Source organism: Carcharhinus amblyrhynchos, chromosome 16 (assembly GCF_965287045.1).
Source record: "Carcharhinus amblyrhynchos chromosome 16, sCarAmb.v2.hapA, whole genome shotgun sequence".
Classification (NCBI taxonomy): Eukaryota; Metazoa; Chordata; class Chondrichthyes; order Carcharhiniformes; family Carcharhinidae; genus Carcharhinus; species Carcharhinus amblyrhynchos.
Genome location: NC_137339.1, coordinates 16,702,495 through 16,809,245, shown reverse-complemented (window position 1 = coordinate 16,809,245; position 106,751 = coordinate 16,702,495). Strand labels below are relative to the sequence as shown.

Here is a 106,751-nt window from a genome sequence, read left to right as displayed (position 1 = left end):
ATAAGGATATCAATGCTGTACTCAATACGCTAGATGTGGTCTCACTAATGCCCAATACAACTGAAGTATAACCTCCCTGCTTTTGCAATCAATTCCCCTCAATAAATGATGACATTTAGCTCTCCTAATTACATGCTGTACCTATAGACTAACCTTTTATGATTCATGCATTAGGACACCCAGATCATCTGCACCTCCAGTTCTGCAGTCTCTCACCATTAAGATAACAAGCTTTTTTATTCTTCCTGTCAAAATACAATTCCACGTTGGCCCACATGATACTCCTAACTGCTATATTTTTGCCCACTCACTTCATCAATGTCCCTTTGTAATCTCCTTGCATCCGCTTCACAATTTACTTTCCTACCTATCTTTGTGTCGATGAACAGACAATGTACAATGTGCACATTACGTTAGCATGAAGTACATTTATATTCTTAAACATTTTAAGGTGTGTCACGATTTTGATGCATAATGGTGGCTGAAGGCAAAATGTTGGTCAAGAGACGATGGGAGAACCCCCTCCTCTTGGAATACTCTGTAGGGTTGTTTAGTGCGTAAGAACAGGTAAATGTAGGGGAGGTGATGGCTTACTGGTATTCCCACTAGACTCTGATTCCAGAAACCCTGCTGATGACCCAGGTTTGAATCCTGACACAGCAGATAGTGGAATTTGAATTCAATAAAAAATATTGAATTAAAAATCTAATGACCATGAAACCATCGTCAGTTGTCAAAAAAACCCATCTGGTTCACACATGTTCTTTAGGGCAGGAAATCTGCTGTCTGTTACCCACTTTGGTCTACATGTGACTCCAGAGCCACAGCAATGTGATTGACTTGCAACTGCCCTCGGGCATCTAGGGGTGGGCAACAAATGCTGGCCAGCCAGCGACATCCATGTCCCATGAATGAATTAGAGAAAAAAAAACGACGATAGAGCCTTAGTTTAAGGTTTCATCTGAAGATGGTACTTCCACCGGTGTAACTTCTCCTCAGTACTTGTGTTTAAGATTAAGTGCAAGGCCTAAAAATGGAGCTTGAACTTATGGTCCTCCAGAGAAGCCAAGCTAATGCTGCAAGCTCCAAACTGCTGCAATGTAATTGAAATAAGTCAAAGGATGTTTTGTGTGAAAACCATTACTATTACTTTGGCCTTGTGCAATTCTGATTCTAAATAATTTTGTACAGACCATTTGTCTGTAGGACTGTGCAATTGTTGACTGCACTTTAATGCAAGTTTAGCATGGCAGCTTTTGAAAGAAACATTGAACGGTGAAAACAAATTTCAAAGTTCCTTTTTACAATTTACCGGTGTTCTGAAATTTAATTATGGTAGCAATGATTTTGAAATCCTGCAGTAATGTAAGTGGTGAACCTATTCAGCCACTGAATTGAAATAATCGGATCTTGTAACCATTTAATAATTCCATCAAATGTTCGTCCATAGTTCATAACAACATTGATTTTTGGTTTGTGTGTTTTGTTACAGAATAGAAATAATTTTTTTACAAAATCAATTTCTCATACAGTCCATCGCCTAAAGTCCTTTTACAAATGGATTGATTAATTTTGGGTTCAATCAGAGTTTGGTATTTATTTACAGTTATGGATTGATGTGTCAAAGAATATAATTCGGAGCATTGCACCGGGTGCACACACCTAGTTAACTGCATTTTAGGGTGTCATACTTCAACAGGGTGAACAAAGCAGGTGGCACAGTGGTTAGCACTGTTGCATCACAGCGCCAGGGACCCAGATTCGATTCTCAGCTTGGGTCACTGTCTGTGCAGAGTCTGCACATTCTCCCTGTGTCTGCATGGATTTCCTCCGGGTGCTCTGGTTTCCTCCCACAGTCTGAAAGACATGCTGGTTAGGTGCAGTGACCATGCTAAATTCTCCCTCTTTGTACCTGAACAGGTGCCGGAGTGTGGCAACTAGGGGATTTTCACAGTAACTTCATTGCAATGTTAATGTAAGCCTACTTGTGACTTACATTACAAGTATGAATGAATAAACTTTAAAAACTTTAAACTTCAAAGCAAAAAAAAAAGATAATTATATCAAATATCAACTGACTTAATGCATAACAATCATGCCTCCATGGTCTAGCCCACCATATCTCTAACCTCCAGCCCTTCAAGCTACCGAATTCACTGCACTCCTCAAATTCTGGCCCCATGCACATCCCAATTTTAGTTGCACCACCATCTGGGTTTCCTCCAGATGCTCCAGTTTCCTCCCACAGCCCAAAAATGTATGGGTATGGTGATTGGCCATGCTAAATTTTGCCTTAGTGTTAGGGGGATTAGAAGGGTAAATATGTGGGGTTACAGGGATTGGGCCTGGGTGAGATTGTTGTCGGTGCAGGCTTGATGGGCCGAATGGTCCTGTTCTGCATTGTAGGTATTCTATGACTCATTGCAGAACTGCTTTTAGCTGCCCCGGGCGCCAAATTTTGGAATTCTTTTAGTGAAACTACATCCTTCTACGTCCTCATTTTCATCTGTTGTAAATTCCCTATTTTGGGCTTCTCTGAGCTTTCTATATTGAAGACATGATGTGGAGATGCTGGTGTTGGACTGGGGTAAACACAGTAAGAAGTCTGACTACACCAGGTTTAAGTCCAACCGATTTATTTGATAGTAAACTCACAAGCTTTCGAGGTTAACCTCTTCATCAGGTGAATGGAGAGTTCTGGCCAGAATTTTCCATTCACCTGATGAAAAGTTTAACCTCAAAAGCTTGTGAGTTTACTATCAAATAAATCGGTTGGACTTAAACCTGGTGTTGTCATACTTCTATATTGAAGTCAATGGAAAGACAAAGTGGGAGAGATGCATAATTGGTTACCAATCTGGCATCGCTTATTTTACGCCGGTTAAGTCAGAAATATTTCTGATGACCTGATGGTTGCCTCAGTTGTTCGCAAGTCTCAAAGTCCCAAATCCTTTGTGTGTGCAGCTACATAAATGATCAATTGCCTTTTGAGGTTCTTGTGTATCTTAATTACAGTTGCTATTATGCAAAACCTCTTTCTAATCATACTGATTCCATTATATCCATTATTGCCTGGTAGTGAAGCATTATGGTGATTTGACAAAGAACTATAACGACCTACTGTCAAATTCAGACACCCACTGGATAAACGTGCTGAGCCATTGGAGGAGCCAGACCCATTAGCTTCATGATAAATGATCTTCATTTGTGCAAATCGAGGAGGGAAAACACAATTCACAAAGGATGCAACAGCCACAGCGGGAGGAAAGGGATTTTTTTGTAGGCTTCTCAGCAGGGTAGGGAGATAAATGTAAAGGAGGAAATTTGATGTATGTAAATGATGAGTTGTTTATGGTGGACTAAATGGAACAGAATAAGTCAGACAGAACAATGTGCGCAGATAGGAACATGTAACTAGAGAAGATCTCTCAAACAAGTTGGTGGTTGCTTTGGGCTCTCCTTTTTCCACATTCAGATGCTCTGAGTCAGAAGTTGAGAAATTGGTTAGCACTGCTGCCTCAGCGCCAGGGACCCAGGTTCGATTCCCAGCTTGGGTCACTGTCTGTGAGGAGTTTGCACATTCTCCCCGTGTCTGTCTGGTTTTCATCCAACTGCTCCGGTTTCCTCCCACACTCCAAGGATGTGCAGATTAGGTTGATTGGCTATGGTAAATTGCCTCATTGTTGGGGAGGGATTAGCAGGGCAAATACGTGGGATTGCAGGGATGGAGCCTGGGTAGGATTGTTGTCGGTGCAGACTGGATGGGCCGAATGGCTTCCTGCACTGTAGGGATTCTATGAAAAGGGCAATTCTGCATGACCATTACATGCAATATTTTCTATATTTTCCACAAAGTGTGCATTGTGGTGGGATCATGACACAAAAACAGGCCACTCACCCAAACAGGGTGAGTGCAGGTGGTCATGTTCTACACAAGCTGCCACTCAACTTATCAACCTTCTGTTACTCCTCTATTTCATGGAATTGCTGCTTTAAGTGCATAAAATTGCATAGAATATACAGCACAGAAACAAGCCATTTGGCCCATCCAGTCATACTGGCTTTTATGTTCCATTTGAACCTCCCATCCTTCTTCATTTAATTCTTAAACAGTATAATTCTTTCTTCATTTCTCTGCCATCTGCATGTCTGTTCCTTCTTAATTACATCCCCTCCACTGTAGCTGACAGCATCTAGGACCAATTTCCATACCATTTCCCCACGCCTCCATTCAGGCTGCAAGTATTACACTTGCCTGTCGTTTTAATTCTCCACTCCACTCCCACTCTGATCTTTACCTCAGTCTGCAATCTTCTCATGAAACGCGATAGCAGGTCAAGAAACAGAACTTTATCCTCCAGTTAGGCAGTTCCAAGCTTTCAGGACTCTGTTAAATTCAACAATTTCAGATCATAATCACAGCTCTCATCTTCTCAGATGGCAGTTGTTGCTATTGTCACTCACACCCCCTCAACCTAGTTGTTTTTGTTTACTTACATCAGTTGGGACATTGAATATAAAAATTGGCAGGTCATGCTGCAGCTGTACAGAACATTGGTTGGGCCTCATTTGAAATATTGTGTTCTGGTCGCCACACTACCAGAAGGACGTGGATGCTTTAGAGAGGGTACGAAAGAGGTTTATTAGGATGTTGCCTGGTCTGGAGGATATTAGCTATGAGGAGAGGTTGGAGAAACTTTGTTCTCACTGGAATAACGGAGGTTGAGGGGTGACCTGATCGAGATTTACAAGATTATGATGGCATGGACGGAGTGGAAAGTCAGATACTCTTTCCTAGGGTAGAAAAGTCAAGTACTAGAGGACATAGGTTTAAGATGGATGGGGAAAAGTTTAGAGGAGATGTGCAAGGCAAGTTTTTATTTGCACAGAGTGATGAATGCCTAGAACACACTATCTGAGGAGGTGGTGGGAGCAGGTACAACAGCAGCATTTAAGGAGCATCTAGACGAATACATGAATAGGATGGGAATGGAAAGATATGGACTCTGTAAGTGCATACGGTTTTAATTTCGGTGGGCGTCATGATTGGCGCAGGCTTGGAGGTCTGAAGGGCTTGTTCCTGTGCTGTACTTAGCTTTGTTCTTTGTACTTGTCCCTTTATCATCCCCTTTTTTTTTCTTTGGCTGTCCCTCAGGTTTGAGGATGACTTACATCCACTCTACGGAGGTGAGTTCTGCGGTGGCTGAACACTCCAACCCTGGAGCCGGAGGCTCTGCCACAGGTTTGGCAGGGGGTATTTGAAAAGGTGGGTGGGTGGGATGCTGTGGATTCTGCACCCTCTCTCCACTGTTTATGTTTGGCCTCTGCATGCTCCACCCGGTGATGCTTGAAGTGCCTGACACCTTCACAGATGCTGCTTCTCCAGTTCGTGTATTCTAAGGCAAATGATTTCCACATGTTGATGGGAATGTTACATTTATTTAGGGAGACTTTCAGAGTGTCCTTGTAACAATTCCTCTGCCCTTGTGATCGCTTGCCGTTGTGGGGCTCAGAGTAGAGCACTTGTTTTGGGAGTCTTGTGTCGGGCTTGCGGACAATGTGGCCCACCCATCGCAGTTGATCAGATGTGACCAGTGCCTCTGCTAGGGATATCGGCCTGGGAGGGACACTCACGTTGGTACACCTATCCTGCCAGTGGATTTGCAGGATTTTGCGGAGGCAGCCTTGGTGATATTTCTCCAGGGATTTGAGGTGTCTGCTGCACATTGTAAATCTTTCTGATGTTTACAGGAGGGCAGGGACCATGGCTGCTCTGTAAGCCGTGGGTTTGTTGCTGGACGGCATGGACAAGTTGGGCCGAAGGGCCTGTTTCCATGCTGTAAACCTCTATGAATTGAGGTCTCAGGCTTCGAACTCTGTTCCTCAGGCATCCGACCGCATTCCCTTGTGCGCTGCATCATCAACATCCTTTTTTTGTCATTTGATTTCTGATCTCTGCATATTCATTGTAACAATAAACATTCTGGCTGGAATTTTCCAGCCATTCATGCCCCGTTGCTGCTGCAAGTGAGGATGCAAAGCTTGGCACTCAGCCAAATCACACCAATTTCCGTCCCATTTCCCCGTGCCTCCATTCAGGCTGCAAGTATTACACTTGCTTGTCATTTTAATTCTCCACTCCACTCCCAATCTGCTGTCTCACAGGGACCTGGGTTTGATTCCCAGCTTGGGTCACTGTCTGTGTGGAGTCTGTGTGGGTTTCCTCCGGGTGCTCCGGTTTCCTCCCACAGTCCAAAAGACGTGCTGGTTAGGTGCATTGGCCATACTAAATTCTCCCTCCATATACCCAAACAGGTGCCAAAGTGTGGCGATTCAGGGATTTTCACAATAAAGTTATTGCAGTGTTAATGTAAGCCTACTTGTGCCACTAATAAATATATAAATAAGATAAAATCTCCTTTCACTGCAGTGGGACCAGAAAACCCTGCTGGCGCGAACGGCAAGAAACTTCCAGCCAATCTATTCCAATCCGTGCATTGTGCTCACTTCTCCGATTATTTCATTATTGCTTTAGTAAATTTCATCAGTTATTTTTAACCATTGCTACCGGTGATCTACACTACACAGTCTTAGTACTGATTTCACAAGGGAATAAAGCTCAATTATCTCACAATAGCCACGACACAGTAATCCCATGAGTAATACTGTCAGATTTTGATTGTGCTCACTGGGATTTGATGGTCTAGAAGATGATTCTCTTTTCTTGACATGAGCAATTCATTAAGACAAGTTGGTAGAGAAAAGAAAGTAACCCATTCTGCATGTAAGAGCAGAGAAACAACATGAAAGCATATGAAACAACATTTCCCTAGCACTTATGTCGTACAGAGAGAAGTCTGAGTTGCAATTTGTGGGACACTGGTTATTCACTGGACACTGAGACAGGCAAGACAAGTGAAGTGCAATGAGAGAAAAATTCCATAATTGCACTAGGGGTTCTACTAAAGTAGAAATACTGTACTAGACAATTCAAAAATGCATTAATTTGATATGCAGAAATCTAATTCACTTGCAAAACTCGGGATTCTTCACAAACCACTAAGGTCTGTGAACCATGGTTAGTAAGAAGTCTCACAACACCAGGTTGAAGTCCAATCAATTTATTTGATAGTAAACCCACAAGCTTTTGGGGTTTTCCCCTTCGTCAGGTGAGTGGAGAGGAAACCCACACAGACACAAGGAGAATGTGCAGACTCCACACAAACACCTGACGAAGGGGCAAACCCCGAAAGCTTGTGGGTTTACTATCAAATAAGTTGGTTGGACTTTAACCTGGTGTTGTGAGACTTCTTACTGCGTTTACCCCAGTCCGGCGCCGGCATCTCCACATCATAACCATAGTTAGAACATAGAACAGTACAGGCCCTTCGGCCCTCGATGTTATGCCAAATTATGTCCGAACCCAAGATCAAGCTATCCCACTCCCTATCATTCTGAAGTGTTCCATGTGCCTATCCAATAACTGCTTGAAAGTTCCTAAAGTATCCGACTCCACTATCACAGCAGGCAGTCCATTCCACACCCCAACCACTCTGAGTAAAGAATCTACCTAGGATATCCTTCCTATATCTTCCACCATGAACCTTATTGTTATGCCCCCTACATCCACCTGAGCATGTATTGCAAATTATTGAGAAATGTCCATTAATGATATGTGACTAGCAACTTTAAATTTGTTTGCTGCAGCCTCTGGATGAGTTAAAATCTACATCTCAGAAGCCACTGATTCTGAAGGGTAATGAGACAGTCTTCCCCAGTCCATCAGTTTTTTTTAAGTTATTTGACACAGAGACAAATACTTGAATGGGGCAGCATGGTGACATAGTGGTTAGCAGTGCTGTTTCACAACACCTGGGTTCAATTCTGGCCTCAGGTCATTCTCCATGTGCAGTTTGCACATCTCCCCGTGTCTGTGTGGGTTTCTTCCGGGTGCTCTGATTTCCTCCCACAGTCCAAAAGTTGCTCAGGTTAGGTTGATTGGCCTTGTAAAATTGCCCATTGTGTCAGAGGGATTAGCAGGGTAAATATGTGGGGTTATGGGAATAGGGCCTGGGTGGGATTGTGGTTGGTGCAGTCTCAATGGGCCAAATGGCCTCCTTCTGCTCTGTAAGGATTCTATGAGACAAATACTTGAATTTATATAATGTCTTTTGTGGCCCCCAAAATGTACTTTGATATCCCAAAGTACATGTGTGAAAGGTTTGTTACTGGATTATCTTTTAACCAGATTAGCTTGAATTCTGAGGATTCCCCTATCGAAAGAAAAAGATGTTTCCTATCTGAATTTTCTTCATTTTTTTAAACCCTTCAATCAAATTACCTGTTCGCTCCTTCATCTCCAGGGAAGATAATTCCACTTCCCAATCTCTCACCAGTCCTTTCATCCCTCACATCATAATTACTGAACTTTCTCCAAGGCTCATGTGTCTTTCCAAAGTTTAAAACTGAACAAATGAGGTCTGTGCTCTATGTAATTGTAGCAAAGTTCCCTGGCTTCTATATTCTCTGTCTTTTGTGATAAAACCAAGTATCCCATTCATATTTTTGATGACTAGAGCCACATACAATTCTGGGGTTTTTTTGCAATTACGGAATACAGACAGAGAGTTTTACTTCATTATTTGTCATTAATTTGTGTGCCACTTTATAATGTTATTAATCATTGAGTTACTTATGATTTTGAGTTCAAAAACTTTAATTCTGCACCATCAAGGCAGTTTGTGCTTCTTCAAATTCTGGTCCATTTTTTGAGTTCCAATTTAATATAGGACGGTATTTTAACATTTTTTGTCTAAGTGCTGGGCGGGCTTGAAATTGGGAGAGTTTCAGATCTGTTTTTTGGATGTGTTTTTAAGCCCACCATATGCATCCTGGATGCAGAATTCTGAGCAAGCCTGTTAGTTGCTGCAGAAGCTTGTGGACGTGGCATAAAAGCCATCAGAGGGAGGTATTGTGCATATGCAGGCCTCTGATCCTGCACATGCGCATTAGCAGTAGCAGGGGTCTGACAGACAAATTAGGCCCCTGCTAGTGCAGGCAGCCTGAAGCAGATCCTCTCCCCCTGCAATTGTGGGGGCCAGCGGCCGTAGATGCAGCCCCTGCTGATTCCCTCACTGCCCAGACTGATCGCGGAACCCTTTCCTTCCCCAGCGATCACTGCAGAGTGGTGGCAGGCCCCCTTCCCCATTAGCCCTGCCCTCCCCGGCCCCTATTCATCGCATGAGACTTCACCCCTCCCCCGCATCCGCCCTATATCACCATCTCTGCAATGTGCACTGTGTCTACAATATGCACTGTAAAAACACGCCAAGATCTTTTCAATTGCACTTTCAAAATGCATGACTTCTATCAACTCAAGGAACAAGGGCAACAGAGGCATGGGAACACCTGCAAGGCCCCCTCCAAGCCAAACAATAAACTGCATTGGAAATTTATTACCATTCTCTCGCTGTCACTGAGTCAAATCCTGGAGCTCCTTGACAGGACCATGTGTGTGCCCCCACCAGACAGACAATAGCATTCATCAGGGCACCTCACCACCAATTTCTCAAGGAAAATTAAGGATAAGTAATAAGCTGCGACCATGCCAGTGACATTCGTATCCCATGAGCAAAGGAAAAAAAAATTCCACTTGTTGCCAGTTTCCATGTGGAACTATTCTGGTTAATGGTGAGCCTTTGCCAATGAGAATGAACCAATTGCTAATCTAACACAGAGCCTGCCTTCCAATCCCACAAGACATGAATCCATTGAATGAGACTTTATTCTTCTATGTTACTGTATTTTTATACTTGAAAACAGCACAGCAGAGGCACTTAGCCCCAGTACCTTTATATTGAACATCTTATTACGTGATGCTATGAAGGGAAACAGTGGCTGGCTGAAGTTTTTTTCCCATTGTAGCGTCACTGAATCAATTCAGTAGAATTCCCATCTGAACCTTCCCAGCTCAGCATTCAACAACGTGAACTAATAGTTGCTCTTATCTGTACATTATCTAACTAGCCATTATTATTGACTCCATTCCATGGCTGAGAAAAATGCCAAAGAACTTCAATGAGCTCAATAACATTATACATTGCCACAAACAGAATGTGCTACTTTAATATCTTTCTTCTTCTTTCCAAATGAAATTGATTTTCCATACATTTGTGCAGGATGGTTTGACTCTAAGTATTTTATGTTGCCATTGTGTTCAGCTGCTTTGAGGTATTACTGTAAAATACCAGATTGAGGTCTATGTTGTATACTATTGCAAAACTATCCACCTGCTTAGAATCATAGAATCCCTACAGTGCAGAAAGAGGTCATTTGGCCCATTGAGGCTGCACTGATCACAATCCCTCCCAGGCCCTATCCCCATAACCCCACATATTCACCCTGCTAACCCCCTTACACTCGGGTCAATTCAGTACGGCCAATCAACCTAACCCACACATCTTTGGACTGTGGGAGGAAACCAGAGCTCCCAAAGGAAACCCACGCAGACACGAGAAGAATGTACAGACTCCGCACCGACAGTGACCCAAGCTGGGAATCGACAGTGCTAACCACTGTGCCACTTTTCACATTCGTTGATAGTTTTATATCCTGTTGGTTTTCTGGCCTAAACTTCAGCTTCAGTCAAATTTTCACCAAAGAAGTGGCAAATTATTGAAGTTTTTCTCATTTGTAATAAAATTAGTGGCAGACTTAGTGGGCTAAGAATTTTCACTAGGACACGGGAAGCAGGAGCCAGGACAGTTTCCATACCCCAAACCTGCCGCTGTGGGGGAAGCAGTCACTGACCTGGGATTTTGGGAAGGAGGTGCCCTGTTAATTGGTATTAAGAAAGGTTCACTGTCCAACTGAGGACAACAGGTGGGTTCTCAAATCTGGAGAGCCAATCAAAGGCCTTCCGACTCAAGAGGTGCCAGAGAAAAGGGCAAACAGCTGAGTAAACATTTTAACAAGAAGGTGTAACATAAATTTTAATTAAACATTTAAACGGGGCAGCATGGTGGCACAGTGGTTAGAACTGCTGCCTCACAGCACCAGGGACCTGGGTTCAATTCTGGCCTCAGATCACTATCTGTGTGGAGTTTGCACATTCTCCCCGTATCTTTGTGTGTTTCCTCTGGGTGCTCCGGTTTCCTCCCACTCTCCAAAGATGTGCGGGTTAGGTTGGATGGCCATACTAAATTGACTATTAGTGTCAGGGGGATTAGCAGGGTAAATATGAGGGGTTACGAGAATAGGGCCTGGGTGGGACTGTGGTCGGTGCAGACTCGAAGGGCCAAATGGCTTCCTTTTGCACTGTAGATTCTGTGATTGGAAATGCGTACTTAGCCAGGCCTCCGTATTTAGAGAGGAATCCCTGTATAGAGCAACCTTTAGTTGAGCCTGCACCCAGGCAGGCTGGGAGGGTTTGTGGGTCTGCTTGGATCACAAGGCCTTGGTCGTCTTCTGATTGACTGTCTCCATGAAGTAACCCCTTGATGCTTCAGGAAAATCCCAGTGAACTTCCTCTCCATCCCCTTAACATGGCTTTGAATGGGCCTTATTGGTTGTCAGTCTAATGGGCAAAACCTGCCTTGGCAGAAATGTAAGATGATAAAAGATATGGATAAGGTAGACGTGGAGCAGATGCTTCCTCTTCTGGGGCATTCTAGGACGAGAGGTCATAGTCTTAGGATAAGGGGTAGCAAATTTAAAACAGAATTGAGGGGAAATTACTTTTCCCAAAGGGTGGTGAATCTTTCTAATTCACTATCCCAAAGTGCGTTGGACGCTGGGACAATGAGTAAATTTAAGGAGGAGTTAGACAGATTTTAAATCAGTAATGGGCCGAAGAGTTGGGGGGAGAAGGCAGGAAAATGGGGATGAGAAGCATATCAGCCATGATCGAATGGTGGAGTGGACTTTTTGGGCCGAATGGTCCAATTCTGCTCCTGTATCTTATTAACTTCTGAACTTAACCCATGTGCTAAATTTGAGATAAAACACTGACTTTATCAATTCAGATACATATTTCATCACATAACCATTCTGATTTTGCTTCAGACAGGTTATGATTAATTGCAAATGGACATTTAAAATAAATTAGATTTTAAGTACGTATTGTAAGTAGTGGTTGGAAAAGTTAAATTTCAGTTTGTATATATTTGCACTATTGTCTGAACTCAGTTAACTCCTGGGTAAACACACTCATAACCAATTAAGAGTACAAGGAAACCTGCCCAGTGGATTTGGATGTTATTGACACCTCATACTTTACATTATTCCAGTATTAGAATGCTGGGATGTATGACCGTATTACTGCTGGGCTTAGACATTACATTAAGCACACGTCATTGGTTAAAAAATTATAGCCATTATACTTCTCAAAGATGACCAAAGCGTTATGACTCATTACATTCAGTCTTACAATAGCATTTCGAGAAAAACTAGTCCAATTCAATAAATGGTACTTAAATGTTTTATTCAAGATGACGTTCCAGTTCAGGTGATGGTTGTGTGGTTAGTCTCATAGAAACACACCATTCCACTTAAGAATTAAACAGCACTGATTCTGACACACAAAATGAAAGAAAGCCTTCAAAGCAGCCAGGAAGAATAATAGAATTACAATGGGGGTAACTGCACTGTCTTCATGAACATTGATGACTGAATTACACTGAGAGCAAAAATGAATGAAACAGACAATATGATCTTATCAATCATGCGGTTATAGCTTTAATGTGACATTACAATACAAATTTCTATACCAAAATAATGTTTACCATTAACTATATCAATAAATTTAGTGCATAATACTGTGCGTCAAAAAATAATTTAATGAAGAATTTATCTCGGAAAGGAAATTTATGAACCATTAGGATGGAGAATTGTCACTTCTTCCATTAAATGCCTATGAGGAAAAGAAATAATTTTATCAACTTTTATTTTGATTCCATTAATAACGCATTCATATGTGGACAAGACTTGAGATTTTAATTAAGCAATTTTGTTGTGGTTAACTGGGTATCTGTCATAGAGAAGCATATCACCTCACTTCTAAATTAGGCTAAGAAATTCACATAGGGAGAATGTTTATTCTTTTGATATGGATTATGCATTCTCTCATTGTAGGGGCTCCCCCCCCCCCAATCAAATGCTTAAGTCAAGAGTAATTTGGTGGCATAGTGATTAGCATTACTGCCTCACAGTGCCAGGGACCCAGGTTCGAATCCCAGCTTGGGTCACTGTCTGTGTAGAGTTTGCACATTCTCCCCCTGACTGCGTGGGTTTCCTTTGGGTGCTCCAGTTTCCTCCCACAGTCAGAAAGACATGCTGGTTCGCTGCATTGACCTGAACAGGTGCCAGAGTGTGGCGACTAGGGAATTTCACAGAATCTTCATTGCGGTGTTAATGTAAGCCTTACTTATGACTAATATATAAACCTCAATTGGCCCAGCAAAGATCAAGGAGCCAGACAATAGATAGAAATCTAAACTGCTGCAGATTAAGCATTGCACAATTCACCAACACTGAGCAGTAAGAAGGTTTGTGCTGCTTGTTCAATCAGAACCACTAGACCTTGATTACCTGCAAAGATTTGCATTCCAACTATTATTTTGTAAATTGAGTTTGTATCTTTATATGCCCTGTTTGTGAACCGAACTCCCACTCACCTGACGAAGGAGCAGTGCTCCGAAAGCTACTGGATTTTGCACCAAATAAATCTATTGGACTTTAACCTGGTGTTGTGAGACTTCTTACTGTGTTTACCCCAGTCCACCGCCGGCATTTCCACATAATGATCAATCACCAACAGTGTTCTGGGATTACTGTAGACCTGTTTAGCTCAAAGATTGGAGTTTAATGCAGAGGTTTCATAGAATCCCTACCATGCAGGAGGAGGCCATTCAGACCATTGAGTCTCCAACAGTGCATACCATCCAAGCTCTATCTCTGTAGCCTAACCTACTCATCTTGAGACACAAAGAGATAATTTAGCATGGCCAATCCACCTAACCCGCACATTTTTGGACTTTAGGAGGAAACTGCAGCACCTGGAGTAAACCCACACAGACATGGGAAAAATGGGCAAACCCCAGTCATCCAAGGCCAGAATCTAATCTGGGCCCTTGGCATTGAGAGACAGCAGTGCTAACTACTGTGCTACCATACTGCCCCTGTCTTGGTTCCAATCATCTATGGCCATCTTGAAACCAATATAACACCAAGCAGGCCATTCTCAATTTTCACCCATAGCCAAAACTTGTTGCCTAGTGCTAGTCATTTGGAAAATGAGGTACCGAGGTTTTGAATACTTGCTAAGTGGACCCTAGATAATGGATAGGAGCATTAAGTTAGACATCATAGTAATAATATGTGTGCATCCTCCTGATCACAGTTTGTATCAGGTGTGACAATTGTTGACTAGTGGATAAATGTATCCATGTAACACATCACATGGACCAGGAAATGTTCAGACTCAATCCTCAGCAAATGTTGAGTTAGCTAACTGTGTTTAAGCAGCAATAGATGCTTCACTTATCATTGCTAGCTTTCAAAAGTCGAGGGAAAATAAATTAAACCGGAGTCCCCGATTGTCACTATTATTTGGGGACACTTATAAGCCAAAGTCCTCAGTGTTTTAGAATGGCAACATTCATTTGAATCAATACCTGTTATGAAGTCACCCATGACAAAAAGCGCTAGGGTGAGGTATTGGAGGATTGGAATAATACTCCATCATTGCTTTGAAAAGGGGAACTGAAGAAATTGAAGGAGGAAAGGGAAGACGTCAATAACAGCAAAAACTCACCATTACTGGGATTGATTTCATAAGCTGCTTCCAGGGCTGCAGAGACATCCTCAGGGAGCTGCCGTACATTTATATTTTCAAGTCTGCAGCAGATCACAAACAATTTTCAACTTCAAACTGATTTTTAAAACCCCTAAACCTAACCCTAACCCTGCTGGTACTTTATTTTAAATGTGGCCTCCATTACTGGTAAGTAATGATAGGCCGGATTTTCCAGCCTTGCCCACAGCTGGGATTTTCCTGTCCCACTGCAGTGAACGGAGATTTGGCTGAGCCACAAATTCTCCATTCTTGCTGGCTGCCGGCAGCAAGGTGCGAATGACCAGAGAACTCTGGTCCGTGTCTTGTAACACTTTTTCAATTCAAGGATGATAATTTGAAGCTATGTTGTTTAACTGATGTCACATATTTTTAGTTCTGTGACAGTTTCAGAGCACAGAATAGAAATATAAGGTGGAATTTTACTGGCATGTCTGCCCGAGGTTCATACAATCCCACCTGAGACCAACAGAGAATGTCATCCTCCAAGCCTAGCCCGGTTCCGGAGTTTGAGCGGGCATGCCAATAAAATTCTAGCCATTGTGTAGTTGGGAGTAGATATCTTATTCTTAGGCTTATTTTATCTTTACCTCCTCTCATGAATGTGTTGGCCACTTTGCTGGGTACATTTCTACAAGAGTCTCAATAGCTGCTCTTTATACACAAGTCTAGATTTTTATTTTAATTTATTATTTCGTGGGATATGGTTGTCATAGGTAAGGATAGCATTTATTGCCCAAACCTTGATGTAAGTGAATGGCTTGTTACGCCACTTATTGACGTGGACTTAGAATCACATTTGGCCAAACAAGAATGGCAGAATGACTTTCTTCCTAAAAGGACATCAATGAGCCATATGGGTTTTTACAATAATGATTTGATTGTTCACCATTGCTGAGGCTAGTTTTCAACTCCAGATTTCATTAATTAAATTTCACCAGTTGTTGTGCTGGGGTATGAACGTATGTCCCCATTTTTTTTGCCTGGCCTCTGAATTGCTAGTCCTTCATCAGATTATGAGCATTGGCCATCTTACCATTGAGGTCCTATTGTTGAGACCCATCCTGCTCTTGTTGGACGCACTTCCAATCTTTCTTGCCATCATAGTTTATTTCCCCTTTCAATGCCGGAGCATGCAGACCAATCTTTGTAGCCGAGAACTCCCCAGCCCTTATCAATATCCAAACTGAAGACAATGATTGAGTACAGACCATGGACTGAACCTAGAGTATTCCTGTATAACTGATGAGTTTAACCTTTTGCGGAAGTGAAGATGCACATGACAGAGCAGACAATTAGTTTAACATCTAATCTGATAGGTGACACCTCCAGTAATGAAGGCTCCCTCAGTATGGCACAGCAGTGTCAGTATGATTTTCTGCTCTGGAGTGAAGCTTGGCTTCTCACATAGAGGCAAGACCTCTACCCTCTGAGCCACAACTAACGTCAGAACAGTTACTGAGTGTAGGTGGGCTATTTTATCAATGTGGATATCCAACTAATTCCAATTTTATTTTCAGCCCTTGCCGCACAAATGTACTTTTCCAAAAAGAGAGGTCAAAGAATTTCATACTGGGGAAGAATCATGTCTCATTTTCCTCTTCCTTATCCCAAGTAAGTTGAGGTTAATTGTAATGTTCCAATTGCCACTACGAACTGAAAATGGAACATTCTATTCTATATAGATCAGTTCTCCATTGACTGGGGAAGTTGTTATTTGGTCACAATGGAGCTATATGATTCTTTAATTTACATTCTACTTTTAGTGTAGGAGACGCTCATTATTTTATGTATCAAAACCAATAGTCTTTATGTCACAAAATTAGCTTGGACACAGTGTGTTAGTAGCTTGGAATATTAATTATACCTTCGATTGCCCAGAATTGCAGCCAAGTATTTTTTGATTGCCATCTGCCTCTGGTAACGAGCATAGGTATCTGTAAAGATGTCATCAGAATGTCTCTTGGATATGAGTTCAGGCGCTTCCTCAAGGTTGCTCTCACTATTTTAAAAAGACAAAATTATTCCCAGGTATTACAATGGTTTGAGGATGGTAGTTTGAAATTATATTACTTAACTTAAATCACATACACTGTATTTTAGCAGTTCATAATCTCCTTGCAAGAAAGGGCCTAAAGGCTAATATCTGCAATTTTCACTGTTGCACCCACAGGTAACCAAACAATATATGCTTTCATAAAGCACCAGTATCATTATGCATCATACTGAGTAGCACATTCAGTTTACAATGAATTCGCCAAAGCTGTAACTACTCTATATAAAAAGTATGTATATTATGTATTCAAATAAATTCACTGTGTACTGAAAATGCAATGGATTTTATGCACAAATACTGAGATGAACTGTTATTACTCTGCTACTGAAGGTATTTAGGCTACATTTTACTCTAAAAGGAATATGCTATTTAGCTATTCAATGAGAGAACACTGAAGTCTAGGGAAATGCAATAAATATCCCTTATTATTTTTCAAAGCCCCTGTGCCTCATTTTTCCTCCTACCAAATTGCACCCCTTGCACTTATCTCTATTGAAATAGGGACTCAAACAGGTGCCTGAAGAAGAAAAATACAGGGCCAAGGGGAAGGGATAGGGAGATGTGGGACTAGTTAACTTGTTCTTGCAGCAAGCTGGCACAGACTCAAGGGAGTGATTGGCTTCCTTCTGTGGTGCACCCATTTTGTTTTACGATGCTAACTTTCCATTTACATGACCATGTTTGTGAATGTGTTCTTGGTATTTCACTTTTTTCAGTTTTAACCATAAATACACAGCCCCTGCCCCAATTTGGTGCTATCTACACATTTCCATATTGTATTTCCAATTGTCTAGTCCAAATAATTTAAAGAAATAGTGAACAGCACCAATCCTTTTGGAACATAACTTGCCAACTCCTGCCAGTCTGAGTAACTGCCTTTTACTCCTAACTTTTTAGTTTTCTATTTGTGACCAATTTACTATCCGTTCTGCTTCTTGTCCCCTGTCTCCAAATGCTCTGACCTTAATTGGAGGATTCTACTTATCAGAGGCATTTTAGATCCCAAATGTATCACCTCCGCTATGTTACCCTTATCTAATTTTTCTTCAAAGAATTCAATAAGGTTGAACTTCCCTTTTAAAATCCGAGCCGATTGTTCTTTATATTTTCAGCTTTTGAGATGTTTTCTATTACATCTTTGGGTAAAGGTTCTAATATATTGCCTACCACCTGCATTAAGCTTACTAGTTCCCTGTATGTAATCTGTCTCCCTCTCTGAATGTAGGTATCTCCTCCCTATCCTCTTTGAGAATGCCTGGCTATAATGCATTAGAACCAAGGTTCAATCCTCTTGAAGTTTATCTAACTTGTCTATTATCCCCCTCAGAGGTCCATTTTTGATCTATTTAGGAATAACATGTCCACATGAGGCAAAATTCAATATTTCTGCCATTTCACTGCTGTTGCTTGTGATATCATGCTGTCTATCTCTTAGTAGCCCTTAGATCCTTAATCTTTCTTTTCTTACTTATCGACCTATGGAAATATATTATTGTTTCTTTTTGTATCCTTTAATTTTTTTTGGCATCTAAATATTCCGAGGTACTTTGGGTAATTAAGTTACCATTCCCTATTTATTTCTTTTTATAAAGTTGTTATTATTTATTATACTCACAAGTAAACATACATTAATACTGCAATGAAGTTACTATGAATATCCCCTAGTTGCCACACTCCGAAACCTGTTTGGGTACACTGAGGGATAATTTAGCATAGCCAACACACCTAACCAGCACGTCTTTGGAGGAAACCGGAGCACCCAGGGGAAACCCATGTAGACATGGGGAGAATGCGCAGACTCCACACAGACAGTGACCCAAGCCAGAAATTGAACCCAGATCTCTGGTGTTGTGAGCCAGCAGTGCTAACCAAAGTTAACATTAATGTCAATGGATGTAATCTATTTTAAAGCACTTTTTTGATCAAATATTAGAATTATAGAATCCCTACAGTACTGAAGGAAGCCATTTGGCCCATCGGGTCTGTACTGACTATGATCCCACCCAGGCTCTATTCCCGTAACCTTCATTTATCCTGCTAATCCCCTAACAGTAGGACCAATTTAGCATGGCCAATCAACCTAACCTGCACACCTTTGAACTGTGGAAGAAAACCGGAGCACCCAGAGGAAACCCACACAGACGTGGGGAGAAAGTGCAAACTCGACACATACAGTGACCCGAGGAAATTATATTCTCTGGAATAAAATTTCAGGCAATTAACATCACATTAATAGAAACAGAGAGAGAGAGAGGCATTTAAATTGATAAAGCGCTACAAAATAAACCATAGCAAATTGGAGAAGTGTTGACTCACCCCAAATTTTTGCCCATAATTGTCTGCAGAAGCTTCCTTGCAGACATCTGACCTAGGACTTTCCTGTAGGTGTTGGTGAATATTGCATCTGCATGCCTTTCAGTTCTGATTATATAGATAAGCAGCAAGAATTATTAAAGTCACATTGCAATTAATCAACTTCTAATAAAGCGTACTTAAGTTTTGTTTTAATGAAACTCCATCAACCAGACAGGCCACAACCTTGAGAAGTATCTTAATGCTTTATTTCATATTAAACATTTTAATCATTACCCATCAGAGCCAAAATGGGGATGAAGATATCAGCATTACAACTGAGGATAGAACAGAGAGTAACATACAAACATAGTAATCGTGTTTATGTTGAACCGTGAATGACAGGTGTATTGGACAGAAAACTGAATTAATGAAAAGTTCACAAGAGAAATTTAAGATTAGATGATACATACAAATCCAATAGACACAAACAGGGAAATTGGAAAGATAATTCAGTTTGACATAGGTTTTTAATCCTCTACCTTGCAATTGCTGCTGACCTCACAACAAGTTTGACAATTCTGATACTCAACTGCATAAGCATTGATGTTGTGAGAAAGTTGGACTGCAGGAATCAGGAAATGACATTCTGTCAGAGTGATGGGCTTGTTTGGTTATCTAAGCAAACCACTACTGGACATTGCAAAAGGCAGAACATGTTTCACAAATGTTTTAGGAGAAGAGATTGTTCCTCTAAATAGTGAATTGTGGAACCCATTTATAAATATGTTTACAACTTGGATTACATACAGCATACAGGAAATACGTCTTGAATGGACGGAGGGTGAAATGATGGTCAATGAGAGTGAGATCTACGCAGCACAGAAGTCAAATATGCAAGTGATTGTATAGATGCATCTATTACAGTGTAAATTCTGAGCTAACAGTGTCTGGACTCACCGTTTGCCAGTAGAGTCTAGGGCAGACTCATTGTCCTCAGAGACCCCATCAGCTAGGACAATGTCACTCTCCTCCCCTGGGGAGGTGAGCAATCTCCCCAGTGTTGACCTATTTTCAAATCTACAGTCAGAGACAGAGAACAGCCCTTTTTAATCTGTGATGTAGCACAGTTCTGCTTAATTACAAGAAGAATATTATGAATAGCAATCTGTAACTGCCTTAATAGGCTTTGAAGTGTAAATTATTGGATCACTACATACAATACATCAAACAATTATTTAAAACTTATCTATTAATCTTTAAGCGATTAATCATATCTTAATACATTGGGGTTTCAAAATGTGTTTTCCCACCAATTTGTCTATCATTTAGAATTGGGAAGTCGAGCCTGGGGAATACATGATTTTAGTATTTCACTTTTTTAATTTTAAATTGTCACCTATCTTTTTTTCTTTTTCATTTTTGTATTATTTACTCACAAACATTATACTGTATTTCAGGCCTTGCTTACATTTAGCAGAAATCTTGCATTGACTGAGACCAGTTGAGTTTTATCCCTAGTTAAAGCATACTGGTTTGTTTGACAACATTTAATTAACTTTTGACACTTCAAATAGTGTGAATCTCACACCAAAACCAATAAAACAGGTAAGGGCATCCTTAAGGGAAGTTGCACTAAAACGGAACTATATACCATGTGCACACGCACACGTATATTGTATATAGAGAGTACCATACATAGTATATGTAGTATATAAATTTTATTTATTAGTCACAGTAGGCTTTACATTAACACTGCAATGAGGTTACTGTGAAAATCCTCTAATTGCCACATTTTGGTGCCTGTTTGGGTACACTGAGGGAGAATTTAGTATGGCCAATGCACTTAACCAGCACATCTTTAGGATTGTGGGAAGAAACCAGAGCACCTGGAGGAAACCCATGCAGACATGAGGAGAACATGCAAAGTCCACACAGACAGTGACCCAAGCCGGGAATCGAGCCTAGGTCCCTGGCACTGTGAGGTAGCGGTGCTATATAGTATGTACACATACATATGTATACTCTAAATGGAGGAAAAATGTATTTGACGACTGGAGAAGCAACTTTTTTTTTGTAATTTGACATTCCTTAATGCAAAATCGGATACTGCCAATTCAAAATGTGAACACATTTAATTCACCAAACTTTGTAGATAATTCAGCTCCACTTGGGTCTATACTGACATTCTCCCTCTCTGCTTTAGGTTATCCTAGAGAAACAGGTCTGCTGCTGCCGAACAGTGGTGCCGAATGCGATGGATGTGACGCTGACTGACCAATACAACCAATACAGTACAACGGCCGGACTCACCTCAAGACTGGATACACCGGTGAACACACTGCGTGCACAGTCAGGCAGTAAAACACTAGGAGGGAAGCTCTGCTCAGCATTGTCTGTTGTTAGACAGAGAGGGGTGGTGGGGGGGAAGAAAACAAGAATTGATAATAAATCATTTAAAATTGCACAAGAGATGTGAAAACCGTTGCTTGGGGGGAAAAAAAGACTTTGAATCTTTCGAAGTATAATGCAGTACGCGGCGTGCAGAGCAAACTTACTTACCCCTGGTGGTTTTCGGGAGTGGCAGGAGGGTCGAGTCGAGTTTGGCAGCTGCTGAACTGCTCGGCTGTTTGAACTCGGTTCCTTTGCCGGCTTCTTTATATTGCCAGTGGCGACCAGAGAGGGAGGGCGACACCTACGCCCACACCACACTTAATTTACGTAGTTTATTATTTTCTTCTCTCTCTCCATAAGAAAGTAATGAGAACACGGGCGCGTATACTGCTTAACGCATTTTATTCAGAGATTCAAGCACTTTCCAGCTAATTATTTCGCTTGCTTGCCAACAGCATTGCTTACATACAGTGTCCACACCAAATACATTAACACGCACATTTATAAAAAGTTTATGTTTTTGGGAGGGTGGCGGGGGAGAATGTGTTTGTTGTGCTTAGAACTTGACACTTAAAAAAATAAAATTTACAGTGTTCCAAAGTAAAAGAAGCAGAACGGATATTATATATATTTATATAAACAGAGATTAAAAAGAATAGCTAGAGATTGTGAAAAAACTTCAAAACATTGGAAATAGGCAGGCGGTCCGTCTAAAAATGAGAAAACTGTACCCCCCGCCAAACTTTTTCTCTACATTCTAAAAAAATGTCAAATTAGATTCCATGTAGGGAAAAGTGAAGCGGAATGGTTACTGTGCAATATGGGGGAACACCTGTGTGAGTGGCGGGGAGGGGGGATTTATTTAAATAGTCTATAATTATAATGTTCTGAAATAGTAAAGACAGTGTGCAATTAACATTATCCTCATAACAGTAATTTGTCCATCAGACAGCAAACAGAAATGCCTGTGCAGCATCCCTTTAAATACGCACAAAGTACATCGCATTCATGTTTTTTTTTAGGAAAAAAGAAAATCGACAGAGGGCAAGAGAACGCCTCAAAACCGAGACATTTTGCAAGTTCTAACTTTGCTGAGTAATTTCAAATTCACCCCTCTGCCCATGAGGCGCTTGAAGATGCTTAACGCATCTTGCTTGTCCAACGCTGGGGTGTAATTGTAGTAAGTAGTGAAATTATTGGTATTCTGAATATTCACAGTGCTGCTGAGGTGAAGGCTCCTCTCAAACGAAGATTTTGAGTGGGAATGAAGTGCTTCTAAATCGTCATGTCATTTATCATAGAACTAAGGATATATTCATAACAGGAATTATAGTCTTGATGGGGGGAATGTAGATATACTTAATATTTACAGCAGGAATTGTCCATGTGTCTGCAATGCCCTCTAAAACTCACAAAGTAACATGCTTAGAAAGCCCTCCACCAGAACGTGAGGAATCTTTAAGCACCTGTGATATCGTTGGACATTCGTCGATCAGATAACCCCATTAGTATTCAACACATATTTCTTACTCAGAAATCAACTGCTCACCAACTCTCAGTTTGTGTTCTGCCGGGGGTTACTGAGCTCCAGAACTAATTAAAGCTTTGGTCCAAACATAGACAGAAGAAGAGGTGAGAGTGACTGCCCTTGACAACAAGGTAACCTTTGACTAAATACACCATGTCAATTCAAATCAATGGCCATCAGGGAAATTCTCACCACTGGCTGGAGTCCTACCTGACCCAAGGGAAGATGGTTGTAATTGTTGGAGGCCTATCATCTTAGCCTCAGGACATTGCTGTAGGACTTCCTAACTACACCAATAACTTCCCCTTCACTACAAGGTCAGAAGTTTAGATGTTCACTGATGCTTGCACAGTACCATTTGCACTCTCGCAGATACAGAAGCAGTCTGTGCCCACATACAGCACAATCTAGATAACATTGAGGCTTGGGCGACTGGCAAGTAACATTGGCACCACACAAGCAAAAGTGCCAGGGAAGCTTTCATCTCCTTTACTGTTTGATGGCATTACCATTACTGAAATAAGAACATAAGAACTGGAGCAGGAGTAGGTCATCTGGCCCCTCGAACCTGCTCCACCATTCAATAAGATCAAGGCTGATCTTTTTGTGGAATCAGCTCCACTTACCTGCCCAGCTCACCATAACCCTTAATTCCTTTACTGTTCAAATGTTTATTTATCCTTGCCTTAAAAACATTTAACAAGGTAGTCTCTCAGTACAATAGGAAGTAAAATCTTCAAATTGGTCCCCAGCTTGGTTCATCCAGCAAAATCAGAAACCAAAACTTACGATGACTTGACAATGATCCTTGAAGAACCATTGATCATCACAAAATGGTTTAGGTTCCACTGAAGGAATCAAATGGAACACAAAGGTATTGTTTAGTTTGTGGCAACTTTACAATGGCTGGCACAACATTGTGAGTTTGCTGACTTATTAGGGGATACTCTTTGAGGTTGTCTAGTTTGTGGTCTCCAATGCGAGGCTATACAAAGAAGATTAGTTACTGACCATGTTTCAACTTTAAAGACAGCAGTAGAAACTGCAGTAGCAATGGAACTGGCTGTTATACAGATTTCATGATTTGGTGTGGAAATGAAGATCTGTAAATTGGAAACTGCCCATAAGAAGTCAAAACAGCAATAATCGTGTCACAGATATGCCCAATCCATCACACAAACCAGCCTCCCATCCATTGACTCTGTCTACACTTCCTGCTGCTCCAGCAAAGCAGCCAGCATATTACAGACCCCACGCATCCCAGGCATTCTGTCTTCCACCTTCTTCCGTCAGATACAAAAGTCTGAGTCACGTACCAACCGACTCAAGAACAGCTCTTTCCCTGCTGCCATCAGACTTTTGAATGGACATACCCCGCATTAAGTTAATCTTTCTCTACACCCTAACTATAACTGTAACACAATATTCTGCACTCTCTCATTTCCTTCTCTATGAACGATATGCTTTGTCCGTATAATGTGCAAGAAACAATACTTTTCACTGTATGCTAATATATGTGACAACAATAAATCAAATCAAATCAAAATAAAATAGACCATTTAGTGACTCAATTTTGGAGCAAGGTTAGTCAATGCAAGAGGTGTGACAAAATGGATCACATTACAAAAGCTTGTTGGGCTAGATGAGCTCGCCCTGAGACGAATATTAAAGAAGAAGAAAAAGTTGCATTTTAGAAAATAAATTTACAACACGAAAGAATATGATTATGACTGCAAAGAACAGGAGGTCCAGAAACATGCTGAAGAGCTCCAAGTGAACATCTTATCCATACATGGTGAATCATATAAACTCTGGGTGATTCTGAAATTAAGTGGACAACCTATTAAGATGGAAGTTGACACTGGTGCTGCTGTATCTTTAATTCCTGAAGCTACATGCCAACAAAAGCTGAAGCATCTTCCTTTAAACCCAGCTGATGTGATTGTAAGGACATGCACGGAACAGCTCATACCTTTAAAGGGTTACATCATGGTCAACATAGAGTTGAGTGGACAGACAGTGGAGTTGCCTCTCATGTGGTCCTTGGTAATTTTCCAGCTCTATTTGGGAGATTGTGGTTGGAGAAGATAAAGCTTAAGTGGAGTGTGCCAAAAGACTGGTTGTTGCCAAAACAAGCCTATAGCACTTGGATAAATATAAGAGTGTATTCGAAGAGACACTTGACTAAATGAAGAGAGTCCAAGTGAAACTCAAGATAAAGCCTAAAAAAGTCTCAAGGCAAGAACGGTGCTCTATGCAATTCAAATCAAGGTTGAAAAATAATCAGTATGACGTGCTAACACTGACATGTTAGAACCAGCTACAATGAGTAACTGGGCTATCCCCATTGTACCTGTCATGAAATCAAATGGTTCAGTTTGTATTTGTGGTGATGTTAAAACAATCATAAATCCATTATTTTGTCCTCAGTATCATAAAACTCCCCCTTTTCCTTTATCTTCTCCTAAATGCTCCTTGACATAAGAGTGGCTCTGATTTTGTTAGTCTGTATCATTGCTACCTTATCCATAAATGTCTCCAACTGATCTGGTACTGATTTCACTTCAAGTAGTTTTTTTTCCCCCTAATGTTATTACTGGTCTGCTTTTCTGTAGCCATCCTAAATCCAACTAATTTATGGTGATTTCCACCAAAGTGCTCCTCAACCGATTTCCCTTCCACCTGCCCAGCTTCATTCTCTAAAACTAAGTCCAGAACTGTTTCCTCTCTTATTGGACTTGCTACAGACTGGCAAAAAAAGTTATCCTTAATGCATAATGTCCATTGAAGACAGGGATGAGGAGGGTGTTTTTTTCTCTCAGAGGGTAGTAGATCTGTGGAATTCTTCACTGCAGAGGACTGTAGGGGTTGGGTCATTAAGTATGTTCAAGGCTGAGAGTGACAGATTTTTAATCAGTAAGGGAATCAAGGGCTACGGGGATAAGGCAGGGAAGCAGAATTGAGGATTTTATGAGGTCAGTCATGATCACATTGGATGGCAGAGCAGACTTGATGGGCCAAATGGCCTGCTTCTGCTCCTATGTCTTATAGCCTTAAGAATTTTGCTTCCTCTATGCCTTTCATGCAAAATGGAGCTGAAACCACAACTGGATCAGTCATGATCTTACTGAACAGCAGAGCAGACAGGATGGTCTGTTCCTGCTCTGAAGTTGTATGTTCATTATTAAATTGCTGCTTGCGGGAGTTTGCTGTGTGAAAACTGGCTTTCGTCTCTCCCACATTATAGCAGTGACTACACTTCCAAAGTATTTATTTGACTGTAAAGCATTTTGAGACATGTAGCTGTTGTGAAAAGTGTTGTGTAAATGCCAGTCATTTTTTATTATAAGTTTATTAGCTTGAGGGATGGAACACTGTATATATGGACATGTATACGCCAAGATTCCAAATCACTACACCACAGTGCCAGTCAGGCTGAATTTTATCTTTGGTGCAAGAACTGACTAATGTTTTTTAATTCATTCTTGGGACATGGACATCGTTGGCTGGCCAGCATTTATTGCCCATTCCAAGTTGCCCTTGAACTGGGTAGCTCACTCAGGCATTTCAGAGGGCAGTTGAGAGTCAACCACATTCCTGTGGCTCTGGAGTCAAATGTAGGCCAGACCAGGTAAGGATGGCAGATTTCCTTCCCTAAAGGACATTCATGGTCCAGATGGGTTTTTCCGACACTGACAATGTTTTCTTGGTAATCAGTAGATCCTTGATTCCAGATTTTTTAAATTCAAATTCAAATTCCACCATCTGCCACAGCAGGATTTGAACTCAGCACATTATCTGAGTTTCTGGATTAATAGTCTAGCGATTATACCACTGGGCCATCACCTCCCCTGATCACCGTAGTGGCAGATTTATAGTTGCACAAGAATTATAAATTCTTTGTGCTGGCAAAGTCTGGCCTTGCCTGACACTAGCTAAGGTGCTGCAGGACTGGATTCTTCACATTTAGCACTGATGCATGTGCAGGGACCAGAGGCAACAGCCCACATCCTTCACATCCCCCATGCACACCCCTCTTCCCCACACCCTCATTTTTAAAATCTCAATCAAGATTTAAAAGTTCTAAGAAGAAAGAGGAGGCATCTCATGGAAACTTATAAAATTCTAACAGGACCAGATAAGGTAGATACAAGAAGGATGTTCCTGATGGAAGGGCCATTCAGACCAGGGGTCACAGTCTAAGAATACAGGGTAGACGGTTTAGGACAGAGTTGAGGAGAAATTTCTTCTTCCAGAGAGTGGTTAGCCTGTGGAATTCATTACCACCGAAAGTAGTTGAGGCCAAAACATCAAATGTTTTCCAGAAGCAGTTAGATATAAAACTTGAGGCAAAGGAGATCAAAGGATATGGGGAGGTGAGGCTATGGAGTTGGATGATCAGCTATGATCAAAATGAATGGTGGAGCAGGCTGGAAGGGCCAAATGGCCTCCTCCTGCTCCTGTTTTCTATGTTTTAGTTATTGAGTTGCCCGGATGGGTTCAATCCCTAATCTGAGCCGTAGCTAGGACTAATCTGCAACCGGTTCAAATTCTAAGTGATGTGTTTTGAGCCCATGTGGGAACGTGGGGAGGGGAGGGGGGTGGGGTGGCCCGAGGGAGGGTGGGGGCGTCAGGAGGGGTGTGGGTGGATCCCTCCTGGACACATCAGGGAGAACAAAGTGTCAGCTTGGATCCTCTGTTTGACAGCGCAGTGAACTTACAGTGCAGGGGCTGAATCTATTCCTGCCCAGAAGATATTCCCACTTGGCCGCTGGATAAAACTTGCAGCGTATGACATCTCTACAACCACAATGCTGATTATTGAATGACGTTTGCGAAAACTCTGAGTCCTTCTTCGATCACTGTATCATGATGCCTCTTGGTGTACCGCTGTTTAGTGGCGTCTGTGTGCAATCTGTTGTTGTATTGCCTGCATTATCATCTGCAAATGTTAAACAGCAAGTTCAAGACGACGATGTCCCTATAATATTTCAATTTCAATATCCGCCGCTTCTGGACTTATTACATACCACTTGTTCTTACTCATCTCTCCGTTACGTCTGCTGGTTTAATGATGTTCAAACCGTCCAATCTCTTTACATTCGGAAGGAATGAGCAGGTACCGCTTGTTCTTGGCCATAATGAACATTTGGACATAGATGGTTAAATTATATTTGGCTTATCTCGGCTGTACACAAGAGAGAAAATTGGTTTCATTTTGTATTTGTTAAGTAATCAAAGTAAGGAATAGACGGGGCAAATATTTCAGAATTGCACTGATGTAAAGAACAAGATTTTTGTGTGCTGAAGTAATTTGGAAAGTGCAATAAGCCTTTATAGGTGCTTCTAACATCAGACATCATTGTGATTACTGTGATAATTCCCACCGACATCATCCATTTCATATTCTTACAATCAGCAGAGTTATTATTTGTGCCTGGAACATAGACATTAACGCTCCATATAGCTGCTGCCTGAGCTATAGGTACGTGACAACAGGCGAGATTTCCAAGTTTAAACAAGCCTGACTATCATCTCGGATGATGAACTAACCTTTTGATTTTGAAAATAAAACTTGATTAAAACTTCCAAACCAGCGTTAGAGATAAAACATGGGCTGTAAAAAAAGTTCAATATCAAATATAAGTTGGCCCAGAGTTTAAGCCACTATCACAAGTTCCTTTTGAACTGGCTACTCCTGATATATTACCGCCAGTAGATGACTGGAAGCACTACTTCATTTTATTTTTCAAGCACATTGCAGCGTAACCACCCCTAATTAGGAATGGATAACGTGAGAAATGTCTAAGACTAGGAGACATCAGAATATATTTCACTGAATCACGCAACACAAAAATTTTTGAGTTTATTTATGAGTGTCACAAGTCGGCTTACATTAACACTGCAATGGAAGTTACTGTGAAAATCCTCTAGTCGCCACACTCCAGCGCCTGTTCGGGTACACTAAGGGAGAATTTAGCATGTCAATGCACCTAACCAGCACGTCTATCAGACTGTGGGAGGAAACTGGAACACCCTGTGATAACTTTAAAAAGGGAACTGAATATATGTTCAGGGTTACAAGAGTAGAGCAGAAAAATGGGACCAATTGACGAGTTCTTTCAAAGAGCCAAGGTAGATGGGCCACATTACTTCTTGTGCAGTATGTTTTTACAAAATCTCAATGATTCATTTGAACCGGGGGAAAGCAGGTTTGACCCTTGGTTTGTGCTAAGGCAATTAATTTCAGGATGATAACATCACTATAGCTTGTGTTTCATTGGTGGGGTGGAGGGGGCAGTTTCATGGCTGGTTAGTGTCCTACCTAGCACCAAGGAAGATACTTGTAGTTGTTGGAGGTCAGTTATCATGCTCAGTGGACCTCACTGCAGGAGTTTTAAAGTTTATTTATTAGTGTCACAAGTAGGTTTACATTAACACTGCTGTGAAGTTACTGTGAAATCTCCTAGTCACCACACTCTAGGACCTGTTTGGGTACACTGAGGGAGTATTTAGCATGGCCAATGAAACTAACCAGCACATCTTTCAGACTGTGGGAGGAAACTGGAGCACCTGAAGGAAACCCACGCAGATATGGGGAGAATGTGCAGACTCCACACAGACTGAGGCCAGATTTGAACCCAGGTCCCTGGCACTGTGAGGCAGCAGTGATAACCACCGTGCTGCCCATTTGGAAGAAGGTAATTCATCCACCTCAAGATGAAAGGTTATGGAGGAAAGAAGATGTTCCGGCCATCATTTTCCAACTCTCAGCAGATCTGACAGCATCTGTGAAGAGAAAAACAGAGTTATCGTTTGTACTCGAAACATTAACTTTGATTTTCTCTCCACAACTATTGCCAGGCCTACTGAGCTTTTCCAGCACTTTATGTTCTTGATTCAGATTTCCAGCATTTACAGTATTTTGCTTTTATTTTCCAATTCTCTCTGGCTACAGGCAAGTTGCCAGAGGACTGAAGAACTGCTAATTTTATAATACTGTTTAAAAAGGGAGGAAAGAATAGATTAAGTAACCACATAAAGGTCAACCTAAGAATGGTGCTGGACAAATTATTCAAAAAAAAGAGACATTAGTTACAACCAGGTGAGAAAGGGTGAATTTGTTCCCTTCTATTCAACCTCCTCAGTTGGTCATGAAGCTTTTTCCATAGAAATCATAGAAACCTTACAGTACAGAAAGAGGCCATTCAGCCCATCGAGTCTGCACCGACCACAATCCCACCCAGGCCCTACCCCCATATCTGTACATTTTTTTTAACCCACTAATCCTCTAACTTATGCAACTATGGGTCAATTCAGCATGGCCAATCAACCTAACCCGCACATCTTTGGACTGTGGGAGGAACCTGGAGTACCTGAAGGAAACCCACACAGACATGAGGAGAATGTACAAACTCCACACAGACAGTGACCCAAGCTGGGAATCGAACCCACGTCCCCGGAGCTGTGAAGCAGCAGTGCTAACCACTGTGCTACCGTGCCACTCAAATTTTCCAATTTGAATGTGTTTAACTTTTTAAGCTATGAGCAATAAGGAGCCAATCAAACAAAGTTTTCTTGAGTCAAAGAAAGAGCAAATATATTCAGCAGTAACCCCGAGAGAAAAAAACATAAATGTGATGTTTGGTTCTCAGGTAGTTATTAGGGCTCATACACACAGGTATCTGAAATAAAGGTAGTTAGAGTCTAATAAAAGAAGGATAAAATAATATATGGTTAAGTGTCTGTTGATTGTCCTTGAGGTATAAATGTTAAATGTTGCAGCCAACCTGGGTTAGTTGGCTTCATGAGTACGGTCAGATGTAGAAAATGTTGCAATTATTGTGAGATCTCAGCTTGCTACTAGGTTTCTGGTACAGTTAGCTTATTAGACCAGGCATCAAACTCATTCTAAAAGGAGAGCCGTCAGCCTGTTTCCTCTTCTGAAGACCTTCTTGACACCATCACTTGCAATCTCTCTTTAGTGACTGGGCAGTCTTGCCTTGAAATATCTCACTCATTGTGTATTTCCAAGTCACTTTGCATGTGTCTGTCGGCGGCAGCAATTGTTTCAAAATGTACTTTGTACAATGACGTATCTTGTATTTTAATACCTCTTCCTAAGACAGTTATGAGCTTTGATGGGTGTTTGGATGAAAAGAAATAGCTCCCAACTTCACTCCCCTGAAGGTGCTTCATTTGTTCCTCATCTTTTAATTGGGAAGATGGCCTTGCATTTTTAAGCAGTTTGCTCTGTCTCAGTTAAAACTGCAAAATTTCCAGCCATCTCGAAGTTTAAAAATCATATTCATAGCCTCGTGACAGTATAAATCATCACTTAGAAACATGTGGTTTAATTAAGGACGCTGAGATTGGATTTACTAAGGGAATGTTCTTTCTGATTGACTTGAATGAATTTTTTGGAGAATAACAAGATAAGTCAATAAGGGTAGCACATTTGATGTCGTTTACATGGATTTTAGCAAGGTCTTTGTTTAAAGTTTATTTATTTAATAGTCACAAGTAGGCTTACATTATGTTGCAATGAAGTGACTGAAAATCCTTTAGTCGCCACTCCGGTGCCTGTCTGGGTTCACATCTGCTCCTGCATTGTTTCAAAGGGCAATGGATCAGGTCCTGAGCAGACTGGGCAGAGTCCAGATCTCAACGACATCTTAGTCACTGGAAGTGATGAAGAGGAACACCTTTGGAACTTGGTTGCCACTCTTCAGAGCTTGGAAGACTATGGTCTGAGGGCCTACAAGGAAAGTTTTACAAGGGAAGATTTCAGGACTAACACCGAGCCTGAAACCCTACTACTCCAAGAGAATGGAGCTGTCAGTTTAGTCAGGGTGTCTTCTAAGGGGTTTCAGAGTGATCATTCTACCATCATTGAGGAAACTGGCCTTACATGAAGGTCACTGCGGAGTTATACCCATGAAGGAAATAGCAATAAATTATTTCTAGTGGCCTAGACTTGATGCTGAGGTTGAAGAGAAAGCTAGAACCTGTTCTTCCTGTGCAAAGGTAAGAAATCTACCACCCTTAGCATGCCTGCATCCATGGGAGCGGCTGTAAGAAGCTTGACAATGTGTGCATGTAGATTTTACTGTTGACACTAACACCAAATTGTCAGAGATCACTGTAATAACATCTATCTCATCAGAGAAGGCCATTAAGCAGCCGGGAAAAGTGTTTAGTCACTTTGGATTTTCAGGACAGCTGGTGAGCGAAAATGGACCTCAATTTGTCTCACAGGAATTTGAGAACATTTTACAAAAAATGGCATTCAAGACATTATATCACCCTGTCACTAATGGACTAGCAGAACACTGCATCCAAATCATGGAACATACTTTGTAAACAACCAAAGAATAAGGTTCACTTATCCAATGCCTCAACAAATTCTTACTAGTTTATCAGAACACTACATATGCCACAATCTGCATTACTCATGATGAAAAGGTAGCTGCAATCTTGGTCTTCTAAAACTTCCAAAAACCAAGGAGTTTGTGCGACAGCAACAAGAAGTAAAAGTGAGATGGCATGAAAGCAAGGTAAAGCACAGAATTTTCCATCAAGAGCAAGGAATCTTGACTCAGAATTACTCTTCATGGAGAAATGTGTTCCTGCCACCGTCCTTATGTAAATTGGACCTGCCTCTTACACAATCCAGACCTCAGAAGATCTTATCTGGAGGAGACATGCAGACCAAGTTACAGGCTAGAAAAACAGATCGACTGAGATTTGAGCCTGTTGAGAATTTAGGTTCAGCCTTACCAAGTCAGGACATTCCTGCGATTCTTACACCACCAGACGCTGTTGACCACATTAACACTACACCCTCATGTCAACGCCATTTAAACCAGCCACCTCTGTCCTCAGTATGAAGATGAAAACAGCAGAGGTTCGCCATCAACTGTTCCAAGAGCAATGATTTCCAGATCGCCTATCTCATTGACTATTTTTCCTGTAGAACTTGTTTTGGGCATATTCAAGGGATAGCGAGAGAAAGCGGGAATGGGATACTGAAAGTGCTTGATCAGCCATGATCACATTGAATGGTGGTGCAGACTCAAACAGCTGAATGGCCTACTCCTGCACCTATATTCTATGTTTCTAAGGGGGAGGAAATGTTACATATTTGTTCTTTTTGGCTCACTGTAGAGCCTGCTGCAGTAATATATGCAAGGAAAGTGTTAGGGTACGAGATCAAAAATCCCTAGATATGTTAAGAAATTGGATAGACCCCAACCATTCATTATTTTGTCATTGATGTGACAATATAATGTTTCGCTCCAGGTATGATTCTGTTGACACACTAGGAAGCTTTTATTAAAACAACCTTTATTTAACAATACAGTTTAACTATAACAAATAAATCAGTTTAACCTTCATCATTTGAATAATACTTAAGTATGAAAAGATAAAATTCTTAACTGCTAACCTATCTCTATTAGTTCCAATTCAAGCAAAATTCCTCTTATAAACTTAAACTCCTCTTCAAAATCAGTTAGCAAAAACCCAGACTTATGTGTTTGCACTTGAGTCTTTTGAACATTTCTCAAGAGAGAGACGTCTTTCTAAAAATTGCATTTCTTATGGCACAGTATCATTACAAAGTGATGCAATATGATGTAGGGAGAGAAACAGGAAACAGCAGGTATGAGAGAGATACACCATAATAAAGCTATGTTAATTTATTGAATGTTTCTGAGCATCATTTTCACTTGGGGAGGGGGGGGTGGTGGGCAGAAAAGTGGAATTCAGTCTGGAGAAATTTGAGGTAATGCTTTAGGGGAGAATACAAGGCAAGGAAACACATAATACATGGGAGGAAAAGAAGTAGAGTTGAGGAACAAAGAGAACTTGGTCTGAATATCCACAGATTCTGGAAGGTCACAAGCCAGATAGATAAAGGTGCATAATAAGGCATAAAAAATATTTGTCTCTGTTAGCTGAAGCATCAAGTACAAGAGCGGGGAAGTTATGTCAGAACTGTATAAAATACATATTAATGGACAGTTAATGTACTCCATCTGGCTTTGGTCACCACATTAGAGGGAGGATGCACACCAAAGAGGGTACTGAGAAGACTTTAAGAGGCTATTGCCAGGACTTGCTCATTCTGGTCATATGAAAATGTTGGATAAACTGTGGCCCTTTTTTTCAGAACAGAGGAGTTGAGGGAAGATTAAAGTGAGGTGTTTAAAATTGGCATTGAGCAGATAGGAGATAGTTACTAGCAGAAAGGTCAATGACCAGCAGACAATCATTTAAATAATTGATAGAATGATTAAAAGGGAGTTGAGAAGAATAGTGTTTTCACCCAGAGTGTGACAGGCATCTGCAAATCAGCCTGAAAGGATCGTAGAGACAGATACTCTCATCGCATTAAAAATAATTGGAAAAGCGCGTGCAAGATGATGACCTACAGGATTGCAGATCAAGCTTTGGAATGGTTAAGCCAGCACAGACATATTGCACAATGGCCTCCTCTTGTGCTATCAATGATTCTGTGAAGTCTGGGGTATTTAAATAGCATACAGTGAGTGTAGAGCTGAGAGAGAGAGAGAGAAAATCTAAGTGAGTGAGCGAGAGACATAGAAAATAGATGCAGGAGTAGGCCCTTTGAGCCTACACCACCATTCAATATGATCATGGCTGATCGTGCACCTTTAGTATCCCAAACTCATGTGGGTGAGTGTGAGAGAGTGTATGTGTGAGAGTGTGAGTGTGGGTGGCACAGTGGTTAGCACTGCTGCTTCACAGCTCCAGGGACTTGGGTTCAATTCCTGGCTTGGGTCACTATCTGTGTGGAGTTAGCACATTCTCCTCATGTCTGCGTGGGTTTCCTCCCACAGTCCAAAGATGTGCAGGTTAGGTTGATTGGCTGTGCTAAAATTGCCCTAAGTATTCTGAGATGCGTAAGTTAGAGGGATTAGTGGGTAAATATATAGGGATGGGGGGGGGATAGGGCCTGGGTGGGATTGTGATCAGTGCAGACTTGATGGGCTGACGGCCTCTCTCTGTACTTAGGGTTTCTATAATGATTCTATGGTGTGTAGGTGTGTGTGAGAGAATGAATGTGTGTAAGAGAAAGAGTGCATGTGGCCAGATTTTTACCGCCTCACCTGCCCCAAAAATAGGGGTGAGCAAAGCTCGCAGAACGGCATTCTCCGTTGGCCTCAGGCGGGTGAGGTGGTAAAATTCCAGCCTGCCTATGAGAGAGAGTGTGTGTGTGAGAGAGAATGTGCGTGTAACAGGGAGTATGTGTAAGAGAGGGTACGTGTCAGAGGGAGAGAGTAGGTGTAAAAGAGTGTGAGAGACAATGAGTGTGTGGGACAGAGTGAGTTGTATGTGTGTTTGAGAGAGTGTGTAAGTGCGTGTGTTTGACAGTGTGTGTGTGTGCGTGTGCATGAGAGAGTGTGTGTGAGAGAGAGGATGTGTCTGAGAGAGTGAGTGTGTGTGTATGTATGTGAGAGAGTGAGTGAGTTGTGAAACAGAGAATGTGTGAAACAGAGAGTGTGTGTGTCTGAGAGTGTGTGTAAAAATGAGTGCAAGAGCAAGTATGAGTGCAAGAGAGAGTGTGTGTATGAGAGAGAATGTGTGAAACAAAGTGAGTGTCTATGTGTGAGAGAGTGTGTGAGACAGTGAGTATGAGAGGGTGTGTGTGTAAATGTGAGTACCTGTGTGTGTGAGAATGTGTGAGACAGTGAGTGAGCATAAGAGAAAGTGTGTTTGTGTGTAAGAGTGAGTACCTGTGTCGTAAGAAAGAATGTGTGAGAGTGTGTGGAGAGTACCAATGTGTGAGACAGTGAGTGCCAGTGTGTGTGCGTGTGAGAGAGACAGTGAGTGCCTGTGTGTAAAACAGAAGGTCTGAGGCAGTGAGTGCCAGTGTGTAAGAGAATGTGTGAGGCAGTGAGTACCAGTGCATAAGAGAGAGTGTCTGAGAAAGTGAATGCCAGTGTGTGTGTGTGAGAGAGAAAGAGACAGAGAGAGAGAGAGAGAAAGAGACAGTGAGTGCCAGTGTGTAAGAAAATGTGTGAGACAGTGAGTACCAGTGTATAAGAGACAGTGTCTGAGAAAGTGAATGCCAGTGTGTGTGTGTGTGTGTGTGTGTGTGTGAGAGAGAGAGAGAAAGAGACAGAGAGAGAGAGAGAGACAGCGAGTGCCTGTGTGTAAGACAGAATGTGTGAGACAGTGAGTGGGAGTGTGTAAAAGAGTATGTGAGACAATGAGTTCCAGTGTGTGTGTGTTAGAGAGACAGTGAGTGCCTGTGTGTAAGAGAGAATGTGTGAGATAGTGAGTGCCTGTGTGTAAGAGATTGTGTGAGACAGTGAGTGCTTGTGTGTGAGACAGGTTGTGAGAGACAGTGAGTGCCTGTGTGTGAGACAGGTTGTGTGAGACAGTGAGTGCCTGTGTTTGAGACAGGTTGTGTGCGACAGTGAGTGCCTGTGTGTGTATGTGTGTGTGAGTGAGAGAAAGAGAGAGAGAGACAGTGAGTGCTTGTGTGTAAGAGAGAATATGTGAGAGAGAGTGTGACACAGTGAGTGCCAGTGTGTAAGATTGTGTGTGTGACAGCGAGTGCCAGTGTGTAAGAGAGTGTGTGTGACAGTGAGTGTCTGTTTGTGTGTGTGTGTGAGAGAGAGACAGTGAGTGCTTGTGTGTGAGACAGTGAGTGCCTGTGTGTGAAAGAGTGTGTGAGACCCTGAGTGCCTGTGTGTGAAAGAGTGTGTGAGACCCTGAGTGCCTGTGTGTGAAAGAGTGTGTGAGACAGTGAGTGCCTGTGTGTGTGGGTGTGTGAGACAGGTTGTGTGAGACAGTGAGTGCCCGTGTGTGAGACAGGTTGTGTGAGACAGTGAGTGCCTGTGTGTGAGAGAGAATGTGTGAGACAGTGAGTGTCTGTGTGTGAGACAGTGAATGCCTGTGTGTGAGTGAGAGCGTGTGAGACAGTGACTGCCTGTGTGTATGAGAGTTGTCAGACTTTTTACTGTATGAGAGTGTGTCAGACAGTGAGTGCCTGTGTGTGTGGGTGTGTGAGACAGTGAGTGCCCGTGTGTGAGACAGGTTGTGTGAGACAGTGAGTGCCTGTGTGTGAGAGAGAATGTGTGAGACATTGAGTGTCTGTGGGTGAGACACTGAATGCCTGTGTGTGAGTGAGAGCGTGTGAGACAGTGAGTGCCTGTGTGTGAGACAGTGAATGCCTGTGTGTGAGACAGGTTGTGTGCGACAGTGAGTGCCTGTGTGTGTATGTGTGTGTGAGTGAGAGAAAGAGAGAGAGAGACAGTGAGTGCTTGTGTGTAAGAGAGAATGTGTGAGAGAGAGTGTGACACAGTGAGTGCCAGTGTGTAAGATTGTGTGTGTGACAGCGAGTGCCAGTGTGTAAGAGAGTGTGTGTGACAGTGAGTGTCTGTTTGTGTGTGTGTGTGAGAGAGAGACAGTGAGTGCTTGTGTGTGAGACAGTGAGTGCCTGTGTGTGAAAGAGTGTGTGAGACCCTGAGTGCCTGTGTGTGAAAGAGTGTGTGAGACCCTGAGTGCCTGTGTGTGAAAGAGTGTGTGAGACAGTGAGTGCCTGTGTGTGTGGGTGTGTGAGACAGGTTGTGTGAGACAGTGAGTGCCCGTGTGTGAGACAGGTTGTGTGAGACAGTGAGTGCCTGTGTGTGAGAGAGAATGTGTGAGACAGTGAGTGTCTGTGTGTGAGACAGTGAATGCCTGTGTGTGAGTGAGAGCGTGTGAGACAGTGAGTGCCTGTGTGTGAGAGAGAATGTGTGAGACAGTGAGTGTCTGTGTGTGTGTGTGTGTGTGTGTGAAACAGTGAATGCCTGTGTGTGAGTGAGAGCGTGTGAGACAGTGAGTGCCTGTGTGTGAGTGAGAGCGTGTGAGACAGTGAGTGCCTGTGTGTGAGTGAGAGCGTGTGAGACAGTGAGTGCCTGTGTGTGAGTGAGAGCGTGTGAGACAGTGAGTGCCTGTGTGTGAGTGAGAGCGTGTGAGACAGTGAGTGCCTGTGTGTGAGTGAGAGCGTGTGAGACAGTGAGTGCCTGTGTGTGAGTGAGAGCGTGTGAGACAGTGAGTGTCTGTGTGTGAGACAATGAGTGCCTGTGAGTGAGAGCGTGTGAGACAGTGAGTGCCTGTGTGTGAGAGCGTGTGAGACAGTGAGTGCCTGTGTGTGAGTGAGAGCGTGTGAGACAGTGAGTGTCTGTGTGTGAGACAGTGAGTGTCTGTGTGTGAGTGAGAGCATGTGAGACAGTGAGTGCCTGTGTGTGAGAGAGAGCGTGTGAGACAGTGAGTGTCTGTGTGTGAGACAGTGAGTGTCTGTGTGTGAGACAGTGAGTGCCTGTGTGTGTGAGAGCGTGTGAGACAGTGAGTGTCTGTGTGTGAGACAGTGAGTGTCTGTGTGTGACAGTGAGTGCCTGTGTGTGAGTGAGAGCGTGTGAGACAGTGAGTGCCTGTGTGTGAGTGAGAGCGTGTGAGACAGAGTGTCTGTGTGTGAGACAGTGAGTGTCTGTGTGTGACAGTGAGTGCCTGTGTGTGAGTGAGAGCGTGTGAGACAGTGAGTGTCTGTGGGTGAGACAGTGAGTGCCTGTGTGTGAGTGAGAGCGTGTGAGACAGTGAGTGCCTGTGTGTGAGAGAGAATGTGTGAGACAGTGAGTGTCTGTGTGTGAGACAGTGAGTGCCTGTGTGTGTGTGTGAAACAGTGAGTGTCTGTGTGTGAGAGAGAGCGTGTGAGACAGTGAGTGCCTCTGTATGTATGTGTGAGACAGTGAGTGTCTGTGTGTGAGTGAGAGCGTGTGAGACAGTGAGTGTCTGTGTGTGAGACAGTGAGTGTCTGTGTGTGTGAGACAGTGAGTTTGGGAGAGTGAGGGCGGTACTTCCGGCTGTCAGGGGGCTGTGAGAACCGCAGTTTCCTGGGGAATGTGGCCGGCGGATGGTGAGTGGAAAGGGCCTGTGTGTGAAAAGTGAAGCCGGGGGTTTGGGACTTTCCCTGATAGCTAAGCTCCCAGTTCCTCACTGGGCAGCTGTCTGTGTTGTTACTCTGATTTCTTTCCGATAAGCGGGAACTCTGTGGCCCCGAGAACGGCACAGGCTGAAGCGGTGACACATTGTTGCAGGAATCTGGCTACTTTGTCACCAGTTCAGAAACGGGAATGTGTGGGGCTGCGACTAAATGTTACAGCTCAGGACTTCTTACTCTAAATGAACACTGCCTGCAGGTTTCTGAAGTTTCAATTCATGTTTCAAAGGGAACATTACAGTTAAGAGGGTGGGCTCTGTATCTGGGTGTAGGCGCTAGGAGGCCATAATGAGTTTGAAGACTGATTCACTAGTATGATGCTAGAAATGATTAAACACAATTTGGAGCAGCCTTCAGATAGATTATTTATACTACTGTACAACAATCCACTGGGAATAAGGGTTGTGATGGAATAGGGAAAGATCATTTTGATTGGGGAGTGAAGGGTCATCAATTTAAAATTGTCATTAGGAACGAGCTGGTGGGGGGATGTTCTGAGAGATGTTTTTATGCAAAGAGACTTGCATAGGGTATGGAATGCTTTGTTGGAGGGATCAGCTGAGTATATAATATGTATATCGTGGATGCTGGAGTCAGAAACAGAAGAAAATGCTGGAAAATCTTGGGTCTGATAGCATCTGTGGAGAGAGAACAAGAGCCAGTATTTCAAGTCTGGATGACCCTTCGTCAGATCTGATTGAACTGGTGGAAGCTGGAAAACTTTTGGGGGGAGAGAGTTTGGCTTGGTTTTCAATTGTTGTAACAAAGAGCCAAATAGCTGTCTTCTGTGTTGTAAGCTTCTTTTTCATTCCTTTCATTGACATTTACCTTAAATCGCTTATATTTGTGTTAGGAATTATCCACAGATAAAATATCAACAAACCACTATGCCCACCATGTTCAAACAGGACAAATAAGAAATAAAAGCACGGAGAGGATTAAGTTGCCTGGGCTTTGTTGCCAGATTACCAGCATTTGGGGGTTGCGATTGAACACTTGTGTGTCTAGGGGTTTGATAGTTGAATGATGAGGATGAAACACAGGCAGCTGCAGCACTGCATGTAGTAGCATAATTATACAATAGGAAGTGAGGGGAATGCATTTTGTGATAGTCAGCATGCAAGGTAGAAAAGAAGCACTGTTAGGATTGAATCCGCAAAGATTTACTTATTGTCCCAATATGTTTCAAGATACTTTCCTTCATCCCAAAAGTAATTTGTTTAAAAACTGTAACAAACGTAACCCTGTTATAACTCTTTTCCACCTGTGGGGATGGGGGCAGGGGTGGGGGTGGCAGTCTCCTACACTTTGCTTTTGCACTACTTAGGTGCTTACATGAATGGGAGTAGGCCATCCTGTCTCTCAAACCTGATTCATCGAGATCATGGCTAACCTTAACTTTATGCTCTGCTTTGATTCCTTATCCCTTATGATCGGGCCCTGGACCAGAATCCCAAATTACATTAGGAAGCCAGACTAGACCCCAATTTTTTTTGTTTCAGTATAAATGTGAGGATAGTATGCTTCACTCCAGCAGTAATTCCTCTGACAAATTAAGGATCTTTCATAGTAAAACAAACTTTATTTAATAACACAGCTTAAGTATAACTAACAAAACGAAGCAGCATAACAATTGAACAATAGTGAAAACATGAAAGGAAACACTTTTAATTTCTGATTTATCACTGTTTCAGTTCCAAATAAGCAACATTCTCTTACAGACTTAAAATTCCACTTTAAATTCCACTAGAGAATTCTAGAACTAGGGTCATAGATTCAAGATAAGTAACAGTAGATGTAGACTGGACATGAGGGTGAACTTTTTTATGCAGAGAGTGATGGCTGTCTGGAATTCGCTGCACAAGTTTGTGGTAGAAGTAGGGACCCTAAACTCTTTTTAAAAAGTATGTGGATCTGCACCTTCATTACTATAAGGTACAGGGCAAAGGCTGGGTGCAGAAAGGACACCTAGATATCTTGGGCTGGCATAGACAAGATGGGTTGAATTGCCTCCTTCTGCGCCAAAACTTTACTATAGTTCTAAATACAGTTAGCAACCATAAATGTACTTGCTATAAGGCATGTAGTCAGTCTTGAAACTTACAAAGAGAGATTTTAGGTTTTAGAGCAGTTTACAGACTTCTGCATTAAACAAATCCCACTCAGACCTGAAAACTGCTTTTCTCTGCCATACACCTAACTCCTTCCATTGACCACATCACATGACCCTGCCAACCAACCTAATCAAAAACCCCAGGGGAAGCCTTTATCTATAAACAAAAATCCATTAGCTCTCTCCTAAATATGTACTATGTGACTAAGACGAGTAATTATCTTGCCCTATCCAGCATCTGAGCTGCATTCTGTCCAGACATACCAACTATCTTTGGGGAAAAAAAACAGAATTTTGTAACATTCCCCTTAAACATTAAAAAAGCAACTACTATCATCACACTTAATATCTTTGGCTCGCAATAATCCATTGATCTCAGATTTAAAACAAGTGAAGAGGGTACTTGTCAGGGCACATACTTCTGTCACATGGTGCTAACTCAACATTAAACTATTATTACATTTATACACTACCAGCTGATCTTTTGTCCTATAATGCTGGTAAAATTTATAATCAGGGGTTCTTCACTATTCCAGATGTATTATTGATGCTGTGAAACTGAAAAGCTGCAAAAATAAATCTTTAAGAGCTTTCATCTCACTGAAGAGGTTTCAGGCTGATCCACATCCAACAGCCTGCTCTGAAAACTCTGCTCACATTTTGACAGCTGTGAAAAATTGTACAACAGTAGCAAACAGAATCTGCATAATTCTAAACCAACATCATTCTAAATAAAACAATAAAGTCCAAAAGATGTGCTGGTTAGGTGCATTGACCATACTAAAGTCTCCCTCAGTGCAGCTGACCAGGCAGCAGAGCGTGGCAACTCGGGGATTTTCACAATAACTTCATTGCAGTGTTATGTAAGCCCACTTGTGTCACTAATAAATAAACTTCTAAAAAACCTTTTTTTTAAGTAAATTTGGTCTATCCTAATGTTAAAAGGATCCTGTGAAAATAAGGTCTGCAAACACACCTCTGCCAAAAAATTAATAGTTCTTCCTTGGACCATACCCTATCTGTGTATCAGATTTTATTTAAATCTGCCTGTGGGTTTTTGAGCTGCATTGTTTGTAGACTAACAGGAGTGAAAACATCACTTCTGCCTATCTTGAGTGGTGGAGGTAATCATTAATAGCATCTATTGCTTTTTATGAGAGAGAGTTTGATACTTGTGTCACAGTTCATGAAGAAGTGTATCCTAATTTCTCACCTGAAAGACCCAGTCATTTTTGTTCAGGCTTACACCATTAGAAAGAATTTACTTCCATCAGAACCTTTGAACTTTTTTCAAACTTATAAAAGCGTGATCACTCTTGCATATTTGAGAAATACGACCCTAGTTGATTTAATTCTCCTGGTAATCTAACCCATGGAGCCTTACTAATGTTCTAGTGAATCTGTGAAGCTATCCTTCCAAGGCCAATATATCCTTTCCTAGCGTTGTGCACAATACCCGCAGGGCTTTGAAGAATTGTGGTAAATCATTCTCCCCTTTATATTCTATCTCTCCCATTATAAAGGCTGCGTTCCCTTACCCCTTTTGATGATATTTTTGAACCTGAAGATTGCATTTTATGACCTGTGCTCATGGATCCCTAAAACCCTTTGAAAATCCATTCTTCCACCATTCAAATTACGTTCTGCTCTATCCTTTGGTCTCAGAATAAATGATTCACACTTGTGTGTGTTCAGTCCACCTATCTCAGCTTTGCCCATCTTAATTTATCAAAGTCTTTTACTTTGTGTAGCTGGAAGCATAAATTTACTGTGGCACCATTCTGTGCCATTGGCAATCTAGACTATTTGGTTCTGTATTGTGTTATATAAATCATCTCTAATTTGGTGAATAGTTGATCCCTCAACACAGATTCTTGTGGCACACAACTTGTTTCCAATTTGACTGTGTATCCACTGCCAGTTTAGCCAAAACAAAGGTTAAAAGAAACTGCTTTCAAATCCATGGATTTTAATTTTAGCTTTTGTTCCTTCTGTTGAGAACCTTTAGAACCTATTCCTCTGTCTACCACTTCAGTTTCTTTTCCTCAAGAAATTGTATTAGATTATTCAGGCAAAAGCATGTTGGCTCTCTCTAATCAATGCTCAGCGCTTAACTTTCCCAGACTAGATGTTGGATCATCAAGTGGAATTATATTTGTGTTTTGAAACTGACCAATCCAGCTACAGCCAGCTGCAATATCTAAAGCTTTAAATTTAACTGCAGACAGAAGAGTTCTGTGTTTGTCTTGACGCACATAGAGTCATGGAGGTTTACAGCATGAAAACAGGCCCTTCGGCTCAACTTGTCAATGCTGCCCTTTTTTTTAAACCTCTAAGCTAATCCCAATTCCCCACATTTAACCCATATAAGAACATAAGAACATAAGAAATAGGAGCAGGAGTAGGCCATCTAGCCCTTCGAGCCTGCCCCGCCATTCAATAAGATCATGGCTGATCTGTCGTGGCTCAGTTCCACTTTCCCGCCCTCTCCCCATAACCCTTAATCCCCTCTCTTATCAAGAACCCATCAACCCGCTTCTTAAAAATATTTAGCGAGGCAGCCTCCACCACTTCAACGGGCAGAGAATTCCAGAGATTCACCACCCTTTGAGTGAAGAAGTTCCTCCTCAACTCCATTCTAAACCGCCTCCCCTTTATCTTGAGGCTGTCCCATATCCCTCTATACCCATCGTACCCATGTAACTACCTAAATGCTTTTTAAAAGACAACATTATATCAGCTTCTACTACTACCTCTGGTAGCTTATTCCAGACACTCACCACCCTCTGTGTGGAAAACAATTGGCCCTTGGGACACTTTTGTATCTCTCCCCTCTTATCTTAAACCTATGCCCTCTAGTTTTAGACTCCCCTACCTTTGGGAAAAGATATTGACTATCTAGCTGATCTGTGCCCCTCATAATTTTATAGACCTCTATAAGATCACCCCTCAGCCTCCTACGCTCCAGAGAAAAAAGTCCCAATCTATCCAGTCTCTCCTCATAACCTGAACCATCAAGTCCCGGTAGGATCCTAGTAAATCTTTTCTGCACTTTTCTAGTTTAATAATGTCCTTTGTTTAATAGCGTGAACAGAATGGCACACAGTATTCCAAGTGTGGCCTTACCAATGTCTTGTACAACTTCAACAAGACGTCCCAACTCCTGTATTCAATGTTCTGACCGATGAAACCAAGCATACTGAATGCCTTCTTCACCACTCTGTCCACCTGTGACTCCACTTTCAAGGAGCTATGAACGTGTACCCCTAGATCTCTTTGTTCTGTAATTCTCCCCAACGCCCTACCATTAACTGAGTTAGTCCTGCCCTGGTTCAATCTACCAAAATGCATCACCTCGCATTTGTCTAAGTTAAACTCCATCTGCCATTCGTCAACCCACTGACCAATTGATCAAGATCCTGTTGCAATCAGAGATAACTTTCTTCACTGTCTACTATGCACCAATCTTGGTGTCTTCTGCAAACTTACTAACCGTGCCTCCTATGATTCTCGTCCAAATCATTATTATAAATGACAAATGTGGACCCAGCACTGATCCCTGAGGCACACCGCTGGTCACAGACCTCCAATTTGAAAAACAACCCTCCGCAACCACCCTCCGGCTTCTGTCAAGAAGCCAATTTTGTTTCCATTTAGATACCTCACCATGGCTCCAATGAGATTTAACCTTATGCAACAACCTACCATGTGGTACCTTGTTAAAGGCCTTGGTAAAGTCCATGTAGACAACAACAACTGCACTGCCCTCATCTACCTTCTTGGTTACCCCTTCAAAAAACTCAATCAAGTTTGTGAGAATGATTTTCCACTCACAAAGCCATGCTGACTGTCCTGAATCAGTCCTTGCATCTCTAAATGCCTGTAGATCCTGTCTCTCCAAATATCTTTCAACAGTTTACCCACTACAGATGTGAGGCTCACTGGCCTGTAGTTCCCTGCAGCCCTTTTTAAATAAAGGCACAACATTTGCCACTCTCCAATCTTCAGGCACCTCACCTGTGACGATCGATGATTCAAATAATTCAGCTAGGGAATCTGCTATTTCCTCCCTAGCCTTTCGCAATGTTCGAGGATACACTTCATCAGGTCCTGGGGATTCAGCTACCTTAATGCACTTTAAGACTTCCAGCACATGTATGTTTACTGCTGTTTTCTGGGCCACCTGAACAAAGTTTGAATGAAATCTAATGGATTTCAGACCACTAATTATAGTGCAATTACCAGCCTTTGATGCAATTATCTGATCAATCCATTGAATCCCTACAGTACAGAAGAAGGCCATTTGGCCCACTGAGTGTATACTAACCACAATCCCACCCAGGCCCTATTCCCGCAACCCCACTCCCTATTCCCGCAACCCCACTCATTTACCCTGTTAATTCCTCTAACACTAGGGTCAATTTAGCATGGCCAATCAACTTAACTGGCATATCTTTGGACTGTGGGGGAAACCCACACAGAAACAGGGAGAATATGCAAACAGACAGTGACCCGACCCTGACGCTGTGAGGTATCAGTGCTAACCATTGTGCCATCCTGATCAGATATGTATTTTTATCTCTATGGTACATTGCATGAGAACTGTGTTGTCTCCAAAATCAATTTGACATAACCAATGGATGTATGTGAAATCTTTCTACTTGTACTTGGGCTCCCAGTGCTATAAAACCCCATTAATGACATGGATTGGGTTTCCTTTCCTTGTAATGGCGATAACAGAGAAACACCGGTGGAGATTCCAGACCTGTTCTGGTGATGTCCATACAGGCCAGTAAGTAATGCAGGACTGAATGGTGAGACTGAGAATCAGATTTATCCATGGGCATGACAAAGATTATGTCCAGTGGTTGTGTCAGTTTGCCAGTGATGACACTGCTATCTAAATGTCCCCGATCATTTTAGTGTTTCTATTTCACACAAATCCCAAAATTGTAGTGTCAATTATGGAGTTAGTGACTGACCTAACTCAGGAACAAAGCAGAGTGAGACTCCCTCCTGCAAGCAATCGTCTCACACTATTTCAGTTTAACCCTAAACTGTATGGAAAAGCAGTTACATTTCCTAGCATTATCCTTAAATTTTGTATTTCTTTCTCAATATTTAAGTGATAGAACAAATAAAAGTTTGTATCCAGCAAATCGGGAAATCAGCAAAAGGAAATGTTTCAAATTCCATGCAAAGTAATGCATTGAGTCACAACTTTCCGATTTGTTTGTGAAATCTATCAATTTTCTCCAATGTTTAGGCCCCAAATCATTTTCAACTTGGAGCGCATTCTTCATCATTGCATCATTCCTTATTGGATGTCCTTAGTTCAAACGCATTTCCAACACATTTCAGCCAACCATTATTTCCTTTTCACCATTAACACTTGGTTCCACTTTTGATACACAATGTTCTCCTTTCTGTGTCACTTCAGGTTATTGTATTTCAAGAGAGATGATGTGACATCTGGAAGGGAACTGTTCATTCTGCTCTTTCATTATTATGTTCTTGGGGCTATGGGCTTGCAAGTAATCCCAATTTACAAATGAAAAGCAGTGTCAGACAGGTTGTATCGTGCAAGGAATACCAATACTACATCATTGCCAATTTGAACTTTCCATTGCTTTGCAACTCTTGCATAACAACTTGGCAGACGGATCGGCTCATCTGTTGCTTCTGAGCTCTTGAACAGCCAGAGTTCCCCCGAGGACAGTTTAATCAAAAACCTTTGCAAAAAGCGCAGCATTCATCACTCTATTAATTTAATAACTTTTCTGAAAGATTTCCCAAAAGCAAAATTTATCTTGAAGTCCTAATACAGTGACTTCTTTGGTTTATCTACTGGCATCAAATAAGAGAGGCATGGGGTCGTTTACACGCAACAGACTTGGTTACAGAATAAATTACTTGAGACAAGATACACGAGTTTATGATATTTGTACTTGTAAGCTTCTGAAATCAAAATGTACATTGGGAATTCAACAAATGAAACTGTGCACTTTTATTGTTTCATATCATCTCAGTTGGATGAACTCTCTATTTTGGCAAGTAAGACAGATGCGACACAGACAAGGATATTCAATTTAGAAGTGCTACTAGATAGCTCTCTTTTAAACTGTTGTTGCTGAAATTATCTCCCTCAAGTGGCAGTTTCAGTTTTTCTACCACTGCACTCTTTTCATGACTGCAATGGAAATGCTCGGCCTCTCGGCCTTTTGGCTCACATCAAGTGTAGTATCGACATGTTGTACTTGGTTGAAGTCATTAGGTTACATTTTAGCTTCATTTCAAGCAATTTTTTAAAGCGGCAACTCGGCCTTTTGGCTAAGATGCAAATGAGATCAAGCCTTGGAGAAGGAGCTATACCTACTCCAATCAGCTTGGATCATGTAGATCAAGTCCAAGACAGGAGGTGAGAGCCCTGTCTTGTCAGCTTGGATCAGGAATGTCTCAACTTGTTGGCACTCTGAATTGGATTTGATTTGATTGGATTGAATTGGAATAAAGAATAATGTGCTTCCTGGTAGTCAGGCCTCGATGTAATCCCAGTGTGAGCTTCTTTTCAGGTTATGACAGCTAATTATTCTACATCAATGTCCTAGCAAGTAATCAGGAGAGGCGATAATGTTGTGCGATTGTCGCTGGATTACTAATCCAGGGATGCAGGGTAATAAGAACTAGGAACAGGTATAGGCAATTTGGCCCCATGAGTGTGCTCTATCATTCAGTATGATCATGGCTGATCTTGTCTCAGCCTCAGTTCCATTCTCTTGCCTGTTGTCCGCAACCCTCTACTAATTACAAACCTGTCCATCTCCTCCAATTTATTCAATGTCCTGGCATCCACAGCACTTTGGGGTAGAGAATTCCAAAGATTCATGACTCTTAGAGAGAAGTAGTTTCTCCAGGGACCCTAGTTTGAATAGCAGTGTGGCAGATGGCAAAATTTAAATTCGATAAAATCAGGAATTAAAAGTCCAATGATGACCATGAAACCTTTGATGATTGTCACAAAGATCCCTAATTTCCTTTTGGGAAGGAACTCTGCCATCCTTAACTGAGCTAGTCTACATGTGACTCCAGAACCACAGCAGTGTGGTTGACTCTAAAAGTGCCCTCTGAAATAGCCTAGCAAGCTACTCAATTCAAGGGTCATTAGGGATGGGTAATAAATACTGATCCTGCCAATGATACCCACATGTAGTGAGTGAATTTTTTGAGTTTAAATCTGAAAAAGAAAACACCAGGTAAAGAAAGTGCACATGCAAAATGGAGGAAAACTTGTGCTGCTGTATTAAAATGGCTACAGGTCTGTCTCCAATACTGTGAAGGACACAGTTGTTGTATATTAGACTAAAATACAGTACTCATTCTACAGTCCATTCTAGTGCTGACAGAAGATCTCTGATCTTTGTTACTCTGGCCACCAAAGAGAACTACTCCCCTTGGAGTGAGGACATTTATTCCATTCTCTGAGTCAATCAGATAGATTTGGGAGAAGACCCAGTTTGGTTCTTCCTTTATCACGCCAAAGAAAAGAACTGTTTTGAAAGAGTTAACTGTCAAGTTGAATACTGGTGAGAGTCAACCACACTGCTGTGGTTCTGAAGTCACATGTAGGCTAGACCACATGAGGACACAAGGTTTTTTTTCCCAAAGGGGAAGTAGTGAACCAGATGGGTTGTTACGACAATCGACAATGGTTCCATGGTCATCATTAGACTTCAAAATTCATGATTTTTGTTGAATGTGGGTGAGAGCAGCTTCACTCTGAAGAAACTAAGCTTGTGGAAAGTCAAAGACCAAGAAGTCATCACCAATGTGTGTCTTGCTACCAATAGTCCATTCAATAGTGCTGGGAAGTTTGAGTGAAGGGATTTCATTTGAAAGGACATTAGAAGATTCACCCTGTAAGGGATCTCAGGAGGAGCTTGGGCCTTTGCTGTTTGTAATATATATAAATGACTTGGAGGAAAATGTAACTGGATTGATTAGTAAGTTTGCGGATGACACAAAGGTTGGTGGATTTGCGGATAGCAAATAGGACCATCAGAGGATTCAGCAGAATATAGATCAGTTGGAGACTTGGGCCAAGAGATGACAGATGGAGTTTAATCTGGACAAAAGTGAGATAATGCATAATACAGATAGGAAATGTACAGTAAATGGCAGAACTCTTGAGAGTATTGAAAGGCAAAGGGATCTGGATGTACAGGTACACAGGTCACTGAAAGTGGCAATGCAGGTGGAGAAGGTAATCAAGAAGGCTTACAGCATGCTTGCCTTCATCAGCTGGGGCACTGAGTTTAAAAATTGGTAAGTCATGTTGCAGCTTTATAGACCCTTAAATTGCACTTGGAACATAGTGTTCAATTCTGGTTGCCACATTACCAGAAGGATGTGGAGGCTTTGGAGGGGGTACAGAAAAGATTTACCAGAATGTTGCCTAGTATGGAGGGCATTAGCTATGAGGAGGGGTTGGAGAAACTTGGTTTGTTCTCACTGGAATGAAGGAGGTTGAGGGGAGACATGATAGAAGTTGAAAAGATTATGAGAGGCATGGACAGAGTGGATTGTCAGAAGCTTTTTCCCAAGGCGGAAGAGTCAATTACTAGGGAGCATAGGTTTAAGATGCAAGGGGCAAGGTTTTAAGGAGATGTACGAGGCAGATTTTTTACACAGAGTGGTGGATGCCTGGAACTCGTTGCTGGGGGAGGTAATGGAAGCAGATACAATTGTGACTTTTAAAGGGTGTCTTGACAAATAAATGAAAAGAATGGGATTAGAGGGATATAGTGCTGGAAGGGTAGGGGGTTTTACTTAAGTCGGACAGTATGGTTGGTGCAGGCTTGGAGGGCGGAAGGGCCTGTTCCTGTGTTGTAATTTTCTTTGTTCTTTGTAGGGGAGGCAATGGCCTGGTGGTATTATTGCTGGACTATTAATCCAGAAACTCAGATAGTGTTCTGGGGACCCGGATCCAAATCCCACCATGCCTGCTGAAGGAATTTGAATTCAATAAAAATATCTAGAATTAAGAATCTATTGATGACCATGAAACCATCGTCAATTGTTGGAAAAGCCCATCTAGTTCACTAATGTCGTTTAGGGAAGGAAACCTGCAGTCCTTACGCAGTCTGACCTGCCTGTGACTCCAGAGCCACAGCAATGTGGTTGACTCTCAAGCACCCTCGGAAATTAGGGATGGGCAATAAATGCTGGCCAGCCAGCAACACCCATGTCCCATGAATGAATAAAAAAAAACATTTCTGCTGATAGTGCGGTGCAATGTTAAAATGTGGCATGAGTTTCTCAGTTGTATTTATTGTTAATGAGGAAAATAACTTCTTTATATTTTGGTGTATTAGTTGCCTAATAAGTAATGTTTAGTTAATGTTGATTTTAGTTTATTTGTTAGAGTAAAATTCTTAAAATTTAAATTTTTCTTGTTCAATTCCTTTGAGTTGATGACTGGGAATTTCTTACTTTTTTAAAGAAGTTATTGGTCTCTGCAGAGATAGTAACATGAGGGAGAGTGGTTATACTACTGGACCTGCAATGATCTGGAGGTCTGAATATGAAATTCACCATGACAGCTGGAGAACTTAACTTCAATTCATTAAATAAATTCGGATTTTTTTTTAAATAGCATTGGTAATAAGACTATAAAACTATGGATTGTTGTTTTTAAATTAAAAAAAGCACCTTCTGATCTTCTAATGTGCGAAAAGGAAGGTAATCTGCTACCATTACCCAATCTGGTCTATATGTGTCTCCAGAGTTGCAGCAATGCCCTTGATGATCTATTTAAGTCTTTGTCCAGTCCCTCTGAAATGGTCTAACAAGCCATTCAGCTGTATCAAAACCACAATTAAAATAATTTAGAAATAGGGTATAAAATCTGACCTTATCAGCGATGTCCACGTCCTGTGAGTTTAAATTTTAAAATGTTTCCAAATAGATCAACAATTTCCTATTTTCAGAGGAAAAGTGTTGCACTAGAATTGTCTTTTTGAATCAAATAAAATGTTTGCTGCTCTTTTGGATATCTGAGTTGATGGAAGAGCGCTTTTTCTGAATTGAAGTGTCTATTGCAAATGTGGATGTGAGCTACCAATGCCTTTTTTGTCCATTTGGACAGACCAGTTATAAAGTTACCTCTAAGGTATATGATAGAGAAGACTTGAAATTAATTCTGGGTTTTCAACCTTTTGTAAATGCCAGCACACTGTTCTTGAGGAACCCTCGCATATGTTTATGCGTTCCCATATGTTCCATTTAATGTCTCCTAAGTAACATTTAATAGTCAATGTTGATTCAAGGTTATTACAAAGTGTTTTCTTTTATTAACATGTAGCAACACAATCAATAGACCATTAAGTCAATAAAAGGAAAGGTGAAGCGATGGGCAGTAAATGCTGGCTAGCCAGCGACACCCATGTCCCACAAATGAATAATAATAAACAAAGAAACCTGGTAACTATCGACTGAGCTTCATTGAGATCCAGGGGTCCCAATTTGAAAATGTGTACGTCGACTGAGAACAGTATATTTTGAAACAGTGAATTTTAAATGAACACTGATGGATTATGGATTCTACAAATATTAGATCACGTTCATTAGCCATTTATCATTTAACTGTCTGTTTTCTGAATTTCCCTCCTCAGGTACGTAACGTGGCAGAATAAAAGTAAAATATTAGAAATCTAAACAGCCACTGGAAAGACACATTGTAATTCTACAGCGGAAGAATGGCTACAGAGTTTGATCTGTCTCCTCCAGAAATACCAGAACCTACCTTATTTGACAACATCCTCCGTTATGGCTTGTTCCTAGGGGCAATTTTCCAGATAATCTGCATTTTATCTATCTTATTACCCTCTCCTAAATCACCAGAGCCAGTAAGAACTTACTCATTTTCTTCCTAATTTGAAAAAAGATGATATTCCTGATTTGAAGGTGAGGGAGGAGCCATTATTGGCTGTGTTGGTTGTAGTTATTGCTTCTTTAAATACAACTTCTTGTATTTTGGTGAAAAATCTCTCAATTTAATTGTTCATCACCAAAGTTCCTGATTTATTATCTGGAAATTAAGTCTATTTTCATCAGTTTCATTGTGGGAAGCTGATAGAGGCTGTATGAAGGCAGAATTTTTTTTTGATGATGGGGCAAAGGTGGGTGCCAGAAGTATGTCTGGGTAGGGTTTCTTTCCATTTATCTGACCCTGCCGTGATCTTGATCCATTTCCTGGGTCCATAGCAGAATTCCTCTATTTCCATTCATTTTGCCACTGGGAGTCCAGACTTCTGTGGTGTGGTGCTGCAATGGGGTACCACAGTCTCTGAAAGCCCCTAAGTGATTTGGTCAGGAGGTTTCAATTCGATACTGATTGAATCTAGTAGCCAAGCGATGGGCAGTTGGAAGGGGATGTGGGGATAAGGCGGGAAAGTGGAGTTGAGGGTTACCAGATCTGTCATGATGAATAGCAGAGCAGACTCGATGGGCTGAATGGTCTTTCTGCTCCTATGCCTTATGGTCTTACAAAATAGGAGAAAATTCCTGATGTAATCAACTGCTAAACTATACAGATTAAATGCCATCTTTCTGTTGAGTAAGGTAACTTCTGTTCTAGCTGATCATTGCTACGCTGTTAAGGGAATGAAAATATGCCATCTGCTGTTATTGCAATTAATTTATTGTGTGTCTGAGGACACTCAGTGGTCATGATGTGGAGATGCCGGCATTGGACTGGGGTAAACACAGTAAGAAGTCTGACAACACCAGGTTCAAGTCCGACCAATTCATTTGATAGTAAACTCACGAGCTTTCGGGGTTTGCCCCTTCGTCAGATGAATGGAGAGTTGTGGCCTCAGACAGAGCATATAACAGCACACACAATTTACAGATTCTGTAAACTGTGTGTGCTGTTGGAGAGTTCTGGCCTCAGACAGAGCATATAACAGCACACACAGTTTACAGACTCTGTAAACTGTGTGTGCTGTTATATGCTCTGTCTGAGGCCAGAACTCCCCATTCATCTGACGAAGGGGCAAACCCCGAAAGCTCGTGAGTTTACTATCACATGAATTGGTCGGACTTAAACCTGGTGTTGTCAGACTTCTTACAACACTCAGTGGGGCAGGATTGGATCACAGCAGTGAAATTGTCTGCAATGCTTACTGCCTGAGCCTAAATTAATGGCATCAGGTGAGGTATGCCATTCGTGAAACTGGATTGTAGCAAAAAAAAATCAGTGCCTTCAGTGAGAGAAGTGCTCAGAGTGCAAAAAAATTTAAAACATGGAGAAAGTGAAACATGGGGCAAAAGGAATCTATGTAGGCAGCTGAAGAGGAAACCATGTACTGTCACATTAAAATGACCACAGCACATATTTTCCCATATTGCGTTCTGTAATTATATAAGCACTACTCATTGTTTGTAGTGGGTGTGTTAATGTGACTTACCCATTAATTAGAGGGCATTAAAAAGTGTGAAGTGTTAAAACAGAGTCTACATAAAGCGTTGGAAGACTTAAATTTCTGAACTAAATCTGTTCGAAATTCCAGATTAAAGGACACAGCTTGCAAACTGCTATATGTTAGACTGAAACAGGCTAGCCTATAGTGCGACCTAACATCCAGTTTAGTTCCTATAGAAGACACCTGAGCACCACACTGACTGCTAGAGAATGATTGCAGATCATTGGTGCTTTGCCCATTTCAAATGGGGCATAGATCAGCTAGATAGTCAAAACCTTTTCCCAAAGGTATGGGAGTGTAAAACTATAGGGCGAGATGCGAAAGTGTCCAGACGGGCATTTGTTTCATACAGAGGGTGGTGAGTGTCTGGAACAAGCTGCCAGAGGTAGTAGTCATAGAAATCATAGAAACCCTACAGTATGGAAAGAGGCCCTTCGGCCCATCAAGTCTGCACCGACCACAATCCCACCCAGGCCCTACCCCTAATCCGTACATAATTTACCCACTAATCCTTTGTCGAGGCGGTAAAATTTTGTCTTTTAAAAAGCATTTAGATAGTTACATGGGTAAGATGGGTATGGACGGATATGGGCAAAAATCCTCCATACTATTGCGGAGCTTTCAGCTTACTCCAAAGACTCTCCTCCAATCACTAATCCACCCTAGCCTGATCTGTGCATGTGTTTTTTTAAAAATCTTTTAAAAGTCTTATTTTATTTAAAGTATTAATATTAATGTGACTTACCCATTAATTAGAGGGCATTAAAAAGCTTGAAGTGTTAAAACAGAGTCTGCATAAAGCGTTGGAAGGCTTAAATTTCCGAACTAAAATCTGTTCGCCTAAATAAGTTTCCCCTCCAAATTAAGTTAAGAGCCAGTGAGAAATGAGAATGCTTAGATCCATGACTGCATCTGATGAGATAGGCTTTTACCGTGATTTGCGGTGAGTTGCTGCTGCATTGTCTTCTTTGGAGAGCATCTGTAAATGCCAGCCTAGGCTACAGACCAACTAGTGACAGTGCAATTTGTGTGGAGGATGACCAAGGAAGGGTTAATGGGGAAGGGTGGAGCAGTGACTAGGCAGAGATGTTTGGGATAGTGTAGGCTGCTTGGTTGCCCTTTAATTATGGAGCTGGATCTACAATCCCATGGGATAATGGTGGGATAGTGACACACTCAGCTCCTTGAATAGATAGCAGTGCTTAATTGCACTTTAAATTTATCATTATGACCGGTGTGTTAAATATATATTGTAAGCAGTATCTTTATAATTAACCTCAGTTGAAATGGCACATGTTAGAATCATTTGTCCATCATTATTATAACATTCAGGATATTAGTGAAATATGTAGATGATAAATTTAGAAATGAAATTATAAAATACACATTTTCCTTTCATTGGTAAAATATTCTAAAATTCATACGTGATTTTAAATGTTTCATTCTTACCTCTTCACTGAGAACAGTGAGTTATTCTTGGGTTATGTTCCACAGTCCACTCATTACTCAAGTGGCTACTTTTCACACCCAATGCTAGATGACAAGTATCAGTGGATAGTCAACCATATAGCCTCCCAAAATTAGGTCTACATTTGTCCTTGCCTGATGCTGTACGTTCCTTCAGAGACGGCTGCAGGATAATGGTGAGAAGCCGCATTTTCATCATTTTTGCCCAGAAATGCTGGAGTAAAGAGACTAAAATGTAATGTGATGCCCATGTTGCTGTCCTAACTGACTAACTCTCACCACAAACTAGATGATCAAAGCTTGACAGTGAATTAACTCTCTGGATTTGACAGGCAGTATTGAGCATCTATGGATTCATTCTATGAATATGATTTAAACGGTTTTAAGTTAGTGCAATGACTTCTCCCCTCTATAGCTGAGATTGTGAGGAAGCATACATTTCAAATAGAATATTGACAAACTGTTTCATGAATGTGATATCCAAGACCAATATTTACTTGTGCTTGAGATAGAATCAAGTTTCAAAATATATTTACAGTGTCATAAAGTTTTTAGCAATATGCTGGAAATTTGATGATTGAGCATATTTCAATTCTGTTGAGAACAATATTGGTAATTTAGTGCATTTGTATAGTGATGGTTTGTAATATCCTTTGACTGCTTTTCTCATTACTTGTTCCTCATTATCCTTTTTTACATAACAACCAAGTGAATCAGGTTCCGCATACATTGCAGCCAGCTCATTTCACGTCTTTCGTTTGAAAATGTATTTATTTTTCATTCCTTTTTCTTTGTTTGCTTTCTTTCATTGTCTTTTTATATAAGTTCTGCTCTCACAAAGGTCTTGTCATGGAGATGCCAGCGTTGGACTGGGTGGGCACATTAAGAAGTTTCACAACATCATCAGGTTAAAGTCCAACAGGTTTATTTGGTAGAATGAGCTTTCAGAGTGCGACTCCCTCATCAGATGAGTCCTAATGAAGGAGCTGTGCTCCGAAAGCTCGTCTACCAAATAAAACTTTTGGACTTTAACCTGGTGTTGTGAGACTTCTTACTGTACGAAGGTCTTGTATTTATCCCCTTGTTCAGTTTCAGTACTTTCGCTGCCTAATCAGCTAACCAATTCATGACCAGTATCCAGGGGTATGCACTTACTAAGTCTTGTTTGACCAGCTCCTTATATCACTGATACAAAAAGCAAAATATCGTGGATGCAGGACGTTGGCAATAAAAATAAAAAATGCTGAAAATACTTAGCAGGTTGGGCAGCAGTTGACTCTTCAAAACGAAAAACTTCCATCAAAACATGGAAAAGTTAGATTTTAAGTGGATGCAGAGGCAGGGGAAGGGAGAAACGAATGCGAGGAAGGGTCTGTTAAAGGATGGAAAGCAGGAGTGACTATAACGAGAAAGGGGATGGTGGTGCAAAGTAAAAGAGGAACGTGATGGGACAAATAAAAAAATAAATGATGGTCCAAATTCCCGCCCTCTCCCCATAAATCTCATTGAGACGTATAAGATGATGAATGGGATGGATAGGATAGAGGTGGAGAGACTCTTCCTGCTCGGAAAGGACAGTAGGACTAGGGGGCACAGCCTCAAGATAAAAGGGGGGCGGTTTAGAACGGAGTTGAGGAGGAACTTCTTCACTCAAAGGGTGGTGAATCTCTGGAATTCTCTACCCGTTGAAGTGGTGGAGGGTACCTCGCTAAATATTTTTAAGACGCGGGTTGATGGGTTTTTGATAAGCGAGGGGATTAAGGGTTATGGGGAGAGGGCGGGAATTTGGAACTGAGCCACGACAGATCAGCCATGATCTTATTGAATGGCGGGGCAGGCTCGAAGGGCTAGTTGGCCTACTCCTGCTCCTATTTCTTATGTTCTTATGAGCCAGAGGAGGGAGAAATGAAAAGAGTAGAATCAATATTATCAGCTGCCATCCAGAAAAACAAAGAGAAGTAGCAGGTGTGATCCAGAATTGTCAAACTCAACGTCATGACTTCTGTGAGGCCCATGAGGCTGGCCTCTTGGGAGTATGAACTCCTTGATTAAGGTCATAATTGCCCCCCATTCAGGGGAAGGTGGAAAACAACAAGAAGCCCAAAGCAAGGGCAATTTGACAATAGTAATCAGGAGAGACAATTGGAGGACAGTGAAAAAGGTTTGGTTAAAGAATGATACAAATGATCCCGTGTGGTTACCTGGAACGGTTGAGGCTAGGATGGCGTCTGTATCCTACAGAATATACCCTGTCACTCCAAGGTAAGACCTCGGAGTCCAAAATGGATACTGCAAGCAAAACTGTGTCTAATCCTCTGCTGCCCGAGGATGGAGGTGAACTAGCTTGTGTCATTTGCAATGGGTGCCTATTAGATACAATCCTCCCACATCAGATGCCAAGTTGGAGGATCCAAACCCAGTGCTGAAATGTCACAAGAGACCCATGAGGATCATGAGCCGCTGAAACTCTTCAGACCTGGGGGGAAGGAGGGAGGTTTGAGGGGTGTACTGACTTCAACAAGGTACATGAGGCTGGTCTCTTGGAATATGAACTCCTTGATTGAGATCATAATTGCCCGCCCAATCAGGGAGCGTCATCTGTAAATAAATATGGGAATATCAGATCTTCTGGCACTCTGGATTTTGACTGTGTACTGGAAGCACTCTGAGTGGAATAGAGTTTGGAAATAAAGGGAATCTGGTGAAGGGACACCAGCCTCTGAGGAGTTATTTCAAGGCTGTGAAGTAATCAATCAAAAGATGAGATGTTATTCCTTGTGCTTGTGATGTGCTTCATTGGAACAGTATTGGAGACTGAGGTCAGAGTGGGAATGAGACACGATTAAAATGGCAGCTAATTGGAAGTTTGGGATCACTCTTGCAAACTGAATAGAGTCAGTCACCAAGCAGTTCTCTAACCTGAGTTTGTCTCTCCAATGACTGCATCGTGAGTAACAGAGACAACACCAAGCAAACTGTTAATTTAGCAGGGGCCCTAGGGAGTGGGAATGGAGGAGAGTAAAGGTGTTGCATCTCCCCTGTTTGCAAGAGAAGGGAGGAGGGCACTTTGAGTGATTGAGGTGTGGGTCGTGATTTCTTCTGTTTACTTAACTTCTCTGATTTTGAGGATTAACCAATATCAACTACAAATCCACTGACTTCCAGGGCTACCTCCCGCCTTGCTTTCAGTAAGGACTGTATTCCATTCTTCCTGTTTCTCCATCACATCTATTCTGGTGATGTACCATTTATAAAATCCCCACAGTGCAGAAAGAGGCCATTCAGCCCATTGAGTCTGTACAGAAACACTCCCATCTAGACCATATCCCTGTATTTACATTGGAAATCACCCCCCCCAAGCCAGGTGCTAGTTGGCAATTTAGCCTGACCAATCCAACAAACCTACACATCTTTGGACTGTAGGGGGAAACCAGAGCACCTGGAAGAAACCCATGTAGTATGGGGAGAGTGTGCAAACTCCACACAGTCACTCAGTGCCGGAATTGAACCCGGGTCCCTGGCACTGTGAGGCAGCAGTGCTAACCACTGTGCCACCACACTGCCCATTTTTTCCCATATATCTTTCTATTACCCCAACTAAGATGCAACTGTCCTATTCACATCATTTGGTTGACAAGTCCCTGAACTATTTATCATTCTCACAGCTTTGACCCCTCCCTACCCAGATGCATTATAGGGTTCTACTAGTCCTCCCCCTCCACACCACCAGCCTTCACATTCAATAGATTATCCTCTGCCTCCTCTAGCTTGATACCACCATCTAGCACATCTTTCCCTCACCACTCAGCATTCTGAAGGGACTGTGCCCACTCTACCATCTTAGTTCACTCCCTAACACATTCTCCCCTTTTCTTTGCACCTATAGGGGCAACAGATGCAGCACTTTCCCTTTTACCTCCTCTGATCTTTCAGTTTAGTATGATGTGCACTCCTCTGAATTGGGGAGACAAAGTGTGGATCTGTTCAGTCTATCAAGATGACCCTGGTCTTCTGCTTGTTTGTTATTGTAATTTTCCATCCTCTGCAGTTTGCCTCCTTAGCAGAACTAGTGGAGCTCTGCTAAAGCTGGAGGCATAGCCCCTAATCTTTCAGGTACTTCACAACATTTTGGGCCCAATATCAAATTTAACTATATCAGAGCATGGCCACTATTCCCATTATTTTAGACAGCAGGTGTTGGTAATGTCTGCTCTTCCCATCAACACCTTTATAGAATCCCTACAGCACAGGAGGAGGCCATTCAGCCCATTGAACCTGTACTGACCACAATCCCACCCAAGCCCTATTCCTATAACCCCACACACTTACTCTGCCAATCGCCCTGACACTAGGGTCAATTTAGCATGGCCAATCCACCTAACCTGCACATCTTTAGAACATAAGAAATAGGAGCAGGAGTAGGCCATCCAGCCCTACGAGCCTGCCCCGCCATTCAACAAGATCATGGCTGATCTGTCGCTGCTCAGTTCCACTTTCCCGCTTTCTCCCCATAACCCTTAATCCCCTCTCTTATCAAAAACCCATCAACCCGCGTCTTAAAAATATTTAGCGAGGCAGCCTCCACCACTTCAACGGGCAGAGAATTCCAGAGATTCACCACCCTTTGAGTGAAGAAGTTCCTCCTCAACTCCGTTCTAAACCACCCCCCTTTTATCTTGAGGCTGTGCCCCCTAGTCCTACTGTCTTTTTTGAGCGGGAAGAGTCTCTCCACCTCTATCCTATCCATCCCATTCATCATCTTATAAGTCTCAATGAGATCTCCCCTCATTCTTCTAAACTCTAACGAGTACAAGCCCAGTTTATTCAGCCTCTCCTCATAGCTCAACCCCCTCAACTCCGGTATCAGCCTAGTAAACCTCCTCTGCACTCCCTCCAAGGCCAAAATATCTTTGCGCAGGTGCGGTGCCCAAAACTGCACACAGTACTCCAGCTGCGGCCTCACCAATGCCCTATACAGCTGCAGCAAGACCTCCCTACTTTTATATTCAATCCCCCTCGCTATGAAGGCCAGCATCCCATTCGCCTTCCTGACCACCTGCTGCACCTGCAAGCTGGGTTTTTGCGACTCACGCACAAGGACCCCGAGGTCCCTCTGCACCGTCGCCTGCTGCAGTTTTTCGCCCCGTAAGTAATAGTCCTTCCTACCATTCTTCCTACCAAAGTGGACCACCTCACACTTGCCAACATTAAATTCCATTTGCCATTTCCTGGCCCATTCGCCCAGCCTATCTAGATCCTTCTGCAGACTCTCCACACCCTCCGCACAATTTGCCGTTCCCCCAATCGTGGTGTCATCAGCAAATTTCGACACCCTACACTCGGTTCCCTCCTCCAGATCATCTATATAAATGGTAAAAAGCTGAGGCCCCAGCACCGACCCCGGGGCACTCCACTAGTCACCATCCGCCAATCCGAATAGCACCCGTTGACCCCCACTCTCTGCCTCCTATTTGACAACCAATCCTCTATCCACGCTAACACCCTACCCCCATCTCCATGTCCCTCGACCTTCTGCAATAACCTCTTGTGAGGTACTTTGTCAAACGCCTTCTGAAAATCTAGAAAGACCACATCCACCGGCTCTCCTCTATCCACCGCCCTAGACACATCCTCATAGAACTCCAGTAAATTTGTCAGACACGACTTCCCTTTAATGAAACCGTGCTGCGTCTGCTCTATCAAGCAATTCCCTTCAAGATGCCTCACAATTTCCTCCTTAATGACAGATTCTAACATTTTACCCACCACAGACGTTAAACTAACCGGCCTATAATTCCCCACCTTTTGCCTGGCACCCTTCTTAAACAACGGCGTAACATTAGCCATTTTCCAATCATCCGGCAATTTAGACCTAGCTTGTGTGTCTTTCATTTGTTCCATTACTATCTCATTTTCCCTTGCACCTCATCCCTTTTGTCATTTAATCTCTTCATGTCTCCCCTGTGGTCCCTTTACCACCTCCTACCCACTTCCCTGCCGCTAACACAGGAGGGATAGCGAAGCTGTGAAAGCTGCCTCCAGTCTTTTGGGAAATATGTGGTATTACAAGTCCATGCATCGTGAGTACAGATCAGTAAGTATCAGTGCAATTAAAGTAACAGGTACACCCAGACTGGTTTTACTAGTTCTGTCACTTCAGCATGTTGGCCAAAGTATTTGGTAACAGCAACAAATCAGCAAGTTAACAGCAGAGGCAGAGTTGCCCCATAAGTTCTAAGTGTTGAATTCAGGTAAAAACTGCAGTAATTCACGCTGTTTATTTCAGTAAGAATTCAGAGAATAATCTCCCACACCTATGCAATGCTGAGGCCACCAGTGTGATTATCATCAAATTTCAAAGGGTGGGGGCTATTCCCGCTGGAGAGGCTCAAATACGCACTGAGCAGACTACGGCACATGTGTCGATTTTGTCAGTGCTGAGATCGATACATGCGCAGTGGCCCTGCACCGATTTGTGGGCCAGCCCCCTGACCATTCCCAGGCTTAGCTCCCACCCCGGCCTGCTGCAATCTCCAGCTCCCCCAGCTGGCTGACTGCACCCATCTCAGTTATGTCCTGGGCATTGGCACTTTGGGCAGTGCCAGGGTCCCAGGCTGGCACTACCAAGGTGCCAATGACCAGGGGGCACCAAATTCTTCCCTTCACTCCAGTGGGATCAGGCTGCTAGCTCCCCAAAAGTGAGGAGCAAGTGTAAACCCTGCTGGAGTGAAACACTCTGGCGAGGTGGAAGACACTAGCGGGCCTGGAGACTTCAATCCCGGGCCCACTAATGATATTGAAGTAATATTAAAATGACCGTTTAAATGGTCTATGCGTCCCCCTGCCATGGAGCAGAAATTGGGCATTAGGATACGCAAGCAGGATGCTAACGCTCATGCAAATCCTGCGAACAGACCACTGCGAGATTCTCCTGGCCCATTGCCCTAAAAAATTAATGCAGCGGGATAGGAGAATCATGGCCTAGATCTTTGCTTTCTGCATTAGTGTCATATATTTTTGCACACTAGTGGGGAATTTTAATTTTCCATGACTCTTAAAGAGACTGATACAGTTTTTCACAGGTCCTGTTTCTATGTCTTTCAATAGTGTCTGATATCTTTGCCTGAATCTGGCCCCTCCTTCAACCCTCCAGGAACTCCTTGTTCCATCAGTCCTGGCCTTTTGTGCATTCTCCACTCCTTTTACACTACTGTTGGTCTTGTAACTATCTGAGCTCTAACTACCTATCTAAACTTCTCCTGCGTCTCTCCTTTTTTTAAGAACCTCCTTAAAACTTCCCTCTTTGCTGAAGCTTATAGTAATTTCTCCTAATATTCCGTTCCTTGCCTTGGTATCAATTTTTGTCTGATTCTTTCCTTGTGGAGTACTTGTGATATTTTGTTGTTTAACTTGTACTCATACAGCAACTTTAAAAGTTTAATTATTTTCTCAGAGTTGCAAAGCCAATGCACAGAGTAGACGTAGCCCTTAATCCATCTCCTTAGTTACTCCCGAATCATTTCAAATTGAATTCAATTCATAGTCTCCACAAGAAAGACATACGAGGTCCAAACTGATAAGAACAGACAGTACACCTGATCTGCTGCTTGATCTTTGCCAAAAGGCCGATTTAAACATTGTTTAGATGGTCATGCACTTTTCTTTAGAGCAGTGTTGGTTTCGAGACGACTGCTTTGTTTTCCAGGAAAGAGTCTTGAATTGCACCTTTTGGTTTTACAGTTCTGACTACACGAAGGAAGGCTTTGTTGTAACCAGAAGTACAAATTTAAGAGCCATTGCTTCCAACTAACCTGATAATGGTCTAGCACCAATGATCCTCTGAGCAAATTGAAATAAATGTGTGTATTAAATTTAAATGTTCAGCAGCCCTTTTGTAGCTCTCTGCTTTTCGAGGAAAGGTTTGCTGCATTGTATGCAACTTCTTGGGGATGCATCCTAAAAGATTTATTCTTTTTTATTGCTCATCTGTCCTGATGTAAATCTCTACACAATATACTCTTACTGGATAAGGGAGATGCTATTTCAAGTCTAGGAGCAAGGTTCATTCATATATTAACTCTTTCCTCTGGATCTTGATATGGCTCAGTGAGGAAATGATGTAACGCTGAAACATACACACTACTCAGGCCTCAGGGTTTTCTCATTGCTTCTGCTGTCTGTCATAAGATGATGAATGGGATGGATAGGATAGAGGTGGAGAGACTCTTCCCACTCAGAAAGGACAGTCGGACTAGGGGGCACAGCCTCAAGATAAAGGGGGGGTGGTTTAGAACGGAGTTGAGGAGGAACTTCTTCACTCAAAGGGTGGTGAATCTCTGGAATTCTCTGCCCGTTGAGGTGGTGGAGGCTGCCTTGCTAAATATTTTTAAGACGCGGGTTGATGGGTTTTTGATAAGCGAGGGGATTAAGGGTTATGGGGAGAGGGCAGGAATGTGGAACTGAGACACGACAGATCAGCCATGATCTTATTGAATGGCGGAACAGGCTCGAAGGGCCAGATGGCCTACTCCTGCTCCTATTTCTTATGTTCTTACTTAAAATCTGTTGCCTCTCTGACTCCTGATGAAAGGTTGTTGACTTTGTTTCTCTCTCCACAGGTGATACATGACCAGCTGAGCATTTTGTGAAATTATTACTTTTATAATGCTTTTGCCATATGATGGTTTGATAGTTGGAGTTTGACGTGAGGATTTAGGCAGCATTGAAACAAAGGGCAACCTCACAGTGCCAGGGACCTGGGTCCGATTCCCGGCTTGGGTCACTGTCTGTGTGGCATTTGCAAATTCTCCCCGTGTGTGGGGGTTTCCTCCAGGTGCTGCAGTTTCCTCCCATACTCCAAAGATGTGCGGGTTAGGTGGATTGGCCATGTTAAATTCCCCCTTACTGTTAGCGGGACTAGCAAGGTAAATATGTGGTGTTACGGGGATGGGGCCTAGGGTGGGATTGTTGTCATTGCAGGCTCGATGGACCGAATGGCCTCATTCTGCACAGTAGGGATTCTAAGATCCTGTGACTCTATGATATGGATAGAGTCGAACATTACAGGAAACAAACAAATTATACACAAAGAGAAAGAAGGTGGGTTGGGTGGGATTTAATGGGGACAAATACCCTTTATAAAACCTCTCTTAACCCACTTTTACCTCTTAATTTTGCTTCATTGCTTTAAGAGAAAGATCTGTTGTCTAGGGAAGCTTATATAAACACTTCAATAATTGAGATATCTCATCATATGTTGTATGAAAAACTAATAGATAAGCTGAAAGTGCCATCTTTCTGTCAGATGGTGTATCTCTGAAGAATACCTGCCTAAAGTGTTTTCAACAGCTTGAAGTCCCTCCAAAATTAGGCTCTTTTTATATAAATGCTTTTATACAAATAATGGGTGGCATAGTGGCACAGTGGTTAGCTGTGCTGCCTCACAGCTGCAGGGACTTGGGTTTGATTCCCAGTTTGGGTCACTGTCTGTGTGGAGTTTGCAAATTCTTCCTGTGTCCGCGTGGGTTTCCCCCCACAGTCCAAAAATGTTTGGGTTGATTGGCCATGCTAAATTGCCCCTTAGTATGTCCCAGCATGTGTAGGCTAGAGGGATTAGTAGGATAAACCTGTGGGGCGAGGGCCTGGAGTGGGTTTGTTGTCGGTGCAGACTCGATGGGCCCAATGGCCGCCTCCTGCACTGTGGGGATTCTAATAATCATTTTATAACAGAACTATGATGGGTTACGATAGCATGCCGTTTACTTAGGATATAATTGCTTTCAAAGTAGTCTCCAGTTGATGAATCTGAATTTACTGTTATCTCTGTCCAGGGTGTGTCAAATCTGTTTCATTACGGAAGTACTTACCAAGGTAAGGTGCAAGAAGAACTCCAAAACAGGCTTCTTGACTTGAACACTAGGGAACTCTTTACCACAAGTGTGCACTGTTCCCAGCAAGGACTTATTCTGCTTAACCAGGTTCCACCTGGGAGGAGATAGCCCCACCTCAAGGGTCACATGGCCCACATCCTTAAAGGAGTGGTATACACCCCAAACCCTTAACATACATATATAACATGTTTGACTTCCTGTTGCGTTGAAATTTATGTTTGCAGCTGTGGGTAAAGTTCTGCTTTTTCATATAATTCAGGTGCTTCTCTGTTTTAACATGTTATATATGCACTGGTGCCTTACCTGCTGAAATTACTGACAACTTTTGCAGTGAATGCAATGTCAATGTTGAAATACAGCTACTGGTAAAAGTAACTTCCAGGAGTTCACGTTCTCCACCATAGTGTAAAACATTTAAAAGGACATCTCGCATTTTCCCTTTCCCACTTGGCCTGCCTCTGATACTGTTTTTCCTCTAAATTCAGCAGGGGGAAATCCTAGAATTAATCCTATTGTCAATGCTAAATTTGGAAAGAATGGTGCAGATCAGAGATTATAACATTATGCACACTGAGGATTGATGGCTGTCAGTGACATTAAGAGTGTAAGGAAGAGATTTGCTGAGGTGTTACCGACAACGAGAGGCTTTAAATTATGAGGATGGATGACTGATACTGGAGCTGTTTTCTCTGAAGAACAGGCCAAGGCGCTTAAAATGGTGGAGTTTTGATAAGCAAAACCTGGCTAGTGAGTTAACAACTGGAGGATATAACTTTATCACTGAAGAAATAGATGTACCTATATATTGTTTCAATGCAGGGTTTTTTCAGGCCATGTCAGAGTCATAGAGGTTTACATCATGGAAACAGGCTCTTTGGCCCAACTTATCCATGCCCCTTTTTTAAACAACTAAGCTGGTCCCTATTGCCTGCATTTGGCCCACATCTCTCTATAGCCATCTTAGCTATGTAACTATCTAAACGCTTTTTAAAAGACAAAATTGTACCCGTCTCTACTACTACCTCTGGCAGCTTGTTCCATACACTCACCACACTCTGCGTGGAAAAATTCCTCCTCTGGACCCTTTTGTATCTCTCCCCTCTCACCTTAGACCTATGCCCTCTAGTTTTAGACTCCCCTACCTTTGAAAAAGGATATTGACTATCTAGCTGATCTATGCCCCTTATTATTTTATAGATCCCTGTAAGATCACCTCTAAGCCCCTTATGCTTCAGAGAAAAAAGTACCAGTCTATCCAGCCTCTCCTTATAACTCAAACCATCAAGCCCCGGTAGCATCCCAGTAAATCTTTTCTGCACTCTTTCTAGTTTAATAATATCCTTTTTGTAATAGGGTGACCAGAACTGCACAGTATTCCAAGTGGGACCTTACCAATGTCTTGTACAACTTCAATAAGACGTCCTCACTTCTGTATTCATGTAATGTCCTCCTAGAAAACAGAATCCATAATTGCGTTTTTTTAAAAAGGGAAATGGGTAAGAGATGAGAAAAGAACTAGTTATGGGATTAAGTAGAAATGTTTGGCAAACATCGCAGGTACAATGAAGTGAGGAGCCTTCTGTGGTCTTCCTTTGAAGTGTATCTTTTGGCTTTGACACAATAATTGTTATCATCCTTTGTGCCACCTGGTGTTTATAATCTTGTGGCGTTGGCAGTGTAGTAGGGGGCTAAATTTGATCTCATTTTTTGAGTTCGCTGCAATAATTATTTCTCCTATATCCTTTTGCCTTTTTCTTTCCAGACACACATTCCTCTCTTTCGCCAACTGCATTTCCTTCCTTGGGACAGTTTTGGCAGGGAATAGAGAGATATAGACTGCACAGAGACAGAAGGTTTTTAGTTTAGAAAGGTGTCATGTCGGTGCAAGCTTGGTGGTGGAAGGGCCTGTTCCTGCGCTGTATTGTTCTTTGATCATGAATCTTGTACAGGCCGGTCACGTAGATCAGAGATGTATACTGAAGGAAGGTGGCATGGGGAGAGGGGCAGACATGAGAAACTGCGTTCGAAACACTTCACATAACTTCATGTGTGGTACAGATGACAGTAATGTCTAATTTTTTTTTAATTGGTGATAACAAAGAAGGTTTTGATGATGAAGGCCTTTTAGCCCATTTAATCTCATCCTTCCAAATACCCACACTGTTGTTTTCTCAAACAGAACATCAAGTTGCTGCTTAAAGTGACCGAGCAGCCTATAGTAATTGTTGCTCAACCGCAGTGCAATGGTGTATCTGCTCTTCTTTTTGCTACCATGCACTTCCCGTTTTTTTGGCATATCTGCAAGTACTGTCTTGAGATGACTTGTTACACTATGTGGTGCCATGTGTGCTATGTCTTCTTCTGCTTGAAGCTGAAAACCCCAGAGTGTTCTGTTGTTCTGTGGCCTCACCACCCAACATTGCAGTGCGCTTGGAAGGGACAGTCTGCCATCATTCATTCCAACTGGAACTTGTCATCGAGGGAATTGTTTCTGACTCTCAATTTTGTAAAAGACGTGTGCTCGTCCTCTATTCAGTAGCACAAGTCAAAGCCACAGAATCAATCCTTTGATTTTTCTCTTTGTGACTGGTTGCTGTCCTGTAACTTTAAACCCTTTTTCGCATCTTCTGAACTGATTGTTTTGCAAATAGTCATAAATTCTTGACCTTGTCACCAAGCTGTAACTTGGGAGAATGTGATGAGTAGCTTAAAGCCTTCAGGGAAATGGTTAAGGGAGGGGGATTGAAACATTGCTGCTGATACAATATCCATGAACCTCCGCCATTCATGGATATTGAACATTAAACTCTCTATGGCTTTTGCAAAAGCACTTGATCTAGTGTCATACAATAAAAATGTTTTTTTAAGTTAAAGTTTATTTATTAATCACAAGTAAGGCTTACATTAATACTGCAATTAAGTTACTGTGAACTTCCCCTAGTTTCCACACTCTGGTGCCTGTTTGGGTAAATGCATCTAACCAGCACATCTTGGGAGGAAGTGTGGGAGGAAACCGGGAGCACCTGGAGGAAACCCACGCAGACACGGGCAGAACATGCAAACTCCACATAGACAGTGACCCAAGCCAGGAATCGAACCCATCTCCCTGGCGCTGAGAGGCAGCAGTGCTAAGCATTGTTCCACCATGCTGCCCACAGTTGAGAGAATTTATAACAGGCTATTCAGTCCAATCAGCCCACATCTGCATCTGCCCTCCATGTGGGCAAATGGTTCAACATACATTTACCAACCCTGTTTCCATATTTCTTCATCCTTTTTGCCTTCATGTGCCTATCCAACGTAAATTTGAATATTTCTATAGTTTCTGCTTCAACCATTGGCCCTGGAAGCATATTCCACAGCCTCAGAACTCAGTGTGAAGAAGTTTCTCCTACTTTTGCTCTAAGTCTCTACGTTTAACCTTACATAAGAACATAAGAAGTAGGAGCAGGAGTAGGCCATCTAGCCCTTTGAGCCTGCCCCGCCATTCAATAAGATCATGGCTGGTCTGAAGTGGATCAGTTCCACTTTCCCACTCTCCCCATAACGCTTAATTCCCTTGTCTGTCAAAAACCTATCTACCCGTGACTTAAATATATTTAGCGAGGTAGCCTCCACCACTTCAACGGGCAGAGAATTCCAGAGATTCACCATCCTTTGACTGAAGAAGTTCCTCCTCAACTCCGATCTAAACTGCTCCCCCCCTTATCTTGAGGCTGTGCTGTCTAGTCCTGCTATCCTTTCTAAGCAGAAGAATCTCTCTCCCTCTACCCTATCCATCCCTTTCATTATCTTATACGTCTCTATAAGATCCCCCCTCATTCTTCCAAACTCCAACGAGTACAGACCCAGTCTCTTTAGTCTCTCTTCATAGTCCAACCCCTCATCTCCGGTATCAGCCTAGTGAACCTCCTCTGCACTCCCTCCAAGGCCAGAATATCCTTGCGCAAGTGCGGCGACCAAAACTGCACGCAGTACTCCAGCTGTGGCCTCACCAGTGCCCTGTACAGTTGCAGCAAGACCTTCCTGCTTTTATATTTTATCCCCCTTGATATAAAGGCCAGCATACCATTCGCCTTCTTGATCACCTGCTGCACCTGCAGACTGGGTTTTTGCGACTCATGCACAAGGACCCCCAGGTCCCTCTGCACCGTAGCATGCTGCAGCTTTCACCCTTCAAATAGTAATCCCTCCTATTATTATTTCTGCCAAAGTGGATAACCTCACACTTGCTAACATTGTACTCCATCTGCCAGGTCCTCGCCCACTCGCTCAGCCTATCCAGATCCCTCTGCAGACTATCTACACCCTCTGCACAATTTGCTTTTCCACTCATCTTTGTGTCATCAGCAAATTTCATCACCCTACACTCAGCCCCCTCCTCCAGATCATCTATATAAATGGTAAATAGCCAAGGCCCTAGCACCGATCCCTGCGGCACTCCACTAGTCACCAACCACCAATCAGAATAGCACCCATTGATACCAACTCTCTGCCTCCTATTAGACAACCAATCCTCTATCCATGCTTACACCTGTGAGGCACCTTATCAAATGCCTTTTGAAAATCTAGAAACACCACATCCACCGGTTCCCCTCTGTCCACTGCACTAGTCACATCCTCATAGAAATCCAATAAATTCGTCAAACACGACTAATGTTTATTGTTCCAATCTCATTCTTACAGATACTGGAAACTGTTTGTTTCTATCTATCCTGGCATCATGATGTTGTCCTGTTATTGGTACTATTACAATTACTAATTGGGAATTCAATTTTCTTTTTAAATATTAATGGTCTCTGTCCATATACTAACGTTATAACAGTGACTATACTTCAATAAGTACTGCATTAGTGTAAAGCATTTTGAGATATGCAGTGTTCATGAAAGGCACTATATAAATACAGGTCTGTCATTAGGCCTGTGGTGAGGATAGTTGTGAGGAACAGCACGGTTTCTTTGGTAACTGATGCACTACTCGTTGCTTCATTTGTAAAATTGTTCGCTGGGTTAGTTTGTTTCTTTGAATATCCTCTTGGACAGCTGTATTCCCAGGGTATTGTTGGAGAGACATGACTGAATATGACTTCTGGGTATGCCAACAAACCTGCAGGCATTGTGCATCTCATGAGGGTTGGAGGCCTTACCAGGGCAGGTTGATGCAATGGCTGAACTTCTTGAAGGCAGTATTGCTCAACTATTACCTTGTGCACGAATTTCACCGAATCCTAGGCAGCGTTTCCTAGCTGCCACTAATGAGTTAAAAGCTGGAGATCCTTTGGTAGCTTTGGTTTGCCGTTATTGGTGGATTAAAGCATGCAGTAATGCTGGTCATTACACTGCAAGACACTTGACACGAACATCTAGCCCATCACGCGTTAATCATAAATTTTCTTTGGCCATTATGTGCTTTCAATGCTATGATCAGTGTTGGAACCTGCCCTGCAATACAAAGCATATTAGATGTTATGCTGCAATGTTATGAATCACGCCTTTCTTCCCCATTATTCATTTCAATTAGTCTTATAGTTATTAAGGTACAGAAGGTGACCATTTGGTCCATCAAGCTCATGCCTGCTCACTGTAAGGCAATTCAGTCAATCTTACTCCTCCACTCCATCTCTTTAACAATACAAGTTTATCTTTCTTGAGTGTGCATCAGTTTCATTTTGTTAGGGACCAGATCAGAAATTCCAAGGTATATTATGAAGTTAGCCTACATCCCAACTTTTTTTTGATTTTGGATTTGCTCCAGGTATGATTCAACTGGCACATTAGAAAGCTTTTATTAAAACAAACTTTATTTAACAACAGAGCTAAAATGTGACAAAATGAATTAACATAATTTTTTACCAATTGAAATACTTAAACATGACAAAGTATAATTCTTAACAGCTAGCTATTTCTATAATTCCAATTTAAGCAATTTTCCCATCGACGTCCCTCCTACTTCAGAGCCAGTTAGCACCAAAAACTGATATACTCATGCGGGTGCTATGTTTCCAGCCTTTCTACCCCTCAGGACAAATATGGAAATGCCCATACAGCAGCCTCCAGAGAAAGATTTAATTTCAAACACCAGAATTTCAGAGAGACCTATTTTCTGGCAAATCCCAGTCTCCAGTCTTCAGAGGGAGAAAGAGCTACTTATCTCTACAGCTCCCAAGCAGCAACTGAACTGGATTTTTCTCTTTCAATCTAGCCCTGCACAGTCACATGACTTTTCCTGTCAAAAACATAGTCACAACCCACTTTGAAGGACCCAAGAAGAAAACACTAATTAACTGCATTAATCCAGATTAAAACAATATTCCAGCAATTAAGATCAATTAATCTGCTGCAGTAACAACTGTGAATGCTGGCTGAAGACAATGAAGCCCAAGATACTTTGCTAACTACTCTCTCAATAGCTTCTGTCACCTTCAAGAACCTGTTCACATGCCAAGGTGTCTCTGCACACTCTACGACTGTGCCATTAAGTTTGTATTACCTCATCCTATTTCTCCTTCCAAGAAGCATCACTTCACACTTCCCTGTATTGAAATTCCATTTTATCTGTGAATGGCTGTAACTGGAAGATAGGTGCTTTGATGGAACTTTATTGTAGTTTTCATTCAAAGCGTCGAGGTTTCATCAATGTGTTCATAGAAATCATAGAATCCTACAGTGCAGAAGGAGGCCATTTGGCCCATTTAGTCTGCACTGACCACAATCCCATCCCAGGCCCTATCCCTATACATTTACCCCAGCTGGCATCCCAGCAAGGTGCAATTTAGCCTGGCCAATCCACCTAACCTGCACATCTTTGGACTGTGGGAGAAAACTGGAGCACCCGGAGGAAACCCACGCAGACATGGGGAGAACATGCACACTCCACGCAGACGGTAACCCAAGCCGGGAATCAAACCTGGGTCCCTGGCAGCTGATGCTAACCACTGTTCCACCATGCTGTTCACCGTGTTCTGACAATTTAATAATCATGAATACATCTCCACAGGGGAGAGCGATATAACATCTTTGTGCAAAATCAATTGGCACATCATGTTTTCAACAAAAAAAGCAGTTCTTTGTTTTACCGTCAGAATGATAAATGATTTCTGTCTCTGAACAAGTTTGCTGTCCCCAAATTGGCTGCTACGTTACACCAGTTACTGCACCTCAGAAGTAGTTTGTTGGCTGTCCAGTGTTTTGAGACATCCAGCAGTTGTGGAAGTTGCTACATTAAATACCAGTCTTTTTCTCGTAAATCCTGGAGCATTAAATTGGACGTCTTGAAGCTGCATTTCCATATTATGACACTAGGGTGCAGTAGAGTCCTCCTTATTAGCTAGTGATGCAGTGGAATCCACATTCAGGGACAAGCTCAATCAATAGGATAGTTTTGTGCATAAAACCTGTTCGTAAAATGGAATGATCTTTTATGACAGTTTTCATTCAAAACATCGAGGTTTTGCCAAGGTGTTTTGGCAATTTTGTACCATTGTGTGAACATCTCTTCCATAAGGGAGAACTGTATAACAAAGATGTGTGGATTCGGTTGATTGGCCATGTTAAATTGACCATTAGCGTCAGGGGATTAGCAGGATAAATATATGTGGTGACACAGATAGGGCCTGGGTGGGACTGTCGTTGGCACAGGCTCGATGGGCCAAACGGCCTCCTTCTGCTCTGTGTGGGGATTCTTTGGTTTTGCATAATGTGTTAACTGTGTTACCACTAAATGTGCTACACATCTTTAAAAATGTCCAAATAATTGGTAGAAATTACAACATATGATATTTGACATCAAGGAATATAGGAAAAGGCATGTGATTGCATCACTGTAGCTCACAGAATTGGAATATGCTTTAGTAAGTCTTTATTATTGTACAGCAATGTTGCTGCCCTAAAAGGATAAAGTTAATGAAAGTGCACATATGGGCGTGGAATATGCCTAGACCATTAGTCAGACGTATCGTGAATATAAGTGACAGTTGCAGCAGTTTTGATTTCTGGAATACACCAGATAATATTTATACAGTGTGACAAGAATCTGAACCTTTTACCTGACCTAAATCTGTGGACCTTTTGCTCAGCCGAATGTATTATTTTCTTTCATGTGTGCTGCATGCTGTGTGCCAACACAAGTGAACAAATGCAGCTCATGATTTTGGGTTCTGTATGGAATCTTGCTTTATAATTTCACCAAGGAAGAAATCATGTTCAATATGATGCTATAAATATTTAGCTAAATTATAGTGAAAGTGCGTAGTGGCTCATCATTTGGCCCCAGTTTTATTTGCTTTTCTTTTTGTTCTCCAATACTGCTCCCTCCCCAACCCCCGACCCCCAGAAGCAGGTTGTCTTCTGAGGCTTGTATTATGTTATAATGAAACCAATGGTAATATGTTGTGAAGGTCAGCTGACCCGTTAGACAATGTAACCAATGGCAACATAATGTGGTGGTCAGCTGACCCAGTATAAATAGAAAGCAGATGGGGATTTAGGGAGCATTTATGGCCCAGGGTGTGGTCCAAATGGTGGTATAATGAAGTTTGGCTATAAAACCTTTCCTTTGATTTCTTTGCGAAGTTGGTTCTTTTATTGCTGGCTACTGGAGTACCCTTAATGACGGATGAACATTATATCCGAATCAGGAGTAGGCTCTTCAAGCTCATGGCTGATCTGATTGTAACTTCATCCCCACATTCCTGCTGACCCCCGATAAACTGTTGCCCCCTTGGTAATCAAGAATCCATCTAGCTCTGCCTTAGAAATATTCAAAGCCTCTGCTTCCATTACCTTTTGAGGAACAGAGTTCTGGAGACTCACCACCCTCTGAGAGAGAGAAAATTCTCCACATCTCTGTCTTAAATGAGCAATCCCTTATTTTTAAACAGTGACCCCTCGTTCTAGACTCTCTGACAAGAGGAAACATTCTCTTCACATCACCCTGTCAATATCCCTCAGGAGCCTAAAGGTTTCATTCAAGCCGTCTTTTACTCTTCTAAACTTTAGTGGATACAAAGTTAATGGGTGGAATATTCCAGCCGTTCACACTGGTGGGATTTTCTGGTCGCACTGAAGCGAACGGAGATTTGGCTAGGGGCCAAATTCTCCATCCTTGCTTGCAGCGCCTGCAAGGCATGGACGGCTGGTAAGATCATGCCCAACGACTCCAACCTTTCCACCTAAGACAACCAGTCCATTTCTGGCACTAGTCTAATCAACCTTCTCTGAACATATTTGCATCTTTCCTTGAATAAGGAGACCATTGCTATACACTATAGTCCAGATGTGATCTTGTAAATTCCCTGTGCAACTGAAACATAACCTTTTGTAATCAATTTCTCTCACAATAACTAAGATTATAATAGTTATGAGACATTTGAAGAGAATCCCAGCTTAGTCTGAACTTGACTCCGCACAGGAATTTCCCAGCAAGAATCAATATATCCAATGAGGGTTAGGAATGTTAGAAGTTTCACCGCACTCTTCCTTCCCACACTCATAACTCTGCTGAAGGACGGTTGTGTAATACCTTTTCAACTTTAGTCTTGGTCACAGCTCTAATCTACAACTCAGTTTACTTCCACTCTCTGATCAATTCATCTCACAACTGTATTTAATTTTCCTTTGTACCAAGAACCATTAACGCATAGGTGAATTCTTGTCTCTTTGATTTGATTTGATTTATTATTGCCACATATATTAGTATACAGTGAAAAGTATTGTTTCTTGTGTGCCATACAGATAAAACATACCATACATAGAGAAGAAAAGGAGAGGGTGCGGGATGTCATGTCATGTTATATTAAAGCTAGGGTGTAGAGAAAGATCAACTTAATACGAGGTAGGTCCATTCAGAAGTCTGATGGCAGCAGGGAAGAAGCTGTTCTTGAGTTGATTAGTTTGTGACTTCAGACTTTTATATCTTTTTCCTGATGGAAGAAGAGAGTTTGTCCAGGGTGCATGGGATCCTTGATTATTATGCTGGCTGCTTTTCCAAGGAAGCGGGAAATGTGGACAGAGTCTCAGTGAGAGCTGGCCTCCTTCGCTCTTCTGGTAACCCACAGAAAACACTCTCTTGAGTTAATGTGTTGAGTGTAATACCAGCACTCAGTGGCATTCTCTCTCTACTCCGCTCCCAAATTTAATACAGGCGTGTACAGCAGCAATCAATCAACTCGATAGACTGACCTTTCCTCCTTTTCCTAAATCATAATTCCAGGAAGCTATTGGCAAACTTAATTCAAAGGTTGAACAACTTCTGTTGTTTAACTGTTTTTGTTAGTGTAAGCTATGGCTGCCATCAGAAAGAGCACCAATCTTCACGGGAGGCCTTTAGAATTCCACTTTTTTCTAGATTTGGTAAATTGGAAAGCAAAACCCATTGCTTATTGGAAGTGCTTCTTCCTCTCCAGATTTTCAGTGTGTTTTTTGAGTGTTTCTGCTTCCTGGCACTGAAGAGAATGTGTCATAAACATCGAACACAAACATAGAATGCCTACGGTGCAGAAGGATGCCATTCGGCCCATTGAGCCCCCTCCTACCCCCAGACTGAGCTCAGTCCTGGGGCATGCAGATAATGAGTTGTAATGAAATAAAACAGAAAATGCTGGATGTTTTGGCAGCATCTGTAGAGAGAAACAGAGTTAACATCTACGGTGGTGACCTTTCATCAGCTTTGATAAGTCATCGACATGAAATGTTGATTCTGTTCCTTTCCACAGATGCTGTCAATAACAATCCCATCCTTTCATCAGCTTTTCCCGTAACCCCTGTATTTCCACTGCTAATTCCCCTAACAGTAAGGGGTGATTTAGCATGGCCAATGCACCTATGTCTTTTGGATTGTGGGAGGAAACCAGAGCACCCAGAGGAAACCCATGTAGACAAGGGGAGAACGTGCAGATACCGCACAGACAGTGACCCAAGCCAGGAATCGAACCTGGGTCCCTGGCTTCTGTGAGGCAGCCATGCTAACCACTGTGCCACCGAGCTGCCAATTTGCTGAGGAACGGTGTAGTGTTGCCTACCCAGCTCCACTCCATAATCCTGAGGATGAAAGAATAGTATGGCACAGGAGAAGGCAATTGGTCCACCGAGTCTGTGCCAGTTCTTTTGACCAGCAATCCAGCTAGAGTAATTTCAGCTCTCTTTAGTTAGGAACATTCAGATTTATCGCTTGATGATTGCATTAGATCTGTGTTAGGCAAAGCCACCTGCAGGACTTGTTAGAGGGGTGCGTGTTTTCATTAAAGCCTTAATTTTTCTTATCACTGTCATCAAGTTCAGTGATTTACAAAGATTTCTTTTTCCTCCAATATTGCTTGGCAAGAAGAAAGGAAAATCCATTTGTCCCCCTCCCGAACTGAGCTCAGTCCTGAGGCATACAGATAATGGGTTGTAATGAAATAAAAACAGAAATTGCTGATCATTTAGGCTGCATCTGTAGAGAGAAACAGTTAACATCTAAGGTGGATGACCTTTCATCAGCTTTGATTAGTCATCGACCTGAAGCATTACTTCTGTTACTCTCCATGGATGCTGTTAAACACGCTGCGTATTTCCAGCATTTTCTGTTTTTTTTAATTTCAGATTTGCAGTATCTGCTGCATTTTGCTTTTGCAGGGAACGTAATGAGGTGGGTCGAGCCTGCGTCAGAACCCACCAGCTCCAACACTGAAAAATAGTGTTGGATCGACCATCTGGTGTCAAAATGTGACTTGTGTCAGGTCCGTAAGTACTCAGCGGAATCAATGTGCAAACTTCACAACCTCACAGAGCACATTAGAAGCTTGTAGAACTCCAGTTGCTGTCATTTTTCCCTGGAAAGATTTCCTGATCACCTACAATGTCATAAAACCAGTGTTAATCATCGCTGGTGGAATTAAAGTTGCTGGAACATGCTGAGTGTGGTCATCTTTAAAAGCCCATGTAAAATTTGTTGGAGTTTCCCTGGGCTTTCAGGGAATGTGTCATAAGTGTGTCAATTCCTTGAACTTACCCTTTATCTACAGTTGAAATCAGTTAGTAAGCCATCCAAAGCACCAGAATGAAAACCTGATCTTTGGTCTTTTGCAAGTCAGACTGTGAGAGAGAGAAAAATAAACCTCATTTTGTTTTGACGCAAGGTACCCGCTGAGGATTAATAATTTAAGCAGCAGTTACAACTGATGGCCACGCACCAAGAAGTTATTAGTTTATCCAAGTCGAAACGCAGACATACTAAGGTTTATTTTTTGTTAAATATTTCTTTTCCTGTGTCTGCGTTGATCGCAGGGTAAAGAAGCACAGTACATCCAGCTGAGAAACCACTTACAATTGCAGCTGACTCGTGAATAAAGATTAATCAGCTTGTTGGCAGACTTTGCAGTTGTGACTGAGATGGAGGAGTGAAAACCAAGCCGAAACCTGGACTGCTTTTCACTTTAATCTAGTTATGACTTGACGTGTTCAATTTTGAGCAGAGGCAAGATTTTTTTTCCGGCGTTCTTGACAATATTGATCAAATTTGTTTCAACCAACTTCTGAGTGTTGTGACAGGCTATCAGTTTGACAGAAATTGGGGCGGCGTGGTGGCACAGTGGTTAGCACTGCTGCCTCACAGCTCCAGGGACCCGGGCTCGATTCCTGGCTTGGGTCACTCTCTGTACGGAGCCTGCACATTCTCCCCATGTCTCCCGTGGGTTTCCTCCCACAGTCCGAAAGATGTGTTGGTTCGGTGCATTGGCCATGCTAAATTCTCCCTCGGTGTACCTGAACAGGTGCCAGAGTGTGACAACTCGAGGATTTTCACAGTAACTTAATTGCAGTGTTAGTGTAAGCCTACTTGTGACACTAATAAATAAATAAATTTCGAAGTAATTAAATCCTTTCACCTTCTTTATCCCCGCAAAGTTAGTACTCCCACATTCGACCATTTGCTTCCCGATGTGTGAAAACATGTGCAAATAAGTATGACTGTAGTGAGCTGACTAATGTCAGATACTTTGGCAGTTTGGCCCCTTCAGTTGGATACAACAGGCCTGTACTGAGAAGACAAAAACAGAAAGTGCTGGAAAATCTCAGCAGGTCTGAACAGCATCAGTGGGGAGAGAATGGAGCCAACGTTTTGAGTCCAGATGACCCTTTGTCAGAGCTGACTTGAAATGTTGGCTCGATTCTCTCTCCACAGACCTGCTGAGATTTTCCAGCATTTTCTGTTTCTGTTTCAGATTCCAGCATTCACAGTATTTTGCTTTTCTCTGCACTGAGGGGAGATGTGAGGGCCTCTGATTCCTAAGTGTTAAGTTGTGACCTCTGCTGTGAATTGAGCAAATTGAGTAAAAACAGGAGGAAAAACATGAAAAATGCAAAATGGTGGTAATGTAGCAAACCAGGCTGCATCTGTGGAGAGAGAGAGAGAGAGAGAGAAACAAAACAATGATTTGGTTGGTGACCTTTCAGCAGAACTGGAAAAAAGTTGGCAATTTAACAGATTTTAAATGTTTGCTAAAATATTGAGTGTGGTAATTGGTGTAATTTCTCGCCACTGATATATGTTAATGAGCATCAAGTTATCCTTGATTTCTCAGACTCCAGAATGAAAAGATTAAGCCGATTTGTTCACTGTTCCATAACAGCATTGTTTCAATACATCAACCGTGATGTGAATCTTCCAAAGATATTTTGAATGTTCACTGTTTGCATATATAGTTTAAATGAAGAATGATACAGACTCGAAACATTAACCGTTTCTCTCTCCACAGATGCTGCCAGACCTGCTGAGTTATATTCAGCACTTACTGTTTTTATTGTGGATCCATTGCGGGCAGAGCCAGGGGAATTTATAATGGGGAATAGAGAAGTGGCAGAGAAGCTAAATGATTACTTTGTGTCTACCTTCTTTGAGGAAGGTGTAATAAATCTCCCAGAATTAGAGATCCAAGGGAATAGGGGAAATGAGCAATTCAAGGAGATTAGTATTATTAAGAAGGTTGTGGAACTAGAGAATCCCTACTGTGCAGAAAGAGCCTGGCCCATTGAGTCTGCAGCAATTCTCCGAAAGAATGTCCCATCCAGGCCTTCACCTCCACCGTCTCCCCATAACCTAGCACATCTAGCATGTCTAATCCACCAAACCTGCACATCTTTGGACTGTGGGAGGTAACCGGAGCACCCGCACGTAGAGAGAATTGCAAACTTTGTATTGGAGAAATTGTTGTGACTGAAGATTGTTAATTCCCAGGACCTGATATTCTGCATTTGAGTGTGAAAAAGGATATGGAGATAGTGGATGCATTGTTGATCTTTTTCCAAAATCCTATAGATTCTGGAATGGTTTAAGCAGATTTGAAGGTGACAAATGTCACCCCACTATTTAAGAAGGGAGGGAGAGAGAGAAAACAGAACTCTGGACCTGTTAGCCTTATCTCAGTAGCCAAGGATATGCTTGAATCTACAGTAAAGAACATCTTAAATGGACACTTGGATTAAGGATAATAATGATTTGATTGGGCATAGTCAACATGGGAAGTCATGTTTGATGAACCCGTCAGTTTTTGAAGATGTTACTGACCGAATTGATAAAGAGATGTTGGTTGATGTAGTGCATTTGGATTTTAAGTAGCTTTAGAGAAAGTACCCATATCTCATTTGGTTGATTAGTAAAATTAAGCACTTGGGATAGGTGGCAATATGATTAAGGATTGGTTAGCAAGCAGAAAACAGAGTAGGAAAAGAGTGACTCACGCTGGCAGGCTGTGACTAATGGGGTACCACAAAGATCCATACTTGGGGCCCCAACCATTCACAATATATATCAAACATTTGGATGTGGGGACCAAATGTGATATTTCCAAGTTCACAGATGACACAGATCCAGGGGTGAATGTGTGTTGTGAGGAAGATGCAAAATGGCTTCAAGCGGGCAAGAACATGGCAGGTGGAAAATATGTGGAGAAATGTGAGGTTATCCAATTTGGTGGGAGGAACAGATGTGCAGAGCATTTCTTAAATGGTAAGAGATTAGAAAGTGTAGATGTACAAAGGGATCTGGCTGTATTCATCAATAGACCAACGAAAGCATGCAGGTTTAGTGAGCAATTAGGGAGGCAAATGGTATGTTGGCCTTTATCACAGGAGGATTTGAATACAGTAGTGAAGTTGCAATCGTATAGAACCTTGGGTAGACCATAACTGGAGTGTTGTGTGCAGAACTGATCCTCTTACCATAGGAAGGATGTTATTGTCATACTAAGGCTCACCAGACTTGTTTCAGGGATGGCAAGACTGTCCTATGAAGAGAGATTCAGGAAATTGGACCTGTATTCCCTTTTCAGTTTCAAAGAATGGGAGGTGATTTCATTGAGACTTACAAAATACGTAAAGGGGTAGATGCAGATAAGATGCTTCCTCTGGTTGGGGTGTCTAGACAGTAAGAAGTCTGACAACACCTGGTTTAAGTCCAACCGATTTATTTGATAGTAAACTCACAAGCTTTCGAGGTTAACCTCTTCGTCAGGTGAATGGAGAGTTCTGGCCTCAGACAGAGCATATAAAGCACAGACAGTTTACAGATTACTGATTAAAATGCAAATCTTTACACCTAACCTGCTATTCAAGTCCTAAAGTGGCCGACAATCAGTGCTCAGTGATCAGTGCTCCTTCCACTCACATTGTCAGCCACTTTAGGACTTGAATAGCAGGTTAGGTGTAAAGATTTGCATTCTAATCAGTAATCTGTAAACTGTCTGTGCTTTATATGCTCTGTCTGAGGCCAGAACTCTCCATTCACCTGACGAAGAGGTTAACCTCAAAAGCTTGAGAGTTTACTATCAAATAAATCGGTTGGACTTAAACCTGGTGTTGTTAGACTTCTTACTGTGTTTACCCTGGTCCAACGCCAGCATCTCCACATCATGGGGTGTCTAGAACCAGAGGACACAAGTACGAACCCACACACTGAGGAGGGAAGCCACTTAGGACCAGGACGAAGAGGTTTTATTTTAACTCAGAGAGTTGTGAATCTTTGGAATTCTCTACCCTAGGGGCATGTCAAACCTCAGTCACAAAGCATGTTTAAAATAGACATTGACAAATTCCTAAATGCTAGTGACATATGAGGATACTGTGGGAAAAAGACATTGAAGTGGATGATCGATCACAATCATATTTAATGGCTGAGCAGGCCTGACCAGCTGAATGGCCTACTTCTGCTCCTACATTCATAGAATCATAGAAACCCTACAGTGCAGAAAGAAGCCATTTGGCCCATCGAGTCTGCACCGACCACAATCCCACCCATTCCCTACCCCCATATCCCTATATATTTACCCGCTAATCCCTCTAACCTACACATCTCAGAACACTAAGGGGCAATTTTAGCATCAGCTTAACCCGCACATCTTTGGGCTGTGGGAGGAAACCGGAGCACCCGGAGGAAACCCACACAGATGTAGGGAGAATGTGCAAACTCCACACAGACAGTGACTTGGGAATCGAACCCAGATCCCTGGAACTGTGAAGCAGCAGTGCTAACCACTGTGCCACCCACCGTGCCGCCCCAAATTGTTGTAACATTGTTACTCTCTACAAGGTGTTGACCCCTTGTTAATTTACTACTCTACATTAGTCTCATGTATCTTATCAGTGGTCATCGTCCATCCAAATATAAAGTCTCCGTCTGGTATTTTCCGATTTTGTTCATACCTGGCTCATTGTAAACGAGAACGGAGAATTTGGCATCCCAGCCAAAACTCCATTCACTGCCGCGGTACGGACGAGTTCGGAGGTTTTCGACTCCCATTGTTTTCCACTGCTTTCAAATACAATGGCAAATAATGGTCAAGAGGAATCACTTAGGTCACCTGCACCCCTATTCATGTAGCAGTCATTGTGCCAAAAATGTCTTTACATTTTTCAATGGGGAGAAGATGTTGAACATGCTTTTCTTCCTCCTTGTAAAATACTGAGCAACTGTGAACTTTTAAAATCCTCTTAAGAATATACCTTTTCAATTTTGCTTTTAGTCGCTCCTACAAACTGCAACTACCCCACATGTTTACTCTGCTAAAACTGCAAGTTATTGAAAGATTACCTCCTGATGGTAGGGCAAAGAGTTCATCGAAAATGATAATCTCCAAGTGGAGGCGCAGAATGTGTAAGCAGGAAAATGCAACTCAGATAAAAGCAAAATTGTGCAGATATTGGAAATCTGAAATGGAAACAGAAAATGCTAAAATAAAATCTCAGCAGCATCTATGGAGAGAGAAACCAATCCAATGCATCAAGTCTGTACGGCATCTTCAGTGGACCAGAGGTGTTGGCTCTGTTCCTCTCTCCACAGATGTTGCAGGTTCGACTGAATCCTTCCAGCATTTTTAAAAAATTATTTACTCCGTTCTAGAAGTGACAAAGGCAATGCCTTTGTGGTCCGGGCAACCCTAAATGCATTCTTTGCTTGCTCCAAATTTAAATGCCAATTGAATCCAATTCATGGTCCACAGGAAGAGACAAAGAAGATCCAAGCCGACAGGATGAGACATTGTACCCCACCTTGGACTTGATCCAACACTTGATCTTAGTCAAAAGGCTGCGATCATTGCACATTACCTGTTCTCAATCTACAGCCATTCAGATATACAACTGAGATTACTCAATTTTAAACATATGGTGACACCAATATGGGATTTGAACTTGTGGTGGGGGAATTGGAATTAGTTTGTCGGGTGAGGCAGCATATAAGGCCATGCAAAGAAAGCTAAAAGAATGAACAAACTAATCCCTCTTGCTCTCAGAATCACTGCACGCTGCTGTGAAAAGAACATGTTAACACAGATTAACACCTTTGTTAAAACAGCTTAGATCAGCTTTCTAAACTTCCCCACACTGCCAGTGTTAAAGGGAAACTTGCCATGGTAATATACCTTAAGTTGCCTCTCTTTCATTGGTTTTGGCAAACACACAAGGTGAGGATGCAATTGCATTATTTTCAGTCCTGCCCAATGGTTTTTGTTGTAAAAACAAAATGCTGCAGACAGTGAAATTCTGAAATGCAAACAGAAAATGCTGGGTAAACTCAGCAGGTCTGGCTACATCTGTGCAGAGAGAAACAGTTAATGTTTTGAGCTTAATGACCCTTTGACAGAAGTGGCTAGGTGGGAATGAGTTCTGAAGAAGTGTCACTCAGACTCAAAACGTTCATTCTGTTTTTCTCCACAGACGCTGCTAGACGTGCTGAGTTTATCCAGAATTCTCTGTTCTCTTTAATAACTTTTGGTGGGTCCAGTGACACTGGTCACTCTGGTATGCAGACCTTGTGTTCCCTTAGGCATGCACGTGCAACTGTGTATGTTTAGTTTTTCCAGAAGATGGAGTGGAAAGCACTCCAGTAAACCAACAATTTGCAGTTTCGCATTGATATCTGCATGAACAAGATGCAACTTTCAGAATGAATATAGTCATTTCCCTACTCTTATTTAAATAACAAGGCTGCATTTGCGACTGACGTGGTATATGCCCACTCGTACCGCTTTTCTCTGACACTTGTTGTCATTTCAAGCTCCCACAGATTAGAATCCAAACTAAAAGACTAAACCAGCTTCCCAGAATGAAAACAATGCACGTGAAATTTAACAGAAATAAGTTGCCAAACAAAATAAAACATGACACAAAGTTAAATGTGAACCAGAAACTAGGCATGTGTACCACTTTCTCCTCGATCTCCAAGTCATGCAGGCTTGGAAAGCCAAAGGGCCTGTTCCTGTGTTGTAATTTTCTTTGTTCTTTGGGGTTTTAGTTAAGTTGGCCCTCCAACTCATGCAGGCTTGGAGGGCCGAACGGCCTGTTCCTGTGTTGTAATTTTCTTTGCCCGTTGTTAAATTCCACGCACTAGGATTGTCAGTTATATACACAATCCTACGTTATTCTGTTTTTTTTTAACTCTCTGCTAATGTAATCAGGAAGGGAAAACAAAGTTTCTCTGATTTTATCGCAGAAGGTTTTTTGAAGACATGTTTTGCTGGGACTGTCTCTCTGACCAATTGTTTTCTACCCATGCACACGGTGGCTATCGTGTATTGGCAGGAGACACAGTGAAACAACAAACCATATGATCTTTTCTAGTGAACTTCATCAATTAGCTAGCCTGTGCTAACTGGCACTTTAATTTCTCTATGATAGACTACATACAAATACAATCATGTCCCGGTCTGGATTTTCACACTACCTGACTAACAAGAGAAACTTGTGCCTCTGAGTTTCAATCAATGGGAGACAGAGAGAGAGAGCATGATGTGAAGCCAATGCCATGACCCACGCTAGGCTCTTGTGTGCTAGCAATTTGTTTGCAAAACTTCCAATTAAACTTAACAGCTTGGAATGTAATAGCCACCACCCCTTTCACTGCCTTCTCCAATTTGATAAAGACTAGAGATTATTGAACTCCATTGTCTCAAAACTAATGTGAACTATGAAAGTAAACATTTTGACATCAATACAGCCTGCTATCATGTCCTGGAAACCAAACCAGAAACACAAAAGCCATTTACAGTTGATGCTCTCTGTCAGCTGAATCTAACATTGTAGCAATGTTGTAACAAATAAAAGCAAAATTCCTTCCAATCATTTAGGTAAAAGTCCCAAATTGTTACACTGGTCAAGGGCACTTTGAATGTCTATATCATACATCAGTAAAAGGAATTAATACAAGCTCATATGAAAGTGGATCAGTATAAAGGTTCTGCCACTTAGTTTGTACATTAGCTCTATTAAAGTTAAAAGTTTATTTATTCGTGCCACAAATAGACTTACATTAACACTGCAATGAAGTTACTGTGAAAATCTAGTTGCCACACTCCGACATCAGGACACTCCGACATTCCACTACAGGAAAGACGTAGAAGCTATTGAAAGGGTACAGAGGAGACTTACAAGGATGTTGCCTGGACTGGGAGGCATGCCTTATGAAGTTAGGTTGAGGGAACTGGGTCTCTTTTCCCTGGAGAGACGTAGGTTGAGAGGCGACCTGATAGAGGTTTATAAAATGTTGAGAGGAATAGATAGGGTGGATTCTCAGAGGCTATTTCCCCGGGTTGAAATGGTCGCTACGAGAGGACACAGGTTTAAGGTGCGGGGAGGAAAGTACAGAAGTGATGTTAGGGGTAAGTTTTTCACTCAGAGGGTGGTGAGTGAATGGAATCGGCTGCCGTCAGTGGTGGTGGAGGGGAACTCGCTGGGGTCTTTTAAAAGACTTCTGGATGAGTATATGGGGTTTTATGGGATTGGGGGTTATAGATAGGTGTTGATGTGATCGGCGCAACTCGTGGGCCGAAGGGCCTGTTTGTGCTGTAGTGTTCTATGTTCTATCTGTTCAGGCACATCAAGGGAGAATTTAGCATGGCCAAAGCACCTAACCTTGTTTTTCTGACTGTGGGAAGAAACCATAGTACCTGGAGGAAACCCACACAGACCAGGGAAAATGTGCAGACTCCGCACAGACAATAACGCAAGCCGGGAATCTAACCCGGGTCCTTGGCGTCATGTGCCAGCAGTGCTTACCATCATGCTACCCCTGTTTGTTCATACTAAACATACAATGTATTATGATGCTTCCTTGTCTCTTGGTTAATTGTTTTACTAATTTTGAGAAGTTGGATAGTGGAAAGATTTCAAAACATTTTTTTTTCAAATCAATAACTTGTAGCATCTTTTAAAATGATGACCCATCTCTAATTGCTTCTTTGGAATGTTATAAAGCAAAATCTGATGCTGAGCTGGCATGAAGTCTGGTGACCAAAAGCTTGATCAAAGAGTTAGGCTTTAATGAGTGCCTTAAAGGAAGAAAATAAGGCAAGGTTGGGAGGTGTAGGGAGGGATTTCCAAGCTTTAGGTCCTAGGTAATTGAAGTCATGGCCCCAGTGATGTATTAAAATTGCCGATGTTCAAGAGGCAAGTTTTTTTTTTAATTCGTTCGTGGGGCAAGGGTGAAACTGGCTGGCATTTATTGCCCATCCCTAATTACTTTGGAGGGTAGTTGAGAGTCAACCATCTTGCCATGGCTCTGGAGTCACATGGAAGCTAGACCAAGTAAGGATGAGAGATTTCCTTGCCTAAAGGACATTAGTGAACCAGATTCGAACCCAAGTCCCTAAAACAATAGCTGAGTTTCTGGATTAACAGTCTAGCGATAATACCACTAGGCATCTTGAAGGGTTGGAGGGGAATAGAAAGATGGGGGAGGATGAGGGGTTTGAAACCAAGAATGAGAATTTTAAAATATTAATCTTACTGGCCAGGAGACACTGTCTATCAGCTAGCAGCTGGGTGATGGAAGAATGGAACTAGTACAAATTGAGACACAGAGAGCAAGATTTTGGATGACCTCAAGATTACAGAGGACAGATGTGAGCGACCAGTCAGGGATACATTGGAATAGTCAAGTCTAGTGATAAATGAGGGATTCAACAGCAGATGAGCTGTGACTGGGTCAAAATCTGGCAATGCTTTGGAGGTTGAAATGGGCGATCTTAATGATGGCATGAATATGAAGTTGAAAGCTCATTTTGGGATCAAGTACGACAAGGTTGCAAGCAGACTGGTTTAGTCACTGATTGTTTACTAGGGAGAGGGATAGAATTGGTAGTTAGAGAATGGAGTTTGGAGATGAAATGGAAAACAATGTTTTTGAACTTCCTATTATTTCCTTGGAGAAACCATCTGGGTATCCAGCACTAGATGTTGGATAAGCAGTCTGGTAATTTTACAACTTTGGAGGAGTCAAAAGGGATAGCAATGAGGTAGAACTGAATGTGAAAATGACTGCTTTGTATTTTGGGTGAATGCGTGGCTGAGGGACTGGTGTAGAGGGCAGGGATTTCGGTTCCTAGATCACTGGGACCTCTTTAGGGGTAGGTGGGACCTCTATAGTAGGGACGGGTGGCACTTAAATACCAGGGGGACTAGTATCTTGGCGGGAAGACTGGCTAAGGCTACCGGGGGGACTTTAAACTAGAAAGGATGGGGGGAGGGAACTGTGATGGGGAAACTGGGACGGAGGAGGTTCGCTCCCAGGTAGGGGAGGACCGCAGGCAGTATAGGAGGGAGGTTAGACAGGTGGTGGAGATGGGAAATGCCCAGACTGAGGGGCTGAAGTGTATATATTTTAATGCAAGGAGTATAGTGAATAAGGTAGATGAGCTTAGGGCGTGGATAGCTGTTTGGGATTGTGATGTGGTGGCCATTACGGAGACTTGGATGTCTCAGGGACAGGACTGGGTACTTCAGGTGCCAGGCTTCAGGTGCTTCAGGAAGGACAGGGAGGGTGGCAGAAGGGGTGGTGGCGTGGCACTGTTGATCAGGGATAGTGTCATGGCTACAGAGAAAGAGGATGTTGTGGAGGGATTGTCTACAGAATCTCTGTGGGTGGAAGTTAGGAACAGCAAAGGGTCAAAAACTTTGCTGGGTGTAATCTATAGGCCGCCCAATAGTGACAGGGAAGTTGAAGTGCAAATAGGGAAACAGATTCTGGAGAGATGTTTTAATAACAGAGTTGTCGTGATGGGAGACTTCAATTTCCCAAACATCGACTGGAATATCCCTAGGGTAAGGGGTATAGATGGGGAGGAGTTTGTTAGGTGTGTTCAGGAAGGTTTCCTGACGCAGTATGTGGACAAGCCTACGAGGGGAGAGGCTGTACTTGACCTGGTACTGGCAAATGAACCAGGGCAGGTGATGGATCTTTCGGTAGGAGAGCATCTTGGATATGGTGACCATAATTCTATCTCCTTCACAATTGCGTTGGAACGAGATAGGATCAGGCAGGCTAGGAAGGTGTTTGTCTGGGGTAAGGGGAGATACGAAGAAGTCAGGAAGTTACTTGGACAAATAAACTGGAAGGAGGCGTTCTTAGGGAAAAGTACCGAAGGAAGGTGGCAGATATTCAAGGAATGTGTGTCTGGAGCTCTGAATGACAACGTTCCGATGAGACGAGGGGGTTTTGGTGGGTCGAGGGAACCGTGGTGCACAAAGGATGTGTTGAACCTAGTCAGGAAGAAAAGGAAGGTGTACAAGAGGTTCAGGGAATTAGGAGATGTTAAAGATCTTGAGGAGTATAAGGACTGTAGGAGGGAACTTAAAAGGGAAATTAGGAGAGCCAGAAGGGGTCATGAGAAGACCTTGGCGGGTAAGATTAAGGAGAATCCCAAGGCCTTCTATAAATATGTGAAAGGTAAAAGGATAAGAAGAGAAGGGATAGGACCTATAAAAGGTGAGGGGGGAAAGGTTTGTGTGGAACCAGAAGAAATGGCGGAGGTGCTTAACGAGTACTTCGCCTCAGTATTCACGGTGGAAGCCGATCTGGGAGATTTTGTTATGGATTTGCAGCAGATGGAAAGGATTGAGTACGTGAATATTAAGGAGGAGGATGTGTTGGAACTTTTGAATTCTATCAAGGTAGATAAGTCGCCGGGACCAGATGGGATGTACCCCAGGATACTGTGGGAGGCGAGGGAAGAGATTGCAGAGCCCCTGGCGATGATCTTTGCGTCGTCAATGGAGACGGGAGAGGTTCCAGAGGATTGGAGGATTGCGGATGTAGTTCCTATTTTTAAGAAAGGGAACAGAGATAGCCCGGGAAATTACCGACCGGTGAGTCTGACCTCAGTGGTTGGTAAGCTGATGGAGAGGCTTCTGAGGGACAAGATTTACGAACATTTGGAGAGGTTTGACATGATCAGGAATAGTCAGCATGGATTTGTCAAGGGCAGGTCGTGCCTTACAAGCCTAGTTGAGTTCTTCGATAATGTGACTGAACACATTGACGAAGGAAGTGCCGTGGACGTAGTGTACATGGACTTCAGCAAGGCGTTTGATAAGGTCCCCCATGCAAGACTTCTTGAGAAGGTGAGAGGGCATGGGATCCAAGGGCCTTTGGCCTTGTGGATCCAGAACTGGCTTGCCTGCAGAAGGCAGAGAGTGGTTGTGGTTGGGGCTTTTTCTGAATGGAGGTCAGTCACCAGCGGAGTGCCTCAAGGATCTGTTCTGGGACCCTTGTTGTTTGTCATTTTCATAAATGACCTGGATGAGGAAGTGGAGGGATGGGTAAGTAAGTTCGCTGATGACAAGAAGGTCGGTGGTGTTGTGGATGATCTGGAAGGATGGCAAAAGTTGCAGCAGGACATAGATAGGATGCAGGACTGGGCGGAGAAGTGGCAGATGGACTTCAACGCGGATAAATGTGTAGTCGTCCATTTTGGCAGAACCAACGGGATGAACGAGTACACTATTAAGGGCAGAAGTCTGAGTAGTGTTGAGGAGCAGAAGGATCTTGGGGTCCGGGTCCACAGGACTCTTAAATCGGCCTCGCAGGTGGAGGAGGTGGTCAAGAAGGCGTATGGTGTACTGGCCTTCATTAATCGAGGGATTGAGTTTAGGAGTCGGGAGGTAATGCTGGAACTTTATAAGACCCTTGTCAGGCCTCATTTGGAGTATTGTGCGCAGTTCTGGTCGCCTCACTATAGGAAGGATGTAGAAGCTATTGAAAGGGTGCAGAGGAGATTTACAAGGATGTTGCCTGGACTGGGAGGCATGCCTTATGAAGTTAGGTTGAGGGAGCTGGGACTCTTTTCCCTGGAGAGATGAAGGTTGAGAGGCGACCTGATAGAAGTTTACAAAATGTTGAGAGGAATAGATAGGGTGGACTCTCAGAGGCTATTTCCCCGGTTTGAAATGGTCGCTACGAGAGGACACAGATTTAAGGTGCGGGGAGGGAGGTTCAGAAGTGATGTTAGGGGTAAGTTTTTCACTCAGAGGGTGGTGAGTGAATGGAATCGGCTGCCGTCAGTGGTGGTGGAGGCGAACTCGCTGGGGTCTTTTAAAAGAGTTCTGGATGAGTATATGGGGTTTAATGAGATTGAGGGTTATAGATAGGTCTGTAGGTTGGTAGGTGATGATGTGATCGGCGCAACTTGTGGGCCGAAGGGCCTGTTTGTGCTGTAGTGTTCTATGTTCTATGTTCTATGTATTTGGATTATGTCACCAAGGGCAGTATGCAGCTGAGAAATAGGAAAGGGACAAAGATGGATCCCTGAGGGACGGTGAAAGCAACAGTGTGGGAGCAGGGCAAGAAGCCATTGCAGATAATATTCTGGTTATGATTAGACAATTAAGAGTAGAACTATATGAGAGCACCCCCCACTGATATCCAATTAATGGAACAGCATTGGTGGAGGCTGCTGTAGACCAACCATGTGAAAAGTTACAGGCAGATTGAAAATTGTGGAAGGATAGTTTACCTTAGTCACAGTCTATCATTTGTGACAACCGTATTAATGTGAGTAGACGTCTGTTTTATCCAGGTGTTCACATTATGCATGTACATTATGTGCCGTCAAAATGGCTGATGGATTATACTCATGAAGCAATATTGGCACAGCTTAAGGAGAATGTTAGTTTTGTTTGTTTGACATTTTTATTTTGTTATGAACTGATCTTTCAAGGGTTTTTCAATACATGTGTACTTATTTACATAAGATTAAGAATTGTGAAATAGGTAAATATTTTTTGTCACTGATAGTATCACTTTAATTGATAAAAAGCTTTATGATAAAGTAAGAGAGACAATGTATTTCAAAGTGGATGCTTTATTTTTGTTTCCTGCGTCGAGACTAGATTTCCTCCATGTCTACTTTCAGATTGGGCTTGGCAAAGATTTCTGGAATTGGCAGGAATACCAGAATCCAATTCCACCTACCCTTTTAAAGCTCTGCTGACTCCAAAATAATCAGGACCAAAATGTTTGTTCAATGACTTTGCCATTTTCTCACTCCCCATACTTCCTACTGCCACCCTCTCCAAGTGACTAATATTTACTTTAACTATACTTTTTAATATGTTTGTAAAAGCTGAGATCTGTTTTTACAATGAATAGATCATTCTTCTTTATAATTACTAGATCATTGTTATTCAACTATTTTCCTCCCTTATATCAAATTTCCTATTGCTCTTTCATTTAAAAAATCTCCCAATTCTCAGGTTTACTAATATTCTTCATAACATCATAAATTCTTATTTTAAACTAATGCTGCCCTTGACTTGCTTAGATCCCTGGATGTTTTTCATTTGAATAAATGATTTATAATGCAATACGCTTGCATTGAAAATGTTGAATCTTTACTTCAGATGCTTCTCTTTTTTTATTACCATAACTTTTAATTTATTTACCCAATCAACCCCTGCCAGCTCCCCTCCATACCATAAAGTTTATTTAATAGTCACCAGTAGGTTTACATTCACACTGCAATGAAGTTACTGTTGGGGTATACTGAAAAGGAGAATTTAGCATGGCCAATCCACCTAACTTGCACACCTTTGGACTGTGGGAGGAAAATAGAGCACCTGGAGGAAACTCACGCACACACGGGGGAACGTGCAAACTCCACACAGTGACTCAAGCTGAGAATCAAACCCGGGTCCTGGCACTATGAGGCAGCAGTGCTAACCTTTGTGCCACTGTTTGATAAGTTTACAGTCCTAGATTTGGAATTGAGTCTGTTGCTCTCAAATTTTATAAGGCATTCAGTTGTCTGATGATCACATTTTCCCAGAGGTTCTTCCCCACTGGGATTACTAATTAATCTTTCCTAATTACACCATACTTGATCTAAAATAAGTCTATTCTTAATTATTGCCATGAGGTATTGTTCAAAGAAACTCCCTCAGAAGCATTCCATAACCTCAACTCACAGACTACCTTTGCCGACTTGAATTGTATTTTATGACAGCCCTCATGAATTGAATGCAAGTATTGTAAATAGATTAATGTTTCCAATAAAGTGACAGTCAGAAGAAAGTCATACAAATGCGTTGTGTTTTCCCACGAATATCTAACAGTGATTCATTCTCTTAAATGTATTAAGAAAACGAAAAATTGATCTTGAGTATTTTTAAAAGTTCCTCCGGCTGTATAAAATATAATAGATTGAGCTTGTCATATTCCTAGTTAGTGCGCAATAACATCGTTTTGTGCTGTGTGTGCGCAACCTACCACAGAAAATACATGAAGTCATTGTTTATATAGGATGCTTCATCAAAATTTATTTCACCTCTTATGGCAGAGCTTTTCGTACTGGGGGACCTTTAGCATAGCGTTTTTACTTTTGAAGCATTATGAATAATAGCAATGTTTATTTGAACGAGTGAGATTGATATTTTCACCAAAATACCCCGACTGGCTGAAGTGGCCCAAATAATTTTAGTCCAATTTTTTGAAAAATATGAACTTTACCTCCCAGCAGTTCTCTGCTGCTGCTCTAATGAATGCAGGACACTGTTACTGGCAAGAGAAACAGAATTGTAAGCCGCATGATGAAAAAGACCAAATGTATCATCTTGTCAGTTGCGTTGAAACAATAACTTTGTCTGCAACCTTATTGTGTTTCACTGGGGAGATAACGTTTCATTTACTGTAATCTTAGACCTTTTTAATTTTCCACTACTATCTCAAAGGTATGGGAGTTATGCCACAGACCCCCCCCAGGCTAGTTTGAAAGCCTTAGCCTGGAACTGTGGGATGAGATCAGTAAGGCGTTATGTCTGTAAGGCATCTGACCAATAAGGGAATTAAGGGTTATGGGGAGCACGCGGATAAGTGGAACTGAACCACTTTCAGATGAGCCATGATCTTTTTGAATGGCAGGGCAGGCTCGAGGGGCTAGATGGCCTACTCCTGCTCCTATTTCTTATGTTCTTATTATTGATTGCTGCATGACATAAGGGTCACAGCGAGGGGATAAAGCATCTTGGAATTTGGTTGTGTCATGGGGGGAGGTTTAAATCTCTAGCGCGAAGGCGAGTGAGATTTTACATGTAAGTGGTCATAATATGATTGGATAGGTTATAAAAACACAAACAAAATTATCAGATTTTAAGAGGACCAATTTTACACACTTGAGAAGCCTTAGTCAGAACAGGCTTGGCAAATTTGAACAAAAACAGAAAATGCTGGAAAATCTCAGCAGGTCTAACAGCATCTGTGGAGGGAGAATAGAGGTAATGTTTCAAGTCTGGATGACTCTTTGTCAGAGGTCTGTCAGCTCTAGAATGGAGTAAGATGACTGAAAGTTAAATACGGGAGAGGATGATAACTGAAATTCTGTCTTCGTCAGTTTTCCCAAAAATATATTTCCTTCATGAACTTGAACCAGTACATTGCATCACAGTTCAAAGTACAATACAGCTCAATTTCTTTCAATACAGGGTGTGGCCCTCTGATATGCTTTTCAGCTTCAGAATTACAGGTTACAGTTACAATATACATTTTATGTCAAACATTCTCTGCTGCACACAAGGGTCTTTATGCAGGATCTACACCATCGGTGTTCTACGTAAGAAGTCTCACAACACCAGGTTAAAGTCCAGCAGGTTTATTTGGAATCACGAGCTTTTGGAGTGCTGCTCCTTCATCAGGTTAGTAGAGTGGAGATGTCGGTGTTGGACTGGGGTCATCACAGTGAGAAGTCTCACAACACCAAGTTAAAGTCCAACAGCTTTATTTGGGATCAGGAGCTTTTGGACCACTGCTGATCAGGTGATGAAGGACCAGGGCTCCGAAAGCTCGTGATCCCAAATAAACCTGTTGGACTTTAACCTGGTGTTGTAAGACTTCTTGCTGTGTCCACCCCAGTCCAATGCCGTCTTCCCCACTTCAATGTTCTGTGACAGAAAGGCTTTAGTTGGTGGCCTTTCCAGTTGAGCCTTGTCCATTTGTAGCGCTGTCCCACGTTTCAATGTGCACTCGGACCACCTAGATCAGATCCTTGGAATATGCCAATCTGCAACACTTGATCATGGGCAGCTCTATTTAAGTCACGGGTAGGTAGATTTCTGATAGACAGGGGAATTAAGGGTTATGGGGAGAAAGCGGGAAAGTGGAACTGATCCACTTCAGATCAGCCATGATCTTATTGAATGGCAGGACAGGCTCGAAGGGCTAGATGGCCTACTCCTGCTCCTAGTTCTTATGTTCTTATGTAAGACCGACACATTTTGTGCAGATGGAAGAGTGTCATTTGACGAGTTGCATTCAATAGCAGTTGATGTTTGTCTTCGTCTGCGTCCCTGGGAACAGCTTATGAAGCACAAGAGTTTATGAAAGATTTACTCACAAAGGATCTGGATAGAAATAAAATCATAAAGATCATTTCATGAAGGTGATGCCTTGCAATCTAATTTAGTGTTTTCCTTGCAGAAAAGTTACAACAAAGGATTTTGGGAATGCACTTCAAGGAGGCTTTTTTATACAGTTTATTTGGAAAGGCTGCTTTGAAAATGTAATCAGTGGAGAAGTTTTACAGCAAATATGTAATTGACTGGCAGTACGGGGTTTGCCTAGTACCATCTTTACTTTAATATTTTCATAAATCTTCTGGTAGATTCACAAGCCGGTGATTAACTTTACAGATGACACAGAACTAGCACAAATGGCAGACCTTGAAACGGATTAGGATAAGTTCCACAATTTAAATAAGTTTGAAAATAGGGTAGACGGATGAAATTCAATGCGGAAAAGTTCAAAATGCGCCGTTTAGTGGACAAAACAATATTCAGGATGGACTATTCTGTTACTTAAATTGAAAGAAAATTAGGTGAAAATGGAAGCGATCTGAGAATTGTGACTGACAATAAACTGAAACTATGGCAACGATGTTCAAAGGCAGCGAGTAAAACAAATCGGATGTCGGGATGTACGGAAAGGTCAATATCAACCCACATATTGCAATAATCCTGCCATTTACAAATCATTGATGCAATTGCATTTCGATTATGTGCACAGTTCAGGTGGCAGCAATGAGAAAAGGGCATTACAGTTATTGAAAACACATCGAGAGAGCAACCAGAATGATTTGAGGCGAGGCACAATTGGATTATGATGAATTATTATTTTGATGTAGCAAGTTCTCAGAGGTTCAGAGGTGGCGTGGATTTCAGTGTTTAGGTTTCTAACAGAAACCTGATAATACAGACCATCTATTTTTACCTCGTGTGGAATCATAGGGAGCTGGCCTGTGTTTGAAGGAGGGGTTGGGTATAAATTCCAAACTAATCTGCAGAATCATTGGGCCCAGAGCTTAGGAGATGGGACAGTTGCAGTCAGATTGCTGTTTCCTGCTCCTTTTGCTTACCATGACGTGACAAAATGCACATCTTTTTAACCTGTGCTTAACCCTCTCTCCGCTCACGTTGTCTGTGCCTTTAAGACTTGATTACCTGTCAGGAAACTTCTTGCTTACCCCAGGTGGGGAGCTGCACGGTTTCTTGCCTGCTCTCCTAAGCCTGGCCAGCTGAGAATGTGCAGCGTACCTGGTTCCTGAGGCTTTTAGTGCAGGGCAGCGACATGAGGGGAATTAGCTACGCTGTCCATTTACTGCACTAGCTGTCATAAACCAGGTAAGTTTAAAGGTTTCTGTGTTTAAATACACTTTGAGAAGCCAGAGGGGGAAAAAAACTGAGGTAAGAAAGAGTAGGATGGATTGGGATGGGTTAGGAGTCACAGTCCCAGGATAAGCGATCAATCAGTTAGGGCTTCAATGAGGTGAAATGTGTTCGCTCAGAGGGTTGTGAATCTTTGGAAGTTTCTACCCCAGAGGGTTGTGAATTCTCCATCATTGAATATTTTTAAGTCAGAGATAGATATATATTTGGTGTCTCAGAGAATCCAGGACAGCACAGTGGTTAGCACTACTGCCTCACGGTGTAAGTGACCTGGGTTCAATTCCGATTTTGGGTAACTGTGTGGAGTTCGTACTTTCTCCCCACGTCTTTGTTGGTTTCCTCCAGTTTCCCCCCACAGTCCAAAGAGGTGCAGTTTAGCTGAATTGGCTTGCTAAATATGTGTGGTTATGGGGAAGGGGTAAGGGGGGATGGACCTGGGTAAGATGCTCTTTCAGAGAATAGGTGTAGCCTCAGTGGGCTGAATGGCTTCCTCACTATGGGACTTCTCTGAATGTGTGGAATAGGCGGAAAAATGGCATGGCAAAATATAATTAGCCATGATTGTACTGAATGGCGGAGCAGTCACAAGGGGCCATGTGGCATTCTGGTCCTTTTCTTATTTTCTAACATTTCACTTCTGGACACTTTCCACTTGTCATATCCCAGTTTATTGCAGACTAATTGACCTAGATTGGTGACAAGTGGCCAACACCTCCATTATTGTTGCATCATGAAACTGTGAAAGGCAAACTAGATAATCTTGGTCTTTTTGTTCTGTCCGGCCATCTCTATGTTTTAAATAGAATGAGGTGGACAGTGGACTGAAAGAGTATGGCTGAGGTAATAAATAAGAACTTTGCAGCTGTCTTTACCAAGGAAGAAGATGCTGCCAAAGTCATAGTGAAAAGACGAGGTAGTTGAGATTGTGGATGAGTGATAACAGGAGAGGCACGATCTTACTAGCTCGCCTTGCTACTCGATCAGCGTGGTGAGCCGGGAAGATAGCGTGGGACATCAAAAATCCAATCTGCATCTGGTACAAATCAGATTGCCAGCCTCCCGGCACCTCTTTAACAGTCTTCCAGGGGACTCGTCAGCAGGCTCCTGATGCCAGCGGCTTGTGTTGGTGTAGTTTGGGGTTGGGGGGGTGCGGGGTAGCAATGCTGCTGATGATGTGGGGAGAAATGGGCGTTGGTCTCCCAGTTCACTGGGAGATTGGGGCACCCTGTGCAATGGCACCCCAATGCTCTGAAGCCGACTTCTCCGGAGTACTAAGTCTCTGCCCACCCACTCCCTACAAGAAGTCTCACCACACCAGGTTTAAGTCCAACCAGTTTATTTGATAGTAATCCCACAAGCTTACGGCATCTCTACATCATGACCCCCTCCCTGCACCAGTGCAAAGCTCCTAGCTGTCAGAAAACCTGACAGTGCCAGAAGATTGCAGTGCCACCTCGCCCAAATGAGCAGCGCGGAACACTTCCATTTTCACCCATGCTGAAATTTTTTGGGGAAGATTCTGCCCGAGGTGTCAGACAGGCTATCTACACCTAAAGGTTGATAAACCTCCAGGGCAAATGGAACGGGGCTGAGGAGAAAACTGAGAATAGAAATGGCAACGGTACGGGTTATATTATTCCAATCCTCCTTAGATATGGCAATAATGCCAGAGCAATGCAGAACTGCATGTGTTAAACCTTTGTTCATAAAAGTGTGTCAGGGTAAATCCATCAATGATCGGCCAACAGTTTAATGTCGGTGGTGGAAAATCTTGCAGACGCAATAATGCTGGAGAAAATTAACAGTCCACTGGACATTCCAGATTAGTAAAAAGAAAGTCAGCATGGATTGTTAACAGCAAATTGTGTTTAACTAACTTAATTAACTTTTTGATGAGGTAACAGAGTGGATAGTTGAGGGTTATGTCCTTGAGGTGTCTTACGTGGATGTCCAAAAGATGTTTGATAAAGTGCCACACAGTAGACGTGTCAGCAAAGTTGTTAACATTTGTGAAGTGTCTTTGAATTGGGCCCCTGTTAAACTTTATTCAGCATTAGAATGGGCCAAGAATGAAAAAGAGTGCTTATTTTTAAATGTTTTAAATTTTACTAAATGCTTTTGTTTTCTTTAACTTAATCAGGAATGGGACCAACCGGAGTCAAAACCTTTGGATGTCGCTAAGAAGCAGAAGCCAATAACCCCTTCATCAGGCAAAAAAGCCAAGAAAGAGAGCAAGAAGAAGAGATAGGTTACTGGAAGAGATTGGAATAAAATCAACATAGAAATTCCTGTGGTGGTTCTGGCTTCCTATTCACCGTTCCTGAAAATGGATGAACATTTTTATTCATTGCTGTTTGCATATATTATGGGGAGTGATTTTCCGGGCCCCTTTTCCACAGCTACAAATCTCATTATGGCCATTAAATCTTCACAAGATGGCCATAAAAGGATTTGTGCTGGGGAGATTCCACCCCCCACCCCGTCCCCAAAATCCTCCTGCACCCCTCTCTCCCTGCTGGCGACCTAATTGGTCAGCAAATCCGTGAACCTGTTTATCATTAACTTAAATATATTTAAATATTCATAAACAGCTTTATGCCATTGCTTCTGGGATCATTGTGTGCTTCAACCTTGCTGGCGTGGCGGAGGTATGGAGGACAGTGTGGTCAGAAACGTGGCAGGACATGCCTTGATGTGGCACCAAGGCAGTGCCAAGGAGTGCAGGATGATGATGGGGGATGGGAGATTGCTGGCAATGTTGGTTTGGGATGGTGGGGGGAGGGGAATCTGACTCTTTGCTTTGAGGTTAAGACAACCTTTAAAAGTGGTGCCTCAATCTCAGTCGAGCTGACCTTGCCATTGCATTAGGCCTGACCCTTAAGAATGAAAGCCCAAACCACTCCCCACCCCTGCAACCCCCACTGCTATTTTTTGACCAAGTGTCACAATATATAGAGAGAAAACCTGACTGTGTTTCTAGGGAGAAACATGCTGATTTTCAGTCAGAATCTAACACTTGATATTTATTGGGAAAAATTTCACCCATGGTGTTCCACAAAGATGTTGCCACCGCGACCTTAATTTTGTATCCCATCTTTCTATCCCATCTCTCTTGCATCATCTGGGAATTTGAAAAATTACCAATTTGTAACCAGCTTCATGGTGTTGGTGACTTTATACCTTTATACTTCATTGAAAATAGCTGCTCATGCATACAACTAAAGGCTCTTTTATATTCCCATGGATTTTAGTCTCAGGAGAGCAATTTATGTGCAACTCTCCTCCATGCTTATACACTACTAGAATGCACCCTGAATAGTAAATAGGGATAAGTGCTTATAACACTTTGAACATGTGTGACCACTGATATTTTGTCTTCCAGTGTTCAGAGACCAAAAAGGAGTTCACATCCCCAGTATGCTAGATATAACTCAGCACTTTTATCATGCTGGTTCCAAATTCTCTCCCAAAAAGCTGGGCCCAAATACCATAAGCAATCTCTTGATCTTGTGTAACATCAGGACCCTTCCACCTCCCTTCACCAATGCCAGGAAGCAATGTTCATGGCTATTTTGTTTTCTTTAACATCCTTTCCTGGGGATTTTAGTGCTTGGGTATCTGCTGACAGCAGAATTGAGAATTTTACCTTGTGCATGGTGTCAAGTGCGACTGAAATGTTAGCAGCTAATAGCAAGCCCATAACATAAAACACCTTGGAATTCATTTGCATTTCTGTATTAAGCAGCCCAGCACCATTTGAGACCTGTGCTCAGAAAAGAACTGAATTTAGATAAGCAGAATCTCCCATCCTGCCAATATGTTCTGCATGTTTGGATGTGATCTTTATAGAAGATGGGAATAGGAGGAAGCCATTTGGCCCTTTGAGCTTGCTCTGCCATTCATCACGATTGTGGCTGATCGTCCAACTCAATAGCCTAATCCTGCTTTCTCCCCAAAACCCTTGATCCCATTCTCCCCAAGTGCTATATCTGGCTGCCTCTTGAATACATTCAATGTTTTGGCACCAACTACTTCCCGTGGTAATGAACTCCACAGACTCACCACTCTTTGGGTGAAGAAATGTCTCCTCATCTCCATCCTAAATGGCATAACCTGTATCCTCAGACTGTGACCCCTGGTTCTGGACACCCCCAACATTGGGAACATCCTTCCTACATCTACCCTGTCTAGTCCTGTAAGAATTTTGTAAGTCTTTATAAGACCTCCCCCCCACCCCTCATTGTCTGAACTCCAGTGAAAACAATCCTAACCTAGTCAATTTCTCCTCAGATATCAGTCCTGCCATTCCCGGAATCAGCCTGGTAAACCTTTGCTGCACTCCCTTGAGAACAAGAACATCCTTCCTCAGAAAAGGAGACCAAAACTGCACACAATATTCTAGGCATGGCCTCACCAAGGCCCTGTATAATTGCAACAACACATCCCTGCTCCTGTATTCCAGATCTTTTGCAATGAAGGCCAACATACTATTTGCCTTTTTTACCACCTGCTGTACCTGTATGCTTACCTTCAGCGACTGGTGCACAAGGACACCCAGATTCTGCTGCACACTCCCCTCTCCCACTTTGCAGCCATTCAGCTAGTAATCTGCCTTCTTGTTTTTGCTTCCAAAGTGAATAATCTCACATTTATCCAAATTATATTGCATCTGCCATTGATTTGCCCACTCACCCAACCTGTCCAGATCATGCTGAAGCATCCTCGTCACAGTTCACCTCCCACCCAACTTGCTGTCATCTGCAAGTTTTGAGATGTTACATTTTGTTCCCTCATCCAAATCATTAACATGTATTGTGAATAGCTGGGGTCCCAACACCGATCCCTGTGGTACCCCACTAGTTACTGCCTACCAATTTGAAAAGAATCCATTAATTCCTGCTCTTTGTTTCTTTAAGACTGAAGATCTGTTGAAATATCTCTCTTTCCCCTTTCGAATTTCACTTTCTTTTTCCCACCCTAAAAAGCTTCCGGATGATGCCTTTGAAGTCAGAAACCTAATGGGGTAGTTTGTCTCATGTTGGCTTTACATTTTAATTGACGTGTTTGGGATTTCCCATTTATTTGGCGGTAGAAGGTCATTGCACAGTTCATATTAAAATCATAAATTATAACTGCTTCAAACACATTGTGTATAGAAATTCTCAGATGTCATGCATCACAATGGGACTGGAGAACTTTACTTTGCATTTTCTGGAAGTCAATAAAATGAAGAATCTCTCTGTCAATGATGTTTCTTCCACTTAAAGTGATATTAATTTGCTGATCTGTTGAGATGGTGCATTCATTTTATGAAGATGTACTGGTTGCTTTTAGAATTAAAAGATCGCTTTCAATGATTAAAATGTATTGAAACTAGTATTTGTCATTGTGACCAACACACTTTACATACTTCTGAAATGTAAGTGAACCTTATCGCTGTTGTTTTTTATTCTGCATTGTAGGCTATTTTCTTTGTATTAAGAATGTAAACTTTTGGTTTGTATTACCAAAATCTCGCTTAAAATGTACAAAGCTATTCAAGGTACAAAGTTTGTGCAAATGTGGGCAGTAATAGCCAAACATAACTATTTATGAAAATCAATATATATTGTTACAAAATGTCACACATTGCATCTGGAACATCTGGATCTGGAGCTTATGGTTAAGTCTTAAATTGGTACCTGTGGGCTCTAGTGTGTAATCTGTAGATCTGAGTAATACTGTGGATCTTACTGGCATTAAGAAGCCTTTGGACAAGTGCTTGTACGGATTCTCAGTGCCTCAAGTCTGTCATTTTAGAACAGATAAAATACATGCTTTCTCCTCAAATATGAGATACTAAATGCAGTAGGGAATTTTATTGTACATGTTAATTTGCCCACTGTTTGGAAATTTTTTGTCTTTGGTTTACTTAAGGTCTGACTATCAAGTTTTAACTTTCCCCATTGCATTGACTCACAAGTTCTTTCATATCTGTGCAAAAGTGGCAATAAATCTGTATCATAAAACACATTGAGAAATAGATGCTTCAGGATAAATCTTTCATTACATTTTCATCATGCTTTATTTTTTATTAATCTTGGCTTTCTCCTTTCAAGTTATCAGTAGAGAAGCTGAAGAAAATTGATTGCATTGTAAATAAATTAACTCTTGAATCTGTATGAAAAATAATGTGTGATATAGCAGGCTATGAATGGTATTAAGCTGGATAGAGTTAGAATTGAATCTGGCTTTGTAGGAGACATTGTTTATCAAAATAGATCATGATAGCCATTTGTAACAAAACCACTAATTCTTTGGGATACAAACTATGTGAAAAATTCATTTTAAAATGTTTCTTCTGGACTAGATATGGTTGTGTTGAGCTTGAATGTTATCAAGCAACGAATTAACATTGTGAGGAATGATTTCAAAGGTTATTTTGTTCATGTTCCCCATCTCCTTCAGTTATGTAAAACAAATGTTGCGAATATGTGTGTTTTTTTTAATTTGTATGTTTTAGAAGTTTACCTTCTGGTTTGGGAATTTAAATTTTGCATATCTTTTTAAAGTTTATTTATTAATCACAATCAAGGCTTACATTAACACTGCAATGAAGTTACTGTGCAATTCCCCTATTTGTCATAGTCCGGTGGCTGTTCGGGTGAATGCACCTAACCAGCACGTCTTTCAGAACATGGGAGGAAACCAAAGCACCCAGAGGAAACCCACACAGACACGAGGAGAATGTGCAGACTCCACACAGACAGTGACTTAAGCCAAGAGTCCCTGGTGTCATGAAGCAACAATGCTAACCACTGTGCTCCTTGCCATCCAGTTTCTATTTATTATATATTATATTTCCATTTGATTGCGAGATAAATGGAAACATCTGGTTGAGAAGCCGGTAAACAGTCCTCAAGTATGTGTAAATCAAAGGGTTACTTTATTTACAGGCCAATTTGGAAATGGGAAAACCTGAAACAATGGGTGACCCCTCTATGGTTCTCTTGGTAGAGAACAGGGTGACTACAGTTATCTCACTGGAGATATAAAAAACTCATGTGGGTTCCAGAATCAAAAGGTTATTTTGAAGAAAAAATGTAATGAGTTTAAATTTATCTTTGGACATTCCAGGTCTGCCATTCCTTTATAAATAGGCTATGCAATGAAGGACTTTTTTTTTGTTTGTTTTGGATTTTTATGCAGCTTTTGTTTTGCTCATACAGGTAGTCATCTTAGGAGCAGGTTTGAGACAGGCAGATAATCTGTGTGGAGATATTGAACAGTTGGAACCACAGCAGAGGGCTGTCAGAAATCAAATGTGTGTATGGCAGGGTCAGTTTTTTTTTATTGCAAAAGCCACTAGCAAGAATTTGAGTGAGGCCCGTGCTTAAGCTGTGGGAATCTACAATGGGTAGGACAGTGGTGAACACTGTTGCCTCACAGCAGCAGGGACGTGGGTTCGATTTCAGGCTTGGGTCACTGTGTCGTGTCTGCATCAGTTCCCTCCCACAGTCTGAAAGATGTGCTGGTTAGATGCATTGGCCAAGCTAAATTCTCCTTCAGTGTACCCGAACAGGCACTAGAGTGTGGCGACTCAGGGATTTTCACAATAACTTTATTGCAGTGCTAATGTAAACCTACTTGTGACACTAATAAATAAACTAACCTATTCATGTGGTATTGAAGGAGATTTGCAGGATTGCTTAAGCTAGTGGAAGGACCCCAAGATCTCATAACTCTAAGGATAAATAGCTGGAACACTAAGGAGAACTGAAGCAAGTTCTAGAGAGCTGTGGCATACCTTGGTTTGGTTTCAGGAGAAGCAAATGAAACCTGATGACCTTGTAGTGTATAAAAGCACTCTTGGATGGCACAGTGGTTAGCACTACTGACTCAGCGCCACGGATCCAGGTTCAATTCCCAGCTCTGGTCACTGTCTGTGTGGGATTTGCACATTCTCCCCATGTTTGCGTGGGTTTCCTCCGGGTGCTCCGGTTTCCTCCCACAGTCCAAAGATGTGCGGGTTAGGTGGATTGGTCATGCTAAATTGCCCCTTAGTGTCAGGGGAACTAACCAGGGTAAATGCATGGGGTTATGGGGATGGCGCCTGGGTGTGATTGTAGTCAGTGCAGACTCAATGTGCAGAATGGCCACCTTCTGCACTGTGGGACTATATGATTCTAAAATTCGACAGGTTATCAATATTTATATTTTAAGATTTTTGAGTCTAAAGTGTAAGTATTTCCAGATTATAATCTTGTGATCACCCTGATGAGTGCAAGACGAGAAGCTTTGACAAATAACATCTCTTTTCAGCAACACTCCAGCTCTGACTACTAAATTGCAAATTATAATGCTTGCCTTGTTTAATTCTTATACAATAAAGGTTTTTGTTTTAAACATGAAATCTTGTGGTTGTCGTTCTTTCAGTTAATAATAGGGGGTTTGAATTTCTCTTTATTCATCATCAGTCTTGACAGAGATCATAATACAAATGACGGGAATGGATGACTTTGCATAGCAAAGTTGAACTTCATGGTTCCATATTTGGCCATCGTCTGCTAGCCATCACTTCAGCCCAATTGTCCAGATGCTGGTATTTCTGACCTGCTGGGATAGTTTCTGAAGCAGTTTCCTTAGGCTTGGCGGCTGCAGTGTCAATTCGAGCTAATATTAAGCTGAATGCACAACAGGACAAAACAATCCTTGCCACCCAAGTAGCAATGGAGAATCGATCAAGAAAGTTCATTTAAAGTTTGCCTTCATTGTGTCACCTTGACAAACCCCCTGACAACATATGATTAGCCTTGTTAAATAATTCAGTGATTCCATTTGCTGTGGCAGTTCCCAGCTATAACCTCACCCAAGGCCAGAAGTACTTCAGCACGATTACAGTTGTTGCAAACATTATAGGGTGGACAATGGAGCACAGCGGTTAGTACTGCAGTACAGTGCCAGGAACCCAGGTTCAATTCTAGCCTTCAATGACTGTGTGGAGTTTGTACATTCTTCTGTGTCTACATGCGTTTCCTCCAGGTGCTCCAGTGTTCTCCCCCACTCCAAAGTTGTGCAGTTTGGGTTCATTGGCCATGCTAAGTTTGTCCCAAGGTGTGTAGTTTAAGGGCATTACCGGGGTAAATATGTGGGATTATGGTTGGTGCCTGCATAAGATGCTTGTTCAGTGAGTCAGTGCATACTTGAGCTGAATGGCCTACTTCTGAATTGTAGGGATTCTATTCTATGAAAAATTCAATTCCTTTTAAAAAGGAATCGAAACGGTTGTGATGTTCATAGGAGTGAGAATTGTGCAAATCACTTTATAGATGTTGATGCATGCATCTGGGTGAAGTTTTTACCCAAACTATCCAGAATGGAACTATTATTGCACATACCCTTCATTTAGTCAGAGATAATATGTCTTTGACCACATGCACCACAGCTCATGGTCAAACTGCAGCAGTAGACCACTGTCAAAACCCTCATTACTGAAAACGTGATCATTTTCTGCAGATGTGTTTTTTTTATTCATTCATGGGACATGGGCGTCGCTGCCTGGCCAGCATTTATTGCCTATCCCCAGCATTTATTGCCCACCCCTGCCTGAAGGCCGTAGAGAGTCAACCACATTGTTGTGGGTCTAAAGTCATATGTTGGCCAGACTGGTTAAGGGTGGCAGATTTCCTTCCCTAAAGGACATTGATGAATTAAATGGGTTTTCCTGACAATGGTTTCATGGTTATCAATAGATTCTTATTTTTAAATGTTTTTTATTGAATTAAATTCTACCATCTGCCATGGCAGGATTTGAACCTGAGTCCTTAGCTGAGTTTCTGGATTAATAATCTAGCGATGATACCACTAAGCCATCATCTCCCCTGTCTGCAGTTGAAGATATCCGGTTTTCCACAAGAACCCACAAAATAGTTCTTGGGATGAAACTCTTGGGGCAGTATGGTGGCACATTGCTAGCACTGCTGCCTCACAGCGCCAGGGACCCAGGTTCGATTCCTGGTTTGAGCCATTATCTCTGTGGAGTTTGTACATTCTCCCTGTGTCTGCGTGGGTTTCCTCTGAATGCTACAGTTTCCTTCCACAGTATGAGAGACATGCTGGTTAGGTGCATTGACCCGAACAGGCGCCGGAATGTGGCGAGCAGGCGTATTTCACAATAACTTCATTGCAGTGTTAACGTAAGCCTTACTTGTGACTAATAACTAAACTTTAAGCTTTGAAAGCAACATTTAGGAAGACAATGAGAGCCTCTTAGAATACTTTCAAAGCTTGAAAAATTACTTCATTGGATAAATGCACTGAAGTGTACTACTGAACCATTCATTGCAGAAAAGCCCATGCTAGTTTAGTTTCAAGCCAAGCCCTCTGTCTGGGTGCAGTGGTCGAAGCCAAACCTCAGCTGCTAAATTGAGAAGGCTCAAAAGGAAAGGTTCAAGGAAATTCAGCCCAAATTGGCTCTTATAGAGTTCAAAGAGTTTTCAATTTGTTGTTGATGTTTGGCCACTGTTTCCATTACTCTTCAGTCAAGCACATTTTCTTCCATCTCCCAGAAAACTGCTCTTTTGCCACCAGGGAAATAGCATTATAATTTGTCTCGGAGGCAATTGCAAACTTCCCTTTCATTTGATTCCACTCCTGTAGCTATGTACGATCAATGGCCAGTTCCCTTGCTGTGACCGAATGGGTTTCAACCAGTATGTTTAATCTTTCATTTAATCATTTGTCGCAACATTGGCAGGTATTTAACAAAGTTAATTGTATGTTGCATGAGAATCATTTGTAAGAATGTTAAATTTATATTGGGTATACATCATGATGATTCCAAAAATCTATCTTGTATTCCATTCTGCCTCAACATTCTGCCTTCATTAATCCTGCCCACCAACTGGTCATTCTAAGTTTGACATTTTCTATTTTGTTTCTAAAAATTTGCTTTTGCTGGTCAGTATATCAGTGCTCTTGTGGCAGTATTTATGAATGAGCCATGTATTCTGGATTCCTGCAGACATTGTTTCAATGATTAAATACATAATCATTGTTATGGTAGCGTGCAACATGAAGATATTGGTTCTTTCCACCTCTGCAAGTAAGGTTATCCGTTCTTAATTATTTTTATGGCAATGATTTCAATGACTTGTATTTAACTGCAAATAGCTGCTTCTTAACGTGTGACCTTTCACTATGACTATAGAGTGTGAGGTTATTTATTTCTT

General features: G+C 42.1%; 2 protein-coding genes across 2 annotated transcripts; one reads left to right on the top strand and one right to left on the bottom strand.

Annotated features, from left to right (window-relative positions):
- Positions 1-12,795: 12,795 nt before the first annotated feature.
- Positions 12,796-21,881, bottom strand: LOC145353639 (glucagon family neuropeptides-like). The gene is made up of 7 exons (XM_080204406.1): positions 21,762-21,881; positions 21,513-21,595; positions 20,160-20,279; positions 19,224-19,328; positions 16,719-16,853; positions 14,813-14,895; positions 12,796-12,910 (listed from the first exon to the last, which is right to left on the bottom strand). The coding sequence occupies exons 2-7, from the start codon at positions 21,590-21,592 to the stop codon at positions 12,903-12,905; spliced, it is 531 nt and encodes a 176-aa protein (XP_080060532.1). The 5' UTR covers positions 21,593-21,595; positions 21,762-21,881; the 3' UTR covers positions 12,796-12,902.
- A 17,075-nt stretch (positions 21,882-38,956) lies between these two features.
- manbal (mannosidase beta like) lies at positions 38,957-103,926 on the top strand. The gene is made up of 3 exons (XM_080204763.1): positions 38,957-39,052; positions 51,920-52,153; positions 97,682-103,926. Exons 2-3 carry the CDS (start codon positions 52,004-52,006, stop codon positions 97,787-97,789), a joined length of 258 nt encoding a protein of 85 aa, XP_080060889.1. The 5' UTR covers positions 38,957-39,052; positions 51,920-52,003; the 3' UTR covers positions 97,790-103,926.
- Positions 103,927-106,751: the final 2,825 nt, after the last annotated feature.

Bases quoted from the DNA above. Each gene is read 5' to 3' on its own strand.
- LOC145353639 (XM_080204406.1), bottom strand. From the start codon at position 21,592: ATGCTGAGCAGAGCTTCCCTCCTAGTGTTTTACTGCCTGACTGTGCAC. The intron at 20,280-21,512 runs GTGAGTCCGGCC...CTCTGACTGTAG, and splicing joins CCGGTGTATCCAGTCTTGAG to ATTTGAAAATAGGTCAACAC. The intron at 19,329-20,159 runs GTGAGTCCAGAC...CTATATAATCAG, and splicing joins CTAGACTCTACTGGCAAACG to AACTGAAAGGCATGCAGATG.
- manbal (XM_080204763.1), top strand. From the start codon at position 52,004: ATGGCTACAGAGTTTGATCTGTCTCCTCCAGAAATACCAGAACCTACC. The intron at 52,154-97,681 runs GTAAGAACTTAC...TAACTTAATCAG, and splicing joins CTCCTAAATCACCAGAGCCA to GAATGGGACCAACCGGAGTC.